Source organism: Motacilla alba, chromosome 2 (genome assembly GCF_015832195.1).
Source record: "Motacilla alba alba isolate MOTALB_02 chromosome 2, Motacilla_alba_V1.0_pri, whole genome shotgun sequence".
Lineage (NCBI taxonomy): Eukaryota > Metazoa > Chordata > Aves > Passeriformes > Motacillidae > Motacilla > Motacilla alba.
In genome coordinates, this window is record NC_052017.1 from 14,286,526 (window position 1) to 14,430,704 (window position 144,179).

General features: G+C 41.9%; 1 protein-coding gene across 10 annotated transcripts; it reads left to right on the forward strand.

The window, feature by feature from the left end:
- Positions 1–23,933: 23,933 nt before the first annotated feature.
- Positions 23,934–100,145, forward strand: ARHGAP12 (Rho GTPase activating protein 12). Of its 10 annotated transcripts, XM_038125900.1 has the most exons (20): positions 24,320–24,360; positions 26,115–26,201; positions 30,073–30,824; positions 56,904–57,167; positions 62,372–62,512; positions 64,091–64,171; positions 72,334–72,459; positions 75,684–75,758; positions 78,507–78,568; positions 80,181–80,262; positions 82,309–82,431; positions 86,697–86,801; positions 87,160–87,258; positions 89,809–89,917; positions 90,669–90,788; positions 93,655–93,753; positions 95,788–95,865; positions 96,644–96,778; positions 97,048–97,150; positions 97,557–100,145. In XM_038125900.1, exons 3-20 carry the CDS (start codon positions 30,156–30,158, stop codon positions 97,729–97,731), a joined length of 2,646 nt encoding a protein of 881 aa, XP_037981828.1. In that variant the 5' UTR covers positions 24,320–24,360; positions 26,115–26,201; positions 30,073–30,155; the 3' UTR covers positions 97,732–100,145. The 10 variants fall into 10 exon arrangements, with proteins under 10 accessions (XP_037981766.1, XP_037981772.1, XP_037981781.1 ...); XM_038125838.1 differs by lacking the exon at positions 26,115–26,201 and having other exon boundaries at positions 23,934–24,360; XM_038125844.1 differs by lacking the exon at positions 26,115–26,201 and having other exon boundaries at positions 23,934–24,360; positions 90,672–90,788.
- The last annotated feature ends 44,034 nt before the right edge of the window (positions 100,146–144,179 follow it).

A 144,179-nucleotide genomic window follows, 5' to 3' on the forward strand; every position in this document is an offset into this window, starting at 1 on the left:
ACCAAACCCAGAATTGCCCACCCGGGGCTGAAGTTCCAGCGGCGCTGAACAAGTGAGGGACAGCCGGCACAAACCCGGCCCGTGCAGGAATCTGCCCGAGGCCTCCCGGCCATGAGCGAGCTCGGGGGCAATGGGGCCTCGTGTGCCGGGCACCGCCGGGTCAGTGATCCAAGGATCCATTGCTCCCTGCCTCGGCCCGGGCCTCCGCTCTGCCCCCAGCCCGGACCCCCGGGGTCAGCCGGGCCCCGCACCCGCCCGGGACGCGGCCCCGGCGCGGCGCCCGTTCAGCGCCAGGGGGCGCTCGGGCTCCCCGCGCATTCCCGGGAATGCCGCCCGTTCCCGGCGTCCGGCACCTCGGAGCGGCCGCGCTCAGGCCCGGGGCTCCCCGTGCATTGCTGGGAATGCCGCGGGTTCCCGGCGTGCGGCACCGCTCGGAGCGGCCGCGCTCAGGCCCGGGGCTCCCCGTGCATTCCCGGGAATGCCGCCCGTTCCCGGCGTCCGGCACCTCGGAGCGGCCGCGCTCAGGCCCGGGGCTCCCCGCGCATTCCCGGGAATGCCGCCCGTTCCCGGCGTGCGGCACCTCGGAGCGGCCGCGCTCACGGCCCGGGGATCCCGACACCGCTGCCCGCCCTGGGTCCCTCTTGTCCTGCCGGGAACCGCGGCCGTGCTGCTCCTTCCCCCTGAGCTGCACAGGATTGAATCCTGGCGTTAAAACGCTGAGAAAAGATGAACGTCATGTTTCTGAATAAGGACCAGAATATTGTGCTAGGCATTTTCCACTCTTTGTTAAAAACACTTTTTTTTTACAGGAAGATACTTGGAAATGTCGCAAAATTTGGTTTCTTTATTTGAACTGCAAAACGAACGGTATGAATTAATGGCAGAAAGTCAGACCTGTGCAGTGGGTGAATCATTATCAAATCCACTCATAGGTGAAGCTTGAGACATTTTTGTATTTTTCTCTCATTTCCAGCTGACTTGTCTCCATTGATCCACAGACACTTGAGCAGCACAAGAGAGGTGGGAAGAGTCATTCCTGATGAGAAATGGATTTTTTTCCTCCTGCACTCATTATTGTAGAGGACTGTCAGTTTCCCTTGGCAGCCTGTACAATGGGCTTGCTCTGTAATAAATGCAGATAGCATTAAATTAACGTTTCATTCCCACAGTGACAAACAGTGGCATCCAATTCCAGCACAGGATAATTCAATGACAATGTGGCAGCAGACATGTACCTCGCCTGTTATGGGCTAATCAGTGATGCAGTGTTCAAATTGGACTCAAAGCATCCACATAACTTGGAGTGAGTTTATTAACCTTTATTAGCTGGTGAAAATGAGCTGGGAAGTGCAAAATGAGAGAATATGCATAAAAATGAAAAAGAGCCAAAATGCATAAAAATATGCATAAAAGCATGAGTCAAATCTAATAAAAATTTATTTCTACTCTTCATCTAATTCTAACTGGAACCTATGCAGTCAGGGAAGGAGAACTGTTTCCACAACTGACTGCAGGAGTGTAAGCACATGTGGACATGAAGAAAAGGGTCCTTGGTTCATATGCTGGGCTGATAAAGCTGGTAGAAATTGCATTGCTGGCCGGGGAGAAAATGGAGTTTGGCTTTGTCGTGTTCCTGGTCAGAGTTTGGAAAGCCAGGACAAAGCAAGGCTGTGGAGAAGGAGGCCCAGAGGTATCTGGAAACTGTTGCACCGAAGAGTCCCAGTAGAGAAGGGCAGATAGCCACTGCAGGGAGACTCCAGGGGCCAGGGAAGGGTGAGCAGAGCCCCCCAACAGCCTGCCGTGTGCTGGGAACAGAGCTGCTGGCCCTCAGGCAAGTCCTGGCTCTGAGGCTCCTCTCTGCTCCTCCTCTGCTGCCTTTGCTCCTTCCTGCTGGAATAAAGGGTGGGCCTTCGTTGGGCCTGGCCCCGAGTGCATCGTTCTTTTGGAGTTACAGCACACGTGGGAAAACACTCCAGGGGGAAGTGGATACTGACCTTTTTGAGACAGCTTGCAAAGAAGAAGAGATTTTGCAAGGACAGGAAATTCAGCCTTCACTTTTACAACGTGCCCCGGGGTTTTGTTCTGCACATCAGCAGTTCTGCAGGAGGGAAAGGACCAGTGGCACCCTTGGAAAACACAGGGTTCCCCTTTCACTTGTGCTCAGCTTTCTGGGCTGTGTGTTTCTGAAAGGCTATTTTGGTGCATGCATTCTCAGTGAGAGCAGTGCTTCAGTTAGTGCTTGGCATAAAATTTACGGGTGCTAGTTGCTTTTTACTTTTTGTCAGATGAGCTATTTAAAAGCATCTCATTCGTGTCCCCTAGAATTAGTGAGAATCTGAAGATTCTCATCACACTTGGTTTTTTATTAATGGAAGCTCTTGGAGACACATCTGGCATATTTTATTGATCATAATCTCATGGCTGGAAGCTCATCTTGGTAGCTATAGCAACAGAATTTTATTTTTTTTTCAAACGTCAACATAGCTCCACAAAAAGTGGAGTAAGGGGGAGCAGATAATTTAAATTGCTAGACAGCTAATAACTCCTTCTTCTGTAATAACTCCTTCTGTAACCAGTTCTGAGATTTCTGGTTTGACACATTGATAAATAATGGATAGGAACTAAATCATTCAAAGACTACCCCTCTGCTGTGGAAGCTTGTGAAGTGGATGGATGTGGTGTCTCAAGAGTCTTTTTTTTGCTGATTGTCCATTGCTCCCATCCTCTGCTGGGCTGCAGGGATCATGAGTGGGCACAGACCATGGAGGAGCAAGAGTACAAAGCATGCAATTGCAGCCCTCCCTCTACTACCCAGGCAGGCAGGGGTCTCAAACACTGCCCACAGCAGCAAGGCTTGCTCCTGCTCTTGGGGGCAAGAAGCACTCCCAAAACGAGCCTGGGAGTTAAGATGAAATTAATACAGACTGAAATTATAAGCTGTGAGTGTGCTCTGATGCCTAAAGACCCCTCTGAGGTTGGCACCACCAAGTTTTCTTATCCGAGATTCCCTCAGGTGTGTCTACTCAGGCACAAGTGGGACCCGCAGGTAACCTGGCCTGCACTGTGGGATGGCTCCTTCCTCTGCTTCCAGCTCCAGTGCTTGGCTCTGAGAGCACTCCTGGCTGTGTTTCTTCATCCTGCTTGCACTTGAAAATGGTGATGCTTCACAGCCAAGTAAAGCAGTGGGTGGATGCTGCTGCCTCTCTTGCTTTTCCCTTAGGGCTTTCCAGCAAGGCAAGTGGAGAACCACCCTCAGCCTCCAGCCAGAGCAGAAAGTCAGATCCAGCTGTGGCTGCCTGACTTCTTCAGGTCTGCAAGAAGCTGCATATGGGTATAACCAGTACTTCCAAAGGATTTCTAGACATTCAAACCTTCACATCATCTTCTCAGCAATTGAAAAAAATAGGTCTTTGGAAGTGCTGGAGAGCACAGCCCTGAGAAAATTGCAAAGGGTGAAGGGCAGACACCTTCCCTGGGGGCTGCAAATGCTTCCAGGTGGGGGCTGGAATATGTTCCCACCAGCTCCATGGCTGGTGAGCAGGGTAAAACACTTTGGTGTCCTTCACTTGTTCCCCCAGCTGGTGATTGCATTCCCCAAGTCCCGCTCCCGGCGGGGGAATTTCCCGGGGCCATACAGCCTCAGGCAGGTGGGCCTAGGTGATGATGATGATGGTGGTGATGATGATGATGATGGTGGTGATGATGATGGTGGTGACAGAAGACAAACTCACAGCTGGCAGGCAAATCCTTCAGGGGCTCTGCTGCTGTAAATGTCACCTCTTTGAAGCCCGTTCTGTGCAGTCCCGGCCTCAGCCCCAGCAGCATGGGGCTGTCCCTGCAGGTGCCCTTTCCACCCGAGGAACCACACAGATCGCCCTCTCAAAACCCAGGCTGGGCTGAGTTTGGGTTTGTTGGGCTGTGTTTGTTTGTTTGTTTTGGGGGGTTTTTTGTTGTTTTTTCCCCCCATCACCTCTTCTGGGTCGTGTGGACCCTCCTGCCCCGGGGCCGCGGGCGGTGCGGCTGGCCGGGCCGCGCTCCCCGTGCGGGGATGCAGCCGCTCAAGCGTGCTAATGCAGCGCGGGCCACTGAGCGGGAACAAGGCGAGGATTGTTCCCCCGGAGCTGGGGAAAGCAGGATCGCCAGGCCCGGGGCGGGCAGGGGAAAGCCGCGCCGCCCCATCGCCGGCGGGGCGCGGGGCGAGCTGCGGTTCCCTTTCGCCGCCGGGAATGCCGAGGGCCGCTCGCTGCGAGGGATGCCGGCATCGATGCCGAGACCTCGCCGCTGCTGAATACACGGGTGACTTGGCACGGGCCGGCGCTGACTTGGTGAAACACGTTTCCCCTGAGCTGCACCCTGGGAGAGGAGATAACCATCGGGAAATGTGCAGCGGCGGGGCTGCCGCGGGTTTGACACAGCAGAACGCTTGCGCCGCTATGGGGGTCTGCTGGCTGCGGCGCACCTTCCTGCCGGGACAGCTCCCTCACTGCTTCACACTTCGGAATTCGGGGAGGTGAGGCCAGGGGGAAGCACCGCTCTGCCCCGTGGTTCAGGGTGGGCCCGGTGGGGCTTTGCTTCCCGTTCAGTCAAGCGCATCGCTGTGAGGAGTCTGCGCTTTTATATGGTGAGAGTGAACACGGAAGAATAAAGTAGGTCCATAAGAGCAGACAAAACCAATGTGCCTGAAGAGAATTTCAAAGACAAAATGGCTCATGTGGTTGGGGAAAGTCGAGGAGACTTCTTCAGAAAATGAGTGTGGTGTTGTACTTGAAAGGAATAAAGGGGTACAGAGTGTTTCTTTGCTCAATTTAATTTCTTCCCCTGCCTTTACATTTCCTGAATGCTATCCCAGGAAAAGTCTTTCACCTCAAGCAGAGTTTTGCTGCACTAGCATAGCTGAGGGCCTCTGGCAGTGCTGGAAGAGTTTGCCTGGTGCTGCTGCTGGCAGTGGGCAGTGTCACTGGCAGGATCATCAGCAGAGAACTGAGCACCCACTGGGAAGTTTTGGACTCATAGAGACCTCAGATATTTTAGAAAAGATTAACGAGGCCACCTTTTGTTTTAATTCGCATTGTGTCTTTATAGCTGTGCAGATTGCATACCACCCACATCCAAGAGATCAGACAAAATCATAACCCAAAATTCAGGTGCATCACAGCAACCTGCCCTGACCCAGGAGGGTTCTAGTTCTGTTATCGCCTCCTGTTCCACACTTGCAGACATCAAAGACATGTCTGTCACATCCTGGGACACCACAGCTGGGGAGAGGGGAGGTGCTGACCCCTCGCACCCAGAGTAGGGCTCAGTGTCCTGGAATGTGCTGCAGACAGCATTACAGGTTACATTATCTGGTATTCAGCATTTTCAGGAGGATGGGGAAGGGCTTTTCAACACCTGCTGATGAGTGGTGACCTCTAGGCCAGGAACTCACACTGACTTGACCCAAGAAATATTTTTGGACTCCATACAAAAGTGGAGAACTTCCACCAATGCAGCTGAGAGGGCAACAGGAGTTTGCCACTGCCCTTGGGCAGAGGAAGGACCAGACCAGGAGTTCCCATGTCTTGGTTGTTTTAACCACAAAAAAACTCCTAAACTAGAGGGTGAATGTAGCAGCAATGAAAACCAAACCCAGAAGATAAATGAACTGAAACAGAAAGTCATGACTCATGAATGGTGTATGGATCTGCTCAGAACTGCCTACTCTCACTTCCCATATACCTTCAAAGAGCTGTAACCCCACCCCCTTTTTTTAGTGTCAGAGGTTTTTTTGGGGTTTTGTTTTGTTTTTAAGCTGAGTTTAAAAAGAATATTTGCAAAAAAAGCTATTGCTTAAGTTCTCATGAGGAGCGGGGATGAGCTCTACCCTCCTCAGCAGCTATTTCAGCTCCTGCCTGGGGCACACTGCACTCCCTGCACTGGCTTTTCATCTTGTGGGTACTTACCTACCTCTCTGTATCCCCTGAGTGGTTGTGATATTATGAATGCTAGTAAAAAATGAAATATCACAGGGTGCTATTGCAGCCTAAATCATCCCTGTGACTCTGGTTTGTGCTTGTAGCTAGCTGTGTGTGATTATTGTAGCAGGATTGTTTTCTAGGCTTGGAGCTTGTAAATGCCAGCTAGAAAAGGAGAGCAGGGAAATGAATTTAGCTGAGGAGATGGGTTTATCTTCTGTACATGTTACTGATATGATCATTTGTATTTGACTCAGTCAGCAGTCATTTAGTACACAGGCATTAACAAACACTCATTAAAGTCAGGTGGAAGCTGACTGCTGCTTAATACACCCAACACTTCAGGCTTCTTGTAGCACTACAAAATGATTGCACTATTTATTCACATATATATGTGTGTGTGTATATATATATATATATATATAAATATATATATGTATATACATATTTCCACACCACATAAGATGTGTGTAGATGCATGCATGTGCATGTGTGTTTGGAGGCTGTGATGTTCTGCTGATCCTTCAATGCAGACTCATCCCTGCGGATGCTCTCCAGTTGAAATTACCTCACTCAGTTTACACCACGAGTGTGGGGTGAGGCAGGGCTGCTCTCACTGTCAGTGCAGCCCCAGCCCACGCAGCCTGAAGTCAGCAGCAGCCCCACCAGTGCCTGGGCAACTGTGGCCAGAGTTCCTCCCCCTCCAGGGAGCAGAGCAGCTGTGGATGAGCATCCCTCTGGAAGGAGGGAAAGGAGCAGCTACTCTGCCCCAGCAGGGCATTGGCTGCATAAACCAACTTGGTGCAGACTGAGCCTGATACCAAGTGTCAGAAGAGCTCACATTTTGTTTAGTGCCTGTTTCCAAGGCAGAGCCTGAGGTGGCTGCAGTCCTGCACTGAGATCTCTTTGCTGCCCACTCCACGAGGTGCAGTGAGCATTCACCAAGGAGAAAAACTGCTCTGAAATTGCAGTGTGGCTCCTAAAACTATGGTCTCATCACCTGTGCTGGCAGCGGCAGCCCACCAGCTGCTCCTGCCAGGGCAGACCAAGGGGGCACCTCGCTGTCAGGGACCAGGGGTGGCTGCTGCACTTGGGCACCAGGGCAGGGGGGTAGGCAGCTGTTTTGTGCCACCTCTCTTCTGCACAATCACCCCCAGAGCATCAGTAAAGTGAGAAATCTTGTCCTGCACTCTGATTTACTTGGAAAAGGATATGTCACTAATATTGACTCATTCTGCAATGAGACTAATACTTTCCAAACAGCTGCAGGTCTCTCCTACCCTCTGAAATATTCTTGTGGGGGAGTGACGTGGAATATGTTCCCCTCTGAATTATTATTTTCATTTGATGTGTGTTCTAATGCATGTGCAATACTGCCAGTGAGATTACCCCAAACTGTCACGTGTTGAAGACTCTGTGCAATTTGTTTCTCTAATGGCACTTCTTACTGCTGAACATTTTAAACTTTTTTTTTATAAGCAGACAAATAAGTATTGGGAAAGTCTCTCTTGAAATAGGGAAAACAGCTCCTGGGGGGAAACGATTTTTATTGTTCTTGGTTTATGAAACACTTAACAGAGGTCAGACTTCTTTTCTGTATAAAGATTGCACGTGTGGGTACAGAATGATTTTTTGAGTCTCGCAGTATGTCAGTAGCAGCAGAAGAATGCCTTTATTAGGCATTAAATAATTAATGTTAATAACTAAGATACTGATGGAAGGGATGAGGTGATAGGGCTGTGTTCAGACTAAAGCTCCTTGCTCCTGGTCTGCCTCTCGGACTGCTCCCAGGCAGGTGCACACAGCATCTTTCCTCTGCCTGTGACTTCAGCTGCTCTGACTGAGCTCTGCCCTGACCTTCCCTTGCAGAGAAGAGCAGGCTTTTGCCCACAGGGAAAGGCAGATTAAATGAAAACAAAACCAAACCAAAACCACCCCCCAGACCTCAGGACAGGGCAGTGTGCTTTGAAGGGAAGCAGCTGCTCCCCCATGCCCGGTGACTCACATCCTCGGTGCTGGGAGCAGCCAGGGCACGCTGAGCCAGGATGTTGCTGGGTGCCAGGGGCAGCCATGGGCACGTTCAGAGGGAATGGCAGGTTCAGGGAGCACGGAGGTGACACCCAGGGCCCTTCCTGTCACAAACAGGCACAGCTCAGGCTCAGCACAAGCAGGGGCACTGCGTCACCTGTGCTGGGGCCATGCCCTCGATGGCTGGATGGCTTGGAAGGTCTGGAGGGGCAGGAGGAGCTCAGCAGGAGGAGCCGGGTGCCCCAAGGCCCAGTGACCCACTGTGGTAGGTCCTGCTGGCCCCTCGGTGCCCTGGAGCTGTCCCAGCTGCCACGGTCCTTCCTGGAAGGAGCCTCTGCTGCTGCTCCTCCTTAAAAATTAGGAGATTAGCTTGTGTGAAGTATTATTCATAGTCATGTTTCACTACATACACCTCCAAGCTGGCTGTGATGCCAGGAAAGATGTGAGGTTAACAAATCAGGGAGTCAAAATCTGCTCTTCTCACTTGATGAAAGAGTGCATGAATTTCACCATGGCACTGTGATTTGGGGATGTACCTCCAGCTGGCCCTCAGCTTTTGCTGCCACCACTTGCCTAAGATTCATTTCAATTTTATACTTCTTGAATGACTGGCTTGAGCAGAGCAAATCTCTGATGTATTCCTACCAACCCTGTGTATGTGAACAAGATGAAGTATAGAAGCACTCACCAGGACAACAGTAATTAGCTGCAACTCATGAATCCAAATGCATAATTAATGCTGTGTCACATACTGAGTGTCAGTCATGCAATGAGAGGGTTGTGATGGCAATTAGAAATTCCTGAGTTCTAGGCCCATTGCTGTGTCAAAAACCTTGCTGCACTTATACAAATTGTCTGGGCAGTGTCAAGCCTTTGTGCAGCATCAGGCTGAGGGACTGCTTGCACCTCACAGGAACCCTGTTGCAGCTCCATCTCTGAAGAAATGGCAATTTCTCCATCCTGGAGCACGCCTCTGAGTGATAGAGTAATGCTGAGCCCAGGTGAGAAGCAGCTCTCCTCCTGCAAAAGGGGAATATTGAAGGTCCTCCTACTCACTTTTCTTTCTTTGAAGTCTCCTCCTACACAAACACCAAGAGCTCCCTCCCTCTCATACAAGCTTCTCCCATTCCATGGAGCGTGGGGAATGGCCATACCACAGCCCTGAGCTTCAGTCTGATGTGTGAACAAAACTGGTTTGTGCCTGCCTCAGTGCCCATGGCACAGCTGCGCTGGCTCTGAAACCAGGGGGTGATGCAGCTTGTCCTTGGTATCCTACCTCCAGTGCTCCACATCCAAAATACCTGTCCAAGATCAGACACCTTTGCAATGACTCAGCTCACATGTTGCCTGTCAGTAACATTTGCTGTTTCGAAAGACATCCTGGGCTGGTGCCACCCTGCTTGTCCTCTGGTCCTGTCAAACACTTCCAGCACCACAGAGGCACTGTCAGACATGTTTGGTTTGGAGATCCAACCTAGTATTTCCCAGTATTTGGGTTTTCTCAGTTGAGGTGAGTGTTGGGGCATTTTCATGGTCACATCTGGATGCAGGGAAAGGAAGGACTGCCCGCCAGAACAGGGGACAAAGAGGTGGCGTCCCCACTGAGGCTGAAATTTAAAATCATGCTTATCGATCTTATTAAAAGAGGGAGGTTGGTGCTGGTGCAGACAGCACAGTGTCCCCGTGCCTGCCAGAGGGAGGAGGGGAAGGGTGATCTCCCCAGCTTCCCCCTTAGCACCACGCCCACTCTTTCTTACTGATTTTTAGGAAGCAAATTTTGTTCTGCATCAAACGCCTCCCGCCTCTATGCCCCACACTCCTCATGGCCTGTTACTGTTTTGCCAAAAGCACTTTGAACTAAATGCTGCTTTCAAATATGTCCCCAAGCCCTCCTGGTACTGCTGGATCATCTTTTTTAACCTTCCACCCTTTAATGGCCCTCTTACAATATTAATGGTTCACCGTTCTTATAATATGAGATTAATTTAACTCTGCATTTTTTACATAGTAATTGCTATTAAATCTCTGTGTCCTGATGAAATATTATGAAGGGGCTTCTACCAGCTGCTACAGTGGTAAGGCTGGATGCACAGACCACTGATTTCTTTTGTTTTGTGGAAGCTGTACAGGACTGAAGAAGGACCACATATTATTTTTACTGCAGACTTTCCACAGGTCAGTAAACTGACACCTACAGTAAGCAGACCACCATTATTATTCTGAACAGGGAGGCAGCCCCATCCCAGCATTATGAACTGGTTTGAGAAAATTACTGATTTTTTTTTTTTTTTCAGTTCAGCAGCTGAACCAAAATGTTAATAAAAGAAATAAAGGAGCAATTACCAGAGTGAGCAGTATGTAAAATTTGCAGGTGTTTCTTTTAGGTAAAAAAAGCCTTGTCCACAAAAACCATTCCATCTAACCCACATTAAAACATTTTATTTCCTTGTATTTGTAAAAAAAGAAAAAAAGAAAAAAAGGAGAGGTTCCATACACAGATCTGTTCCCACACACTCACGATGCCAGCCAGCAGCAGCTGAGAAATCCTCCCTCAGAGAGCAGCTGTGCCCCCTGCACTGGGGGAGTGACAAGGATCTCATACTGACCCAAAACGCTACCGCTGTGACCAATTGACCAATAAATAATGTCTTGTTCAGGGATGATCTCCTGAAGAGCCAGGCAATCGCTGTTCCTTGGCTAAATGCTCCCTGATGGGTGGGGATTCATTAGGAGGGATGTGAGTCCCCAACGCTTTATGGGTGAGGGTTTTTCAGTGTAAACTGAAAGTCTCCAAGGGCGTGGGGCCAGGAGCATCCTGCAGTGTCCTCTCTCTTTAGTGGGGTGAATTCTCACCAACCATTACTCTCATTTTTGTTTCTTTGTTTGTTATTTTTGCCCACAAATTTGGGTCAAATTGATGAACAGTTTTGGGATAACTGAATTACTTTTTAGGGAGAATTTGTAGTTTCCTTCTAGGAAACTGCTGAGATCTACCTCAGCAGATTATTACTATTAGCAGCTCTGAGAATCCTTTGGGCAGCTGGAGACCATGTAGAAGAGACAGAAGTGAGACTAAACATTTTCCAAGCAAAGATATAATTAGGGATTAGAGAGACTGATCCTACTGCATAGTGTAATTAGGAGATTATGGCGTGGCATTGACTGGGATTAGATTTGACAGAAAAATCTGTGCCCTACTATATAAAACCTTCCAGGTTTTGAAATGGAAACCTATTAACAAAAAAATCTTCACTGTCTTAAATCCATGTTCTGCAGCAGCCTGGCTGCATGCTGAGGAGTGAAGGGAAACTTGTGTGGTCTCCTGGGCAGAAATAAAGAAACCCCCGACAGGAGCTGACCACAGCTCTCCCTGCTGCTTCCCTTCCCCTGCACAGAAACTGGTCCCAGCTGAGCCTCCTCTGCTGTCCCCAGCACCCCCTCAGCTGTGCCTTTCTTTGGGCACCTCCTGGGTGGCTGCACCATGGGGCAGAGCCTCGAGGACCCCCTGCTTCTCCTCTGGCTTCTGGACAGGTTCCTGCTGGGATCTCCCCTCAGGTTTGGGAAGAGGCTTGAAGTGCACCTGCCACCTCCCCGGCCCTGGGCATTTCATGGGAGGAGAGAACCACACTTTCACTCAGTGAGTGGGGCCCCTGTGGACTGGAGGGCAGGGAGAGAGGCAGAAACTCACCTGAGCACAGGTCTGGTGTTGCAGTGCTCTGCATCAGCCAAGCCAGCCCCTAAATCCAGTGAGCACCAGGAAAATTGTGAGAACCAGATACATGGATCTCCCACCCTAAAGCAGTTCTAAAATCAGTAACTCAGAAAAATCCCTAAATTATACCTCTAGAGGAACCACCAGCAGCACAGGCTTGGTGTGCTCTCAGTAAATTAATTCTTGTTAAAAGTCAATTAAATACTCCAGTGAAGCATCCCCCAAAACAAGCAGTAAGACCAATTCTGCCATTCTGCTGCAGTATTTTTTGTGTTACCCAGAGACATAGATTCCCTGAGGAGAAGAGGGAAATTGGGAACTGTAGGGCTCCCTTGAGACTCCCAGAACTTTGCCGTGGGTTTCTTTGTCACACACTACTGCTGCAGTACCAGGCTCTCCAGTTCCCACAACATGCTCTTCTCTCTTTTATTCCGTATTAATTCTTCAGCACAGGAGCCACCTTTTACTCTGTTATATCTATTACTAGCTATTTCTGGCAGAGTAGATTGTAAATGTGAACAACTATGAGTACTCCACTTGCCTCATTATATTCCCCAGCACAGGAGTCGGATAATAAAATAACAACTTCATCCTGTGGTGAATTAAGAGGAATACATCTGGGGATGAAATACATGTGACAAACCCCCAGTGCAAGAAGGCACTGCAGCCTCTGCAGATACATTTTTTAGTTTACCAAAAATCAATGTATTGCAAAGTTTCAACAGCCTTCACAAGAAGATCTTGACCAAATCAAAGGCTTCTTTTACTTTTGGGAGCATTGATTTTAGCAAGGTCAGTTGCCTTTCTCTTGCCATGCATTCACAGAATGAAAAATTGCAGAATTTACAGAAAATGGAGAGTCATCAGCACATCATCTTGTCAGAGTCTGATTTGTCTGGAGACAAGTGACTGTCAGATTTCCTCAGCCTAAGAAGTTAATCTGAGCACTATCTGTCATCTAGTAATTGTACTAAACTTCCCAGCACTCACATCAAGCCAAACATTTAGGATACTAAAATGAAGATTAAACACGTGATTTTAAATAAAAATTATTCCAGAGTAAGTGCTTGGATTTTCAAATATTTTAAATTACTGTTTTGAATTGTTTTGCAATTTTATCTCTCATATGAACTAAATCTTCCTGCACACTGTAGGCTTGTCTAGTAAATATAGCTGTTTCTCCTCTACATTGTATTTTCCTTGGTCAGGATTATTACCTACTGGAGTACCTTACTTAGCCTTTTTGCTATCTGACAAGCTAATTAAAAAGTTACTTGAAGTTGCAAATAAAGAAGTAAAAGATTTAGAACTATAAAAAGTAATCTGTATGCTTCTATAAAAGCGTGTCTCTGGGGGATATAAAATGACTGCAACGTACAGTCAGGAATAAACGGTAACACAGCAAATCAGAGCTGCAATTTCATCTCCTATTAAGAGATTAAATAATTTTCTTTTGACAGTGATTGCAGTTGAGCTTCACCATAGTTGAAGTTGAGCTTCACACCTGAAGGACAGGCTGTCACCCAGAGGGACCTGCACAGCCTCAAGCAGTGGGGCCATGGGAACACCATGAGCTTCAGTACCAGGTGCTGCCCTGGGCTGGGGCAACCCCAGGTACCAGCACAGGCTGGAGAGATGGAGAGCAGCCCTGCTGAGAAGAGCTTGGGTGAGTGGGAGGCTGGACATGCCCCAGCCATGGGCACTCACAGCCCAGAGAGCCAAATGTGTCCTGGGCTGCACCCAAAGCAGAGTGGGCAGCTGGGGAGGGGTTCTGACCCACCTGGAGCACTGCATCGGCTCTGGGTTTCCAGCACAGGATGGACATTCTTGGAGCAAGTCCAGAGGAGGCCACCAAGATGATTAGAGGGATGGAACACCTCTCCTGTGAGCAAAGGCTGGGAGAATTTGATTTGTTCCACCTGGAAAAGTGAAGGCTTTGGGATGACCCAATTTCAGTTTTTCAGTATCTGAAGACAACCCACAAGAAAGATGGAGAGGGACTTTTTACAAGAGCAAGGGGGAATTGATTAAAACTGAAAGAGAATAGGTTTAGATTACACATTAGGAAAAATTCTTTACTATGAGAGTGGCCAGGCACTGGCACAGGTTGCCTAGAGAAGCTGTGGGTGCCCCATCCCTTGAAATGTTCCAGGCAAGGCTGGAGGGAGCTCTGAGCAGCCTGGTTTAGTGGAAAGTATCTCTGTCCATGGCAGGGGGCTGGAACTGGATGATCTTTAAGGTCCCTTATAAGGACATATATGAAAGCATGAGAACTTGTTTTAAAAGTGTGTTTTGACAAAGTACAGTAGACTTTTCCTCCCACATTTGGCCCAACAGGACCATTAAGTCATTTGTGAGAAGCTGCAGAAATGGTCAGGAGCTCCTGAAATGGGAATTTCATTCCTTTTTTCCAGAGAAGGTTTTTTTTGTCTTTTGTACGATCTTGAAGATCTTACTGTTCCTAAAATACCTGTTTGCTTAGGGGAATTTTAAATGTGAGTCTTCTCACTTGTCTTTATTGAACCCTTGGGAGAAAGAAGTCTTCTTGTAGATCTAACAAAGTACCCTGAAAAGATCTATATTTAAAGCAAGCCCACTCACCTGCCTGACAGCCCAGTTCTGTGGAATAATCTCATTGCTTGGGGTTCATCCAGAGCCCTGGGGGCAACTTGTTCCCTCAACACCCCCAAAGATGCCACTTGCACTGCAGTGAGCCCCAGGTCACCCACCCAGTTTAGGGCCCTGACCTCAGCTCCTGGAGCTGGGGTGGTTTCCCGGGCAGTCCCTGCTGGTGTTCCAGCAGATGGCAATAACCCATGATGGGTGAGTGGCAGGGTCTGTGCAGCTGGGCCAGGAGTCCCCCCAGCAGCCCTGCAGATCCCTGCGGTGTGGGGAGAGGCAAAAGCAGGGAAGAGAGAGCAAGGCAATGAATAATAGATTACTAGAATCTAGCCAGCGAGAAAGTGCATACACAGGAGAGGGATAGAGTGCATAATTCATCTATAATTGCTTGGAGGGGGGTTTAAATAAAGAAGAGAGCTGGGGTTTGTTTCCCTTTGTTTCTCTTTTGAGTTTTCCAGCAGTGTAAATGTGTTTTTATTCACCTGTCTTGGCCTTAGGGCCCAAAGGTGACCCAGCTACCATCCTGCCATCTGTCAGATGACGGGGCTGGTCACACATGAGATGCCAAGGCATGACTGAAGCATGACCTAAAAATGACTGTAGCCTATAATACTGCGGGCCCAAAGTGGGGAGCGTTGAGGATACACCTTTAAAAAGACCGGGACAAAATGCTGATACCATCTTGTCAACTGGCTATTTCACAGCTCCTGAGAATACCCCGAAGGAATTTTTATCTTGTGATTCATGGTTAATCATCCTGCTCACTTTGCAAGCCATAAAATGTAGTGAGGTGGACTTTTGTCACAGCAAATTAAAACCTGTTCAACTTTCTTGTGTTCCTGCAGAATGAGCAAAGGAGCACAGGTTGGCCAAATTGGAGTCTGTAAAGGATGTTTCCTTGGGAATTGAGTATGTTTGTGTCTGAAAGTGATGATTCTATGTGATAACTTACACCCTGCAGTTGTCAAGATTAAACAACACAAATTCTTTTTTGCATTACAGGAACTCACATAAATATAGGCCCATGGTCTCAACTCAGAGTTCTGTTTGTGCCAATATCCCGTCTCTGAAAGCCAAAAAAATTAAGCTCTTCTGGAGGAATAGCAAGTGAAACAACGTGCCCTGGTTTCCTATTCACTGGGGGGAGGGATAGAAGGCTGGTCTCTGCTGCAAAACCTGAGCATTTGTGACTGCTGCTGTTCCCGGGCTACCTGTGAAAAGTGCCTTTTGTTTTCTCTTCTTGCTACACTCTTGGCCTTGGTGAGAAGCTTTGGCAATAAGTTCCATGTTCTAGTTTGTGTGAAAACCTTTCTCAGTTTCTGCTTTGTTGCATTTCAGTATCACTGGATGTTCCCTTCTTTTTTCTTTTCTTTTTATGCATAAATGCACTTAGAAACTTTTGATCTGAGTTGTTCTTACCATGATGACATTTTTTTTCAGAGTTTCCTGGTACTGATCTTTTCCAAAGATTAATTTTTTCAATGTCTTTTAAAAAAAGGCACAATAAAGTGGGAAGAATGGGTTATGCCCACTCAGAAAACAGGCAGAAGACTACAGAGCTACTCACATAAGAGAAAGCAACACTTCAATTTCTATGTCTCCCCTGTCCTCTTTCAAGGAGCAAATGCAAAGGGCTGAGGAAGGTAATTGTTTTGAGGGGGTCTGTGATTGCAGGAGCAATAGCTGAAGACCTGTAACTGTTAGAAATTAGTAACTGTTTATTATTTCCCCAATCCTGTAGCAGCAGATGTGTTTTAACTTCTGCTGTCATGGCAGCTTCTCAGTCTCCACAACAATAACCTGTCTCATGCTTATGGCTGAATTATGGTGCGTCCAGCACCTAACAAAACACTCAGTTTGTGCCATGCACAGAGTACCTGGTCCAGGCTACCAGCTCTGTGTTTCTCTTGCTATTCTGTTAAGATGGAGCTGATGCAGTGAGTGCCAGAGATCATTTAGTGCCAGATGGACTGGCACAGAAAACTGCACTTCGAGAGGCTTGCTCAGAAGTGACTGTCCTGCCCTTTATTTTCTGACCTAGAGATGACTGTAGATACTGTGCTTCTTTTGAGGATAACTTGTGTTTTTTAATGCACAAAACAATTTCCATTAAACAGGAGTGGAAATGGCTGATATATTTCCCAGTGAATAGTGAATTAACAAGAAATTTGGCTTCAGTCATTCAAAAAATTCAGATTTGATCTGAATTCATTTGAATGATGCTGCCTAGGGAGAGCAAAGGAAAAGCGATGCCATTGTATTCCTATCGCAGAGCTGGGGGAGGGGACGCCTCTTTTGAACATTCAGGCTTGGCATGAAAAATGCAGGTTCAGTATCTGCTTGAGGGGATTTAAGTCCCCTCTACCACCTATTTCTCAGTCCTTCATCACTAACAGCCACGCCATTTAGTATTCTGGGGTGCCTGCAATCCTGTTGCTGCTGTTCCACTTAGCATTAATAATTAAATCTTCACTGCAGAGGGACTGAGCTTGAGATATCTTCCATCCTCGAGGACTGCTCCAGGCTGAGAAGCATTCACACCCTTTGTTTAAATGACTGCTCATATATTTTCCATGCACCAAAACTGTGGCAGTCAGAGGGACGAAAGGTGGCCCACTTAGAGTGACTCTTGTGGTTAGCAGGCTAATCTGGAAGAGATTATAAACATTATTTTAAAGCCAGTTTCTGCTTCATTTGAACTAAACTACAAGGTCATTGTTTTGGTATAAAAACTCTAACATTTAAATTTGTTTTGACCCTAGTCAGGACCTGGTTTTAATTTTGCTCCCCTCCCCCTGCCCTCCTTGCTTTTTTTTTTGTCTCGGCGGGAAGCCCGAGAACTCTCCCTCCCTTTTCATTAATTGCAAACATAATGCTAACAAAACTCGGAGCCAGTGAACACATCTCACTTGGCTTTGGAGTTTTATTCATCCCTAAGGTAGAGCTATTATTTCATAATTGGAAGCACCTTCAAGGGACTCTTTTATCAGTAGTTTAATAGATACTTACAGCTCTGCCACTGCTTCCTTGTGAATCTGCCTTGGTGTTAAAGCTTTTATCTTGGCTCAGCTGTTTGCAACTGCTCTGGGGCTCCCCCCTTCCAGGACATAGTTTCATCCTGACCGAAACCAGCATCCTACACAGCTTCACTCCCTCATTGCTGCAGACAGGTGCTCACCATATTTCTTCCCATGCTGCAGGAAGAGATCATGACCTCAGTTATGTAAAACAGCGGATGGAGAGAACATATTATGTACTGGTAAAGTCATGACCTGGTATGTACAAGGCCTCTAGACTTTCTAATTAGGGACTGAGCTAATTAGAACTGGTTAAAATGCCCAGGTAGTGCACACGTTTTTATTTCATGGGCTTCAAAAGAGATATAAGCCTCTAAAAGGTTTAACATTTATTAAATTGAAACCTGACTTTTTAAATGAAGTCTGTGATTACATGAATCAACAATTTTTATGAGAGTTTGGGGATTGCTGTAATGACTTTGATAAGGGTAAGGCGTTTTCACAAACATTTTAGGGAGTGTCAGCTCAGTGAATGGCTGAGGCTGGGGAAAAAGGCATTGGACCACAGCTATGGCAGAGAGGCGCAGTGCAGTGTCACAGCCAAGACAGCCTCTGATTTCTCCTTTTCTTAATAAAGAAAGGACCTACATGACCTGACATGAAACATGCCAGGGGATCCTTCGCATCCGCTTGGGATGTAAAACTATGCTGGCTGAACCAAAATACAGAAAATTTCCATTCTTTCTAATGAAACTTCTATTTTACGATTTAAAAACCACATGAAAATAACCAAGACCCAGCCAGTCTCCTTTTATCACTTTCTCCCATGGTTTCCTCTCTAGTGGAAAGCTGGAATGACTCATTTCTGGCTAGAAGCAGGTGAGACAGCAGCAGCATTGACTGTGTCACCTATTGCTAGGCCAGCCTTCGAGCAATGAAATTCTTTTTAGGGTTTCTGTTCACTTTTTGGTGGAAAGAGGAAGGAAAACCAGCAGAGAAACTTGCAAGAAAGCAAACAGAAGACAAAATGTGGACTTGGATTCCTTAAGATATCTCTGTTTGAAGGAGTGATGGATTGGAAAGGGTTTGGGCCCTGAACTCCAGTGACTCCTTGGGAATGGCTATGATATACTGAAATTACTAAGAACTCTGAGCCAGCACATAGTTTCCTTCATACCAGCCCACTCAGGGACTTGAAATAACTTTTTTTTTTTTTTTTTTTTGTCAGAAGCAAAACTCAGAAATGAAAGCTAGAAGCACAGCTTGTCATGGAAATGTCGTGACCTTCTACCTGACTCTTTCTGCAGTAGCTATTGGCGCAGGAGGATTTTTTTTTTCTTTTATGAAGCAGAATGAAATTCAGAAGAGTTGGTGCAAGGGCTATGATGGAACAGAAGACCTGGAGAAGGAAGAATAAAAGGTGACATCTGTACTAGTCAATTAAAACAGTCTCAGGTGCTGGAACTTGATCATCCATACTGTGAAATTGTGAAAGCAGTCCTCCCCGTGGCTTTGGTGAGAGGCTAGCTTGCCATCTCCCATACATGTTCTGAAATAGGACCATTCCCAGCCAAGCTTTAGACTGTGATTTGCAAAAATGTTTACTCAGTTGAATATCACAGTTAGCAGATTAGGTATTTTGAGTCACTGGCATGTATAGAGTGAAACCTCTTCCACCAGGATTGCTCTCTAGTCAAGAACAGCCCCAGGGTGACCAGGCAATGCCTTTAAGAGAAAATATCATGCTTATATAACAAAAGAATTTGAAGAACATCTGAAATAAAACATGTGTGTCTATTTTTCAAATGATTTCAGGAAGATGAAAATTAAAATCTAAGTCACTCATTTTTCTCCAATGAATTTGTCTAATTCTTTATGAACATGAAAACTTTTGGCATTCACCCTTTCCAGTGGCAGTGATTTCCACTAAGTACATGAACAGACTCTAGAGTGCAATTGACCTGATCACATATGGATGCCTACCTTAAGATGAGATTAATTACTCCCCAGACTCCTTTGATTGTGATAAAAAGAAGTCCACTGAGTCTGAAGGGAGCTTAGTCATCCATCTTTGATGTAGATACACACTAATAGATACCCAAAAAATACTTGGGCAGGATGAACCTCTCCTCTGACTTTTAGCTATGCTTGTGAAGCTGAGGGGAAACCTATCCAGGCTGTCAGTTTCTGTTGTTCCTCAGAAAAAACCACCCAGTATTAACCAGACAACCTCACATAACTTCACTTTGACCATCCACTGAGAGCTTTGCTGGGCCTTGAGGAGCCTCTGTGGTTGCAGGGGACCAGCAATGTGCAGTATGAGCTGGAGCTTCCAGTTTCAGAGCACCCACCAGTGACTGGGTTGTTTACCAAGTGATGCCAGACCCTTGCACTGAAGCGAATTCTGAACTTCTGTGATTTGAGGGACCAGAAACTCCCCTGTGAATCTCCTCTAAGCTTGAAATTGGTGCAATGGAATAAAATTTACTTCAACATGAGTAAAACATTTATCACACTAGGTTTAATTTAATTCTTTTTGCAAAGCTATGCATTATTTGGATTCTGTTTATCAGTGGTTGACAGACAACCCTTCCTTTTCATTAGAAAACATACAAGCTACGTAGAAATTAAAGACACTTATGTGGGGCTATCCTTAATTCTCCAAGCTATAAATAGACATTTACATTGTGCCTTTGAATATGAGCACTTTTTATTATAGGTTTATAAGAATAGATATTACTATTAGAAGGATTAATTGCTTGTTAGCTCAAACCATGATGAGATCAAGACACGATTAGCTGTGCAAAAAAAAAAAAAAAAAAGACTAAGGTTTAGCTTAGGCAGAGGTCTTAGGTCAAGGCAGCACAAAGAAGTGTCCGCCTTCATCTACTGTAGGCTTTAGCTATTCAGTCAGAAAATTATTCATTACTTTTCTCCACTTTTAATTCTGTGCTGTGACTCAGAGGTATATTTCAGTGCTCCACACAGAAGGGATACAGTTTGGAGTATTGTGCTTGATAAGACAAAGGTGATAAACAGTTTAACTACACTGGTGAGTAAGGAACCAGCTCTTGGCAAGAGCAGAATCAAAAGATTCGTTTGACCAAAACAAATCTCACTTTGTTCTTTAGTAAGGCTGACAATCAGATAGCTGCAAATAAAAAAAAAAAAAAAGTCCTTCACTTGCAAACTGAGACTGCAAATACAAACAATAGATATGTTTGAATTTTTGTTACAGCTTCCACTGGATGCTCCTAGAGAGATGTGAATATTGAAGATGACAATGGTGATGTGGCTAACAAACAGAGCAGAGTGAAAAAGCAGGTGTTGGCCACTGTCCACTCTGCCTAATACAATTTGCAAAAATAATCTGCTGGCAAAATGGAAAAATTTTACAAATTCCTTGCTGATTTTTCACAGTAAAACAAATCATCTTCTCTGAACTGTGGATAAAAGTTCCTCCTTAAGGCAGAAAATTCCTTTGTAGTGTCATGGTGAAAGAAGTTCTTTACTGAACTCGTGAGAAATCTGGATTCCTTTTTCTATAGTCTTTACTTTAGTCGTTCCCTCGTCAATTGATTTTCCTTATAATGCACAGTTATATAAATACAAATGGCTCATCTATTAGTTGAGTCAGGAGATGGGGAGTAAACTGACAAGTTCATGCAAAAAGCCCACAGCATCTGCACTTTGTGAAAAAGTGCTTTTGTAGTACAGAGAAAGAACAGAAAGAAGGAATTGATTGTATGTCTATGTGTAGGTGGTAAGAATATTTTTAGATAGAGGTGAGAGGCTGGAAGCTGTCAAAAAACTGAGAGTAGGAGCAGAGTACACAGGAGATGCCCCAGGTAATGTGTTTTAGATCAGGCAAGCTGAACCATTGTATAAAATACATCTGTAAGTAGGATTAAAAGTAAAATAAAACATATTCTATTTATATCAAAAATATTTGCTGAAATAAGTGCCTTTGTCTAAATTCAGAACAGTTTCTCTAGACCATATCACTGCTAAGGTTATAAGACCAAAAAGAGAAAAGGTCTCTAAAAAGGAGTGAAAACTTGAGGGAACAGCAAAATGAGCAAGGTGGATATTTGCAGTATCTGCCTGTTAGATGTGACAAAGCTTTTCGTATTTGCCTTCTTGGTCATTTCCGAAAGAAAGAATCAACACAGTTCATAATGAGATTATGTTTGGTAAGGAGGGGTGGCAAACAATGAATAAACAACCCAGATTTAATACCAATCACGTTTTCAGCAGCACATTTCTGCTGGTTACCTAACACCAGTTCTGGCACTATGAGTAACAGGATGGCAGCAGGCACTCTCAGATATGCATTTCTAATTAATTAAAACATGACACACATCTACAATTACTGTGACTGAGGCATAAAATAATGGACAGCTGAACTTGCAGAGATTTGATATAGACTCAGAAGAAAAAAAATAGAAAAGAAAAAGATGGCAATTTCACCTTCAAAATAATCAGGCTCAGCTTTTTTTATATAAAACACTAGTATTTGAGAACTTTGAATCTGAGAAGTGAAAGCAACAATTCTATGTCTAATTCAAACACCAGAAATAGATTTTTTCAAGACTGGATTCTCAGAACTGTGAAGCTTTTCTATGGATTCATATTTTATCATAGAGAGTAACTATCATCTTTTTTTTCCCCCACAACTGCAGCATTTATAATGTCACTTTCTTATGTAGATTCTTCTCCACCTCTATATGGCTGAGCGCTTCCACAGACCATGTGGGAGCTTAGCCACATTTAAGGGAACTCCCTTTTGGCAAACACAGTTAAATTTGGACAAAGGTTTTGAAGGCTTGGCATAATAGAACAGATAGACACTTCAAACACTGATGTTTCATAAGGAATCAGTTTACAAAGAGAGAGATTGGTGTTGTTGTGTGCAAGGTATGATACAGAACAGTCAGAACACAACAGATACATGAATTGAGTCCTGTACTCTCTACCATAACTTGCATGTACTACATAAAGCAATTACAGTTGGCAGTTCTTTCAGTCTGGGATTTGTGAGGTCAGTACATGTACTGGATGTTTCCAACTAATACATTCATGTAGTCCCATCTGAGGTATGAGTATGGCAGCATTCCTACCTCTCTGGGAAAAACAAGTCACGGTGGGTAAAGGTTGTGAACTTTAGCTCTTTCTAGTCCAGTGAAATGGCAGAGAAATCCTTCATAGGCAGAATACGCAACAGATACTAAAATTGGAACTTGGGCTGGACAGTTTATTTGTAATGTGGAATCTTTCATGACTGCACTTGGGCAGGGACTCAAAATTACATATCTTCTGGCACCTTCAGCCCTATTATGCCTGTTGATCTTATGTGGGACCAATGGTTCAACCCTGACTCAGAGGGAAGAGTGCCTCAGACTGAATCACTAACGCCATATCCTGCAGCACTCTAGCGAAGCCTTGGCAGTAAGGAAGGATAATTACAATGTGGTTACTGTGACTGATTTTTGGGATGCTTTTATATACACCTCAGGCATGTCAGCAGGTAAAATGCAGTCAGCTTGTTCAGAAGTACCCAAGTGTCCCAAATACGTTATTTTTTACCACAAAACTGGGCATACAGATAGAATCCTACTAGACAGAAACATCCAAGAATTACTTTATATCTTTTTCATGTATGTGTAATTTACAAAAGACTGAGCATGAATAAAAAACTACTGTCCTTTTACACATCTTCTGCCTTTTTAAATGGACATCTATATACAAGATGTTGTTTCCCTTACAATAGAAATGTCTAGTCTGTTTTTTGCAGACCCTGTGAATAACTGCTGAACGCATGGGTGTGACAGTGTTATCAGTCTTACAACACCAACAGAATTTTAATAATTATGTTTTGTGAACAGACAGCCCAAAGTGAAATGATCCTTGGTGTCACAGGGACATTCTCACAAGTATTCAGGTTCGAGAAGAAGAAGCTTTAAGGTGTATGCAGTGTTTTCTACTTGTCTTGCAAGTTTGTTGCATAACACACATGAGATTTCAAGGAACTGTCAATATTGAAAGTTCAAGATGGATTGCAATTCCATATGAAAATATGTCCACATGTTCAATTAAACCTATTGATGCTGTTTTCATCTTTTCCTCAGATAAAGACTGTTTTTCTCTCCTACTGGCACTTCTCTGGTCTTTTCCCATTACTTGTCCTTCCCTCAGCAAACCTGTTCTTTCCACCTTTTGATGGTTTTACTGTCTCCTTCCTCCTTCCGTGTGTTAAAATAGTCAAAGAAGAAGTTAGACCAGCATTACTCTTTGTTAGATTAATAGAGTGCAGACAGTTTATGTCTCCATGCCATTGTTTCAGGCTGTTTGCAGATTCATTCAGATACTGCTGTATCAGTTACAGTCAGTTCATGCTTTCAAGGTTATCTTTGCAACCAGGAGAACTAGATACTGCTTTTTCAAAGAGAAAGATAAGATTACTTACAATTTGAAAATGCTGTGAAGGCCGCCTAAATATTTTCAAACAATGTTTGAAAACTTTTTTTTATATAGTAGGAGATACCGAGCGAATTAACTCGAAATAAATGTCAAGGACTATTTCTTATTATCTCTCTTTGGGCAACTATTTAAAAAATGTGGTTTCTTCAGGTATCGTCCACTAAACAGTCAGACCGACCCCTGTTTGCAGCGAGGAAGGTGCGTGGTTTTTGTTTTCCCTCTGTTCGTTTCACCGGGGACAGAACGGCCTGGGTGTTTCACACTCCGCATCACTCGGGAGCTGTTGGCGTCGCTCCAGCAGCCGCACCGGAGCACTTCAGAGCCCGCGGCGAGGTGCACGGCAGGAGGACGGCGCGGCCGGTGCGATCACCGATTTCTCACCGGGGGCCGGGCGGTCCCGGGCACCGCCCCCCGCCCCACCCCCGCCCGGGCCCGCCCCGGCACGTGACCCACGGTGACGCCGCCGTGCCCCGGAGCCGACACTCGCCGGGGCCGCGGCGGGAGCGGAGCGGGAGCCGCCGCAGCCGGAGCGGGGCCCGGGCGGCAGGTGGGTGGCTGCGCCGCGCCCCTCGGCCCGCCGGGGGGGCGGGGATGGGGACGGGGATGAGGGCGGCGACGAGCGCGGCGCTGCCGCCACCGGGACGGTCGGGCAGGGCTGGGGGGCCCCGCGGGGGCACGTCCGCCCCCGGGCCGGCGCAGCGGCCGCAGCCCCCCGGCGCCGCCTCCCGCCTGCCTCTCCCGGGGCGCCTCGCGGAGCGCTCCCCGCGCCCGCCGGGGGTCCGGGCGGCGCCGCCCCGCGCTGCCCCCGGCGGCGGCGGCGGCTCCGTTCCGCGGGTGGCGCCGGGAGCGCCGAGTTGGCGGCGCCGGGAGGCAGCTCCGCACCTGGGCGCTGCCGCGGGCCGCGCTGCCGGGCGGCGGGGCCGGGCCGCCCGCGCTGCCGTGTGCGAGCGGCGCCCGCTCACCTGCGGGAGACAAAGGCAGGCAGCGGCGGCCCCGCCGCCCTTCCCGGGCGCCCCCGCCGGGCCTGGGGGATCTGCCGCCCTTCTGCGAACTTGAGCGCGGTAACTTGGGGTGGCTGGGCTGGGCTGGTCGGGGCGGCCGTGCCGGGCTATTTATAGCCAGTCCTCGCAGTCAACAACTCAACAAAAGCCCGCACCGAGCAGCGAGCGGGGCTGGCAGCGAGCGAGCGAGCGAGCGAGCGGGGGGAGGGGGGGCGCGGGCTGCAGCGGCGCTGAAAAGTTGTCCTGACACTTGTTTAAAATGCATCGCTTATTCAGTGCTCTGAGTCACGGGCAATTATTAAATGGTTGCTTATTATGCCTCTAGCGTTTAAAGACGGGTGAGCTCCGGGTAGGTAGTTTACTTGCGAGTAGTGCTCGATTTCGAAGCGTGTTTGAGGAAAGAGTGAAGGGCTAAGCTTGTTTTCATACAGCTTGTAAGTTGTCTGGTTTTGGTTATATCTGTCCTTTCCATTTGCCTCTATTTGTGTGCAACTTTTGCATGCTCTCAATGCGAGCTTTGCCGAGGGTGGCTCTTACAGGCACTGCTGAGGATTGGTCTGCAGAAAAATACTGGCTGAGGAGTCAGGTGTGCTGGACAAGCAGTGGTGCCCCTTGGGAAGAAAGGTATCAGTGGGGTTGAAGTCTGACAAGAGACCAGTCTCCCAGGCAGTGGTCCTGCAGAAACAGACTGAACCCCTAAGGAAACTGCCCAGGTAGAAGCAGAATCATGGAATCTGTTGAGGTGTTGCCAGGGTATCTCATCTGGCCTGAACTGTTAAGAATTTGTCTTAATTTAGCCATCATAATTGAGTTTATTTCTGTCTCAGCGCTGCACAAGGGTTCATTTCAGTAGTGGGTGAAGTTTGATGCTGAAAATGGAAAAAGATTACACAAGTCAACTGCTGCTGCTTTGTAGGACACTGTGAACAAGGTCACACAAAGAAATTTAAGGCGATCTGTTAGTACTCAGTAGCATTTTAAACAATTTATTATCTGCTTGTATTGGAAAGTAAGTAACAATTCCCTGTCCCCAGTAAGGTTTTTTTTTTTGTTTGTTTGTTTGTTTTCCCTAGAGGAAAATAAAAGAAATAGCAAAAAGTATTTTAGGTTATTTCCCAAGACTCAGTTACCTGGTTCTGGAAGATGAGAAGTAAATGCTCTATGCCTGATAATTTCACAAGAGAGGGTGGGGGTGAGTCTTGAATTCTAGGATAAAGGTAGGGGTGATCATGTCTCATACGATAGATGAGCAGATTGTACGTGTATCACATATGATCATATTTATGATTCTGTGTCTTAGGACCGTGCTTCTTTCAAGTGTTTGCATGGACTTCAGGATCAATCGAGAGAGCATCATTCTGTAGCTAAGACTGGATGCTGTAAGGAGGTGAGGGTGTAGCTGCTGGGTTTAGGTCGCTCTGGGAAAGGCTGAGCTCTGAGCGCACCTACAGCTCTCCGAACCCTGCCCGTCTGAGGGTGATTGGAGCTGTCACATCGGCTCTAGATAAAAACAGTCTCGTTTTGTGGGGACGCACATAAAAATGTAGCCAGAGGCAAGTGTTGGCATGCCGAACCCCGGGTGCTGCGTGTGCACCCGCTTGTGGGGAGAGTTCCCCGGAGCTGGTGGGGCACGGGCCGGCCCGGTGCCGGGAGGGGCCGGTGGGGCAGGGCCGGCCCGGTGCCGGGAGGGGCCGGTGGGGCAGGGCCGGCCCGGTGCCGGGAGGGGCCGGTGGGGCAGGGCCCGGTGCCGGGAGGGGCCGGTGGGGCAGGGGCAGGGCCCGGTGCCGGGAGGGGCCGGTGGGGCAGGGCCGGCCCGGTGCCGGGAGGGGCCGGTGGGGCAGGGGCAGGGCCCGGTGCCGGGAGGGGCCGGTGGGGCAGGGGCAGGGCCCGGTGCCGGGAGGGGCCGGTGGGGCAGGGCCCGGTGCCGGGAGGGGCCGGTGGGGCAGGGCTGGCCAGGGCAGGGGCGCGCCCGCGGGCGGAGGGGTGGGGGAAGGGAGGAGCTGACCTCTGCGAGCACCCAGGGCTGCCAGCCTTACTCAGCCTTAGCTGAGTAAGAGATGGGAACGGTTCCATCGCAGCCGGAGTCCGAAGGGATCTCTCTGCCCCGGTGTCGAGTGAAAGCCCTGCTCGCCTCTCTCGCACCGGCTGCCGCTGCCGGTGCCGTGCCTGCCCTCGCCAGGCTCCGCTCCCGTGGGACAGCGGGAATGCCCCGTGAAATGGTGGCTTGTGTGTCCATGTGGGGAAGTGACCCACCTTTGATCATTTGCCAGTAGCGATTGGGGTTTTATTCACCAGGAGAAAAGCGAGGTCTGAGTCTCTTTTTTGGCGTTCATGAACATAGGTTTTCTTAGTGAGGCCATTTGTTATTAATATCTCAATCAGATACGGAGACACTATTTAAGGTATGAAAGCCTACAGATGTTCTCTGTGGAAGTAAATTATTTTTCATACTTATCATCCTCTAATTAGAGTAATTCAACCTTCTTTACCAATGTGGATGCCATCGAGCATGACCGGTAAATGGTAAGGAATAAAAAGTACTGTGAGGTTCCAAGGACTGACCAGCCGCATCACTTCAGCTGGTGACTAGTAGCACAATGAAGTCAGTACTCCGAGTGTCAATATTGTGCATTCACACCTGCATTGTTGTGAGCCCCTTACAGCAGAGGTTTGACCAAGGCTCCCGTGGCTCTTTAAACTGTGTTCTATGAGACAGCTTCATGAAAGGGCACTGCAATTAGCTGTCCCCTGGGCTGCAGAGAGTACAGGCAGTCTACCTTTTGTGACACAAGAGCTGCATTAAAAACATTAAAACAAACCAAAAATTAATTCATTTGAATCTGTGAAATCAAGGCCGTGGTAGTTGTTTGCTGATTTTCAGGGTTAATTTCCCACCTATACCATACATATTTCTTGCTTTTTTGGGTTGAGGAGGAGAATTAGAGCCTTGCTCAATCCTGGTGATGTGATCTGTTTGTAAAACTGTTTTAGTATTCTGGCTGAACACAGCCTGTCTCTCTTTAATCATATGTTCAACATTACCAAATGTTTGCTATTGACTTGATAATTTTGCAGCTTTGATGAAAGACTAAAAATTGTGCTGCTTATTTTTGTTTTTTCCTTTTTGTTGTTATTTTTTAGAAAGGCATTAGGCCGCAAAAATTACTTCAAAAGTGGGTAGAGCTATTTTTGTAGCGGTTCTGTTTTATTTAACTTGTATTATTCAAAATTCTGGTTTTTTTTTAAACATAACATGCAACTTGTTGAACCTTTCTGTTTTGAAAAAATGTTAAGCGCTCATTCTCAATAAATAGTCATATGGAACCAGCAAAAAAGGAATGAAAAATCCAAGCTTTTAAACATTTGTTAGTCCTGTGGGAAGCCAGAGGCTTATGTTCTCTCTTTGGTTTCTGTGTGGGAGAAGGAGATTTTGAATGGATCCTTGTCCTATGGTTCAGCTTTTTGAGGTAACAGAGCTTTGAGGTAGACTGCAGCTTGGTAAGACTTGCATTTTTCTGAAGTCTGACCTCGAAGCTGTAAAAGGGGTTGATAGCAGCTTTGAAGAAGTGTTGGAAGGAGTCAGGTTTGCTAAGAAGAAAAAAATAGCATTTGCATGGTAGAGCTTCCAAAACTAGGAAGAGAGTGGGAATGGCTGCAATTTGTTCATGCTTACCTTCTGCTGCTGTTGCTAAACAACTGCAGAGCTGCACTTAAAAACACCTATTTATGTAGAATAGCAGGTAAGCAAGTTGTTTTGTACTGAGGCTGTAAATAGACTTTGAATGTCATCGTACCATTTTGTGGTAGAGAGTAAACACCAGAAGCCTGGCATTCTTTTCTACTGCTTTGTGTTCCTATTGTCAGCTTTGTTGAATTTGGTACCATCATTCCTTCTGTCAAGTCTTTGATAAAATTGTAAATCTGACTTTGTGATTCTGTTTGGAGCCTTGAAAATGGTGGTGGCTTCCTGATTACCTGTAGGAAATGCTTCTTGGAAGTAAAAGAAGATGGTCTGTGGGAGAGAGACACAGATTAAAGATGGGCACTTCTGTCTTGGTGTAATACTTTAGCTTTTTACCTTCTGCTTGGTCTCTGAGTTATGAGTCAAATGTATTTTTTCAAGGTTCAGATCAAATAACAGAAATGGCAAAAGAAAATTGAATGATCCTTAGTGGTTTCTGCTTTAGATCTCCCCAGAAGTTCTTTTCTGTTGTTATTTCTGTCCTTAGTCCCATTTAGCAGCTGAGTTCGCTCTGCATGTGTGTGCCTGCATGGAATTGCATTAGTTCCACTCTATGGCAGGGTAAAGGCTACAAACCTCATCACAAAGTCTTAACTTGCAGAGCTGCAAGTTTCTACGTAACTTTTCTCATTTGTGAAATGTGCATTTAAAAATAAAAAGATATGTTTGTTAATCTTCATAAGATTAAATAGGGCAACATTTTACTTGAATTCTCCTGCTTTCTGTGTGAATGATGGAGATCTTACATGCTTTGATTTTCAAGGTTAAAAATCCTACCTTTCCTGTTAATTTACTATCTTGTGTTCAGTGCAAGCTGGCAAGACTAATGCTTACCCACCAGTGAATTTGGACATTGATGCTACATGATTAAATAGAATTTGTTCATGGGTGTGGATGCAGTGGCAGTTGTCTGGATTATAAAGATGCTGAAAAGTACTTTTCAGAATTTTCATGTAGTATTAATTATTTCATTACCCATTTTGGTTCATAGTCCTGTTTTGTCGCTGTGGAGGTTTTTGTTTGCGTTTTAAGATTTAGCCCTTAAACATTTGGTTAGATCAGGTTTTCTCTGAGGTAAATAAGTATTCTTTGGAATATTTTGATTAAAACTACTGTATTAACAGTTTATTTAAGAAATTATTCATTTAAGCCTATATTATTTATTTATTTAGGCTTATTTATTTAAGCCTAAATGTAAGCAAGAGATTGACTCAGATCAGCCCCCTCACCAAATCCCCAGTGATCAATCAATGTTAATCAGTAATAGAAACAATAACTAATTAATTAATGAAGCTAATGAGCCACTTGATAGCAGCAGGCTTGTGTGAATAGGACAGTTCAATCGGTGACCTAAGTTGTTCTACTGATTTTCTATTTCAACACTTAGAAGGATATCTGAAAATACTGCATGTTTCCATCAATTAGTCTAAGTAGGCAGGATTTTTTAAAAACTGTTTTTTATCCAAAGTGCTCTTAAACAGCCACTTGATTACATATACTTTTTTTTTTCTTACAGCTCTGAACATTAACAGGAAAATAACATTGAAACAGAATGTTGCTTACCTTTTGTCTGAAAAGGTGAAATATTTTCAGATAGAAATGGCTGATAAGGGTGGGAAGATGCTTCCTGGACAATTTTACATTCAAGTGGAGTATGACTATGAGTATGAGGCCAAGGACAAGAAAATTGTGATCAAGCAAGGGGAGAAATACATCTTAGTGAAAAAGACTAATGATGATTGGTGGCAAGTCAAAAGAGACGAAAATTCCAAACCCTTTTATGTGCCAGCTCAATATGTGAAGGAAATACCCCGGAAAGCACTGATGCCACCTGTGAAGCAGGCAAGCATGTTGCCAAATAACACCTTGAAGCTGACACATGGGTTACAGAGATCAACAGAAAATGTGAATAAGTCACCAGAGCTTTCTAGTTTTGGAAAATCTTCTCCAGTTCAAGTGTCTTGCTTAGTTCGAGATGCCAATCAAAATCTGGGACCGAACAATAGCCCCTGTCAAACTTTTGGTTTGAGTCTGGACCTTACCCAGAACAATGGAAAACTTAATAACGAGTTGCAATCTCCCAAGGTTTCCAATCAGTTTAGAACCATTTCCATGGGTCATTTCCCATGCCCAGAGTTCTTGGAAATAGAGAAGACCAGCTTTTTGCACGAACAATCTTGTGATTCAGCAGGAGAAGGCTCAGAAAAAATTCACCAAGATTCAGAGTCCGGAGATGAACTCAGTAGTAGTTCCACAGAACAAGTGCAGGTAGGTGGAAAAATGGCCACCGTGTCTGGTTTGTTTTCTTTTTTTATTGCCATAATTGTCTGCTACAGTTTTGAGACTTATTCCCAAAAATTTCCAATTGTTCAAATAAAAATGTCTTCTCTCAGCTTTAAATTGTTCCTGAAATTGAAAGAGTTCATGTGTTTAGTTCTTGCAGAATTTCTGTGGAAATTGATTCCATTTACATTATTCTGATTTAAAGAAAGAACAATAGTGTTTCCATATTAAGATTGTTTTAATATGACATGGAATTTGGGTTATATTTTCTTTCAGAGGAAGGGAGCCTACTGCTGTAACTCCTCATGACTTGGCCTGTTGAAATGTGCAAGTTACTGTCAGTTTTCCCTAAGTGTGTATGGATAACATAAGAACTGTAAATTAATGTCTTAGTGGTTTTAATTACACTTAAGACTTACATGGAGTTGAATTTCTGGCTTGATCATTTTATTTGTGGACTGTTTTAATGAGTCAGCCCTGCCAATTCTGCTTCTCACAACTTTACTCTGGATTAAAACTCAAAACATGTGAGTTTGTTAATTAGTATGGAAGAATCTCAGGAATGATGTACTCCTACTTCAGGCTAAAACTGAGCATTGACGGCCTTTGTCCTTGGTAAAGCAGTTTCTCTCACTTCTTAATTTTTTTTTTTTTAACAGGCATCCCCTGCCCCCATCAAAAGATTAGAACTCTGACTTAATCAGGTCACTTCTGGTATGGGTAACCAAGTTAATTAGTCTATTGTAATCCAGGTTTGCTCTTAAACCAGTGATGTATGTGTGCATACACATAGTTATATATTTATATATGTGTGTATGTAGATAATTCCCTGCCTCACACTTGCCTTCCCCATCTTTCTTTAGGGACATGTTCAATTATTTTAAATTCTGTTCAAAGCTCCCTACTCTTGAACTTAATCTGTAGTGTGAAACTGTTTTTGCTTGGATAAAAACTGATTGTTACAGTAAATCCCACTTGGCAGCATGTGTTCAGAGTACCAGAGTATTTCAAATCAAACTTGATGCTAACATTAGACATGAAAGGTTTTACCATTGAGAGCTGTGAATCAGTAGTTTGCTAACAAGAAACGAGGACAAAGCTGCTTAGGAACGAGTCAGTATGGGAAGATCTTAGAGATACAAGATTGATTAGGTGAATTACAGAGTCTTGAACTGTGTGTATATATATTTATTGAAACACCCAGAATCCATAGCTTTTCAATATCCTACTATATTCTTGGCTTCATTCTTGATATTCAGAGTTTCTGTAGTTATGGGACATCATGTCTCTAATATGTGTATATTTTATGTTAGTTTTAACTTCATCACCCCTCCCCCAAATATTATGGAATGAATGGGATTACTGAATTTAGTTTATTTTCTTCAGTAATGTCTTTCTTACATAGTGTGAGAATCCATGAGCTTTCTTGCACTTTCTTTATAGCACTGCCCTAGCTCAGTGTAGTTGATATGAACCGCTCAGAACTTGGCACAATGAAGTGATTACTAGATATTTATTTTAGAAGTGTGTGTTGGCATGTTACTGCCATATTAATCAATTGCCAAACAAATCATGAAAATACCAAGGAATGTTTAGAAAGTATATCCTACTTTAAATAGTTTACCACATTAAAATTTATATTACGTGGTAGGACAGTTCCTTCTTCTGTGTCGATTATAATTTGATGCATTTCCTTCTCTAAAGCAGATGGAATTAATATTACATGGGTGTCTTTTGTCAATAATAAATATATGGCCTGCAGCTCAGTTTCCACTGGACTTTGTGCCTCTTGATGCAGTGACACTTAATCTTTTCATCATTCTTCCCTCTCCCCACTATACTTTATTCAACACTACAACTGATTTATAAATTTATATTTGAGTGGAGCAGCAATGCATGTATTGTAGACACTGTGTTATGGATGGTCTGAGGGGGGAGCTTTCACAGTGTTTAAGAATAACAAATGCTAAAAATGCCACATTTTGGCTGTGGAAAATACTTGGCAGTTTCACTTGCCATTATGAGAATCTTGGGCAGCAAGAGTGTGGATGCTTGCTACGCCTTGCAGTTTGCTTTATTTTGTAACTTAATCTCATGGTGCATAATTGCAAGGTCTTTAGATACAATGAAAATGTTTGACATTTAGTAGCCGTGGGGATTAAAGCAGTGGTAGAACTGATGTCACCGTTAGCTCAGTCTAGATGTTCAGAATGCCAGCCTTCGCACTGGAACAGCTTGGCAGTTTTTTTAGAATTCTTTCAATAATGAGCATTGTTTAGTAGAAATCAGCTGTGTAGAAATTAATGGCTCAGAAAGCTGTTTTTATTGCTCTTAGTCTGTAGTGAGAACATCAAGTTCCTGGCTTTCACGCACAAACAGGATTTCACTTCACAAGACTGACTGCTTCTCCCTCCCCTGCCTGCCGTGGAGTTCAGTTTTATGCAGTCTGCATTATAATAAACTCTAAGATACAGGTGTTTTGTCTTAAATTTGTAAGATTAGAAGCTAGAATTACCTTAGTAATGCCTTCATGTAAGTAATTTTTGGTAGTGTTGAGGTAATGGCATTCAGCTTTAGCCTGACCTTTAGTGTGTTTTCACTGTCCTTGAGTACAAATATATGAGATACAGAGGAATGCTTCTCTTGTGAGATCTTTCTAAGAAGTGGTTACATTATTCCCTGAAGATTATCCTCCTCCTCCTCCTCCTCCTTTCCAGTAATGAAGTGCTCGTTCTGCAACTGTACAGTCTTGAAGTCATAGGCTTAATGGCTGTGGAAATGCTGGAAGATCTAGAGCCTCCAAAGTAATGCATAAAGGAAGGATGGTTTAGCAGATGAAATGTGTGAAGGACAGAGATGTGGCAGTGTGAGCAGAAGTGTTTGCTAATGAAGATGCAGCAAGGGGTCTGGTCGAGAGAAACATCCGGACTGGATAATAAACATTTTTGGCATTTTATGCAAAGAAATTGCAACTGTTGGTTGCCACTCTGGTGCATAAGGCATTGCAAGAACCATGCGTTAGCTTATGGACTTGAACTGTGGGAGGCTGGAGGTAATTAGAGGAAGTAGGGCTTGAGAGGAAACAAGCTTCAGTTTAACCAGATTTAAATCTCCGGTGTTGACAGTAACTGCAGGTCGAATTGGAACTGAATGAAATGGTTTGAGTGAATGCACAAGAATCACTGAGACAATGGGGGCACTCAAAGCTGTGAGAGTCAATGAAGTTCAATAAGATTTTAGGAAAATGGTGTCAGGTGTCATGTCCTGATCCCAAGGAAAGGGCAAAAATATTCCTCAGGGAGGCCAAGGATATGGGAAAGAAGGAAAGTTCTGAAAGAGTGATTCTTTAGCAGATACGGACAGTACTTGAAAGAGCAGATGGGATGTCTGAGCAGTGTGCAGTAGAAGCAGAGACCAGGGTAATTGTTCTGAAGTTAAAAAAAAAAAAAAAAAAAAAAGGCACTAACACGTTCAGGCATGCCCAAACGGGCAGGAAAAGCTGAAGCAAAAGGAGAAGACATTACAAATGGTCTTTAAAAAGCACCCTGGGCAATTGTTGCTTTCCTACCAAGTTTTGAGAGAGAAGGTGGAAGGTGTGCAGACAGGGAGAGAGTTGGATAAGTTCAGAGATCATGTTAAGAACATTTAGGTGATATCTTTGAGGATGATACTTTGTGATAAAATTACAGACAGAAATTAAAATCTGCTTTTGGCAATGCTAATGCATAACCTATGGGAAATAACTTTGTTTCTGATGCGTCTTACCTTCTCTTTTGTCATAGCAGACATAGAGTGTATTTAAGAGTAAATACATGGCACAGTCTTAATGTTACTTTTTATGCTTATTAAAAGTTACTTTTAGCAGCAGGTTGGTTTTAATCATTATAAATATAGACAGTGACCTATTTGCAAAGATTGTTCTGTCTTTCATCCTCTTTAGTAATTGACTATTGCATAAACTGTGAAGCACTAAAGGGGATTATCACCAGGATGGCTGTTTTGCTTTGATTAATTCTGAGTAGTAAAGATCTTAAAGAGCTCTTTCTGTCTTGCCTTTGCAATTTCTGTGTGATTGCAGTAAGTTTTTAGTCAGGAAAACAAAATATTTTCTGTTTCTGTGGATGTCAGAGCATATCTTCTGGATATCTTGGCATTCTTGACTTGGTCACTTAGTTGAAAGACTGGTGGCAGGTTATTAGTGTTAGACTGCCTTGCTGGTCAAACATTAAACCTCTTAAATAAATGGCTATCACTGTTTTGCAGGGCAGAGAATCAGTTTGCTTTTATGTAAGAAGTTTCATGCTATTTTTTAAATTTCATTTTTATTTCATTCATTTGTCCTAGAGATGAGTAATTTGACAATATGAAGGAAGCATACAAGATTTTTTTCTTAATAAAACTGAACATGTTTGCAGATTCATGGTGATATGTATAATGTAGTAGTTTGAATTATGTTTTAAGTACCATCCTTTAGTCTCTTGCTTTCTTAAAAACAGCATTTGTTATTCTAATGATGTTAAATGCTGAAATATGCACATTATGATGAGGCGAAGAATAACTTTCAATGACAAGGAACTAAAAGCTTTATAATTTAAGGAGTTTTATAAAACATTAATATTTTTTTTCTGTGGTTTCGGTAGCTGCTGCTAGAGCTTTGTAAACAGCTTGAAATGCTTGCTAAATTATGTTAATAACTCAAAGGTTCTGGACAGATAATATTAAGGAATATTTTTCCTGGCTGGTTTTGTGTATGTGTTTTTTTTTTTCCCCCTACACAGTGTCAACAGGTCTGGATAGTATCACTTACAGTGCTGCTGTTTGTGATCAGCCTCTCTGTAGTTTGAATATGTAATTTAGGGTGCTGATCGTTCTCCCTCTCAGCCCAGGTGAGTAAATCTGGATTTAGGTGCCCTAAAATGAGCAGCCCTTGTGTGGCACATACGCTGCCTACAGCCCGTATCCCATATGCTCCTCTGCACATCCCTGCTGCAAATCAGATTGAGCTTCCTTAAAAAAATAAACAGCAAGCATCAGTGTTATCTGTGTGAGGCAGTTGTCACAAAATCACGACCTGTGAGACAAGTTGGTTTTAGTTGACTGGCTTGTTCTAATACTGGTGTTGGAATGCTCAGCTGAATAAGCTACAGATCTGCTTGGTACATGCAGCTTTGTGTTGTGCTCTCACTTGAAACAAACATCTAGTGCACTGTCAAAATTCTGCAAGTGCCAGCACAGTCTTTTGACTCTTGCACCCCTATTTACCCTAATTTCATGCAGAAAATGATGAAATGGAACTTTGATGGCACTGATTTAGATGAATAAACCCGTGTCTTTTATCCTGGTAGGATTCCTAGCTCAAATGAAGCTCAAGCTGCACTGTGTAAGGAAAATAGTCATAATATGGAATTGATTTTTCTGTTTTTACCTAGAAAATGTAATTTCTAGTGTGCAATGTGTCAGTTTTGGTGCCTGTGTCCCACCTGCCTTTTCTTTTGAACTCGCCAAGTGCCAGCCTCAGCAGGGTGATGACAGAGTCTTTAGGGATGGTGCAGTAAATGCTTAAACAGGAAAGCAGTCCTAGGAAGAGGAATGGGTGTTTTGTCTCACTGCTGCCTAAGTTGAAAGCAGCTGGAGATACTGGGGATTTGGTTTTCTCGTTGGCAGTGCTTCTGTCATTTGAAGTAGGGAACCACCAGACACAGAAAAGGCTGTTACAGGTAAAACCCTGCATGAGACTGTTTTGAGAATATTTGATCCTATTTTGTTCTCTCACATAACTCTGGGTACAAACAATTGCTTTTGCTGTGTCTTTACCTGGTTACAATCTAGGCAGTTGTTTAATATTGCAGTGCTTGCCTGTAGAACAAAGGTGCTGTTATTCTGTAGAATCCTAAAGAAAGTATCATTTGTTTCACAGCAGTGTGACAAAACATCAGGGAACGTATGACTCTGTAGAATAAAATGCAAAACACTTTTTTCCTTTTTTTTAGGCAGCTCTCTGGAATAGTAGACATTTGTGCTTAAAAAAAAAGCAGGCAAAATCTGTGCATATCTAGTACCCAAACAGCTGATAGGTCTCTGTGCCTTGGGAGGTATGTTTGATTTGAAAACGATAGAGACAAATGGGTTTTGCCTTCATGTGGAGTTTGTTCTAAAGCTGAGGGCAATACTTCTGGACAAAACAGTCATTCAGGATAGTAAGAACTGAGCATTTTCAAATGACTTCTGTGATTGTGAGTAACTGGACAACATACTGTTAGAATATTTGTATCAATTTTGAATTTAGCCTATCTTAAAAAGTCTTCTGACCTAGTTGTTGGGAAAGCCAGTAGATTTCTAGTAGATTATATTCTATTCTGGTAGATATGAAAGTGCTAGGTTAGTGCAGAGAGGCATTCAAACAAGCATAGAGAATGTCACTAGTAGGCAGTGGTGCAGAACGAAAATGCAGAATGCAAATTTCTTGGTGTTTCTGTATTCTAAATAACATGCAGTTGCTGGCCTCTTTCATCTTGAAAAGGAGGTAATTTTGATATATTTTTCCCCCATCTTTTGATAGTTTAAGAGTTTGTAAACTCTTTTGCCAGAGATTTGGAGCTTGTGTACAATGATGCTGTGAAGACTGGCATAGGTGTTTGGAGTCTGTATCTTAATTCATTCTAGTTTTCCATCTGATAAGTTTTGTAAATGAAAGCTAGAAGTTGAGGAGCTGTCTGAATGAATTTAGGTTATTGCTTATGTTGAGTTTTGATGTTAAATTATCTGGTTTCACCGTCTACTTATAATCAAAATCATGATTAGAAACTTGGACTCCTATTTTAAATCTGAAATTACATATTACATTTTGAATTTAAATAATTTAGTTTTTATTATTCCCTTTTAAAATAGTTTACCTAAGGCTTCTGGATGATTTTCAGATCATCTAGTTAAATGTAGTAACTTCCCTGTATTTTGTTTAAATGCAGTGCTGAAGAGCAGAGTTTTATGTCTGTTTTCTGCTGGTGTGTAGTGTACACAGTTGCCATCTTTTGCTTTTGTGGATTGTTTTTCAGCTGAATCACTTTGCTGCTCCAGCCACGGCTCTACAAATATTTATTTCCAGTGCTGCAGAGAGGTGATGGTGCTGGCCTGGGCAGTGTTATGACGAGTCTGTCACTAGCCTGTGACTCCTTTTTAAAGGAACTCCTGGATATGGCAGCGTGGATAGGCTGCCTTTATGGCAGCCTGGAACTCCTTTATGGCAGCCAGTCTAGTGCAAAGTTAGCAGAAGTGAAGGACTTGAGGACACACTTGCCTTTTTACTGTCACTGATGTGATGTGACTCAGGCAACAAGTGTGCTTATGCAATACTGTAATAAAATGCTATGTCTGATAAAAACAAAAATACTGCTAGCAAACTTTCTGGACTCTCAGCTGGTAGTTCAGCATGCCTAGTAATATTGCATGCTCATTTATTTTCTAGAGAGCTTGAAAGATCACCAGGATATTGATTGGAAATTATTAATGGTAAACCAGAAATGTTACAGTTTTGCACATAACTATTGTTTAAGTATTTAGAAGAAGCTTTATCCTGCACTAAATTGTTGCAACAGTAAATGACGTTCTTGAGTGACTTTGATTTGACTGCTTTTCCTATTGAAATTGAATGCAGGTGCTTCCTTCCTCCCCCCAGCCCCCACCACTGAAGATTTATCAACATGCTTGGCACGATCCTTATCAATTCTTGGGTATCTTCATCCAACTGAAAAAGCTAAGATGTTTGTCATATATAACTGCATTGTGCTCTAGGCATGGGGGACTCTCTGTGTGTGTGGGTATATACATATATACCTATGTTCTCTGTATATATGAGATATAAAAAAAAACAGGGGCAGCTGTTTTGTTTCTTGATAGCCCTTTGATCTTGATTTGCACCTCATATAGTGTGACTACCAACTTTAAGCTTTCTCACAGCAACTTCATGAGATGTACTCATCAGTGCTGCCTTTTTTTCTGCCATCCAGATAAGTCCATTTGTCCTGGCTGTGACTTTGTTGTGTTCATCCCTCCCGGGTGCTGCACTCTAACTTGTAATGGCATTTTCATGCTTCCCTGAGGCTCTGTGCTTTTCCTGCTGCAGTATGGGTTACCCCATGCTGCTGGTGCCCACCAGCTATGCCAGGGACCTGCAGTGCTTCCTCCCAGGAGAGCTTTCACAGCCAGGCTCTGTGGCTGCCTTGCCTTAGGCAGAGAGCAGGAGCGTGGGGAGAGGCAGTGTGGCCCTGCCAGGGGCCCGGTGGTCACACAGCTCTGTCCCTCTGTCCCTCTCTCATCTGCTCGCTTGTGCCCATGGCAGCTCCTCACAGTCACCCACTGCAGCCTCCTCAGTAAAAGCTCCAGCCTCCATCTTCCCTTGCTTTCATTCTTCTTGCCTTTGCCAGCCTGAAGGGTTGTGCTTGTGTGGCTGCCTGAGGAGACACAGGGTGAGGGATGCTCAACTTGAGATAGTTTTTCTTCTCATTCTTCCTTGCTTCAGTCTCAAAGAGAGACCTGTCTCAGTGTTTCACAAGGTTGTGGGTTGTGCTCCACGAAGGTGTAAATTCTATTTTTAAGTTTTGCTTAGTTTTCAGTTAATTATATATGTAAAAACTGTATTGCATCCATTTTTGCTTTTTGCTAGTTCATAAGTTGCTACTGTAACTATCTGAGCAAAACTTAGGTATGTACTTAGGGTTTTTTTCTTTTATGAAAAAACAAAAATCCAAATCCCGAGTGTTATGCTAAAAATCTAGCTCTAAACTCTTATTCTTCTTTTCTTGTTTTGTAAATCTTTAAAGCCTCAGCAGATTGTGTCCAAACCTAAGAAGTGATGATTCCCTGTACAGCATTGTGAGGGCTGTAAAACAGCTCTTTCCAGCTGCTGCAGGTCTTAGGTGTGCTGTTTATTAAAACAATTGAAGTGAACAGTGTGCTGAGATGGTACTACATTGACAAATTCTTTCTTTGCAATCAATTTTCTGAGGAAAGTAGCTTGAAGGGTTGCATTTAAATTCTGTGCCCATAGATGGTCTCAGGAATTGTGTGTGCTTATCCTGCTCCCTTATCGTAACTGTCTATCCATAAACTGCTGCTTTGCTTCTCAAAGTATTATGTTAAATGGTGATTTGGACCCTGAGCCAGCCTTCTGTGTTGTCCTCGGTATGGATGGATCTGCTTGAGTGCAGCCTCAGAATTGTAAAGTAAATAAAATTCCACAAATACCGAGTCTTTTTATATCTTCTTAACTGCCATCTGAAACAAAAGTTGCTGGTTTAATAGTCATTGAAGTAAAGTGGAAGTTGCAGAGTTACTTTAACATTTTCATGTTGAAACACAAAATTCACTGAAAAAGGTATACTTCTTTTTCTAGATACTGACTTGCAGAAATAGCTGTTATTGGAAATGAAAGACATTCTTGCTAGTGTAAGGAAAATAAAGAGGAAGAAAAACTGCAGAAATGCATGGCTGAGTGTTTCATGCTTTCTGTCCTTACGCTGGGTGCCAACAAACTGTCTGCAAGTAGAGAGAAACAGACTAAGAAATACAGTCAAAGAACAAATACTTCTATTTTCAGTAGTTGCAGAGAGGGAAAAAAGATGCAACCTGGTTGAGGTTCCCATGAGAATTTTTTGCTTTGTTTAATTTTGCTGTAAGGAGTACATATAGTCTATTGCTGAGTATTTTGGGAATTTTTTGAGAAAAGTCTGTACAATTGTGTACTTGGCTTTAGGATTTTAAAAAGTCCTCAAAAGTGATCTTAAAAAAATCTCTTCTTTAAGTTAGGCACAGTGGGTTGGATATATTCCTAAAAATGTTCCTCCTGCTATTCAGTATACTTTTGCAAAACAGAATCCCAGTGTTAAAACTGGAGTGATCATAGCCTGTTCTAGCTCAGTTCAATTTGAAAATTAAAAATATCTTAGAAGCACCATGGCACAATTACATACAGGCTTCCTTTTGTGTGGTCTTAAACAGCTACTGAGGGAAATGTTCCTGCTCTGCTCAAAATTTGAAACACCTCATATAAATATATAAATGTGTTCACTGATACCACTTATTTTGCTCATCCTATTATGTCTTTTAAAGCAAAATTTCAAACTGAAGTCTTGACCTAATGTTCTCTGTATGTCTTCTCTGGCATGAGGCTTGGCTTTGTGTTACCCTTCATTACCAGAAAGAAATGTTATACGTGATGTAATAGGAGGCGTTCTTTGTCCTAAGTCATTAAAATACATGAGATTGAGGGGGTTCAAGCAGCCCTAACAAAACCTCAGAGTTTTGCTTGTGTGCTGTAGCATGTGCATTGTCTTGAGAATAGAGGCAGTGTCTTGGGAATTTAGAAGGCCTTGTGACATTTTGTCTTAATTCTCTCTCTCTCTCCTCTCCCCCCTCCCCAGTATAAGTGACAGATGCCAGATGCCAATATATGTGGGATTTTTGTGGTCTTTTCAGAAACTTCAACATGCAAACTAAACAGCTGAGTACTTATGTATATGGAAGGTGACAATATATAAAGAGCCTGTTAAGAGCCCAACTTATAATGGGAATTTAATTTTAAAATTCTTCTCTAGCGGAGCTGTGAACTTCATTTCTGTAAGTGCCAAAATCACAGGTATTTGTCCTGGTCAGAGGAATTTTAAACACCAAACACATGTAAAGTATTGGAAAAAACAGAAATACATTCATTTTAATGTTAAATATTTTTCCCATCTATTGCTTTTTGCCTTAAGGTTTGTTTGCTTCAGGCAGGCTGGTGAATGTCCCATTAAATATATTAGGAGACAGGGAGGATTCCAAAGAAATGCAGTGACCTAAAATACCAAATACTCCTTTGAAAATGGAATTGTAATCTCTTTTCTAAGTCCTTATACAGTGACTTTGTCTTGCACCTTATAAAAAAGTCTTACTGTCTGTCATAGAACCCACTAATTATATTCAGTGTTACACAGTAAACATGTGAGAGGATACTGGATCTGAATACAGATTTAATAAAGGATCATCTATTACAGGGAATAGTGGGTTTTAAAGACGAGAAAGTCTAATATGGTGAACATTCTTTGAAATCTGCCAGGTGAAAATGAATTTACATTTTTAAAATAATGAAATTTTAGATTATCTGTTTTAATAATGAGATAAGTAAGTGGGAGCATGATGTCTTAATGTTAATGTAACCATTTAAAAGATTACTTGTTAGCTGAAATGGTTTAAATATGTTTAAAAAATGGAATAGTGTGGGGAAAATGGTTTTTGTGTCATCTCTAAGCTTCAGTCTTTATTGAGGGAAGGTTTGTGTGGAGAAAGAAGCCTATGAAAAGCAATCAAAACCCTATCAAACAGCTTCTTGGTCTGAATCTCCTTCATGTTGAAGGATCTCCTCATATTAATGCATTATGCTAAGCATATCAATAAAGGCATGATTTATGACAAGTGTCTTTTTAAAAAATTGATACTTGTGACTTCTTGCAGCAACCAAATGCATTTTGTCATGGTATGCCAGCCAGTATGGCCCAAACCTCTGCACTGCCGTGGCAAAAGGGGACATAAACCTTCGCTTTCTGCTCAAAATAGATGACTCTATATGCTGAAATGGAAAGTATGTGTTCTTAGCAGAGTTTAGCAGTTTGATGTCTCCCTGAATTCCTCTGAGGGGATTTATGGCTGCAAGGCTCATCTTGAGGCCTCACTGGAGGTTTTGTTATGATTGCTGTGCTGTTGCTGTGCCAGATAGTTTGCCTGTCCTCTAATCCCCATTTCAGTGGCAATCAGAAATGCACAGCTAACGCTTCCAGTAAGTGTTATTTAGGAGATAGAGCTAATCACCCTCCATACTCAATTACTGCTCTTGTGAAGACAAAAGCATTTGGAGCCATGTTAGCCTAAAGCCTATTCAGGCACTTAAGTTTTCCCAATAAGCTTTTTATCTTTAATATAGCTGTGGTACTAAATCTGGCTGAACAGCAAAATCTTAACAGTCAGCCAGCAGGATAAGCTCTGGCACTGCCAGCAGTGTTGCAGAAGGCTCTCTGGGCAGAGGACTGATCAGCTTTCAGCGCTGTTACTCTACAGACCCTCGTGGGACCTGGAATCCAGAGCTGCTACAATGCCTGCAGTTGCATAATTCACCTTTTTATATGAGCTCAATGGAAATCTCGCTGGAAAACAACATAGAAATCAACAACAAAGTGTTGGTGTATCCAGTAATTCAAAATACATTAATTATGAATTAATTTTCTCTTGAGAGTCCCCGAAAGTTCAGCATCCATTCCACCTGTGTTTTCTGCAGATGAACACTGGGTTTCTGTCAGCGTGCAAGAACATGTGCAGAGCATTGCTATATACTCAAGCAAACATACATGCCCTTTAAAGCGCTTTTCCCCCCTGACAGCTTGGCAGACAGCGCTGCCATACTTTATGACACTTGCAGTTTCAATGAGAACGTTCTCCAAAGGATGGTGGCTCCGGCTGATCCGCTGAATGCTGAGCACGGAGTTGTAATTCAGCAGCACGGGGGAGGCTGCGCTCGCTGCGGCGGGCACAGGGCACCGCTTACTGCCTGTTGCTTAATCAGCATGAAACCATTAGCGAATTCTTGCCATCTCAGCTATAATGTACTGCTAATAGGTTTGCTTTATTGCATAGGACAGTCAAAAAAGGCTGGAATGTTTTAGTAATTTTGAATAAGCATAACATTCCTCTTAATGAATTTTGACAAGGTTTTCAGAACTCCCTCACGCTGTATAACAGGAGTACCATTGCACATTCCTGTGTACTGTGCGCTGGTAATTTATTTGTGTCTTTTGCAACACAACTCTTCTTACATGAAAGCTTTTACATTAGAATTTAAAATTATGTTATTTTACAAAATAGATTCCTTGCAACAAAAGCATCTGTATGTTTTTAGTCCATTTAAAGATACTCTCTAAATTTAGTCACGGTTTTACACTTGTCAGAACACTTTGTAAGTCCTACTTCAGTGAAAAAAAATCACAGACATTATTTGGTGTTGGAAAAATTAATTTGAATTATGTCTCACCCCCCCCAGTATTTTGGAACATGCTTTGCAATCTGGAGCACGCAGTGCACAGGGGAATGTGTGTGCTAGTGTGGCCTCTTTCACTTGGATCATCAGGAGTAAGTTTCAGAGAGGGTTAGTGCCAGATATCTGAATCTGACTATTTCTTTTTCCTCCCTGTCTTTTGTTTAGGGGTGGGTGTTTTTTGGTTTCTTTTTCTTTTTTTTTTTTTTTTTTTTTTTGTCTTGATTTTAGGGCAGTTTAATAAGTCCTTCATTTTACTGATAAATTGGAATGAATCTCTGATCCCTAGGGCTTGGATGATTTTCAGATTTTTCTTGTCAGCAGTGAAAAATGGTGTCGCATGGCAGAAGGAAATCAATTATGTCAGTTCATTTTACTTTTAGAAAGTTGTGACTTTGTCTTACAATCATGGGAGAAGTGAGAACGGTCACTGTGTTTCCCCACTCCCTGGTGTGGTAGCTGACAGTGAGTCCAGGCAGTCTGAAGCATGGGCAGGGATGTGACAAAGAACTCTGCTTCCTATTTTTATTGCAGGGTCTGGTTCACTTATGGCTGCTCTCACTCATATCTCTTACTTCTGAGAGTCTTTATCTCATTCCTGGAGCCCAGAATTCAATAAAGGTTTTTATGGTCTTAATCCAGCAGTGCTGCTCATGGTCAGAATGCCTCTACTTTGAATGCAGTGCCATCCCTGGGAAGACCAGATGCAGTCTTTATGATCAGTGCATCTTTAGCAGACCCTCTCTGGGTTGGTGTAACTGTGACAGCAGGCTTTGGGAGATGGAGTCTACTTCAAATATCAAAATACTTGACCTGCTTCCCACACACACCTCCTCCTCCTTTCTGGCAGGCTGTACCTCTTTGTTTCAGCTCTTCATAAGAGGCCTTTCAACCTCAAACTTTGTTTGAGAAGGACCTGCAAACAAGCAGGGGGATTTCTGTTAAACTTTGGTTACAGCAGATGTTCATACTTGTCTGAGTGAATGAGATCCACACAGAAAACTAGAGTAAGACTTTTTGTGTGTGTGTTCTGTTACTTACACTGTTGGCATCTACAGCAAACACAGCGTTTTATCTTGCATAGATAGCACCAAGCCTTTTAATTACTCAGCAGTCCATGTAGAACATAAGGGACTATTGGAACATGTTCTGACACCTGTTTTGCAAACATACCAATGGACATAATGCAGTAATTTTCTGTGTGAACCACGTAACTGGATTATATTTAAGGAGTATTGTTGGAAGAGGAGAGATACTCAGATTTAGTTTTGGCTTTGGAGGGTGGATAGCTGTGTTGAGCTATCCACCAGAAATACCCTTTCTAACAGAACACATATTTGATGTCTCTGTTTTAGAACCATCTCCTGCAAATTGTTATTTTCCCTATTGTTGAAGTGTTGATGTGCCCATTCATTACTATTTTTTCAGTATTGTGGCATACACTCTTTCTCTCCCCCTTTTTTAAAAACAAGTTTCTAGACCATGGACACGCTGCTTTAGTCGCTTCACCAATTGTTTTATGTAAGATGGAATAGACATGCTATAGGCACTATGCATTGATGCTGTTTTGTGGTTCTTTCTTGGTTACTGTAGCATACAATCAACAGAATTTCTTTTATCCTCATGGCCATGTAGAAGTTGTTTGTACTGTGAGAATTACAATTAACTGCTTCTGAAAGGATGAGTACTGGATTTTCGATTGCTCTGCATTTACTCAGAAGCATAAAGAAGTTAAGCAAAAGCCCCAAAGCCCAGTTCATTTAGTTTGCAGGACCTCTATTTTGTATTACAAAATGCAGCTTGTTTCATCACTTGTGTATTTGCAACTTCTCAGGGAAGAAAAATGACTTTAAGTTTCCTGTTAGGGCTGCAGCTGTGAAAGCGAATAAGGGGGAAATGGCCACAGGTCCAGTAAAACTGCTCTTAATTAAACATGTGTGGTTTGCCAGCTCATAACATTTTAGGGTTGTTTTTGCAAATTGTACCTGGGAATTGACTTACAGCTGCAGTTCTGAGGATAGTGAAGTTGGTAATTCACAGTCAGGAGGGAAGTATTGAAGCACAAGTATTCCCACTTGTTGGCACGTTTCAAGGTATTGCCTTGGGTGACTTGAATTCTGTGCAGCAGACAGCTTTTTATTGTAGAGATGATTTTACTGCCTTTTTGATCATCTCTGCATATGGAAGTAGGTTTGTCCATTCTTGAACTTGCTTGGTCTGAAAAAAATGCCTATTAATCCCACAAAGTAGAGCTCTGTTTATATTTCCTTGTCTGGTTTGTTTTACATCTTACTAATTTTTGGGGGTTAACCATCTCAGTGAACTGAAAATGGGGGAATGTCCCTAATTTTTTTCCTGAAATCTGAAAAGCTTGATTGTCCATAACTCATTCCTCACATTTGTGGGAATGTCTGAAATTGGGAGGATGACTAGACTCAGTGGTAGCCTCTTGTTTTGTCCCTGCTAGTTTTGCTACAGGTTGAAGAAAATTGTCCTTAAATTTTTATTTTTTGGGAAGGTGTGGAGAGGGAGGGGAGAGAAAATGTCCTCTTTCCTTACTGGTATGATTTTATGACACTTCTGGGTTTTAACTTATTTTGAGTACTGAGATACCCTAGTGGTTTGCAGAGGAGAGGAAAATATAGCATCTTCCCTGGCTTAAATTGATTTAAGATATTCCCAACATTCCTGACCCAGGTTTTCCTACTAAAAATTAATATTAGTAATAGTTTTAATTTTTAAAGATGCTGTGAGGAAAATGTTTTATTTTATACTTCATATGTAAAGTATTGAATGTGTTAGATTTAATGTTAAAACAGGTTTTCTCAAAATGCTGACAAAAACCATGTTCTTCAGAATTCAGTTTTTTCATTCGAAGTGTGGGAGTTGAGCTAGTAAACAAAGTATCTTTCTCTTCTCATTCTTAGCTTTCCTATTGCTGCGTTCTGTACTCTGAGGTGTGACAGGAAGAACTATCCTTAGTCAGCTTAAAAGTATTTGTTACTCTCTTCCTGAGCTACTTGGGGTCCTTTTTTCCTTCTTTGATGCCATGAGGTCTCTTCAGTTTTATTTTTTTGAATGTTCTGATCCCCATGGTCCTGTATTGCTCTTTCTTATAGGCTGCTGGTTTTTCTTCAGAATTAAACCCAGCATTTCAGTTGTGCATACTTGTGCAATAAATCAGCTTCTTATTGTATACTTTCAATAGCTTCTTCATTTGTTTCAGACTTTAGATGTGAATATGCTGCTTTTCAGGATGAGGGTTAGAGATTTCTAATGTAGCCTTGTTTACAAAGCCTTGTGGGAGTAAGGAAAATAGAGAAGAACCCCATTGTGGTTCTTTCTCACTGCATTGGGACAGAAGCAAGAACACCAAAAGTGCTATTGAAGGTTGTGGACTAAACTGCACTTAAGCTTTCAAGGAAAGTTCCCTATTTTGCTGATCAGGCTGTTGCAAAATTTAATTCCTTGTTTACTTCTTTGCTTCAAGTAAGTAACTTCCCCTTCCCCCCGCTTCAATCTAGCCATTTTTTTCACCTGTCCTGGGAGAAATAAATTCTCCCAGGGAGATAATAAATAAATAAAGTTCTTTATTTATTATTGTTTCTGTAGCTGATTCTCTTTTATATACTTAAAGATAATTCCTTCTCTCAGCCACCTTTGGAATTTAATTAGGCAGCTAAACCTCCTTAAGAGCTAACACAGAGGTTCTGAAGAAGGTCCTGCTCTCCTGTCACCTTAGTCAGACACTTCAGAGGTGTCTCTGGCTGACCTTGCAGTGACCTGCAAACACCTAAGGAGTCTAAATATGGGAGGGCTTTTTGTTTGTTTGTGGAGGTTTTATTTGTTTTGTTTTTTAAGTCTCAATGGGGTTAATTTATTGCCATTCTGGTTTTTTCCATCCCTTTGCTACAGGGTCACATCAGCATCGGGGTGCAGAGGGCAAGGGAGTTGGGGTTGCTCCTTTTGGTAGCCAGTGGCCAGTAGACCAGCATACCTAGATCTTAAAAATGTATCATTAATCTTTGATTTTCTGAAACAAATAAACTCGTGGTTTTTGTTGCTTTCTAAAGTTTGAGTTGTTGCCTGAGTCCGTTGAACTATGTGCTTTATTGATTTGGTTATCTGAATTGAATTAGCAAAAGCATTTGCTGAACTTCTGTACAAGCAGAAGTGTCAGTGTGGCTTCTGCCTTTCTGCTTGAAGGAAATTCTTTGCTTGTGTGCGTGGGTAGTTAGGGTAACTAACTCATTTAAAGTTACTTTGGCAAGTTACTTTTCTCTTGGCTTCACTTTCTTCTAAGATTAGCAAACCATTTTTTTCAAAAGGAAAAAGTAAAAAAAGTTGTTTAGGTTTTCTTTTTTTTTTTTTCATAGTAGGCATTCTGATGTGTTAGAAAGGATAGGTCTTATGTGTACAGACTTAAGAACATCCTGAGATTCTTATTTCCCTAATCCAAGTTTGATTTATATTAGAGTGTGAAAACATTTCTTGATGAATAGATTTTATCATAATTTCTCTAGACTTTGGATTTATAATTTGTTTTGGTTTGTAACAGTATGGAGTTAGACAGTATGTAAAATGTGGTTCTTCAAATCATATATTTTGAAATTGTTTAGCAAGTCATGACCTCTAGAACATACTTTTTCAGGTGTTCCTGTGTATAAATTGAACACTCTTGAAACTTGTTTCCCAAGATTTTAATACAATATTTGTGGAAGTCAATGTGAATAGCCACAGCTACCTCAGCTGTTTCTGAGGTTTACTCCCAAGTGGGCAGTGTAATCAAGGAAATTGCTCTCTGGAGTTTTTGGGGCACATGAGAGGTGTAGTTGCTTGTGAATGGTAATTGCAGGTAATAAACTCAGGGAATACTTGGAGAGGCAGATGTGGAGGGTAACAGGATAAAAAGTGACTGGAGCCTACCAGTTACCCAACAGAATGTATTACTGTTAATATATTAGTGAGGCAAACCAAGAGATGCCATTCTAGTATCTGATTTGATACTTTGCTTTCTAGGACAGTTAACTGTGCTCTTCACTGGGGTTTGCCACCTTAATTAATCCCATAAGATATTTCCAGTATCCCAGTAAGTGTGCTCATACATCAGCTTTGTTCATACTGTTTGAATACTGGTGATGTTCTGCAGCTGCACATGTTATTAAAAACTTTGAAGTGTTGCAGTTCATAAGCTCAAGATATTTAAATTATTCTAACACCTAACAAAGAAATACTACCATTACAAATGCTTGCTGGATTTGCTGCCACGAGCAACATTTCTAGAAGCAGTTTCACACAAGTGAAATCTGCTTTTGCAGCAGAATAAAAGGACAGCAGCTGTAAACTGAGTGGGAGTTCTGCATTTTCTTGTCAAGTGTTTGGAATGAAGTACCCTTTCTAGCAGAACACGTATTTGATGACTGCTCTGTTTTAGAACCATCTCTTGCAAATTGTTGTTTTCCCTATTTTTTTCAGAATCCCCAGCTATCTATTGTGAAAGTGAACCTTTATAATAAACATATAGAGTTTCTTAATTGTTCTGGGCTTTTCCCTCTCTTTCTAATAGGAGACTATTACAGTTTTTGCTCTACTGAATGATGGGGTTTTGGTAACTTGTGTGGTAGTATTTAGACTGCATTCTGTTCATTCAAGTGGTTCTCAAGCTATCTTTTAGGTTTTTGAGCTTGCTCAGTACAACTTCAGTAACTTGGGAATTTTATCAGAGGTGGTGTTTACTTTCCCATCTGCAGTTTCATGGGTTCCTGGCTTTACACTGCTCTGTGTAAGCACTGGACCCTCAAAAGTACACTTAAAGGCTATGGGATTTGTACTTTTGAAAATGTAAAGTGTAGAAAAAATTGCTATTCAGTTTGAAGTGACTGTAATGGAAAGTTTTCCATGACCTTTAGGCTATTATGAGTTCAAATCATACCATTCTACACTTTTCCCACAATAATATTTCATAGGAGCTAACTTCTTAGACGTGCTGTGTTTCTTTAATGGATACAGCATAGAAGTGTTCCATGAAGATCTTAATAATCTGCCTTTAGGAATACTTTCACCTCTCTGAGGCGAATGAGATGTACAGCTATGCATTAAACCAGTTAAAACAGTAAATGCTTTGATAAGTGAGGAGTCTCCACTACTTCTGAGACTTCAAGAGATTATTCTGCTGTAACAGCTCTAAAACTACTGAAGTGCTTGTTGTGTTCTTGTGATACTTGCCATCTGAAAAGCAGTACCTATTGGCCTATTGCAGGATAATTTTCCACTGGAGAAAGCAAGCTAGGCTTTTCTTGTGCTTTCTTAGTGTACTGTTTTAGTTTTTATAGAATATATCCTTGAGAGAGATCACAAATTATTTTCAACAACTTTATTATTCACAAAACTGCATTCAGATATGTACAGTGGGCTTCACAGAGCTCAAGAACTGACAACAATTGAGCTAAAATGCACAAACAACTTGAAATTAACTTCCCTAAAAGTGGAGGAAAAATAAATGTGTAAATCTCCTTCTGTGTGGCATATCCAGGGCTAAATTTCTGAATTAGGTTGTAGGTACTTTCAACACACATAATAAAGTTATCAGCATTTGATGTGGTGAACAGGGGGAAAAGGAGTGAAGGGAATTTACTGTCTGACTTTTGAACATTGTCAAATTTAGCCCCTCTTTCCTAACTGGGGTAAGCTTGCTGTGTAAGCACGTATGACGTAAAGTTTCATATGGTATTGAAATTTTCTGCTATAGGAAAAGCAGCTTTGTCTATATCCTTGGACAAAAGCTTTTTTATGGAAGGGAGAAGCTAGATTGTGCAAGTGGCAAAGTACAAGTACGGTAAACACTGTCATCTTTGTGCATGTTTGACAAAGGATCCCATTGTAAGATCTTATTTCCGTTCTTTAAAATATTTGACATCACTGTTGCTGTCCTTCAGTATACTTTCATTTATTGCTGTAAACTTCCTACGTGCATATGTCACAGTTTGCTCATGCAGTGAGCAACTGCAGGAATGTGAATGGGAAGTTTGCAGAGTATGCAGGGAAAAAATGGTTTTCCATCAATTTTCTTTGATTGGTCACTTATGATGGATGATCTGGGAGTGGTCTCTGGTACTCCAAGACCCAGCCAAGTGCTCTCTCCTGTCACAGGCTGTGTCCTGCTGTTGCAGCCAGTTTCCATTCCTGTTCCTGAGTGCTTGTCGATGTGGCAGAAGCAGCCACCTTTAGCTTTCCAGGTTTTGCAATACAATTAAATAAATCATTATCTTGATGAGTATGAAAACATTTAAGTTACTTCTTTTGGGCTGCAAAGGGAAGGAAATATATTTAGTTTGAATGTATTTATTTTTGCTATGCATCTAGATATTGGTAGATTACAGTAGCACTAGATAAATATTTATATTTCCATCAACTGTAGGATTTTTTTTTTTTTGTATTATGAGAGAGCTAAAACAAAAGGGAATTTACATGGCTGAAATAACCCAAGCATATTCAGGCAACCCAGATGTCCTAAGACTGTTTCATAATCTAGTTTCATTGAGCAAAATATTAATAGAAGTATATAGAATAAAATTAATTGTATGAAATTATCTCCAGTAATAGAAAGAAGTAATATCTCAGCCTGTAGTTCAGTGTAAGTAAAATACAAAATTTCCCAAAAAAATAAAATTAGCAAAGGGGAGTCATGCTTAATTTAACTGTTTCCATTCTAATAGGAAGTTACTGACTAGCCATTAAAAATTACTTTGAATCTATCTGTTTAATTTTTAAATGGAACACTTTTACCTGTTAAATGGCTTTTATTAGGCAGATATATCTGAATGATTTGTATGAGTTGATTTTATTTCTGTATTGCTTTGCAATGTAATTTTTTTTTCTTACCAATTTATAATGGCAGATTAACTGAACACAAGAACTTCAATGCACTTAAATAATATTTGCATTACTATAGCTTGTCTGAAATTTATAATCAGCTGTGAACAGGCTTATAATATTTACTCTCATTTTTTTATATGTTCTTTAGACTTACAGTGTGAGTTATACAGCCTATGTTGGAGAAGGTTAGAGTGTAAAAAATTGTTTCAGTTCCTGTTTAAATTTGGCTTGTTAAATTAGCTTGTTCTATTCACCTCTGAGGTAGTAGAGGACTCACTGAAAAATCTCCCTTGTGTGTTTTTGGGTATAAATTGTAAATATGTCTGTTGTATCTGTTAGTATCTGTATCTGTTAGTGTCCGGAACATGTTAGTAAAAATATAAACCAAAAGCAGAAAGAGGAAGGAAAAGATGAGCTAATTATTCCAGTTGAAGCTGTCACTTTATGAACAGGAAACTGTAGAGTTTTTGAGATTTCTTTTGTATCATTCCTGTTGAATAAAGCTGGTATTGAATTCCCAGGCCTTCCTAAAAGGACAGTAGGAATTCCTTGGCAAGAAGCTTAGTTGTTGAGGGAACTGGGATGCCTCATTCCCAGTCTCAGGATGCTGTGGGATTTGCCTGTTCTCTTTTCTTCATCTTGCTGCTGCAGAGACAGTATTCCCTTGCTTTCCTTCAATATAATGCTCCTCTTTTGCATGAGTATGGACAATCTGTTGTTTGTAACTTCATAAGGAGTATTGAGATTTGATTTTACTTTTTTTTTTTCACTAAGGTTTTAAATTTTTAGCAGCTACTTACAGCAGTATGAATGCTGCTACTGAAATGAAAGCTTCAGGTTCATAGCATTAAAAGAAGCTGCTAACAGAGGCACTACAGTGAAAGCAATTTGATGTGTGGTAGCTCATGTTTTGCAGGCTAGCACTGCAGTCATTCTTTAAGCAATTGTTATGTTCTACAAGTTTTTGGTTTGAATTTAAGTTCTATAAAATGAGAAAAGGTAATTACCAGTTGCAAGCGATCTTCGTTTTCTGGCTTTTTGTTGCTGGCATACTCTGCCACTTCACAAGGTACTTTTCGTTACTGAAATGCGTACGTATGCTTTCCACTGCACTGAGTTCAGGTTTCCAGAGCCCTGATAGCATATCTGTGGCCTTTGTTAAAAATGTTGACTGTTCATTCATGAATGATTAACAGGTTGTTTTTTTTTTAAAGGCCCATATCTGCTTCCTCCTGTGCCAGTATAAAAACTGTGCTCTGAAAATGCTGTGTATGCAGTCTCTGTTTGAAGAATGTTGTGTGTTGATCCTGGAAACTTGGTCCTGCTTGCATGAAACTCTGTTCCTTATCAATTAGTGAGGATCTAGTGTGAGCAGACTTTTTGGAGAGACCAAGGTTAAATGTGGCAGATTTTTACAGTGTTATACAGAGCATTACTGGGCTCTGGGGGAGGCCCTTAAGTTCTTGAGGTTGCCAGCATGCTTAATGGGCTGTACAATTTTCATTCATGTTGTAGTGTCATAGAAGTATTTCTGCTTGCTAATTTTCCTACATCACTTTTCCAGCAAGAGTCCTTCACTGTTCTTAGCAGGAGAAAGCAACATGAAAAAGTCTGAAATCCATATCAAATAGCAAATGAATGTTGAAATGTTTGGAGTATAAGGCGTTCAGTGCGTGCATGCATGGGCACGTTGAAGGACGTGTTCTTGCAATTCTGATAATGAGAACACAAGGAGTCTCTTTGGGGAAGATTTAATTCCATGTTTATGAGCAGTCAGAGTTTGATAGTGCAAAAAAAAAAAAAAGGCCTCAGGGAGGGAAGTTCTCACTGGAAGTCCTGTTTAGTGTTTAGCATATATTTAAATCTCCCTTAACTGTGTATGGTTTTGGGCATACACACCCATGGAAGTGATCAGGAACTGTTTTGGTCTAGGTAATGCTTTGTCTATTTTTATTAATATATTGTCAGTGAGTAATGATTTTGATAAATGAAAGTCAAATTAATCTGCTTTTTTGGCTTAAAATTATTCAAGTTTTTTTGCAGAACTCAGTTGTGAACTCACAAAATGATCATCTGGAAGGAAAGGGGGAGGTGGTGCAGTACCTGGGAGCTCTACAGGGGCATGCACTGTGACCCGCCCGTGTGGGACTCCCCTTCCCAGCCTGAGGGGGGATTGACCTTCCTGCCAATGCTGGCATAGAAAGTACACTGATGTTAATTTCAGGAAACTTTGAACTTTCTAAAAGCTGTTTTTCTTATCAATAAATAAGATATTGACAAAATTAGCCTTGGTAAGGTTGAGTGCTGTTGAACTGAGCAAAATCCTAGACAAAACAACATACCTCATCGCGTGGCTTGGGGTATGAGGAAGTTTCCTTGTGTGCTACAAGGTTATTAAAAATAGATCCTGATAACAGTCACATCCCTCAAAGACATACTTATGAGCTAAGCTGCATGTTACAGTCAGATTGGTGGCTTTGCTTTTTCTTAATGCTTCACTGAAAGCAGTAATTTCCAGACGTCTTTCAAAAATCTTGTAGTTCTCCCTGAAAAATCTGTCAGAAGAGAAAACAGCAGGGAATTAAAGTAGCTGGAGGGCTGGCTTGGCAGGACAGCTAGTTGTCTTGTTTGTTGCTCAGGGAAAAAGTTCTGTCTTCTCCTTGAAAACCAGAAATTGGTATCTTGAGTTTGGAAGCACTAAGCATTCAGAAGAAAATCCCTCATTTACACTTTCATACCATGTTACTGTTTTAAACATAGCTTGTATGCTGTTTGAGTTAGGTGGCAGTACTTTGGCTGTGAGCTCCCAGTATTAGCTGAGCACATCCATGTCCTGCAGTTTCATCTGGAGTTGTGCTGGTTATAATGCTGGGATGGTTGAAAACCTCCATGTGAAGCCTCTGAGCCATATTCCTGTGGGTTGCTTGAGAAAATATTCCAATGCAAAAATATACTAAGCATTCTGTGTTTTAGGCTATTTGGAAAAGCTCTTTTATTAATACACAGAACTGTTCTTTTAGTGATGGCACTTAACTGTCTTAATTAAAACAAAATAGTAGCTGTTAAATGTGGGCCAGACAGAGGAGCTGCCTTATTGCTTTGTGTGGGAGAGGAATTTCAGGATGGAGGTGAGGGTTGTGCAAGCCACCACTTGGCAGCAGCCAGGGTGCTTGGTGGTGCCACTTTTGCCACTTCCTTAAAAGAGAGGAAGGAGCTGGAGGTTTGTACGTTCTGTGGTGTCATTTCAATGACAAACCCTGTGGTTTAATGGCAGGCTGCTTTACGTGGGAGGTGCAGCTCTGCAGGCTCTTGGACACCGAGGCAGAAGTGGTGCTCTTGAATGAGGAGACAGCAAGACTACTGCCCCAACATCACAGGGAATTGGTTCATCCCTGAAGACAATAAGGTGGTCTTCATTCACAGTAGCTTTTAGGGCTCTCAAGATCAACTCTCTACCAAAGGCAGCTGTTCTACCTCCCTCACAAAAAAAACCCAAAACAAATAAAACAAAAAAAAGTCAACATGTGTGACTTGGATAGTAGAAAAATATCCTTTTACTGTTCATCAAGTTTTGTAACAGATTTTTTCCTTTGAATCAGGTATAGGACGATACTGATTGGTTTTGGCTTTCAGATTTTGTCAGTGCTACAATTTTTTTTGTTTTCAGCACTTGTGGTTTGCCTTAGATGTACTGTACTTGCTATATCTGGTAAGCTGTGTTGTCTCTTTTAAAGGCACGCAAAACAAGTCCATGCCCGTTATAATCTCATTAAGTTCCTCTCTAGCTGTTTCCCCCTTTGGTTGTGGATATTGCCCATATTTGGTTCTACCTATGGTGCAATCAGTTTATATCTGATTGTGTGGTATGATACGCTGTCTTGCCTGAGCAAACCCTGATAATTTATGATTAGATGTGGCCTAGATTAGCATCTTATGATTTTCATGTTTAAAAGTACATTATAAAAGATCTTTTATGCAATGCAGTAGCAACAGGAGGCACAAGGACTTGCCTACAGCAAAGCTGCTCAATTAAAACCAAGGGGATGGTATAAATTGTATAGTTTTTCCTTTAGAATACCTAATATTGTGACCCAAAATACAAAAAAGGCAGTGCATTGCTAGGAAACTCTTTAATTTGGTTTTATAACTAGCTGTTTTCACAATCTCATAATCACTGTTCTTGTGAAAACACGTGCTCGTACACTCTGCATGGTGTATTTGTATTAGGCTTTAAAAATTGAACATCTGAGGCTTTATTTGCCTCCTAAACACTGTAGGGGCTCGTTTGGAAGTACTTGTGGTTTCATTAAGTTCTTTGGTCTTCAAACCATAATTTCTGTTGTCACATTAGCAAACTATTTATTAATAAGCAATTGTCATTAGTGTTTTGTTTTCTTTTAGGTATTTGTTGTTCTACTTTTGTGCATGTACGTGAACAAAATCAGGTGGATAAGAATATCCACTTAATTTCTACAAGACGAAAAGGGTAATTGAAATACTTGGTGACATTGCCTAAAATATTTTCAAATAAGCATGTTTGAAAAGGCATGCAGGTGAACTGTCCAGGTGTTTTTCAGAATTTCTTAGTCACAACATCGTGCTCATCTTTCCGACTGAGCTGCTTGTTTAGACCTTGCTGAGAATGCAAAAGTGCTGCTTTACATTCACCATCACTGTACCAACAGTGAGGTGGAAAGGTTGGGGAACAATCTTTGCCTAACAAGTGGCATCTCAGAAATGCTACGTATTGTCTTCAACAAGATCACATTACTCACAGTTTCTGAGCAATACTTGAATGTAAAGCTGAAGTTTTTCAGCAAGGCATGGCAAGCATGTAATTTTTTGATGATGATTCCAGTGTATTTCAAATCCACTGTAAGACATAATTATCAGCTGTCATCAGGAGGAATGCTGAAAAATTGGTTCACTATTAAATAAATATAGCTTGTGATATCTACCTTAGAATTAAGAATCTAATGTTCTTACACCCCAGCATTTTATGGCTGTCCTTTGTGCTTTTGTACTTAACAACAAAAAAAGGAGTTTGTTGGTTTGTTTTACTACTGCATTCTGATTTGTAAGGGAGCATTCGAAAATTCATTTGCTCATTAACAGTGCATTTCTTCTCTCAATAGCCAACTACTCCACCAAGCCAAGGGAGGCCTGATTCACCAGTTTATGCTAACTTACAAGAACTGAAAATATCTCAGTCTGCACTTCCACCTCTACCTACAAGTGCTCCAGTCCAAATAAATGGGGAATGGGAAACCCATAAAGATACGACAGGACGCTGTTATTACTACAACAGAGGATCACAGGAGCGAACCTGGAAACCTCCGCGGTGGGCCCGAGATGCAAGCATTAATAAAGGGGATTCCCAGAGCCATGCAGATCATGAGGTAGTTTCTTCTGAGATCAAAAGCAATGAAATTGTAATGCATATGAACGGGCTTTTGCTGTGGAATTTGGTGTCTCTTGGTTTCAGGCATCAAGGAGTGTCTTTCTTTGTCTTTTTGGTTATGTGTCTTGGTATGAAGTAGTCAACAGTTTCACTCTTCAGTTGCTTTTGTGTACAGGAATGTGTACATGATCTGTGTGGAAGAGTAGCAACCTGTAAAAATGCCTGTAAACACAGCCCCATAGCAGATACTGCTGCTTTTGACTAGATTACATTCAGACCATGAACTTCAGGTATATCAATGGATTTTTTTCATTATGTAAAAGTTCAGCCTTTGCAAAGCCTTTTGGTAAAACTTTGCTGCTGACCTTGCTTGAGATAGTTGAAGCTTACTGTGAAGTTATTTATGTTAAAAGATGATTTGGACTAATATTTGAGGTGCCAACTTATTCTGTGCAGCCAGTTGCTAGGGAAAGTCTGATTGTGAAGTATGCTTATCTCAACTGCAGTGGTTCAGATAAAGCAAAGGAATAGTTGGGAGATGGATATTGCTATTTAGATATGCTTAGTGTTCTTGTGTCCAAACAGTACTGAGCTTAACCAGTTTCCTGATGGAAAGGGAAAGCAAATATTTATCAAAAATCTTCTACATATTTGACTTCTATATTCCTTTTTCAAAAAAAATAAAAGTTTTGGTGGATTTTCTCCTGTGACTATATATAGTGTCTCTATATATTCTATATATATATATATATATATTTAAGCTGTAAAACCAGAGTTTAGTTTTAAAATTGAATTATGGACTGCTCAAAATTTTGTGATTGCTAGAAGCCTGTCACAGAAGTCTACCTCTGCAAAGGTAGTAACAGGAACAGGCAAGAAAAGGAAATGGAAACCTGTCATTTCCTTTGGCACTGGCCTTCGCAGCAACTCTGACATCCACAAGCATTTAAATAGCCACATTTTCTTGCCTCAGGTGAATGGCAGCCACAGGCAAACAGATGGAATGTTTATGCCTGTCCCTTTGGTGTGTCTGGTGATGGTCTCTTAATTTATCACTGACTGTCCTTTTGCTGGATAAGATTGGTTTTGGTCTGGGTAAGCTGATTGCTTTTTTGAGTAGTGATTTTCCTTGTCCTAGTAATGGTTTTCTCATTGTAGTTCCATCTCCTGGTGATGGTTTTCTCATTTTTGGTGTTCTTCCTTCTTTTCATGGAAGGATTGCTGTAGTTCTTTCTCCCTCGCCATCTGCAAGCAATCCCTCTGACTCTTACTCATACATCTGTACCATCACTTCACCACATGGCTGCATCTTTGGAATGCTTGATTTTTAATTTACTTTTTTAAAATTGCCCATAACTTCTTTCATCTCAGTTCTTCTGTTTATTTGTGATGCTTCAGGTATCACAAGTTGGCCATCAGACAGTTATGTCTATCAAGTTCTCAGTCTTTGTGAGACCAGTGAATGATACGTTTTGATTTTTAACTAGACACTAAGTCTGTATTTCCAGTCGCATAAGCTCCTTAGGTGATTTGTGTCTTGATTGAGTTATCAAAATATGGGTCTAGGGAGAGATATACACTGCATGGTCATGTCAATCCACTTACCAGCACTCATGTTTTGATTTTGAAGCTGCCTTTCCCCCCACCCCTCTTTCCTTTTGTTTCTTTTCTGTTCTGCATTTGGGAATATGCTTTACACTCCACTGTTCATGTTCCTTTTTGGAACCTCTGGGTATTTAATCCAATATAAAGTAAAGACTGAGATCCAAGCCTAAACTGCAGGAAAATGTAGGGCATCTCAAATTTTGTCTGATTAGGAAAAGTTAGAGCTAACACATCTTAATAATTTTTAGTTGGCTTTTATGCGAGTCTGAGTTATGCTCTTTTAATAATTAAAGAGTACATGCAGAAGGATTAAAAGCTAGTTTCTACTGATTTGTCCTCAGAGGAGCTTGTGTTGTCTTAGGTAGCAAAATGGAAGGTGATGTAAAAATGAGAACTGAGAGATCAGATATTATATGAGTAATATATGAAACATGACATCGTTGGTCTTTGAACTTTGTGATTAGGAAATCAAATTTTATTGGATAATTAAAAAGAGGCAGAATTGTATCTTATTTGCCAAAGTAGCTGGTCACAGACATGGCACAAAGAAAACAGTTGTAGGTCATGACAGTTAAATGGATGTTATATGTTACATGGATGGGATATGGGGAAGCAGTGAAGTCCTATGGACAGGGCCTGTAAGAAAGTATATAAGATTTTGGAATTACAGATAAAATGTATTAGAGGCAGTGATTTGTTGATGTATCTGAGGAAGGAGTGTTTAACAGTAACTAGGAGGAATTTGTCAAGTGAAGTGATTTAAGTTGAACTGTAAAAGGAATGAGATGTCACAATATCAGAGAAGACAAACTCTTAATACCTGGATAGGAGATCATAATGTGAAGTAGACATCCACAAATTACCCAACAGCTGTAGAAAAGCAATGGGTTTTAATTGCATTTCGAAACTAGATTTAAATCGTGTCCAGAATGTGATTTCATTCCCTGGTTTTTGTTTTAATATAAACAAATGATAATAAAAGGATGGTAGCTTCCTTAATTAGTATTCTTCCTGATTATTTTCACTTTCACAAGTAGTGGTAACGTTTAAAGCTAGAAAGGTTAAGTGATAGAAAGGACACGGGTAGCTGTTCCTAGTAAATGCATGGTGATGAACTGGTCTCTGCCCCCAGGAACTTTCTATGTAAATAGAAAAAAGCCTAGAATGACAATAGAAGCAGTGCTGTGGGGGAACTTTTCTGTAATTCTCTTTAATGTCACAGCAGAGATCTTACAAGGTGTAAGGTTGGATGCCTGTTTGCTTAAGATGGGTTTATTTAAGTGTGGGATAGTGTAACTGGGGATGAGACTTGAGATAAAGCATGGACAATATGAAAAAAACATATAGGTAGTTAATGCTGAAAAAGTGTTGAAAGTGAAATTGAAAGCTGTGGAATGTGGTTTCGTCAGTGTTCTCTAAATCATGTTCATGCAGCTTTAGCAGCTGTTCCTGACAGCTGAGGGACAAGGAGTGCCTTGGCTTGGTAAAATCTGTAATAACTCAGGAATTTTGTTGAAGTTTAGGTCTGCAAATGTACAGGATATGATTTAAGTCTTGCAGCATCTGAACTATTATTATATGAATGCCATGCAGATAGACACATTAACATTCCTACTATACAACAGTGATTTTTCTAGGATAGTTTTTTTTTTAGGTCCTCTGTTTAGTTTTACCTGTGTAGGGTGTTTCTTCAGTATCAGGAGTTGCTTGGAAGAGGCAAATACCTCTTCCAAGTATTATATATTAGGTCATAATCTCTATAGATAGTAATAATAAAAATGTCCAAAGTCTTCTACACTGATTTACCATATGCCAATGCAATTAATATTTAACTATTAAAACCATGTATACTTAAGTACATGTATACAATATAGTTATCCTGTGAAACAGTAGTTCAAATGGGGCCAATAGCACCCTTGACAACTCTTCAGTCTTAATCTGCAAGTGTAAAAATGGGACTGAAGACTCCCCCCACCCTGCATCCTCTCCTCTCCTCTCCTCTCCTCTCCTCTCCTCTCCTCTCCTCTCCTCTCCTCTCCTCTCCTCTCCTCTCCTCTCCTCTCCTCTCCTCTCCTCTCCTCTCCTCTCCTCTCCTCTCCTCTCCTCTCCTCTCCTCTCCTCTCCTCTCCTCTCCTCTCCTCTCCTCTCCTCTCCTCTCCTCTCCTCTCCTCTCCTCTCCTCCCCACAGTGGTTAGGAATTGGCAGATGAGAATCTCACATTGCCCCATGTGTAAGAGAGGTAGCATTGGTTAATCCACAGTGTACATGCTCACATTCTGTAAACTGTAGAGGACATGTGCATTTTTTCATGTTCCTTAATTAATGGTCTAAAATTTAATTTCCTGTGGGTTTTCCTGTGCTTGGTAAACTGGGTCATGTCAGTTAAAGGAGTGTGTGTCACACAAGTGGTAAGATACTCAGAAAATAACACCAAAAACCTACATAAATATCATTTGGATATGTCATTAAACATATAGTCTTTAAACCCACTGACTTTTAAAAACTGGGGAGTTTCTGATAATTGAGTATTTTTTGTAAGACTTGATTTTGTTGGGAGAGGTTTTTTTCCTGTTTAAAATTGAAATTGTGTCTCTTTCCTGCCTTACTGTTTTTCTCAAAACTCTTATGCCAGTGTTATTGAAACATAGCATTTTATTCCTGTAGTTTCTGAGTAGCAGGGTGTCTTAAATGTTTTGCCTCCTGCTAGCTGAGGATGCAAGACACTGTAAAAGGAAATCTGCATAGAATTCCTCAGGAGACCACAGCATAGAGATGTTGTGGGAGATGAAAGAAGGGAGATTTTTTTTTTTTTGGATGCATGGAGTGGATGCTTAGAATCAGACTACAGTGTGTTAGCAAGGGGATGAACAAGGTTTATGGGGGAACAGAAATTGTTTGATGTGTGTGTAAAATCTTTTCTCTGCGTTACACATCAAACTTGTTTCTAGGATAATAATTGACTTCTACCTTCAGGAAACAATTTTTCACCTCACCTAGCTGTTCCTGGTGGAAAGCCTTGCTTTTGCAATGCTCTTTGTCATGTGCATCAGAGTTGGAAGGAGGAGAGTGGAAATTCATAATATTTTAAGATGCAGTGGACAAATACTGTAAAATGCTGCCATTTAAGAAGGTGAAACTGGAGTTTCAAGTTGTCTTTAATCACTCCTGTGTTTCCAGATGTATTTCAGAAAAGGAGAAGGATTTAGGTATGGAATTAGGGATGGTGGTAGAAAACTGAGGTAGCTGGGCTCCCAGGTTTTTTTTAAGGCAATACAGATTACTAAAGCTAACTCTCTTCATCAGTAATGTAAATTTGTCAGAATAAAATTTGGATAGACAAAACCCCTGGAGCTTAAATTTGAATAGTGAAATCTGATATAGTGGAAATTAAAAAAAAAAATATCACTAAAAGCTAGTTCTGAAAATACTTTGAATTGTCTGCACTGTAAAAATGCATCTCATTCTCTCATAAGATATAAAAATGTGAACTCCCTGTTTTCATTACTATTCTCTTTCTAGTCAAATAATCTTTGATCTTTCAGATTTTAAAGCGCTTTCATTCTCAAAACTGCCTTGTATGTTTCTGACTACTTGTAGCATCTTTCATCAGAAGAAAACGACCACAGTTCTTGTTACAGCCAGTCAGATAGTCAGTATGGTTCTCCTCCAAAGGGTTGGTCAGAAGAGTTGGATGAACATGGTCAAACCTTATATACCAATGACTATACTAATGAAAAGGTACTTTTTCCTTCTTCTCATCATGTGTTCTAAATCTTTTCCACTAATTCACTTCTAGAAATGAAACCTGCATTTCCAGAAGTGAAGAGCATACCTCAGCAGTAGTTCCTTTTGGTTTTTTTTAAATATGCATGAAGCTTTAGCAAGTGAACTGACTTTTTTTTCTTATGTATGTTTTTGTTATTTAGAGTTTTATTTCCAGTTGTGTGTCAGATTATATTAAAAGAACATACCATGTATAATTTTTTAGTTCCTACCCTCCCCCTTCCTCTTGCTTATACTACAGGAATGAACTTCCTACCAAAAAGTTTTTCTTACTGTCTTTTAAGAGTGGCTCTTGTCTACATAGACCTTCTAGTTAAGATGTTTTTAAACTGAATGTAATGTGGCTTTATCTCTTTCATAATTTCCTTTATTAGGGATTTTTCACTACTGCTTTCAGATGTAGACAAACTTCTTAATTAAACTGCAGCCCTATCAGCAGATTTATGCCCTGTTTTTACTATCTAATTGCTACTGACAACTTACTGTGATTCTGGGCATGCCATAAAAATTTCTCCCACTTAGGATAGATTACAGTATTTGTTTATATTTGTAAAGCAGTCCATTTTTCCAGTTGTTCACTGAAGTTGCATTTTGAGGTTTTTTAACTTCTAAAGTTCACTGAAACAGTACTTTATTATAGCACCACCTGTTCTTGAGTTGAAATAGGCAAGTCTCATTTGCAAGAATTTTCTAAATAGTTAGATTTTTTGGTCAGATTTAGAATTTTGTTCTCTTTAATCAGTTTCTGACAAACATCTGTAAAGCACCGTCCTATGTTTTAGCAAATATGCAGCCTTCTTTTTTAATTGCACTGGGATTGATGATAAAAACCAGCCTTTCCTACCACGAACAGTTATAGAAAGGCAATCTTGTGAAACCTGCTTGAGCCAAGAGCCTTGCTGTGAGTGTTTCTGTGTTTTTCTGCAATCATCTTGTTGAATTTTGCTCATTACAATTCTTTTCTCTCTGCATGAACAGTCCCAGCTGTCACGGGTTTACTTCTTTGATTGTGGGAGGTGCTTGTAGAGGTTACAGAAATTATATTGTCTTCTTCATGATTTCTCTAGGGACTGCATCTCATGTTTCCATTGATATTTTAAAAAAGTTGTTGAATGAGTGCATAAATCTCTCATATTATCAGCAGTTGCTGCTTAAGCTGTTTTTTTTGTAATTTTATGTATAAGATCCTGATGCAGATCTGATGGAAAAATTGTGCCTCCCTAAACTGACAACATAATGTTGATAAGAATGAGATGTGGCATCTTAAAAAAAAATCAATCTATTTATCACAGTATCTTGTGTGATATTGCTGGACTTTTTTTCTGAGGAGTTACGGAAGAAAAAAATCAGGATGCTGAAAACTGTTGCTCTTACTGCAATCTAACCTTCGTTAGTTAATGGAGGTTGTGCATTAGACACAGCTGAAGTGGATGGCACTTAATTAAAAATTAACTTTAAATCTCAGGTCTCAGGGATTTACTGTTGTGACTGTCACTCTGATTACATTTTCTATCATCACATTTCTTTCTGCAGTGGATAAAACACGCAGATGAACAAGGTAGACCATACTACTACAGTGCTGATGGTTCCAGATCAGAGTGGGAGTTACCTAAGGTGAGTGACCTAAAAAAGAAACTTCAACAACTTGGGGCTTTCCCCTCTTCCTGAATATGTGTTCTATCAGGCCTTTAATGTGGAGTATTAACCACCAGAGGACTCAGATATTGCTCTTTGTTATTTATTGCATTTTTGTGGAATTTCTGATTATGAAGAAGAAAAAAAATGTACTCAAGCACATGAAAAATGGATGTATATATCTTATTTAGATGTCAGAGGAGATCTGGTGTCCCTGCTGAATTGAGCAAAGGTTTTGTGCAGGGCTGCAGAATACTATCTGTGATTTTGCTGTGATAAAGAAAACCCATATAGAAAAAAGGAGAAAACTTCACTGAGAAACTGTAGTCTATTTTTAGAACCTTCCAAAGTGCTTATACAAACAAGTGTTGGAAAACAAAAGTTGCAGCAGAGTTTTGTGGTATTTTTGAGGATGGCACAGTCTCACCAGAATTGTGTTCTGGTATTTATTGATTTTGTAGTGAAAATAGAAATTCGTAGGGAAGTGACAGATCTGGGGACACTTGGTAGTCTGAGGGTATATCTAATACTATTTAATTTTCATATTCACTTCAAAAAACTGGGCATTTGTCATATGGATGTTGTTATGTATGTCTTCCCTGCTCTTTGTTTGATACTACATAATAAGCTGTGGCCATTAGAAAAATTGTTTCACACAAAACTGTGTGTAAATATATGAAAAAATATGTTTCTCCATTATTTCTCCATTTGTCAGTACAAAAATCAGTGCCTCGAGTCACTTCCACTTAGAAAGGAGCATCCTTAATAGGTAGTGCTTTCATAATACTTGTGAGAAAATATTTATATGAAAATTATGAATGAAGTTATATACTAAGCTCTTATGTTAGTAGAAGAATATGCATCTGAATCACTGAAGAGTTGAGTTAGCTTCTCCTTTGTCAGTCTGATGCATTAGATAACATTAATTTTGTAACATGTCTCAATGTAACAATATCATCTGTACCTATTGGTTTTAAAAGCTGTTCAGAATTTGATTAGTTACTGGATTTATTAGAAGTACTAAAATCAAATAGACCAGGTTTTAGCAGAAGCAATTATTAGTTTTATATGTATAATTGAAATAATTTTGGGGAATAATGTCATGAGTACTTCATTCTATGACTTGTGCTGTGCAGAAAGTTTTGACTTGGAAGAAATTGTGTTTCACAAAAATAGATTGAGTTAGGATTTGGATTAAATAGCAAATTGCCTTTAATCCAATTAGAATAAGTTGCCAAGGTAATCCAGAACCATTACCTGAGGTACATTAGGAGGAATAAAGGACTGGGTTCTAGTATTTGTTTAATAATGCATCTTATTCTAGTGATTCTAGACAAAGTCTGAGTTCTGTTGTACTAGTAGCCACTTCCAAAATGAAACATAGCCTTTGGTTTGTAATTTGTGATCTGAAAGTGATCACATATTGATGTTAGAAATTGTCCTTGAAAATTATTTCTTATGATTCATTTGTGTGGAATGTACTTTTTAATTCCTTCTTAAAACTAGTAAATCTTGACTGGCAGCAAATATACAGTTGACATAAGAAAATGAGCAGTTGATTCTTAGATTCAGAATCCTTGGCTTTTAGCTTTAAATTCTATGGAATAGATTAAATATTTCAACAAAAGATTAAGCTAGTTTATGTAATTATATATTGAAGATGTTATGCTTGTGAAAAATTAAACATGATTGAAGATTAGACTCTCAAAGATCTTGCTGAAGATGGTGATAAAGTACTTAAAACAAATGAATTAAAGAACACTCAGACCACAAAACTGCTTTGAAGAAAAATAATCTATGTTGAAAGTTGTCTTGAACAGTGACAGAAAACCATAGAAAGATCTCAGCATTGTAACACTTGCTTAAATGAAAAGTTAGTTACTGGGAAGAATCCTACTCTTCTCAGTTTGTTTTATTTTTTGTTTGTTTGTTTTGGTTTTTTTTTTTTTTTTAGCCTCAGTGTATTTAGCACTAATACTGCCTTCCAAATCTTGTGAAATAAAGTGATGTAATAGCATGGTGATGTAATACTATAAACCAGAAAAAGAATAGAATCTTTTTGTTAGATGGTTCTTAATAATCTGGATTTCATTAGAACTAAGAATGGTTCAGAGATTTCTGGAAATAGCACACTAGCTGAGCTAATGCTGTGACATTAAAAATCTTCAGAGTAATAGAATTAACTATAAATGTGCACGTGCTTGGGAATAACACTCTGTTCTTGTACGTGTGTTAAAAATTGTGAGGGTATATGTTGGGAAGGGAGGACAGTTACAAAACAAATTACTTTAGACAGTCTCACAGAAAGCCCTCCAGTCATGTGGATTTAAATAACATCTAGGAATAGCTGGATGCCTCTGGCTAAAAATGATGTTTCAGATGCAGTAGCTTTGACAACTGCTGAAAAGTCTATTAAGGCTCATGATGAGTGTGACCCAGCTTTCTGCAGTGGAAGAGAAGAACATACTGAATTAATCTTTAAAGTGGATAATAATATTTTAATCATAGTTTCTATTAGATCCTGCAGAAGACTGAGATTTCTCATCTGCGGTATTCTGCTGTATTCTGTTTTTGGTTCTTGTCAATTATTAAAAAACCCAAACAACCAAAAAACCCCAACAAACAAGCTGTTAAAACATAGAAAATAAAATATGTTTATTTCCTGTTTAGTGAAAGAATACTGCCTGAATTCAGTTTAAGAAGGGCTACAACCCTATTCCAGAAATAGTTCTCTAATAGGAGTTTTATGACTTAAGCAAATGAGAAATCTCTAGTAAGGGTGAGGGGAATTAAACTCATCTCAGGAGTAAGAATTCCCTAATTTCTGAAGTTTCAAGAAAAGTTAACCTATCAAAATGACAAAAAAAAAGGTGGGAAATCAAATAAATATTAAAATGAATAGCTCAAATGAGAGTTATAGGGGATAACCTAAATAAAAAGTAGAGATTAAAAATCTCTCAGATTTTCAAAATGCATTCCTAGGTCAACACCTGGCATAAGAGCATGATGCTTGGCCTTCCTCTGAGCAAGCTCACTGACCCAAGAGTAGCCTTTGGAGGAAAATGTGTTGGAAGCTTCTGGAGTGATCTCAGTTTTAGTGTTAATATTTACAGACTATGATATTGAAATTGTCTGTGTTCTTCTCACAAATTCCTGCAGCAAAGCTGTCCTTGCTGTACCCACAGAGGAAGGAGTAGCTGGAGGAGTTTCATTTTTGGACCAGCGGTCTGTTAATTCACTCTGTGCACTGCCAGCATGGGGGGTGAGCTCAGGGACCTCAGTTCTGGTACTTGGTGAATGGTTTTCCTGATGGAGACCTGAAAACTGTCAGAGCATGATAGCTGAAAAAATTACAGTAAAACAGGGGGCAGGTAATGTCAGGAACATATTGTGCAATTAAATGGTGAAGGAAAATAAACATGAGAATATGTAAAGAAAACTTGTTTGTCTTATGGTAAATTTGTCTTGTTCTCAGCTGTGCTGCTGGCTTTGAGGTTTACCCTGTGTGCTGGCATTTGAGTCTACTGCAAGTCAGTGTGGTTTCATTAGCAGTAGTGACATTCTTGTGCTTAAATTTGGGATTGACTGGTGAAAGTTGAGACAGCCTCAGTTGGTGTGAGGATCTAGGTGGTTTTTAACAACACAAGTTGTTAAAAAAGCAAACCTGAGTTAAGTATGAGAAGGCAGTCAGGGTTTTTTTCTTTTCTCTTTTATAGATGTATTTCTACTCACAAAACCTGGTCTGATCTTCCTCATTTCCCCTGGGGTTTAGTGGCTCCCACCTCCCTCCAGCCTTTGCTTGGGCACACAGTGGGACCTGTGGCATTCAGCAAGGACTTGGGGCTGCTCATCAAAGATGAGCAGTCTCGGTGACCCTGAGCATTAAAAAGGGAAGCAGTGGATGTCCAAGACAGCTAACTGGACAAAGCAGGTTATCCAGAGGTGTCTTTCAGCCATTGGTACATTTGAGCTCGAGCTGCTTGTCCCTATGGTCTCATTCTGTCTGGGTTCTGTTCCTTCTGTGTGGCTGAGGCCTCCAACTGCTGCCACCCTGACCTCCTCTGGCAGAGAAATCTTCATTCCCTAGAGAAAGAAAGGGAATGAAATCACTTAAAAGGGCAAAAATAATTCTTATTTATTTATTTATGGAGGTTTAAGAAAAATGTGTTACTGATTTAGTTGATAAGAAAAGCAAAAGCTGTAACATAGGTGTTACATCTATCACAACAACAAAAGAGTTTATTCAAAGCCAAGGACAGTAGGAGCACTAGAAAGTGGTTTTGTTCTGAGGCAGCTTTAATTTAAGGAAGGCTCTTCTATTTCAGACAGTCTTTTGGGACAACTGCAAATAACATGTATGAGGTGCTAAAGGGTACTAGGGTAGCACAATGTTTTTAGATGCTGCTGTTTTGGTCTTTGATTGCAGTAAGGCTGTCTAAAATGCTTCAGTTCTGGTCTTTACCAGCTTTCAGTATTGGTTGTTTCCCAGTCTTTTCTCCCTTAGCCCACCCAGTTCCTGTTTCTGGCTGAAGATGTTGCTAACACAAACCAAGAAGAATCTTTTTTCTGTTTCTTAAAACTGAGAGATCCGTGTTAACTCTGTAAGAAAGGGGACAACTGCTACAAATAACTTGGAGGTGTTACATTTGTTTCAGCCACAATTAGGCTAGGACAGAGCCTTGAGCCATGCCATGTATCAGCTTAAAATTAAATAGAAATCACTCAGCCAGTTGAGAAGGTTAGAAAATTTTATACTGAGGCAAAGAAAGCCTTTAAGTAGCTGGAGAAGGTATTGAACAAATTCAGGAATGAAAAGAATACTCTGTGACCTAAATTTACACCACTGGTGTCCTTGAACTACAACAAGAACAGTTTCAAAAAATCCCTGTTTTGCTTGGTGTGTGCAGTCAGAGAATGAACGATTTGCTCACGTGCCTCCTGTGTGAGAAGAGATGCTCCCAATGAAATGGGGAACAAGCTGGGGTGATGTGCCAGGGAGGTTAGTGTAGTGGGACAAATTTGAGTTTGTGGAGGATTTCCAAGAAGCAGTAGTGTGTAAATGTGGAGTTGTGTTCTACATTTTAAAAAGCTTTAGTGTTAGGAAACAAACACTGCCCCCTAAGAAGATGCTGTTGAGGCACGTGGTGTTGCAGGGTTGTCCTATCAGGCAATGTGTAGTCCTGAATGGGTCAATTTTATTGCAGAGGACAGCCTTGCCTGATCTCTGTCTTCAGGATCACATCAAGTCTTAGGCATAGAAAGCCTCCTTATGGTTACGTAAAAACAAGATTTTGTTTGAGGGAAGGCAAGCCCAACCAAGTTTCTGATAAACAAAGGTGAATACTGCAAATGCAGGAGGAGAAGAGAGCAGCTCCTGTGCAGGTAGGAGTCCTGTGGAGCATCAGGGAACTGACCTGAAGCTGTTCTGCAAGGCTTTTTGAACTGAGCTTGGGTGGGGCAGAGCACAAGGTAGCAGGGTGGTGTCACTCAGCCAGGCAAGCCTTCCTGCTCTGGCCGCCTCTCCCTGGCCAGTGGACACTGCCTGTCTAGTTCTGCTGGACAATGCAGAGTGGGAAGTGGTGCCTCTGTCTCCCTGTGATTATCTTTGGACAGACCAATTCATGCATTTTAAAATGCATGGAGACTTGTCTTGAGCCCAGAAACACGAAACTTTTTATTTCCACATCATCCTTCCCCCCAGTGTATTTTACTAGTTATAATGAATAAAACAAATAAAAAACCTCTTAGACATCTGAGAAAAAAAGATTTACTTGAAGTTTCTATTGTGAGAAAATGGGGCAAAAATGTCAAATGTTCCCTTTAAAGACTTGTCAGTTTACTAACACTGTTTATATCACCAATGCAAATTATTTAAGCTGCTAAAATGCATAGAGCTCAGTGTTCCTGAGTTGTTAGCAGTGCTTTGTTGATGAGCTCACTCTTGCTTTCCTTTCTTGTTAGATATGTTTAGTAAAACTTGAATTTCATGTTACAGTTCCTTTCTCCTTCAAGGTGGGGTTGTCTGTTAGAGAAGTTAACTACTGTGGCTTGTGATAGTATCAAAGGCACCATTTAAATATAGATCACCTGTGCCTGTATCCTAACTTTTAAAATGTACCTAAATTCAAGATAAATCACTTCAAAATACAAATTTGTTTATGCAATTCCTTGAGTTACTCAAATGGAAAGTGCATGGAAGTTTTCAATAAATAATGTATACCAGTGTCAGTAATGTGTAAATCTATTTCTGAAATTAACAGTTCTGTTTCATAGCAAGAAATGTGTTGAAATTGCCCACCTAAATGGGTTAGAGCTGCTGCAAGGAATGCTGTTTGTTGCAGCCTTTGTGATTTAGACATAGTTTTGCTGGCAGTTGTTCAGATTTTAGTTTTGCTGGCAGGCAGTTTTGCTGCACGTTGCTCAGCGTGCTGCTGTGGTCTGGGTTGCAGGAGCTCCGGCAGAGTGGATATTTCCTTAACAAGAAAGCAAGCCAGCACTGGGGTCCTTTCAGCATGTATCACGCTCAGCTTTTGATTTAACAAGGAGACAAACTGAGAGCTGGTTAAACCTCACCACTGTGGGGAAGCAGTTGTCATGTGAGTGGAAATGCGCCGAAGCCAGTCCAAAGGCAGGCTCAAAAGTGACTCTCTGCAATGACAGCCGATATGTTTCTGTCTGTACATGAACTACCAAACTTTATTCTCAGTACTCCACCATCCATTCACTTGGGAGTGTTTTACTAGTCTTGTGCATATTAAAATGATGTAACAAAATGCTAAAGTTATTTAGCTTTTAAGCATTTGTTAGCTTATTGGAGCATCAACTTTGTTCATAGTAAACTACAAAGCTAACTCAAGGATTGTGTGTGCTGTAACAGTAGTAATGTTGGTTTTTTATTTGGGCAATAAATATAACTGCATTATGTAATTTTGGTTAGATTTAGTGTTGTTGTTTAAGTTAAACCTTGCCATGCTTTGGTGGTATGTGCGGGTATAGGTTATTTTGTCTTTGAACACCTGAGGCTCTGAGCTTATAGCACTAATCAGTGGCAAAACTGTAGAACTCAGTGTCCTTGCTGAGATAATTGCTTTAGGTAAAAGGGGCACTTCACTTTTCTTTGTTATTTCCTACTTAGTGGATTCTAGTGCTTTTTGTCACTCCACAAATGCTGCCTTAATTTTCTTTGTATGTGCAGATTTCAGTCTTTTGATGCTGACTAAAAACAATAAGATTTTAGTAAATCACTTAATACCCCCATACATCGATGTTGTCTTTTCTTGTTTGTGTTTTCAGTATAACACTTTGTCTGAAATATTTTTAGAAATTTTTTATAATGTATTGGGATGATGTAAAATGGCAACACTCTTAATGAAAAATATGCTGCAATTGTGAGATCTACCTTCTCATGGCCCTCACATTTTCTCTGCGAGTTTGCTCTTGAGTTACCAGAAAACCTGTGTTATGATAAATATGGTCTCTTCTTGGTTGTTACAGTTCTAAGTCTTAAATTTATTTCATGCTAAATATTTATCTTCTATGCTTATAGAATGTGTATGTTTGAATGTGGTAAGTACATTCCATACCAGCATATTGTTTTATAAGTAATTTGATATCTTTATTCTGAAAAAGCAAGTCCTTACCCTTGTGTCTCCTCTCCTAGGCATCCCAAATATTTGGGTCAAAGACAGTCATACCAGGCAATCATAAAAATCTAAATATCTTACTGCAGGATAATAGATTTTATTTTTCTTACACAAGAGCTAGTCAGGTGTTGTAGTACTGTCAATGCAATATGAAGAGTGAATGTTTAAATCTTGTATTTCCTGTAATTCTTTGGTGGTTCTCAATACCTGTTGGGTTGCAAAATTAGCAGCACCTGCTGCAGAAGGAATCCAACATCTCTCTGCCAATTAGTAGTATTATCCCAACATGCCAGTCTTACTTACTGCTTCAGAGAAGACTACAGGAAAAAGGAGAGATCTGAAGACAAAATGCAGAATAAAACCAAGGCTGTTTTCACACCCTTAGGTGGTGACATCAGGAGTCTGAAAGTTTGCACTATTTAGGCATATGAGTAGTATGTCCAGGTCTTGTTTGCATGAATTAGATTCTACTTACAATTTTATTTTACTTTTTTTTAGTATAATGCTTCACCACAGCAGCAGAGAGATATAATAAAGAGTAGGAGTCTGGACAGGAGGCTACAGGAACCAATAGTTTTAACAAAATGGAGGCACAGCACGATTGTGCTGGACACCAACGACAAGGTAGGAGCAAGTTATCAGCATGCTGAAATGCCACTTGTTTCTGATGTGTGACATATTTAATGTACCAGAAGTTACTATGCCTGAATTTCTGAAATTTCATTTTTCTTTTGGTCTCTTGTATCATTGTGTATAACATGCAGCAAAAACAAGGGCTGTTCAATAACTTCACTGCTGTTACTTTGTGAATAGTAGCTCTTTTATTGTCCTTGAAGTATTTTAACTAGTGTTAGTTCAGGGGAAAAGCTGTGCATGGTTACAGCAGGGTTGTAATATTGTTTTTGAAGGGCAGAGGACAGTACTGAAAGTGCTGAAACATTTGGCTTTGATCCTCTCCACAGTTGAGCTGGTGTTTAGTCTGAAAAATGCTGTGGGTTAGTAACAACAAAAGCCATTTTCTGCCCATTCTTTGGGCATGTTCTTGATAGCCTTTTTTGGGCTGTACAGTAAGAGGTGCTGTTTAGGCCAGCAAGGAGACAGGGCCTTTCCTTTGCTCTCCCTCTGCTTTGACCTCTTTCCTTGTTTTCTGCTTGTGCTGGGCCATTCTGCCTCTGCATGGGTCGGGAGAGCTGATGTGAGCTGAGCAGGGAAGAACTGAAATGGGTGCTGTACAGTGGTGACATGCTGGTTTCTGTAGCTTCACTGCAGTCCATCCCAAGATACCTGGAAAATGAAATATCTTGGTAGTGCTGAAATCTTAGCACAAACTTCTCAGAATGAAATACCAAGAAATGGCATTGTAAGTTCCCTTTTCCTAAAATTCAGAGAAAAAAAAATTACTGCAGATTTGAAAATGTAAGGAAAAGCCTATGAGTGGCCTTGTGTAATCGCAGATGTCAAAACCAAACTTGAATGGACAAAACACAGTAATTGTAATGACAATGGATCTGCTGCCCTGAACCTTACTTGCTCGGCCTGTTGTATCCATTTTAATGGACTTGCTTTCCATGAGTTGACTTAGCTCTTCAGAACAGGATTTATTTGATTTGATCTTGAGCTTTTGAGTTGTCACTTTGGGATAGATCAAGTGTGGTGTTGAGGAGGCAGTGGGCTGTGCTTGGCTGAAGACTTTGCACCTCTCGGCGTTAATTCAGCTCCAGCGATTCTGAGATCCCACTGCTGTTCCTTTCCCCTTCCTCCTCCTCTGCCTCATGCATCCTTCCGTACTCAGTGTGTTGTGGCACTCCATGAGACACAGCCTAGATGGAGCCCTGATAAATCAAAGCTGAGTGGACACTTCTAGCCTCATGTGCAGTTTATGCTTCACAGGTATGGACGATTTTGTTGGAGATAGCTTGGAGTTCTGGCTTCGCTTTTAAGGAAGACTTAACTTTTTATTTTTTGGCATAAGGTATACTGCTGTTTTGGAAAGAACTTTATGTAGTGCTGCACTGAATGAAGAAGCTTTTGTAAAACATTGAATAAGTGGAGCTGTTTACATTTCTTCAAGGCTCACTGTTCACATATCGAGAACTTAAACCTAGTGAAGCAAACATGAAAATGCACAAATGTTTTGGGTAATAACCAAAAGAAACTCTATTTGAGCTGCATTTGTGAAGTCTTGAGACAGCAGCCTAAAGCTCCTTTAACAGTTTCCAAAAATGTAGGCAGCATGTGTTTTTTATTGGTAAGAAGAAAATAGTTTATATGGAGCACAGCATTATGGCTTTGAGAAAATTTAAAACGTGTAGTGGAGCAATAAACTAATGTTTTATGGAAAGACAAATAATTTTTAGTTCATTATGCAGCTGTTTTATTACACTAGCAGGCACACTGTTAATATATTCTGCTTTAAATTAGTATGTGGAAAGGGAATGTTTCGTTACCACAAATACTGGATTTCTTGTTCCAGAGTTGCTTTTGCTGTATGAAAGCTACCTCAAATTCAAATGAAATAGAAAGGAAAGCAGCTGGTATCTGTCTGGATGGGCACATGACCCCCGAGCTTTCTGTTTAGCTGTCTCCTGGGGAAGCTGTTTTCTGTCTATTTTCCTTATTTGTTTTTTTTCCCTGGAAAAAAAATGGAACTCAAAATAGGGCAGTCAAAAGAGTACTTGAAATGTGTCAGAGTGAAAGTATGGGTTGCCAGGGCTCATGAGAATTTGGTGATACCAAACATACTGTTTAACACTTTATTGGCTGTAGCAAATATCTGGATATAGCCATTAGCTAAAAAATTTGATATGCATAGGAAAAATACCTTCCTGAGAGGGACAAATGATTTTCTTATTTTGAACTTTTTTTTTTTCCTTTGCAGACATCTGAAAATATGGAACATTTAGGCTGTTCTACTTAGGAGTGCTAAAGTTCTCTGTTGTTATGCTGCTAAAAGAACTAGTGGGCCACTTCTCTAGGTAGATTTGCAAGTGAATTTTAAAGCACAAGTGTGCAGAGTGCTATGGAATGCTGCAAAAGCAAACTGGGTGTAGGAAAGCTATCGAGGGATTTAAAAAGAGAGAGGGGGAGAAATGTGCTAACAGTAACAGAGAACAAGTGATGTTTTTCTTCCATTTGAAATTCTTTACCAGATTTTCAAGCAGTGTGTTTGTGCAAGGCAATTATTACTTCAGAGAAAACACACATGCCCTTTTTTTTTTTTTTTTTGTTGTTGCTCCATATGGGCAATTTTTCTAGTTTTCAGAGATGAAGTATTTTATTTTGGTCTGTAGTCAACAGCTCAAAACAAAAGCCCAAATCTCTAGAGGTTTTCAGTGTTTGATTATAAGGAGATTACTAATCATGAGCCACAAAAATTAATAAAGTTGGTATGTGTTTTTCTACGTATATAATTTTTATGCTAATCTTGTATTTACTAACCACACAGAAACATATTGTATTTTTAAAATCATAGTATTTGTATCTTGTAATCAGCCATTATTTTAAATATGCATCATAATTTGATAGCAATGTCGTACAAAAATTTACCCCTTTTTAAGGATGAAGGCTTTGCTTGAAGCTGATGCAGCATGTATTAACATCTTTTTTTCAAATGGTTATGTACTAATTTACCCAGTTTGAGTGTTGTCTGTAAACCTTGTAAGAACACTGTTTAGTAAATAAGTTTAGAATGTAACTGTCTGAGAACATTATGAATGCCTAAAAGAAGTACTTTTCTAATCTATGAGAGTGTAAAAAGAAAGAGAGAGAAAGCAACTTTAGATGTAAAAAAAAAATTGTATGAAAGGTGATAACAGTATCTGTTGACATTGACTATTTGAATTTTACAGGAATCATCAACTGCTTCTAAGGCCAGTTTTCCTGAAAATGAGTCATCTCCTTCTTCACCAAAGCATCAAGCCACAGTCAGTATGCAAAATGTTTAAATAAATAAGTAGATGTTTTAGAAACAGAGCTATTCATGATTAGAGAATTGAGGGCAAGCCTTCTTGTTCTTGGGAAAAATAATGGGATAAAACTATTTGAAGGCTTTGCATTTTAAAAGGAATGCATTACATCCAGCTCTGCTTTCAGGCAAAAAATGAATGTCCTTGGTTTAAATGCAACTTAGTGATAGTAGATTAAGTAAAAAATTCACTGTGGCCAAATTGTGCCTAATTATGTAGAACTCACGTTGCTTCCTCCAACAGTCACATCTTCTTACATAGTGTCTAGAAAGGTAAAACCAGAAAATTCCCCCTCTTCACAGAATCCCTCACTGTTAGTCAGTATGATGTCTTTAAATTTGGCTTGTGTTTTAGTCTTCCTAGCATAAATAAACTGTGTCCTTTTGATTTAGTAGAATAACTTCTAGGAGAAAAACCTTGGCCTGTGTAAACAGCTTTTTAAAATTTCAGTTTATATTTTAAATGTGATAATTCCTTTTTAAACAGCAAATGGATAAAAAACTTCATATTTCTATTTTTTTTTTTTTAATTTTGGAACTGTACTACAGTAGCATTGAAATAAGTAACTTTGTCAGTTTTCCCAGCCCCTTGATAGGTATCTCAGGGCATTAAAGGCACAACTTCTCCTGTTTCTTTCTTACTCTGAGTGCAGGGGAATAGTTCTCTGGCTTAGTTCTGATAATCCATTCTTGCAACATTTCAAACAGTTTTTCACAATAAAATAAACATTGATTATTAAGCAAGCATAGCTGATAACCCTACACAAAAGCAATTATTACTGCATGTGATCTAATTTCTTTAAATATGGCTCAGATCTTGAATTTTTGAAACTGTATTTTGCAGAAGAGCTCACTCCTGATTTAGGTAATAGAAAAAACATCTGTATTTTCTTTAGCTGTTCCCTAGGATTCAAATATTCCAAAGAAAGCTGATATATTTTTGAGAATTTTGATCCTTAACCTGCTTTCCTCTTCTTTTTCCTGATTCTGTTAATTTTCCCATTAGTACCCCCTAGTGTTGCTGCTAAGTAGGGCAGTATGATGCTTTCTCTGAATAATTCTCTGGAACATCCCTACTGGTTCCACTGTGAGTAATTGACTAAAACCATGATTTATTTTGGGAAGTGAGCACTGGTTGCTCGATCACCGTGAAAGTTGGCAACAGGCTTTTCTGCTTGTTAAAAGCCAAAGGCTGGTTAAAAGGATGCAATGCATGGGACTGCTGGTCCTGGGTCCACATGGATCACATACAGAGTAATCTAAAGAATGGGATAATTCATTTGTTTGGCCTTTTGGAAAGTGGATGAGGGAAGGGGCTCACTTCTTGTGTTGAAAATACTGGTTTTGGAAAATAATTCATCTGTCACTGGCTTGGAAAAGCATTTCAGCCCAGTGAAGATATTATACTGAGTATAAGAGCAGCAGTTACCACTGGACTGAAGTAACATCTGATCCACCAGCTAAACATCTTTGTCCTTGATGATGTGTTTTTTCTGTATTCTATGTGCCAGGCTTGAAACATGTCAGTAGAATTTTTGAAGTCCATGAAAAACAGATCTAGTCTCTGATAAGAGTGTTGTCCATGGTATCCCAGAAAAAAAAAATTCTTCAAAATTGTATTGTGCAGTTATGGTCCATTTAAATTTGAGATATAGAGGAAAATTCTGAAGAGGATTTATCTTCTATTTTCATTTGATCTAGAATTGAGGTCATTTTTTTAATGATAAAACTAATTTGGATCCATTCCCTAGTTGATTGTTTCAACTAATAGCTTATTACTTACTTTAGGAACTGTTAGAATCTGTTACCGAAAAGGAATTGATGATAAAATAATTTAGCATTCTTTTAGCACCACTGACTGGTTGGACAAGGCTGGGATGTCAGAAGAAAATGATAGATTTTCATACCTCATCTTAAGATGCTGTTTCAAGTGAATCTTTTTATCCTAGAATGCTTTTCAAACATTCCTTCATTTTATTATTTTTACCCAGAGACTATAAATATTCACTTAAAATCTTTGTAACTTGCAAACAGCTGTCTTGTTCAGCAGTGTTCTTCTCCCACCAATCACTGACTGGTGTTCAAATGTTTTTTGTAGGCATACTAATATAGATGGTTTTCATCAACAAGACATAACTAAGTAGTTTAAAATTCTACTATTTTCCATGGGGATAGGAAAAAAGAGGACATCAAAGAAATGTTTCACTCTTCTGTTTTTAACATGAATATGTTAATTTTTTATGCACTTCAACCATGTTTTATTGAAAATAAGAGATTACATTAAAATTAATAGGAAGAATTTATATGGGAATCTAGGCTGGTTTTTTGTCAGCCACCTCCTTTGTTTGTAGATGACTACTGTGCTATTATTATATTACTATTATGCAAATCATTATAAATTTTATAGTCATAATTTTCACTGTGTACTATCACACATTATTTAACTTGGCTTGTCCAAAGAACCTTGGTCTTGGTGAAGGAAAGCTTTTTACCTTCTGAATGGTAATAAGTACTTTCCCAGAGGAATTTTGATTTTGCTGATCTCTGAATATTTAAATATGCTTAAAGACAGTTTCTTGAAGTTATGACATGACCAAAGATGGCTCACTGCCAGAAATTGATTATTTGGGGGATTGAATGCTGTGATGTGATGTTAATAGAAGCAGACTTTCTTTTATATTTCTTATGTCTTACTCTTATCTTACAGGGTCAAGAAAAGTATGGGTTATTAAATGTGACAAAAATCACAGAAAATGGGAAGAAAGTTCGGTAAGTCTTGGACTTGAAAGGTGCATGTGCTTAGGGTTTACCAAAGGTCTTTTGTATGAGGACAGCATACTGGGGTTTGCAACTTCTTACTTTTTGTCTGAATTTGCCTTAGAGGTTTTCCTGTATGACACAGCTTGACCTTATCCCATGTGTTTGTCCCAGTGAGCTAAAGCTAATGGGCTGCAGGGAGCCAGAGGCTCATGGATCAGGGCTTCACACAGGCCGGCCATTTCCTGAAGGTGCATTGATGAGAGACAGCTTTTTAAAATGGAATTGATTGATGGATTGATTTACTGAAGGGTAAATCTGTATAGGTTACAGTGTGTCTTGTTCCTTCGATAAAATCAGTGTAAGAGGAGCTTTCAGACTTCCACTTGCTGTCCGTTTACGTCGAAGGAGTGTACATCCATGTTCTCCCTAATTCTTCCTTCACTGTGCTCGTGAAGGGTTTGGAGCAGTGTATTGCCCAATGTCAGTCTCCTGTAGGTGAAGAGTGACCTCCTTTTTAACTTTCCTCTGCGTCCCAGGCAGCAATTTGCACTGTAAATTGTGATGTGTAATCAGGTGTTGCTGTCTAACCACATTTCTGGTGTTTTGAATCAATGGCAAATACTGCAGAGGTGTGGCACATCCTCAGAGTTAACTTAGATTTGCTTCTTGCCTTTTTTCCCCTTTTTATTGCTTTTTTGGTTAATTTAATCTTTTAGATCTAATAGTGTGTTATATCTAGTTCAGTGTTTCCCAGACTTGTGATACACGAAGCATGCTTGTTCTGAGGATTAAACAGCCAACACCCAGCTGTTATTGTAGACCCACCCTGACCTAGTCCAGTCTGGCTGGGCAGCACATCTGACCTCCAGTCTGGTTCCTCAGAGTTCTTCTAACAGTTTGCTGGGGCTGGGTCGACAGTAGTGTGTGTAAGCTGCTGCTGTTACAGTGTGCTGTCATCATTTACATTGTGTCTGCTGGAATCATTGATCTGGATTGTTGCACTGCTGAGCAGAAAGATGCATTGTGGCCATTCTGTCACTTTGAGAGCTGTTAAGTAATAATTCATGTGGGCCATGGGAATAGATATTCAGGGCTTGTCAAGATTTTTTTTTTAATAACCTCAGGAGGATGGGTCTGCTGGCATAAAATCAAATAGTCAGACAACTGAAGCAACTTGTTCTTTCTCTTAATTTTTCAGATGTGTAGGAAATACTTTTTTTGCCAATATAAATGAGCTTATTACATAAACATGGGACAGTTACATCTCAGATGAATGAATTTCAGAATTATGCAGTAGTTTGGCATGATCTGTTAAGTACACAGTGAGCTGAGCATTCCAGATTAGCCCCTTTGAAATTATAATTGCATGGTGTTTCTCTTGGTGTACTGCTTCTACTACTAATTAGCTTTGTTTGATTTAAACTTTGATGGTCAGGCTGGGATTGTTAACATATGTTTCCTTCTACAAATATGATAGCAATTAAGACTTACTGATGCCACTAATGACTATATATGTGCTTAACTATTTTAACTTACAGGTCAGCTGAGCAACAATGATTGACAGTTTAAATACCTGCTTTCAGAGTCAATTTATTTTATGTTTGTTTACAATTATTTACAGAAAGAATTGGATGTCATCGTGGGCAGTGTTACAAGGGTCATCACTTCTGTTCACTAAAACCCAAGGAAGTGGAACTGGCTGGGTAAGCCCAGGAACAACCCCCACCCTCACTGAAGTGTTAGTCATGTAAATCACAATAAACTAAAGCCCTGTTACTTGCAGTGCCTAAATACCTATATATATATATACACCTAATACAGAAAAAATATACCTGTGTAGAAGTTGGCAAGAAAATAGTTTTATGTAACCGTAATGTAATTGTGATGTAGAGTTAGAAGAAAACCAGTTGTATGTATGTATTTTTGACAGGCAAGGCACTGATAACATTCAGGTGCTTCTTAGGCTTGAAGTTATTTCTCAAGGCCAAATACTTTTGTGTTCTTCACTAATGTGTTTGGTAAAACACACAAACTGTTTAGACATTCTTGGGTATTTTTTGTAAGCTCCAGGTAATTTTGAATGTGATACATATAATAAAAAAAATAGTCTGACACAAGGCTCCTTGCCTTGGCCTATTTGAGCCATGCAGTGCTGTTGTCTTATGATTTAGTCTTTGTCTTGCTGGATTCCATATTTTGTTCTAGGTCTTCATAGTGCATGACAAGTACTTGTAGTTATTTTGTTGTCTGATGAAGACCAAAAGAGAAACATCACACTGAAGAGGATGATTATTCAATTTTTTTATCACCTCTAATGTAAATAGCACTATCATTAAATTTGCTGTATTTATCCAGCTGCATTCCTGCATTAATAGGTATAGAAATGGCTCTTTATCTATGGCTTTCATAGCCTCTTTTGGAGGTCTCACATTAAACTGTGTGGATCTCCTGTAATAAGTAAAGACAGGCCAGAGCCAGTGTTCATTCTTTCCATGTATTGTCATGTGAATTCCAGCAAAATTGCCTCTTGCAGATCTGTGCTATCTTGCTGTGCTTTACTGGTCTTCCTACTTGCCTCACTTTCTCCTGCTGTGCTTCATTATGGGTAATGAATTGAAATTGACAGTTTCTTTCTATAGTATTGAGGCTTTTTTCAGACCTGTAAATATATTTCCCCCCCTTCTGTTGAAGGGGTGGTTGGAAAAAATAGATGAGGATGGATAAATAGAGTTTGGAGTAGAAGAGAATTAAAAAGGTAAAGTTAGGTAAGATGATCAAGCAGAAGGAAGAAAGAAAAACAATAAAAATGAAAGACATGAGAGAAGGTAAATTCCACTATATGGCAGGAAGTGGATTTTGGTGGCTTCTGTGATTGACTTTTGCAGCCAAAGATCCAAAAAGTGTTTTAGTTTTACAGATATTAATAGGCATATTGCAAAGTAAAAGTTCTGCCTACATAACTAGTCAAGTTCCAAAATTTCACTTACAGCTACTAATACTCTTAATTCAGGTGTGGCTGTATATCAAAAGAACTGTCTTTTCCAGCTGTATGTTGATATCATTAAAACACACAATGCTAAATTGTTCATGTATATATGATAATGTTATAAATGACGTGTGCCCAAATTAATTATCCATAAAAGATAAGCTATAAGCAGAGTTGCATGACTTATGGGCACTAGTGTAAGTCATGTTATGCTAGATTGAATAATTAAAAAAAATCTGAACAAATAAATTAAAAAAATAAAAATGTGTAAGTTCTTTTGATAATTTAGGGTGGAGCCGAAGTCCCATAGTCAGAATATTTCTGTGAGACCCTAACAATTGTGTGTACTGTAAAGCACTAGAGTAGGGTCAGCAAAATAAATATCAACAGTACAAACAGAATAAAATGAAGCTTGAAATATTAAAACAGAATCTCTCTCAAGGACCTAATGTTTTACACCTGCATAATCATAGCTGACTTTGTAGATACGTAATTGAGTGTTCAGCACACACTCTTCTTGGTCTCCATAGGCAATTTTTTTTTTCAGGTACTCAAAATTCCACCTCACATCTCAAACTTTGTTCTGTGTCCATATTTTGAGAAGGTGAAGTCAAGTCTAACAGTTTGACATATGATAAGAATTACATTTCTTCTTCACCTTACGAGAATATTTAGCATTCGTCTAGTGATTGACATAACCATATATTCTTTTTTTGTGCATTGTTTTTTGACTTCATCACTTTTCTTCCTTTTTCTCATCAAGTCATTTTGCCAAGGGGGCTCAATTCCTGAGCTCTTGCTCTCGCTGCTTTCTTCTTGGAAAAATGCTCTCAGTCATCGACCTGCTGTCACCTATGTAAACTCTGCCCAAGTTTCAGCTATCACTGTATGTGTTCTTGTTGCATGCCTCTTGTCACTGTAAGGCTATTTGCCACTAATCCTGAAAGTAAACTTGAATTTTTCCGAGATTTAGTTTTGACACTTCATATAACAGCTCATGTATCTGGTTTGCTGTTTTTGAAAGTCATCCAAGGTGCAAATTAACACAAGTTTATTGCAATAATCCTGTAATTGTTCCACTGGTACAAAGTAGAAAGCATACCTGGTTCCTTGGTGCTAGAATTTTAATTCCAAATTTGCCTACTATTTGAACCACTAGTGCCTTGACTAATAAGCAGCATGATATTCTGAGTTTTTAACAGATATTTTGTCTGATTAATTCTAACACAACTAATTTGGAATCTTTGTATGGTGCCTATGATACCTTTGATACAATGGTGTATGTATTGTTTGATAATTCTAGCTGTAATTGGAATACCCAGTAATGTAAACGTTATGAATGAAGAGGTGAAAGGAAAAGAGCACAAGGATGTCCTGGCTATATTCCACATACAGAAAGCTGGTGTAATTGGTAGGATTTTTATATGTAATTTAGGCATCTGTAATTATGTTTTGAAAATGCCAAGCACAGAAGAGCTGCCTATCAAAAATTCATTAATTAACCTTATGTTTAAAATTATGCAACTGTCTTCTTCTTGTTTGTGAAATTAATTGCTCTGTGTGTGGAAGCCTGGAACAGATAACTTGTGAACAGTTTGGTAGCCTTGTAAAAGGCTACTTATTATAAGAAGATCTGGATGTTTTTGAAAAGTATTTTTCGCTCAGTTTTTGGTGTGAATGAGATGTATTATTGTCAAAGTGACAGGGCTTCATAAAGCAAAGAAAATGGTAACTGCTTGGAAGGATTCATCTGTCAGCTTTCTGTAATAGGGATGTGTCCTCAGTGACAAGTACAGTGGTGGCAAACCAAACCTGTAAACTTCCCAAACATCAAGGAAATAGATGCTCTTCAAGATTCATCTGAGCAAACTCTTGTTGATGCTACACAACTGTGATTTTAGCCAAGGATGTTATGTGTACCTTACTACAGTTCACCAGTATTGCACTGCTAATTATGCAGGAGCTCAGATGCTGTAGTGAAAACTTTTTGGAATGCAAATGGTTCTATCAGTCTGGTTTAAAAACAATCCATCATTTTGCTGGGACAATAAAGAATTCCGCCCCCCTTTTTTTTTGCTTTTTTTTTTTTCCTTAAGCTGTAGTTTTGAAACTCCCCTGCTAGCCAAAAAGGTGCACCTGTCTCCACAGCTTTCTTTCCACAGTCCATCCATGGATGAGGAGGACTTGGAATTAAAGCATCCTACCCAACTCTAATTAGAAACAGAATTACAAGAATATCAGGTGTCATTTGTGCATCCAATGTCTTCCCCATAAATAACTTCCAGTTCTGTTTCCAAAGAATGCTAGAATGTGTCACAGTACAGACTGTGTGGTTTGTCCCTGTGCAGGCTTCCAGGACTTGGAGAAAATCCTGAAAATATTGAAAAGGCCTTCTATTTATTGATGTCAGTACGCATCTTCAAGGCTGTCCTTAAGCTGCACAGCATCCTCTCTATCTAAAGAAAACACCCTATCCTTTCCAAAAAATTACCTCTCCCATGCAACCAGCATAAGTACATCCCATGACTATGTTTTTTTTGTCTAAAAAAAGGTGTCAGAAGTGACTGTAGGACAGCTTCATATCTAGGACAGCTGCCAGCACCACATATAGATCTCTCCCTCTGTTACTCTGCCTCCCTTTCCAATATTCCCAGACAGTTCAAAAGGGGAATCCAGTAAGAGTGATCCAGTGCAGGTGTCTACTCAGTAAGAGCTGGATTTCTCTTGACTGCTGCTGGCTAGGTAGCACTGTTTTGTGAAAGCAGACTTATTATCTGTGTGGCAGCAGATGCTAAAGGAAAAGGGGTTTTTTTGAGTTTTGTCAGCAGAACCTGCTGGCTTCAGGAGGGTTCAATTGCCTTCAGCAACCTTTGTGTGCAGGTTGTGTGAGCAGCCCTGTGCAGCACTTGCTCCTGAAAGCTTTAAGGAGGGAAATGGCTGCTGGCATCTCATTTTCATAGATCTGGGAGCAGAAAAGAGCCTTGACAGGAAAGCTCAAAGGAGAGCCTGCATGGTAAACTTAAAATGTCCTTGAATAAAAAGGTTGTGACAGGTATGTGATGTTTTGGTATTTAAGAAGAGCTTTGCAGGGTAGCTGGATTATTTGCCTGAGTTTCCCCATCCTTGGCTCTCAAACAGCCGCTTGGCCAACATTTGAGTGAAGGAGTGGTGAAATTCTTCTTATATTTCCCTTTTGGCTTTAGTTTTTGCTTTCTTCTGTGCTTCTCTGAAACTCTGAGGGGACTCAGGCCAAAAAGATTGGTACAGTGTAAAGCTGGAGGTAGTGCTGTAATCTGTCAGGTATGGATTCAGCAAGCTAATGTAGTTAGCCTACATGCCCTAATGAGGGCATTTCTTTTGGTCAAAACAGCACTGACAGGTAACATTTTTTTTCTTGTTATGTGCTGATGTCACCTGTAGCAAGTCCTGTCCTGTGATTCTCAGCATCACGTGGGCTGTGGTTTTAACTAATCACCCCCCTGCCCCAGTCCTGTAGAGGACTTTGGCACTAGTTTCCTGTTCTCTCCAGTGCCAAACTCTATAAATTGATTTCATTTTTTTTCCAACACGCAGCAAGATTGATCTAGACTGCCAGGAAGTGCGTCTGGGACACTTTGGATGTGTGTGCAGCAGTTATGTGACTTTCTCTTGAACAGGCAGCTGCTGCAAGAGCCAGAATGGCCCAGAGATTGCTCCTTTGGACTCTGCTGCTGAGCTGGGCTTCTCTCAAAAGCTCTACTATAATCAAAAAGAAATGTTCTTGGATGAGGTATCTGCAAATTGAGTTAGAAAGTGGAAGGTGGTGGGGATTTTTTTCCCAAGTGCTAATTGGCATCGGGTAAATTAGAAGTGCAGCCCTATTCTGATATTTCATGGGTAAAATAAAGAAGTTAAGATGCTGCTTCCCATTCAACACTTCATTGCCCTTAGGACTCTAGACGTGGAGATTTTCCAGTGGTAAACAGCCTTTCTGAAACACAATTAGCATTAATTAACATCCATGCTGGGAGTTTAATCAGAAGCAGCAGATTAGTCCTGTTTTCTGAACCATCTTTTCTCCCCTTGGGTATGGCTGTTCTTGCGCAGGCTGGAAACTTGTGTTTGCAGCAAGGAGCTTGTCCTGGGGCTTAGGTCCCCCAGAGCTGTCACAGGAACAGCACTCACACATCAAAGGCTGCGTGAAGAAATAAGAACCTTTCTGGGGGAGCAGATGCTACAAGCTTTCCCTGGAACTACAGCATGAAATTTCTGTGCTATATCTGAGGGACTTCCGGCTTTCCCTGTTCCCTATTTTACTCATGTCACTCATAAATAGAGCTTTTTGTTTGTGTGGGCCACTGAACGGGTTTCCTTGAGGAATTACATTTCAAAGCTATGTGGTGTATGTTGAAATCATAGTAAAAGTACTTTATTTAAAAAAATTCTGATACTTAATATAAATGTGAAAGTAGGAAGCAAGAATAGCTCCCTGAGGTTTTCCTCCAAATTGTTGGAAGGGTTACTTTTGAGTTATTTCCTCTTTAGTAGACAGTGAGTTCTGTTTACTTGGTAGGACATACTCCAGTATTGCAATAGAAGCACTACAGAAAAGTATTAAAGTGTTGGGGGGGGGGTAAATGTTTTTAAAAAAAATTATAAATAGAGAAATGTACAAACTGAGAGTGCTCTTTCAGTGTGGAGGGATGGGATTCCTGTCCAGCAAGCCTACTGTTTCTGGTTTGATTTTTGGTTTTATATACGACCACTGATTAAGTGGCAGAATGTTTGGGGGTGTTTTGTTCAGTTACTTATTAGCTGTTTTTGTTTAAAGCTTGGGACTATCTTGGCTAAAATCAAGCTACAATCAAATGTTGTATGGACTTCTGCCATTTGTGATAGGAAAGAAATCTCTGCTGGAATTTGATTGGCATCTAAATTTGTGGAATTTTGAGGGCTTTAGGCTGAGCAGCTTGTAAGACACTTAAGGGGGCTTAAAGGTTGTTCTGTGGAAGATTTTTTGTTTTCCTGGTGTCATGCCTATTGATTGGTGGCAAAGTATTTGGTCTAAGTTGTATAGACTGTAAATAATACATGTTATATTTAAAAGATTGCAAGACTGTAAAGAATTTCCTCAGGTTTAATTTTATCATCACTGTTTGTAATTTTTTCCAGAAGTTTGGTGTTAATCAGTCTAAGCCAGAATTTACAGTGGATCTCAAAGGGGCTTTGATTGACTGGGCCTCGAAGGACAAATCTAGCAAAAAGAATGTTATTGAGGTAAATTATTTTATTTAAATGCAGAATTATATGCACTTCAATTATTGATGTATGAAATTTTCTTTGAACTTAAAATCAAAAACTCATAAAACTGAGTTTTATCCACTTCTACCTGCTTAAATGTAGCTCTTATCTTAGTACCTGCAAGAAATGTCCATTTTTAATATGTCTGTATGTGATATGCTTTTCACTTTTAAGCAGACTGTTAATGGCTGTTCTCACTGCTGGATGTTCTTGAGTGTCTGTGTATTAGCTAACAATTTTGCCAGTGAGAAGTTTAATTTGATTTAAGTGATTTTGCTTCTGAACTGTAGTGTGTTTTTCAGTCCTGATGATATCTGTTTTTATTTCTTTAAAGCTAAAAACTCGCCAAGGTACTGAGCTCTTAATTCAATCAGATAATGACAGCTTTATTAATGAATGGTATAAAGTTCTTAACTACACCATAAATAATCAGGTATGTATTTATATCATGAAGGTTCTATTTTCACAGTAATATTATTTAGTAAACTAATTGATATAACACTTCTAAAGTTTCATGTGCATCTTTGTTTACTGATTTTCTTGAGAGCAGGCAGTAGTTTGAGGATATGGCAGTTCCTGGTGGTGGTGAGTGAAATATAATTAATAATGGCAAAGGGAGAAAGATGGTCGGTCCACTGGCTTAAGATGCAGGAGGTGTGGGCTGACATCCATCTCAGAAATGAACTTACTTCTCTGACCAAATCCTTGTTCTGTCTCAGTGACCTGAAAGGTTCTGATAGAGAGGGAATGAAAGGAAGAGGATGGCCAAGGGACGACTTAATGCCATACATTTATTAGCATTTGATACTGCTGTTCACTTACTACGGCTGCACTGAAGTGCAGATTAAAAGTCCTGGCAAAATACTGTATTATCTCTTCTTATCTGACAGCATAATGCCAAGTATTTAATTTTCAGAGAAGTGCTCAAGCGTTTGCTTTTGATATTGCCAAATAGGATTAACAGTTTTTTAATTCAGAAGTTGGAGGAGATCTTGGAGAAAATATTGCTCTCTATCAAGTTTCCTTCATGTGTATTCTTACTTTTTAATAGTTCCAGGCTTGGCTGCTGTTCATAAGCTCCAGTTTTGTTGCTTTCAATGCCAGTCAATGGTTTTCATTTCTTTTAGCTCTGTTAGTGCTTTTCACGTATGGGTGTTTTCCACCAAAACACAGCAGGCTAATAGGAATGGTTGAGTTTCTTTCTGAGCACTTGTAGTTTAGGTTCCTAATCTGCTGTCTCCTAGTATGGAAATGTCATGGCCCTTAATAACCAGGCAAGGCAGTGTCACCCAGTGACCCCTTCTCCTGTCTGACCTGTGTAACACAACTGAGGCCACTTCTTCCCTGCTTAAAAAAGAGTGAAGATGGAAAGGCTGAGATGTGCTGAGATGTGAGGTATTACGTATTAGGTTGAGGAATGGTGGAATAAGGAGAGTTTATCATCATTCTGGAGGAAGTGGTGATGTATGCTGCTGGGAGCTGGTAGCCAAGAGACCCAAGACTACAAGGTATAAGTCAAGAAAGTGCATTAGACTACCTGATAATTTGAAGCACTGAAGCTTTGGGTACAAAAATCCATCAGATCTAAAGCCAACTTTTAATTTTGGAAAGTTTATGGTAATAGTAGCTGTGATCTCTTTCCCATGGCCAAGGTACTCTATTGCTAGCATAAGATCTTCCTCAAAGGAAAGGGCAGATGAGATTCTGTTCTCTTTGCTCCCTCAGGCTGCTGTTGTGGCAATATCCTGTGCAAGAGGAACAGCTACCTGCAAAGGATGGGGCTACTCTTTTTTAAATACAGAAATTTCCATGTTATTACTTTAGACTTGTTGCATAGTAAAAACTAGATCCCAGCTGACTTTTTTCCAAAGCATTTAATAGTTTTAAAATATACCAATCCTAAAAAGCTTTGAGGCCTCTTGAAGAGTGGCAGAGGATCCTTAATGGGGACATTATTTGGGCAGTTGAATATATTGATCTGTGATGTGTAAAAAGGCTATCCAAAGCTTTTGAAAAGGAACAGGAATGAAGGTATTTAAAGGTAACACTGCCCTACAGGTTAAAGTACAGCTTAGTCCAGGAAGTCATGCTGCTGCTCAGTGCTCTGGAGTGCACAACCCTGCCTCATTTTAAGGGTTTCCTTCCTTGTAAAAGAAGGCACTCTTCAGTCAGATTTTGGCAACTGCATAGCAGTCCAGTTCACTTCAGTTGAAGTGAAGTAAGACATACACAGTTTGGGAAGGGAATAAATATGTGGTGCTGAAACTGAGGGCGTTTCTTTCCCCATTTCCTGGTATGTCTGCAGTCACACACGTAGCCTGGGCTGCAGGTAAGATCAGCAGACTCTGGTATCTGCCTCCACACTTCAACATGATCTGTGTTTTCACTTGACAATGTTTAATCAGAATATGCTGAGATAGCAGGAACACTGGGAAAGAATTTTAGGCACTGGTACACTTATTTTTCAGAGTGAATTCAGTGTATGTTTTGACAGTAGTGAGAATTTCCAGCTAATAGTTCTATTTTCTATTAAGAAAATTATACTTCTAGAGAAAACAAATTGGGTAAATGCTCTAGAAATTTTTTTCTACTCTATCAGTCAGGCATTTCTGTGGCAGACCATTAAATATCTGATGTTTGTCTATTGGATTTGGAAAATAAGCCCAACCAAAAATCATTTCTGTTGTTTGTTGGTTGATGTAATGAAGTGTTATCATGAAAGGTTGGTTGTACTTTGTTCAATGTCCAGCAACATTTTTTTTATTGAGTTTTATGATGAAGTAGTGTTTCTCAAAGTTACTCACTCTGCCAGTGAGAGTTGTCTCTGAAGATGTTTAACATCTGGAGTTCAGGAAAGAACAAACTGAATGTCATTATAGGGGGAAAAACTGTATTGTAGAACTGTCTGCAGGAAATGTGTGTGTTAATGCTGTATTTTCTGAACTGGCAAATTGAGCACTGCATATCTTCTTAAATCCAACAGGTAATAGAATCTGATGAAGGATTAGATGATGAGGTACCAGATTCCCCTGGAGTGGAAAAACAAGACAAAGAGAAAGAGAAAGAAAATAAAGACTCTAAGAAACTTCGTTGTGAGTTGAAAATTTTCCATTAATTTCTTCTGGCAGTGCCAGTTTTCATTTTCTGCATCTTCAGCATTATGTGTAAATAGGGAAGAATTCAAAAGGACAGCTAAAAATGAAACTACTGAAGTTTGAAAACAATCTTAATGTAGTTCATTCTACATTATGATGCCGCTTGGCAAATTTTCTTCCATGTTTTATTAATCATAATTTAAAAAAGGAAGGAAGAAGAAGAAAAGAAGTATGAAATGTCTTTACCTCCTGTTGTATGACCCATTTAAAATGGGAGAAAATAAGCGGTGGTGAAATTAATTATTTTCAAGGTATTGTCAAATGCACAGAAATAGTATCTGACTTACCAGGCAAACTGTTTTCTCTCTTTTCCTTCCAGGCTGTATGTGAAATTTTCAAAAATGTATTTAATTTTTTCAAGACAGTTAACCTAACAAGAGGCAGGAATGGTTTTGAAATACAGCTGCATTTTTAAATTTCCACATCAATTCCATACATAAGCTACTGCTTAGTTGGTTTTGCAAGTTTTTAGTGACAGGGTTGTCTCTTGGTAGTTTGAGAAATGGATGCTATTTTCAAGGAGTTCTAGAAAGTTAAGGAAAAAAAATTAGGGATGCACTGCAAATTTGAATAGGTTTTTTGTGTGTTTTGGAGCATAATTGTTTTTTTCTTGTAATGTTGGTTCCTTGGCTGATAAATGCAGTGTTGGTTCTGTGGGTAGTAATGCTAAATGTGTTTCTCTTTTCAGCAGTGAAAGCACCCAGCAATATAGACTCCACAGATCAGAAAAAGACCAAAACGAAGCTCAAGAAGTTTCTTACACGACGCCCTACATTACAAGCTGTCCGTGAAAAAGGCTACATTAAGGGTAAATGAACCTTTTTAACAAAGGACTTAATTTGAAAAGCTGAATTTAGTAGTTCATGTGTAAAATGGGGTTAAAATGGTCTAGTTTCAGAGTAAAATACATGTGTATAGTTGGTTTAAGAAAAGTCTTGGATGTATAGTGGAACTGGTGATTGCTGTACTTCTGAGTGCTGTTACTAGCCATTAAACTGCTCGGAGGATGCCCTCTCCTTCGGCTCAGTGCTGGCCGAGCTGCAGTGAGAACTGGGGGCCCAGGAGCCCGTTTGGACTTGGACTCTAGCTAAGAAGCACTGCATTCCACCCTTCTGAGCTGGAAACCCAGATCCCTGACCCTCATTTGTGCAAACAGGGGAAAGAACAGCCCTTTGGGTACAAAGCTGAGTGCGTGTGCTCACCCATTTCACAAGGGTGTTTTAGTCCGTGTGGAACCAGACAATCATGTGCCATATCATAAGAAATTCAATATTTAGGAAAAACAAGATGAGGTACAGGAGTCTTAACTTAAACATCTTTTCCCCATAACTTTTTTTGAATGTATACATTGTTTTAATTGTTTCACAAAGAGTGTTACAGATACTCTTGAATCAAAGTTATGAAAGATTTCTTTTTGTCACAATTTGAGAGAACAGTATTTGCACAGGTTTAAGTTAATGTGTTTTGTGTAAATTATTGACTTGGTACTCATTGTAAAACTTCATTTATTTATTTATTTGTATGCTTTAGCAGGACTTGTAGGTGGTGCTCTACTAGGGTCAAAATAGCATATGGGTAGGCAAATACCAGACCAAATCCTACTGTGATTTGCCTCACCGCATACTTTAACAGGTGTGCTTCTGTTGCATGTGGCATTTGATATATTTGTGTATCTGAAAATATAATTTACTTGTAAATGATGGAAATTTTGTTTGGAATAAGGGAGCATTATTCCCAGACTTTGACGTTTTGCTCTGCTTTACAGCTTAGTATTCATGTCATGGCTCAGTGACGTAACTTCTGACATTGGCAACAGTGAACACTAAGCCAAGTTTAACTTGTACATGTGCGTGCTGATGATTGGATTTTTAATAAAGGCATTAAGGAATGAGGAGTTTGGTTTTTATTTAAAAGCATGGTGTAAGTTTTAAAAGCTGGATGGGCACCGTACAGCTTTACATTTATTGTATGAATGAAGAATACAGAAGTCTTCATTTAAAAGCCCAGTGTACTTTTGTGGCTGCTGCAGAACAAGCTTAGTAAATGGAAAGATTGGCAAATCCAGTATGAGCAGAAAAACTAGTGAAAAGTTCTGGAAGAAAAAAATCCACTTGAAACAGCATGCACTAAGTGGAGAAGGAATTGTGTTAAAGTTTTGTTACATGGAAAATCAAAAGTACAGACATCACTTTTAAGATGTGAAGAAAAAAATACTATTCCTGTGTATGTTGAAATTATTAAAGTTGAAGGCAATTGTAGCAAATTACTTTGTTATCTGCTACTATTTACTTCTGCTACCTAATCTGCACTGCTTTACCTGCCACAGCTGCATGCTAGCCTGGCTTTCTGCTGCGTGGGCTTTTTCAATCCTTTGCTACTGATTCTGCTTATAAAGCTCGCTGCGTGAGTAGCTGCCACAGCACCGAGGTGGTGTGGACCACTGGCCTTATCATATCCAGCTAATAATGCCATTAAATGCCCATTTTCATACTGTAAAATTGGTTTGGTGTGCTGTTTGGGTTTCCCAAAGCACTAGTCAAGATGCAAGAGTTGTTAACCTACTGAAATTATTGAACATGAAAAATGGGCTAGATGCTGTGCATGATGCAAATGCAAGAGCAGTCTCTCTTTTGCAGAAGCTCTGAAGTAAAATACACCAGATTCTGGGAAGATGGCCACTTATGTACCTAATTTAACAGAGTAAACAAACCAACAAACACCCCTTCCCTTTAAGAGTGGAATTTTTGCTTCTCTGTCTCAAGACCCCATGTCACCCTCATGCATCTGAACAGAAGAAGCCATCTATTATTTGGGCATCCTTGATTAAAGCCATAGAAATGGATCTATCAAAGGTTTTGTGAAAACAATCTGAACAAGAAGAATTGACATGCTGCTAAAATTCATTGAGACATTGCAAGATTCTCCTCTCTGTCCAAGCTGATTTTCATTTTTGCTCCACTTTATGATGGAAAATACTCCCCCTGGATTGTGTAGTTTTGAAAATAAGATTCAGATTTACCATTTCCCATAAACATCTGTGTTTAGATTTTGACCTTGCAGCCAGGTTGCCTGTGCATGGTCAGACTTGCCTCCATTCAGAGCTCTGAGGTAAAAGTCTGTCATTTACAAAATTGTGTCAGAACTTAAAAATGTTGGAAGACTCTTCATTAAATTAATATATAATGCTGTGTTAAACAGTGGGTGCAGTGAAAGATGACATTTTGCAGAATTTTTTCTTCCAAGCAATGCCAAAAGCTTTCACACCAGTTAAAGTTCATTATCTCTTTGAATTTTTAACAAAGATGCAATAAATGCATGTTGAACTTGGGACAGGAATGGAGTGTAACAGGACACATTTGAATCCATTACATTTCTTACAACATTATTGACAAAATGACTCATAAAGTATCACCTGATGGATTAAAAGGATTTCAGTAGCAAAACTTCTTTTCTTGGAGGCTCACGTTTGTGTAGCTGCTGACGCTCTTCTTACTGGGAGCTTTTCTCGCTGGGAGCTGCTGAGAACTCTTTTCAAAACTTTCCTGTTTCCTCTCCAATGCTGCAACAATTGTATCCAGTAGACTTTGCCCTTTGTAGAGGTTTATTTTAACCTGAACTAGTTCTGTCACTCGTGTCCTGTTCCACTGTAAATCAGTCTCTTTACTTGGTTCCAGATCAAGTTTTTGGTTCAAATCTCACCAGCTTGTGTCAAAGAGAAAACAGCACGGTGCCAAAGTTCGTGAAGCTGTGCATTGAGCATGTTGAGGAACATGGTATGGTTGAATTTTTTGTTTACAAATCTCTCTAGCTCACCAGTCTTAATGTTGAACTTTTAAATCTTAAAATGCCATTGGTTTATTTGGGGAAGATAATATGAAACTTCTATCTGGAGTTAGCATTGGGTTTTCAAGAATGAGGACATAGGTGGGATCCAAAGTGGGGGAAGGGGAGGAAATCTTATATCTCAGAAACTAATCTGCTTCAGTATATTTCAAGCTGAGGAAAAGGCAGGACAGCCCCCTGGCAGCAAGGCTGCAAAGGAAGAGGGATTACAAGAAGTAGTAGAGGTCAGCTCATCAAGTTTTTTTTTTTCAGATTAAAAGTGAGACTATTGAAATGCAACTATTCATTTTTGGAAGGTTTAAGCATGCTAACAAGCCTGTTAAAACTTCCTTGAAATGAACTTTTAGGAAAAAGTTCTGTTCCTGCTCTGTGTATGCACTGACTGCCAGAAGACCAGCCTGTTGGTTTGATGCCACTCAGCCAGTTACACGAATTGCTATGTTTTATGCAATTCTGGAGATCATCAGTGTCCACATATTGACTCAGTTTTTGTTTACTTTGATTGAAAATATGTATTTCCTACCTAACAACTGAGAACACTTTGAAAGCTACATGTGACATTCTGGGTTTTCTGCTGTAAAGCACATCTTCACATTTTTGTTAAAAATTTATTGGTTGTTGACTCCTGACTTGGCTGTAGTCTCTGTGGGTTTTCTTGCCTGTTTCTTGCTGTTGTCTTTGCCTTGTCTCTTGGAAAAGATGACTGAGAGGGGATTATGGAATCTCCATAATCATCATTCAGATATTTACCAGTCCGTTAATCTGAGAACATTCCCTTGAGTATCAGGGTAAGTGTTACAGGGGAATACATGTGAATTCTAAGGCATCTTCCATGGGATCTTCATTCAGCCTGTAATTCTCTTGTTAATGCTTCTATCTTACGGCCTGGGAGGGGAGAAAAACTGCTTCCATTGCATTACTCCAGTTTGAAAAATTGCCACCTTGCTTGTGGCAGCAGCTTTATTCCATTTGTGATCTGAAGATTGTGAGAAAGGGGTTATTTTGCTTTGTTCCTTTTTTTGTTTTGTTTTTTTTTAAATTTTTCTTATTTTAAAGACAGGACTGCAGTGAAGATAGTGAAGTTTTCCTTTTTTAAATACCTGAGGGGAAGCTGACAGAAATGAACAGCTTTTTTTTTCCTACCTCTCCAACTCTTCCTTCTACCAATACCCTTCAGATCAGTTCTTTCTGTAAAGGAATGACTAGTGGATTATGGGGAAAAGGGATATGTCAGATGGTGCTGGTAACTGTGCTCTGTTGCATCAGACAACTCCTTGAGGAGCTACAGGGACTCGCAGGTATTCTGGCAACACTCACCCTCTCAGTGGCACTGACTCACCTGCTGCATCCAAGTGGCTTTTCAGATCAATTCTTTACCTCCTAATCACTGCTGAGTAACTGCAGTAGCAACCACAGAGACACAGTTTTCTTCTTTTCTGGTCAAGTGTGCAATCCTGCGAGGCAAGGGCTGCCCATTTTACTTCTGTAGGCTGCTGGGTAGCTCTGAGTGTGCATGTGCATCATTCCTTCTCCATGTAAACCTGGTCACTTGACAACTTTGAGATGCTCTCTATGCATGACTCAATTGGGTTTTTCTTAACCATACATTAAAAATTGAACATTGTATCCACAAAATATCTGTTTTTTGCATGTTGGACTCCCATGTATTACCCACCCACCCACCAAGAGCATCTTAAACAAGACATCTGATCTCACTGGGGAAACTTGGAGCTGTTGCCTCATTACTACTTGAATAGGAAGTTTCAGAGATTACTTTGAGCTCGATGCTGCCAAACTTGTGTCAGCAAATTAAACCTCCTCTGTTTTATATGCCCTGCCCATCAAAACAAGCCAGTTTAACTTTTTATTTCTTTGTTACAAGGTGGGTTTCCTTTGCTTTTAATTTTGCTGAGTAGACCTATACATATGTAAGTTATTAAAATGGATTTATCCCTTTGTTTCAGGATTAGATATTGATGGCTTATACAGAGTTAGTGGCAATCTTGCAGTGATACAGAAGCTGAGATTTGCAGTCAATCATGGTAAGCTTCCTTCAGTTATATTACAAAGGCATATCTTTTCAGATTGTTGAAGTCCATAGAAAGCTGAGGAAAAAGATTTCTCTGTAACTGCAGTATGTCATGAGACATTACTGTCATCCTCGAAGTAAAGTCACTTCAGAATTACAGAACTGACTGTGTAACATACATTACTTGAAAAACCTGATATTCTGGAGGTTTAGTCTCATGTGGACCATAGGGGCATTGCTAGAACAGAATTCTAAAAAAAGATGGTAATAGAATTTGAGGAAGGAGAATTATTTCAAACAAAATAACTCACTACCTTATGGAAAACCAGCAAGCATGTTAAGCTTTCACTAGCATTAAAATTGTAAGTTTATGGGTTTTTTAGTGAGATTTGCTACTGCCTTTTAGTGGGAGGAGGGCTTAGCTCCTCTTTACTGTACTCTGTGTATAAAACCCCTTCTTCTGGCAGAATCTTAGTGAAGCCCATCCAGAATCTGACCTCTCGTTTCCTGATTGACAGGATCTAACAGTAAATTTTGTGTTATGTCAGCAGCTCCTGTTCCCTTCTGGAAAATGCCCTAGGAGCAGGGGAACTGTATGTAGTGCAGTAGGCATCTCCATCTGCTGCTGCAGCTTTGTATCCCAGAATGGGATATGGAATGTGCTGAAGTGGAGCAAGTCTTCACTGGTTTGAAAGCAATAAGTACAGAAGAATAGTTGAGTTAATAAAAAAAAAAAAAAAGAGCCTATATAGTTGAAGTATTATTATTTATTATTTATTTTTCTCTCTCAGATGAGAAGCTGGACTTGAATGACAGTAAATGGGAAGATATCCATGTCATTACAGGAGCTCTAAAAATGTTCTTCAGAGAATTGCCAGAGCCACTGTTCACTTACAACCACTTCAATGATTTTGTCAATGCAATTAGTAAGTCTGGAGAACTTGCATATGGTGTTTGGATAAGTCCTGTACAATTCTAGAAATGATTTTGGACTTAAGAAGGATGCTTTGGTTGTGAACGGAGTGACTGGTCTGGAACTGCCTGTCCGTGCTGCCGGCGCCGGCCGGGAGGTGGCAGTGTCCTATCTCGGATTAGCCCTGCAACCCGGGGCTTTCCTTCCCAGCCTCTTAAATTTTATGCTCAAGTTTTAAACAAAAATACTGAACTTTTGTTTCTCAACCTCACCCTTTTGCAGAGCAAGAACCAAGGCAGCGTGTCCCTGCTGTTAAAGATTTAATCAAACAGTTGCCAAAACCAAATCAGGACACGATGCAGGTACTCTTTAGACACCTGAAAAGGTAAGTAACAGATAGAAGGAAAGACTTTGTGTTGCTGATCTTTCCTCAAAGATAAAGAATCCAGCTTAAAGTACCAAGTGACTGTTCTTACTGCATTTTTTAATATTGGACTTGATAAAAGCATGTATCAGTCTGTTTGGATATGAGCTTGCTGAGCTCCAGACTTGAGCCAGTATGTTGCATAGTTGTGATGTTTGCTGCCAAGTCCTTTAGAGGGACTGTGAGAGGACCAAGAATGACAAAACTTTTCATAGATAGGGGAATTACAGAGCTGTATGTCCTAATAGCAAGACTATTCATTAAATAAATATTCTGAATAGCCATTTGCTTTGGGATGTGTCTTTTTCTGTCATCTTCTTGCCCTAACACTGATAAATCTCTTCTTGTGTATTGTTTTCTCTTTCAGAGTTGTAGAAAATGGAGAAAAGAACCGAATGACCTATCAAAGTATAGCAATAGTTTTTGGTCCAACCTTATTAAAACCAGAGAAAGAGACTGGTAACATAGCGGTCCACACAGTATACCAGAATCAGATTGTAGAGTTAATTCTACTGGAATTGAATTCCATCTTTGGACGCTGACATTTTTCTTGGAGAAGAAACTGGAAGTGATGGGTTGACAGCAGTATTCCATCAGAAGGAAAACCTCTTGCTGTATATGATGTTTTATGTTTGTGGACCAAGCAGCAACTTGTTTTTTGCACTTTTGGGGAGGGAAGAAACAGGAGAAATGTTTGACCACTTTAATTAAAGACAACACTTCAGATTTCTTTGAAAAGTTCAATATAAAAAATGAATTGAAAAGTTTATAGTTTGCCTTTTTAAAGTATCATTGGAAAAAATTAATATAGGTTCATACACTGGATTTCTTGGAGAGTAAAACTAATAATCTCAGACTGGGTAATCTGGAATTTAATCTCACAATTCTTCCATATGATGGGGAAAAGTCCTACCATTTTTCCCGGTATGGAAAAATTCAGTGAAGTTACATCTTAAGCTTGTTTATTACAACCTACTTAGATCTGTATGACACTTTCCCAAGGGGTTTCTGCATGCCATGACTGTCGTAGACTTGCGCTAACAGTTTGGTTTAGTTATTCAAATCTAATTCTTCCCTTGATGTCTGCTGCCCTCTGTCCTTCTTTTTCTCCTGTTTTTCTGTTGTTTGGGTTTTTTTTTGTTTTGTCTTTTTTTTGTGGGTTTTTTTGTTTCTTTTTTTTGTTTGTTTGTTTTTTGATTTTTTTTTTACTTCTTTCTTTCTTCCTTCCTTTTTTTTTTTTCCCCAGCAGCCTCTCTGGAAGTTTTTTGCTGCTTCATAGAGCAGCACACTATTACACTATTACAAACACTGAACTTGTAAGAATATCCAGCAATGGTTATTTGTCATGGGGCATAATAGAAGTAATATTTAATAAACATGTTCATTTTTTCAGGGTATGTCCTGAGCTAAGTTTTGTGTTATACTGATCTAAAGCTAAAGTCCTAAGTCAATACCGACTGTAACACTGTATTGAGTTCCTGGTATAATGCTGTGGTAGTGGAAGTTCATTCTTGATGTAAATACAGGCTGTCCTTCTGATTCCTGTATATAAGTCCATTCCTGTATAGTTTAAGAACACTTTAGTCACACATTTCTAATCATGGGTAGATTAGCTACAGTAGCATAATGTTTCCAGTGGATGTCTGGGTTTCAGCCGAGAAACAGGTTATGGGGAGGGAGGGAGATCTAACTGTGTGCACTTTTAGATGTTAATTACATTTGCGGGCAAATAACTGTAATGCAAATGGTACTGGAGAAATACTGAGTGTGCTTGCTAAATTGTTAATGCACTACAAGAAGAGCCTTTTAGATTATTTAATATGTACAGGATACATTAGAAAAATGTATTATGAATTCTAACATCTGCAGATAGTGAAAGTCATGTTTTGATAGATGTTTGATGGAATCCACTATGCTAAATTTAAGATTTTCTTTTTACATTAATGTAGAATAATTTGTAAAATTGGTTTTGAAAGATTTTGTTACAGGGAGCATGGTCTGCTGAAGATTTTTTTAAATGTATTTTTCTAGACTAACTGCTGTATCTGACATATTTGTTATGTCTAACCTAAATAAAGAAAACCAATAGTTCTTTTAGAGTTTACCATACCCACTTCAGACAACACGAGCCCCCTTTAAACAAGACCAATGTATCTTACCCCTTAGCATGGATGGATACCACTTGTGACAAAGAGCTGTCACACTGGACTGAAATATGAATGCCTCCTTTATAACCTGACAATTTTAGGAACTTCCCAGTCCCCTTCTTTAACAACTTGAATTCTAACATAAGGTTCAGAGAGGGCAGAAGTAATTTATGGATATAAATTTGCAGTCTTTAAAACACATCCCAGCATGGAGCCCCCTGTACAGGAAACGGTTACGTTGAGGAGGGGATTGTGTCAGTAGCCTTGGGTCTGCCGTGTCCCTCTCACACACAGCCCTGGCTGGCAGCAGAGGGGATGTGTGGTGACACTCTGAGCTGTAACCAGTCTGATGGTACGAGAATTTCACGAGCATAGGGCTTGCATGAAAAGTTTTTGGAGATGAGCGAGATTAGTAACCTTGTGGCTTTCTCAGTGTCTTCTTGTGGTAATGGTGAAGTCTTGTGGTTTGTTGCAAAGCGACCTGGGTGAGAACTGTGGAAGCCCTGTCTCAGAGGTGTGTTGTCAGCCTCCCTCTGTGCTGTCACACCGAGCAGTGCTGAGCCTGTGCCCTAACCTACTAGAAAATATTGACTGAGTTGGAATCTGTGGCTGTGCTTTTTTCAAACCCTGCCTTTGGCTGTAAAGGAAGAATTCCTGCTGCTACATGAGAGGGCTTGTTCACCGGTCACCTTTTGTTGCGAGTGTTACCTTTTTCAAAGGAAGAATGCCTTTTTAAAGCAATTTGATTATGAGGATGTCACACTTTTCCTTGTATTCCCCAAAAATAAAGCATTTTGTTATTACAATATCTAGTATGGTTTTGTGCAGTGAAGTTGTCTTAATATTCTAATTTTTAGTTTGGGGAGGGGAGAGGATTCTTTTTAATTGAAGGCGGTGTAGGCAAACACATGAGACATTCAGGAAGAGGAGGAAGTCGAAGCTGATGGTACATTTGTTGTGACCAACATGAAACTGTGTATGTCACCACACTGGGTTTCTTCAGTGCTTGAAAAACCTTGTCTTGTTCCTGCAGTTAGCTTTCTTTTAAGTAATCAAAATGAGGGATTTGCACAAACACACCAGGGGAAAGCAGTGTGTATCAGATGAAACAGTTAATTTTTTATATTCCTCAGTTCAGGCTCTATGTCAGATGTTTAGTTCTGGTTTAAAATCAATTTAAAGCCTGAATATAATTTTTTTTGGGGCCATGACCACTCAAAGGATACTGGAGGTCCAACATTATGTATTGGTTCCAGGTGAAATTTTTGTTCCAGCACTTAGAGCTGTGTTCAGCTACACAGCAGTAGTACCAAGCAACTTTCAGCCATGCTTGATCTGTCCTGGTTACAGGTTTCTTCACTTTGAAGCTGGAGAGAGACGTGGACACAAAAAAGGCCAGGCAAATATGCCCAGTCATTTCATGTAAACGAATTTTTTTAAATCGGAGTTGCATGCAGGAAGCTTTATTTACTTGCAAGTGGATAGGTCATGCTTACTGTTCAGGCTCAGGAAAGCCTCCCTATTTTCACAGAAATCCGTGATAAATTCCCTTTGTACTCCCTCAACTCGCTGTCTCCTGGCAAGCGAATCCTCGCCTTGCAGCATGAGAGAGAAGGGAGTTTATAGGTAACACAGTATCAGTTTATTCCTAGGCTGAGCTCTGACTTTTTTCCCCTTGAAGGGAACAGCTTTATTTAGCCCTAAAGTAGTGATATTTTCAGAATCAATTGGTTAATTCATAAGGCATAACGTAACCCAGGCACAGTAGGGCATTCTGCCGGGCCCGGGGGAGGGACAGCATGTCTGATGAGGCTGCCTGCAGCCGCTGGGGAGAGGAGAGCTCCTCTGGAGAATCTTAATTAGCCTCCACAATTGGGAAGTTTTGTGGGCAAGCAGCTGGTAGGACTGGATCAGGCCTTTACAAAAGTAGCCCTATGTGAATGTGGGGCTTAAATGAACATCTCCCCCCCTCTCCAGCTCCCCCAGCATTCTTGTAAACAGAGCTCTTGTAAAACAAGCTCACACTGTGTAACAAACCAACATGAAAGACATTCAGAGGCGACTTGGCCTCTCAGTCCATTTTATTGCCTTGAGAATTAAATGGCAGCTCTAATATTAGTTTCCTACAACTTCCCCAAACAGATTATAGTTTCTTAAGGTAGTCAGCTGCTACTTTAAAAAAATAAATCTGTGTTGTGTTCAGCAAACTCAGAACGCAAAGTGGGACAAGGTTGTATAGCGTCGGTTTTATTTTTCATAGAATCTCATTTTACAGCTTATTACGCTAAAATATAGCGGGCTGGGGAAGGGGAGAGAGATCCTGAGTGTGGGAATAAGTAAATGCAGAACACTGAAGACAACAGATGAAGCAGGTGTGATGGACAAGCAGCATAGCAAAGAAACATTCACTCAGAACTGCAGGAATACAGGCCAGAGACCTGGGAGAGAGCCAGGCTGCCAAGAGTGTGGGCTGCAGTTGCTTTTTATTTTCTCTTTTTCTTCCTTTATGTGCCTTAAAATACAGATGAAGGCCCAGCTATGTTTTTTAAGGGTGATTTGTTCTGCAAACAGGTGGAGTTAGGTAACATTGCAAAGCAGCAAGACCTGTCTTTCTCCATCTTTTCTGGAGTGGCTTCTACATGTCAGCTCCTCAGGGATGCACTTGTGTCTGACTTCCCTGGACACAAGCACCTTAGTACTAATGGGAGTCAAGAACTATGTCCCTTCAACCAGCATCTGTGCAATACAAAAATAAACTTGTTCTCAGTTTGGCAGTGTTGTTCTGGTGGCACTGAGGGCCCCATCCCAGATCCAACCTTTGTGGCACCAGATCTGGAGAACAGAGGTGGTTCTGTCTGCTACTACCTTAGCACACCAGAAGAAACAAATGCATGAAGCTCAAAAGTGGGAGTATGCCAAAAAAATAAAGCTCCAAGCTGTATGTTCACAACTAGTTTAGATCTGTTTGCACAGTACAAATCTGCTCCGAATAGCTTGCTAATTCATAATGTGAAAGAAACAGCTGTCCTCTAAAAAATTAAGTACTGTAATTAAAAGCTGTCATTTCTTATATCAGGCACTGGAAAATACATGTTAAACATTGGTCAGCCTGTCTAGTTCATCAAGTGCTGCAGCCAAATGACTGGAATCAAACCACTGGCAGTGTTTCCTTTTCCTGGCCACTGATACAATAGATATAGATATAGGTGCCAGTGCTCTCTGCCTTTATGAAGAGGATGATGCTGAGCTGGTGGTGGCTTGGTGGTTTCCTGCATGCAAGTGTCCAGCTAGTTAGTTTTTCCAGTAAAGGAGGTGACTAACCAAGAAACAGAACTGAAAAATCACCTCTTTACAAGAAAACCTCTGCTATCAACCTGGGCTGGGTGGTGCTTGGCTGCAGGGGCTTGACCTGCTCAGTGCTGTCCCCAAGCTCTCCTGCTGCTGCAGGGATGCTCTCCCTGTCACTGAGTGACTGAGTGCATCTTCTGTGGGTGCTGGCCTTGCCAGGCCTCTGCCAACACACACGTGAGCTGCTCAGCTTCACAACTTTCTTCTGGGCGGAAAAACTAAGACACGGTTGTGCAGAAGGTAATGCCTCTCCTGTGGCAGGTTGAAGGATGCCACTTTATTTCCTGCTATGACAAAGCTGTTTCAGAGCTGAAGTGCTGTTCTCACTGATACACTAGTCCTGCTCTGATCCAGCTCAGACCTTCTGCTTCCTTATTTGTACAAGAGTCTGGAGCCCTGGAATGTGCCGTGCTCTGCCCAGAGCGCTGCTTCCCTGGCGCAGGCTGAGGCACGGGCCACTCAGCCATAGGCACTTCATCACAAAGCAGACATCAGTGTAAAACCATGGACTAGAGAATTAGAAAAATGTTCCTTTCCAGGTGATAGTTACAGCAGGCTGTGTGCTGCTCCGTGTCACAGAGCGCCTCTTCTCCTCTGGTACTGCAGAAATGTACGCAAGCTGAGCAATCAGGTATCACACTTGGCACAGGACTGAAGGAAAGCAATGTGTTTCCATGCAGCCTTTGAATCCCCGTCTGCATTGCTTGTGTGGGCTGAGCTGCGAGCCAGCTGCCAAGAGGACAGCACAATCTTCATGTTTGCGTTAAAACACTGCAGCTGTGGGCCAGGATCATTCTTGTTGCTTTCTTTTGTCCGAGCTTCCCAGCTTGTCCCATTCAAATGCATGCAAATTAATAACTTTCTGTCCACCTTTCCTATTTTTGGAGTACAGCAGCTCTGTGCAGCAAGCCAAGTGCTCAGGGCCCTTGGGTACAGCTTCTTACCCTGTATATACACAATTCAGTTAAGAGGGGGAGAAGACAGTTTATTATAAACATTGAACAGTGGGCGGCATCGTTAGCTTTTAAAAATCATAACTAACTCCCCAGGTGGTTGTCCTAATGTGTTCTGGGCTTTCTTTGCATCCCTGAGATTAAAAGAAAGCCTGAGCATGTGAGGGTGGGATGCAGCACAACCAAATGCTGAGTGCTGCTGTTGGTGGCACAGCAAATCCCGCTCTGCCAGCATCAGTCTCAGATGGCAGAAGTGCTGCCCATGTTGTACCAGGCAGAGGCTGGGGACTAGAGCTTTTCCTTCCTTCCTGCTGCCTTTCTCATTTGCTTGGTGGTGATCTAAGGCTCTTGGCATGTTGCAGGCCAGACATCATCATTGTAGCAGTCCTCCCGGGTTTTGGAGAATCTGCGAAAGGAATTGGCAGTAGCCTCCTGTTTAGCCAGGGGCTTCCTTGTTCCTACTTGGCCATTCATGGTCTCTAGCAAATAAAAGCACTTCTTCTGGCCAAAGGCTTCCTTCCCATTTTTGTCCTAAATGAACACTGCTCAGCTGAGCAAACCTCTCTCATCACCCATGGCAGCACTCACAGCCCTGCTGGTGTGCAAATCACTCTGCTTGACATCTGCAGGGACATGTCCTTGGGAGGAGCAAAAGCTCACATTAACAGCTGATATATCAAAGTGCTCCAAAATTTACAAATCTACTCAGAAGTGTTGGCAAGGAGAACTGGCATTAATTATCAGGGAGGAAAGTGAAAACCATCATGGGCAGCTGCACTGGGTCTGGGCAGAGGAGCTGTTTACTCTGACTCCTTTCCAGAACAACAGGTTTAGGTGATGTCAACATTCAGGTAGGTAACTGCAACTCTTGTTATCCTTGTGAACCAAAGCTTTTCTGAAGTGCCAGGGACCAGAGCGCTGGCAGAAAGTGCTGCTCCGTGGGCTGGGCTGTGTGCAAGGGTGAGGGAGCCTGAAGCGGCATTGGCAAACTGGCTGTCACCAGGGCACTGCAAAGGGACTGCACTGACCCCCAAGAACTGACTTTGGACAGGCAACAAGAATGGCTTTCAGGAGCTGTCACCAAAGCAGCAGCCCTGGCACGCCCTGCTGTTGTCTCCCTAGAACGCCTCGCAAAGCCTCGCAAACATCCTGGATGGGGCCAGGGCCACAAAATGGGGAAGACCCTGGGGCTCCCCTTCCCTCCTCTTGGCAGTACCCTCCCCTCTGTGTCTCCCACAGTGGTAACCATGACAGCTGCCACACTCTCCTGCCCTGCTCTGTCGCTTCCATGAGTCAGGTCATCCGGGCAAGAGCTGCCCCACCAGCTGTGCCCTGGACAGACAAGGAAAAGTTGGAATTACCTTTCTGCTCATGGCATGAAAGTCAACATTGAAGGACCATGCTGTTAGCTACCTTGTGGCAGCTAGAAAAGGTTTTGGACACAGAAGCACCAAACACATCTAACTTGATTATTATTTTGAAGACAAAGCTTGTTGTGACAATGAACTATTTAACTTTGTAACGGGTCTCAACATCTTGTAATTATGTACAAAAACTTAAGGCTCTGAACATTCAGAACCAAGATTAAAATAAAAATAAGGTACTAGCACATTTGGCTTAGTCTAGCAGATTTGGCTAACAAATTAAAAGAACAAACAGAGGTGCTATTTATTAATTTATTACTATTTTATGTGAGCTGGTGATCAACACTACACCTGCAACACCAGGAAGAGGGTGACAAAGCCGAACTTCCTGTCATTTACAGGAACCCATGAAAAGCCTTTAATTCAAACCCTGTAAAGCCATTCAGTGGTAGTTTGGGGTCTAGTGATGATTTCCCCACAGTGCATTGCTGTGTGGAAGATAGGGCCAATCCCTTTCCTGACAGAAATTCAAGGTCTGCAAAGCAGAGCCTCCATTTCCCTTTTTATTCACACAAAGCAGTCCCCAAACAAGTCACCAAATCCTGGGTGAAGTTGAAAGAGTTGGAAATTATAACCCAGGGCAGAGCAGATGGTGCAGTCCAAGTGAGTGAGTTACTGCTCCTTTGATCCCACCATCTGGGCCCCCTCCCACCTGCCCTGCAAGCAAATCCTGGGCAAAGTTGTTGCCCGCCCCCAAAGCTCTGCTCCCCACCAAGCTGCCCAGCATCTCACAGCCTTGCACAAACACATTTTATAATAAAAGCACTGAAAAGAGAGGGAAGACACAATTAGGAGGACTCTGGTCGTCTTTTTGCAACCTTAACCCTGCTCCTGTTCAATCTGGCAGAACACACTGTCACCTTTCCCCAGGATAATGAACTTGGCTCTGTCAGACCCTTTCCTAGGCAGGTGAAATATCTAACAAATTCTGGCCCCTGTTGCCCATTAAGCACAAATTGCTTCAGAATTGCCTTGACCTCATCACATTGGTCATCCTTGGTCCTGATCATCATCCTCATTACGTCTCCTCTGCAGAGCAAACTTATGAATGCTACCAGGCTGCCAAAAACCTCCTGCTTCTGGAGTCAGACACTGGATGCAGCTCCCTGTGGGCAGGAGGGCCCCAGCTCCAGGCACAACAACCAGGGCAAAGCTCTGGGCTGGTCCTTACCATGATGGGCACGAGCAGGAGGCACAGCCTGGGCCAGGATGGGCTGGATCCTCTGACTGAAGAGTGCCCTGGAGAGGACAGGCAATGCTTACAAGCACTGGGGCAAGTGGGTATTCCAGGAAAACTTCCAGGTCAGGTTCTCTCCTCGCCTGAGACCTCACACTCATTTCCTGTTTGTTTTACTGTCCAGTGGTTGGCTACTAGTAGAATGAAGGTCACAGCTCAGTTTGTTACAAATACCCCCCCAATTATCTGTTGGATCGTATTTATCCTGTATTTTCCTGGTTGTAAGTAGTCCTGGAAGGCACAGGACCACTCACCTCAATGAAGGCAGCCAGTCTGGGAGTATGGTGCTTTATCATCACCTGCTTTCTCCCAAAAAGCGCCATGTGAGGGCTCTGAGGTCCCTTTCAAAGGGGTCTCAGAGTCTTCCCTTTAAGAGTGCTGTGAGGTCTCTGGCAAGGAGCAATCTGTTCACAGCATAATTATTCTCTGCTAAGGCCTCAGAGACCATGAGGCTCCTGACATTTTTCACTGCCTGGAGAGGGGTAATTTTTCATTGCTTTCCTGAGGACTCTTGTACTTTGCAACAGTAATGGAGCATCCAGCTACACTGAGCTGCAGCCTACAGTTTATTTTTATCTCTTGATGGGCAGAAGCTGAAGGACTTCCAGCTAAGATCAGGAAAATGGGGAGTTATAAGCAAAGCTAGTAAATACACAGAAGAAGCCCCTAGCAAACCACAGATTCTATCACGGTGCATGCAACATGTTTTTGAAATTGTATAATAATAAGAAATGCTTTACTCAATAGTAAGTAAAAAGTAACAGGAGAGACTGGATCTAAAGTTACATTAAAATAAATAAACTCTCAAATACAATCAGCAGTATCATACATGCTTCTAACTTCATCCCCAGCTACAGATCAGAGGCCAGGCCCAGCTCCAGCTGGTATGGGACTGTGTCAGCTGAGCTGCTGGTTGGGAAAGACATCACTTCATCTCTCGGATACATACTAAGGAAAAAAGAGCCCAGAAAGTATACTTTGGCAGGATCTGCACATCTCCAGCTAGTTATTGCATTTTTTCACATAGTCTGTTTAAAGAAAGTAACTAACAGAAACCACTCTTGCAAACAGCTGGTAAAAAAAAAAAAAAGACAACAAAAAAACAGAGCAGAAAAGGATTGAAATTCTAGTTCCTATTTGAAGGGCCATTGCACGAAAGAAGTGTTTGTAAATACTTCTGAAATCTATCATCTAATTTAACTTAATAAAACAGACAACCAACAATCTGCAAGCCTGAAATATAAAAACATCTGAGTTTTGCCAAACCTTTCTAGCGATTTGCGAAAGAGTAAGTACTTTATTTTCAAGCTCTAAAAAGGGAATTATTTCTGAGAATGAAAATGTAAAGCAAAAATCAAACTCTCTTTTCATTTATTTTTCTGGTAGCATTCCCAGTGCTGCTGCTGAAGGGCAGCAGGCTGGGCTGCCTGCTCAGCCTTACAAAGAGTACGGGGAGAGGGAGGAGGTACAAACAGGGCTGAGGACACTGCCCTGGGCAGGGCAAATCCCTGCTCCCGAGACAACTGAAAGCCTTCGTGCCCTGCAATTACTTCTCTCTTGTATCAGACAATCTGCACTTAGGGGACAGAGTAAAAGTCAGTCGAATTTCTTTGGCACAGTCTAGGGCAAAAATTAGGTTGATGCTGTTTGCTCCAGACAGGGTGGGTTTTTCCTTTTCTATTCTATTCTTTTTAAACCCAACCCTAAAATTCAAATTAGGCTCCAGCTCAAAGCCTTTACCACCAGGGCATGAATGCTAAATAGCCTGTTCCCAGTCCAATCTGTTCACTGCTTGGCTAATGATTATTCTCCATAGAAACCTCACCAGAGTCAGTTATTATTCCCTCCTCATGCACTTGTATCTCTCTTGTATTTATATAAGATTAAGTAGCCCTGTTAAGTTTTTACCTCTCTGATTGGAGCTTATTTTAACCTCAATTAAGCCATCAGCCCGGGTTTCTGAAGGCAGAGCAATAGCATAGCCATTATCATTCTCTCCACCTTTTGTATGAAAATGATGCTGAGGGTTGGTTGCTTTGGGGATTGCTCTGTGGCAGGTAACCAACGCCGAGAGTGGGGAGGATAAATGGTGCCAGACTCCCAGAGGTGCAGTGGCACTGTGTAATTATTGTTCCAGACAGCTGAAAGCAGCAGGGTTTCTGGTTCCCCTGCTTAGTTTCAGTCTGCCATGATTGCTGGCACAGAAAGATGCTGATTGTAAGTAAACATCAATTATGCCCTGCTACCCCACTGCTAACATCTCTGGGCTTGTGAGAAACAGAAGCACAGTGCTGTGCTTGGCTCCTACTACCAAAAAAACATCTATATGGGTTTCAACTTCCAGGTTTTTGTCTTGCTTGGTCAAGGTACACTGCTCCTAAATTCCATCCTCATGAATAATGAGAGTTATGGTGCTCTTTGTATCACTACTTATGTGCTGTACTTCAATGCTGTTGCTAATATAATGACTAAAGTATTTATTCTTTGAAGAAGGCATACTCAGGTGATGCAGCAAGCAATTCTGTTATCTGCTCTGGAGCAGAGGAAGCATTTTAGAGTCTTTAAATAAAAGGAAAAAAAGCAACCCACCAAAAAGGCAAATATAACTTATCAATCATCCTATATGTCAAGGTAATTTTTTTCAGATGATGTGTTTTTTTAAATGTCAGCCTATTCCTTACCCTTTTTTATGTGGCTTTGGGATTTCCTTTTTTCTTTGCTAAAGGAGGCTTAAAAATGCAGAGCCCACACTGTGGCAGATGACAAGCCCTGCTCCTCGGGTTGTGTGGACAGTTACAGAGTGATTTCCGTGGCACTGGAAATGCAGCCCCCGACGCTGATGGAATTTCGCTGTGCTGTGATTGCACCGCACTGCAGTGAAATGGGTTCAATTTGATTATCTGGCTATTCCATTTCGCCTATATTTACAACCTGCCTGACCTCTGGGGGAAGGGGAGGACAGGCAGCCAGTCATGCTGGAGACATTTCAAAAGGTCAAAGCAATACAGCGTTTACCACTATAATTCACAGGCTCTACAATTCGGAGATAGTGCTCTCACCACAAAAATTGGCAGACGAGCATAGTTAATGTGAAATATTTATCTATTCCCAGAGCAAACAGAGAAAGAAGAGAATGTTTTCAAATTTCTCCCCTTTCTCCTTGTGGCACATGATGATGTGTAAGTGCGTAAAAGCAGTGTGCAGACAATAGCTTCTTTTTTAGAAGTTGCCCTTGGCTGGTGCCAAAAGGTTTGCGTTGGACTGGCCGCCTTGTTCACAGCCTTGGTGCTGATGTTAACACATCTACAGCCCCACAGGGAGGATTTTGAGTGTGTTGTTGCTGCTGATGCTGCTCCCAGATGGGCACTACCCTCTGCACCTCCACCATCTGTGCTCAGAAGTGAGGCCTCAACCTCCCTGCAATGTTGTACCAGCAGCTTGGGGGTGGGTGAGAGCAGAAAGTCCTCTGCAAATCTTAATTAAACCTCACATGCAGTCCTCCTGTCTTGAGGTACAGATTCATTAAGGTTGTAAACAACCACCACTCATCCCAACTGGTTAACTAATAAAATGGTATGTTGACTCCAAAGCACTATTTAAAAATTCTTGTGTACTTTATAGGCCCCAACAGTCAGAATATAAGAAAAGCATCTTCATGCTCATGAAGTCTGTGCAGCTGCCTGTTTCTGAGATTTCCATCCCTCCCAAGCCTGGACCCCAGGCCCGTGTGGCCATGCAGTCTGGATCTACATTTTGCACCTCTAGCCTCTTTGTTTTTAAACACTGCTTATTCCTAAATATTCCCCAAAGTTAAGCCTTCTGGTACTGGGGATAGAAACGTTGTGAGTCATATTAGTTTTATTTTGAAAGCTGGACTGTTTTTTTTTTTTTGTTTTGTTTTTTGTTTTTTTTTTTAATGAACACTTTGTATGACATTTCTGAAAGCTGCTGTCTATCATTTTACATGTTATTGGATTAATATATAAGAGAGAGTGGAGTCTGAGAGGCAGCTATGGGACCTACTTCTTAGCATCTTTCATCTTTGCAGGAAAGATATTTGAAAGTCAGCCTAAAAGTGCAGAGCAGCTTGAAATAAGGTACAGCCTCAGCTCTGTGAGTCAGCACAGATCAGCACTGTGAAGTGGTTCTCACAGGGAAGCATCTCAGTGAAATGCTGCATCACATCCCCAAAGGATCACTTGAGGCTCATGCAGCCCCTCTTCCTGGAGCTGCCATGAGCTCTTGGTCCTCTTCTTAATCCCTCACAGAGGTCTCTGGTGACACCCAGACCCTGCACAGAGCCCAGCAGAGTTTTCTGTGTGGGACAGGGACAAGCAGTGGCTTTACTAGTGCTGGTCAGACTCTTTCAGGCAGAAAATGTTTTGTTTGAGTGTCTCCCTCTGCTCCAGTCAGCACCAGATCACCATCTTCCACCAGTCCCCACGTGGGTATTTGGTGACTCACCAATGCAATAGCAGCTTGCAGGGAGGGGAAGAAGAGGGAATGAGACCTGTGTGCTGTTGGATATGATAAGCCAAGTGAGCAAGGACGAAAAAGGAGTGTGCCAGAGGCACAGAGCATGCTTATGAGGTGTGTTCAATTCTCACCCACAGAGCATCTTCTCTGCAACCCAGCTCACCCTCACTGAGGAGGAATCCAGCTTGGAGCAAAGAGCAGCTCTCTGGTTAGAAGGTGGTTGAAAGCAGCTTCTGCTTACACACAGGATTTAAAAAAAAAAAAGCTTTGCACCAGAGGAAGCAAATGCTGCTTTAAAGTACCTGGCACTAGCTGTGAGTTTCCATGACCTGGGAGCAGGACATGATGAGGCAAAGTGCTTTGGGGTGTCTCATCCCAGCTCAACCACTGGCATATTGTAAAAGCTGCAACTTGCCTTTACCTCTAGATCCTTTTAATAATTCTGTATTTTCTCTATCTCCTTCCATTTCTTTTTCCTCACCTTGCATTTTATGTTTCCCATCACTCAGCAAGAATCACTCACCTCCCTCCACCCCTTTCCCAAGGCATGTCAACATTTATAATTATAATTATGAATACTGTAGGCAGTCCAAAATTCTTTAATATAAGACCATTTTCTGGTGGATTATAAACCCATCAAGAGCAGAAAAGTTTACAGTGTTTGCTGTGTGGGACTTCTACTTTGGTTTGTAATGTTTGAGAGGCACTGTCACAAAACCTGCTCAGAGAAACCTCAGAAGGAGCTCAGGGGAAGACCCTGAGGTGACAGGCCTTCAGTGGGGAGCATTAGCACATCTATTGTTCAAGGCAGAAATTCAGAAACTGGCTGAGAGGTCTCATGTTAGTGATGGGATTTTGTCATTTCCATGCAGCTTGACCAAATTTGGCCAATTTTTGAGTCTGTGAAAACTTTCAGACAGCACATGGGCAATAAATTCCAGCTGGAGTTTGCCAGCTAAAACATCTTTGCACTGAACATGTGCCCACTGAGGGGACATGAGATGCCAAATGAGCTTTCTACACCTCCCCTTGTGGGGCACAAACACTGGGGGGCAAAGGACCAAATTAAAGTTATTTCAAAAACCTTAATTTTAGAGGCCCCTTTTATTAATTGCTTGGCTCCATGGCCCTACTCGAAGCTGTGCAGACAAACAAGATGAAGATTCCCTCTGTAACAGAGCCATTGGAGAAATGAATGTTTGCTGTATTAAAAGTATGTAAAATAAAGCTTTTACAATAAACATGTTCATATAACCAAAAATGTCAAAGGTATGTCTTTATTGTTTGTCAAAAGAATTGTTTAATAATTTATTACTCCACAGTGCATTGCCAAGATTTACACGCTAGTTCAAATGACAGAGTTGCTTAAAAGAGCAAGATGATGTCTTTACAGAAAAGCTTGTGCAATTGGCATAAGCTCATCTTGGCTGGGCTCTGTCGTGGATTATCTATAATATTACATTGCCAGAACCCAGGGTAGAAAGGAGAAAAGCCCATCAGGCTAAAGCTCAGGGTGGGGAATGCTGAGAAGGGTGAGAGACAGCACCTGCAGGAGTTCCTCCCCTCTGGAAACCAGGCTCAGCAAAGCCTTCGTAAAAGTAGTAAGTAGTAGAAGCAAGTAGTAAAAATAACAAGGCAATAAAAAATGAAAACAAGACAAAAATATCCACGCCAAGAAATAAATGCATCTCCAAGGCAGGATGAGAGAGCAACTCAGGGAATTTTTCTGCAGATAAGAGAACTTGGTAAAAAATCCCCAAACTCTCCACCCTGCAAGTCATGCACTGGTGATGGGAGGATTGCGTGGACTGTGGGGGAGGACACTGCACTGTTCTTAGAGCTCACTGAGACCATGGCTGCTGCAGAAACTGGCGTGCAACAAGGGGGCAGAAGGTACAAAACCCTGCCAAAGCCACTGCCTGAGCTGTCAGGCATGTGCACACTGAGCAGGGCCAGCGGAAGGCGGATGGTGGAGCTACAGTCTCCAGGTGTGAGGTGGCCAGAGGGAGCCACCCAGGCCAGGTGAAGGAATGAGACACAGGAAGAAATGTCATACAATTGACAAAAAGTTGCTTATAAAAAGTCTCCTTATAAAAAGGAAAAAAAGACCCTGTAGTGCTTCTTATTAATAAAGCTCCTTTCCTATTTTTCTTTATTTCATTCCAGCTGTGAGCAGAAGGAAAAGCTTTAAAAAGGAGGCAAGAAACCTCTAACCCCGCATAGATTCCTCCAGGCTGTTAACAGCTCTCCAAACAACTACAGCTACACAGCCTTGACATTCCTGATCTTTTATAACAAACTGGGCTTTGAAACAAGATTTTCCATGTTTGCTTCTTCATGTTACAAAAATTAGAAAGGAACAAAAAATTACAGGCTGCACCGAAACACATGGACCCAGAGGGACATTCCAGAGTGTCCGCCCTGTGTCTGACCCTGGTCTGGCACATGTAACTCGAGCTGCTCTGGAAATGCCAGCCGTGTCAGTGGCCATCATGAGTTTTCCTGGCTGTAACTCCAGCAGCGGGTTGCTGAAGAGCCACAGAGGAACTACAGGATCTTTGTGGTACAAATGGGCAGTCAGTGCCACCATTCCTGTCACCCACAGCTGTAGGCTCTCTGGAACTTGGCCCTGATGGGAGCAGTCAGAACCACAACATCACTGTAGAGATAAGGCTGGAGGGGACTTCTGGAGGTCAGCCAGGGATGCCTAGAGGAGGCTGCCTCGGACCATGCCCAGATGGCTTTTAAAGATCTCCAATGATGAAGACTCCATCACACCCCTGGGCACTTTGTGCCAGCGCTTGGTCACTTTCACAGTGAAAAAGTGTTTCCCCACTTTCAGAGGAAGCCTTGCACTACCTAAAATGTCTTGAGCACTTAGGCTTTAGGTTCTTGTGAAGAAGCAGGAGCAGAAGGGAATAAAACCCACTCTGCCTCTGCTTCTTTGGTGGCAGGCAATGAGCCTCCAGCCTCCTCCCTTCCTATCATGATTTTATTGACTACTGGAGTAGTGGCTGCACCCATTGACAAAGCAAAAATGAACATTCATGCCCAAATTATTAACAGATGTTGGGAACATCTCAGAAAACACATGAAGCCCTGAACTAGTCCTTCACTGAGATTAATATAAAAATGTCATGGTGCAGTTCACAGCAACCTGCCAAGACAAAGAAAGCCATTTAAAAAGTTAAGACTGTGCTGTAAGTCCAAATAAGGGAAGAGAAAAATGGAAGTTTACCCTAAGCTATCCTTAGGTCACCTTACTATGTGTAGATGTGGCAGGTTGTCAGAGAACTCTCCAAGAGCCTTGGGAGCAGGTATGCAGCAGATCAAATTTTTCAGCTCCCAGCTGGGCAAGACGTCACCGGTGCTTGCAGACTGGAGCTCGCTGGGAACCTCAGCAAAGCCTGGTTGGATTTTAAGCCTGTGTTTTTCAGTCTCCTGATGTATTTCGGCATGGGGTGAATCTGCAAAAACCCCAGCACCACAAGTTTTATACAGAGAGCCATGGGACTTTTGTTACTCTCTTGCTGTCCCTTCCAGGTGTTTCAGAGGAGTCTGAAGAATGCCTCACTAGGAGACACCCACAGAGCCTCCTACCACTTGTTAGCTGATTTACAAAAGAAAGACAGTTAAGAATTAGCTTAAGGGCAATACAAAAACCGTGAAAATTTGCACTGACTGTGATTTGACACCACAAACTGCCTACTACACATACACAAAACCCACACTTGGGAAGGAATATTGCATTGGGCAAGAGCGAGAATGTGTGTAATAGGGTTGTGGATTCAATGACTTCAAAAGAAAATGAACATGTCCAAAGAAAAGGGGTGTTCAAAGAACAATTTAGTCTTCTCCTACATTTTGGTGCCTTTTGAAACTATCTTGGTGCAAAAGCATTCTCTTCAGGCACAGGATTTTAAAGAAAGGCTTTGAGAGCTTTTGACTTAGAAATTAGTACTTATGATGCAGCAACAGAAGGAGATCATGATGAGCAAGGGCTGGTTACAAAGAAGGAAAAAGATAGAAGCCAAAGGGAGCTGGGAAAGGTCAATAAGCACAAGTGGAGCACAAAGCAGACTGCAGCAATTACAGCATCATTCTGCTCTTCAGCCAGTACTGTACTTTGTTGAAAACATGGTGCTTTTCTGTTCCCTGCAGCATAACCCACAAACTCGCAGGATTGCTGTGCCAAAAACTTCAAGTCAACATGCTGTGTCTTTATGTCATTAAAGAAATAAGAGTCCACTTCATTCATGGTATTTAAGCTGATATATTCAACATGTAAACATGTTTTAAGTGACGAGGCCTAGTAAAGTTATTCCATAGTCACCTGCTATGAAATTTCTCCAAAACTACTGACTGATTGTTGCTACAGGTGCATACAGGCACAGCTGGAATACTCACTACAGCAAACTCGTGCTCCTGCAAGTCTCCATATTTGCACACATCCCCCTGCTCCTCACATTCTTCTGAGATCAAAGATACCACCATGTCCTGGTTCACAGCACAGCAGGAGCTGAAACTGGAAGTGACATGTTTAGAGTGGTCCTTTGGTGCTAGCACAGGTGCTGTGAGCTGCCACTTGCTTTGATATTAAACAGGTGTTAAACAGTAGGCAATTTTATAAGTTTCTTTTAACTGGAACGTGTCTGGAAAGCAATGAAAACCTCACAGAGAAGTTTTTGTGAAATGTCAGAGGGAAACATCTGTTATTTGAAAACCTAATAGGAGGGAAGCACTGCAGGGAGAACTTTCCCTTTGGCGCATTTTTCCCATGCTGGGAAATGCTCCACTGGGACTCTCGCTCTTGCCTGCTGCAATGCTGCTGGTTGAAGGTTCTGCCTGCAAGAGCCGTAGAATCTAAAACTGCCAGAGGTTCAGGAAGGACCTGAGCCACCAGAGAGCAGATGGGGTGAGGAGCTCAGCCTTCCTAGGAACACAAGGCCACACAACTTAGCACCACTTTGCCTTTAATTTGTTGCATTTCCAGCCAAACTTGACCTTTAAGCACCACTGCTGTTCATTAAATTATGCCACTTGGAAGGAAAAAAAAAGATTATTTCAAGGTCTGTCACTTAACTGAAGTTTACTGAGGGCATAAGGAAGATTCCAAACACAGAGAATAACAGGTAGAAATGAATCAGGAGCACTTACAATATAGACAGATCCAACACATTCCTCCTCTCAGCATGTACTACTGGCCACCACCTGTAGGTCACTGGGCAACTCAGACACAGCTTATCCTAAGGGATAAATTTGGGATGGCTCCTGAAAAGCTGTTGCTTCTGTAGCAGGTGCAGCCCTGGCTGCTTTGCTGGGGCTCAGGGAGGGAAAATTACACTTCTAGAGCATCATGCAGCTGGTGTTTCAGCCTCCCCTGACATCCTCTGCTGCCCCGGCCCTGGGCACAAAGATGCTGTGGGTCCCCACTTCATCACAACCTCAGAAACTCTTGACAAGAGCAGTTTGACTGGTGATGCAATGCTTCCTAGGAGAGAGAAAATGGGTTGCTTTTCTACTTGGACCTAAGGCTTGAGCTATATCCTGAGTCTGGTGTATACCTCAATATTATTTATTTACAAACTCAGGAGATCTGAATTAGATCAAGACAAGACAAGCAAGACAAGTCATACTCAGTCAGATTCTCATTTCTCCAGTCATTTCTTTATTTTTCAACTCAGTCTGAGGGTAGCAAGGACTGGTATCCTCTCACATCAGGGGAGAGAGGTTTGCAGGAGGAACTGCAACATTTTTGTCTCTATCCTATGAACAGGAGATGAACAAAGCAGAAAACAAACCCAGTCTTGGAAGACTTCTGTTAACTCTGTTCAGCTTAGGGCAAGCTCTCAGAGCTGAAGAAACTAATTGTTCACTGTTGTGCTGTCAGCTTTTAACTGCTTGGTGTGACTGTTTTGCGTAGAAGAAACAGCTTTTGTTCCATTCTTCTGCACTGGTTTATTGGATTAAAACATACAGATTGAGGGGGTAAACTAGCCAACAAATGGGCATGGAGCTCCACTAGGCTGGGGCAGAGGGTGGTGCAGTGCAGACTGCCAGCACAGCACCCACACCTGGGAGCATCACTCCTCCCGGGGCACACCTCTGTTGAGGCACCACACCATGGGCAGCACCAGGGCTCACAGCTGGGTGGGAAGTCACTCTGGTGTGGCTTGTCCTGGACTCTTCTTGTCCTGGACTCTTCTCTTGTCCTGGACTCTTCTTCTGGGTTTGTGTGGGTCCATTTGTTCTGTGTTTGCACCTGCCTAGAGATCTCCTGGCATAATTTTAGACCCTGACCAAGTACTTGCAATGTCTGTCCTGGAAAAAGCCTCAGGTGAACTCACTCCAGATCCCATGACACAAAGCCCTATATATGGGACAGTCACATTGGTTAGTTCATGGTCCTATTTAGCCAAAAGAAGATGATTGGCACAGGATGGAGTTAATGTAGGAGGCAAACCTTTACCAGTCACCCCTGCACTGATTTCCAGGGGCACAAAGGCCATGGGCTGGTGTGCAGGCTGCTGGCAGCATTCAGCCACTAGCTGACACCGGTTTTTGTAACTCTCCAACCTTTAAACAACAAGAAAAGCAAAAAACCCTAACAAAAAAAATCCCCCTTGGTTTTGGAGGGTAGAGGAAAAGTGGCCTGTGCACATACAGACACTTTCTTGCTCAGGCAGGGGCTCAGCCAGGTGTGCTGCTTTTCCTCTGAGTAATCTCCAGAGACATCACTCTTGAGTTGTGCCAGCTCTCTGCACAGGCTGCTTGCTGCTGTGTTCTATCCCCACGGTATTTGCCATAAGCCAGGATCCTAAAAGGCTTAGTGTGGAGTCCCTTACAGGAAAGCTATTTGGCATTCATCTGCTGCTCGGTTCCAAGGCAGGTTACCTCGGATAGGCTGCAAAATCATGATGAGCTTTGCATTACAGAGCTAACTCAGCTCCTCCCACCTTGGAGCCTGCAGGAGAAAGGCAGCAAGTGCCTCCACAACCCTCCTGCAAAGTGCTCTGCCCTCCCTGGCAGCAGAAAGGCTGCTGTGCTCACAGAATCACAGAATATTCTGAGTTGGAGGGGATCACCAAGTCCAACCCTCAAGGAATAGCCCCTGCTGGGATTGAATTTGTGATACACCGACATCAGCTCACAAGGCAGGCAGTGTCCTTGAGCACAGAGGATTAACTTCACGAGTGACAAATTAAGAGTAACTGTCTTATCTTCATCATTATTCCAAAAAATTCAGAATGTAGCAGGAAATCGGACCTCTGTAATTGCCTTTTTCTCCAAGGCAGAAATCACATGAAATAAAAAGGCTCCAGCTTCTCACCCAAAGGCACGCTTTTAACCTCCTGCAAATACACAAAGATGATGCACAATGCCCATATTTTATCTGCAAATGTTATATTGGGCTAACAGCCCAGGCTGAAACAGATGGGCATAGGTTCTGAAAGCAAATAATGCGTCCTGAAACTCTATTTCACCATGTGTTCCTTTTAAAAGTATGGCCTAAAGAGAAATTCTAGGCGCACGGATGGACAACTGCTTCACCTCTGAGCAAAGTCAAGCCTGTGCTTTCCAGAGCCACAGCTTCTGCTGCACAGACTAGAAAGCCCAACCCATTCCTACCTGTGCTGTGCAAGCCACTTTCCCCAGCCTCTGCTCCTTTTGTCTCCTTTCAGTTGTCTTGATTTTGTGGACTGAAGCATTTGGACACTTGCTGTAGGAGCCTTTTCCCTCACAGAAGCCCCAAGTCTTGAGTGAGGTCATGAGCATTGCATGAACGGCTTAGCCTCCACTAATTAGGAACCCCTTTTTTAAAGTATATATTTTTTAGGCTATACTGACATCTGCAGGTGCACCATAATGGATTTTGGAAATTAGACATGCTATCGTTGAAGGATCAGCCTCCAGGTTTGCAATGAAAAGAAGGATTGCATCACTGGGAATGAAGGGGAGGGGGAGCAGGGCCAGCTCCCACGAGAGGGTGCTGCGCACTGCGGTGGCCAGGCTCTGCTGCCAAACCCTCCCTGGTGCTAAGAGCAGACTCGCTCCTTGTTCATGGAATTGTTCTCAGGCCAGTAGATCACAGCAGGTCAACTTTATAAAGAACTTGCAAGGTGAAGCAGCTCACAATTAGCAGAGGGTTGTATTTAGTGATATTTTGGCTGGTACTCAAACCCGTGTTGATCAATGTTGGCCTTAGTTTTCACAATAGCCATAAAAACTTACATTTGGAAAAATGCGGGATATTGTAGATGAGAATGGGGGTCAAATTAACTTAGGTCATTGTTACTTGAATTTATAAATGCCTCTTGAAATTTTATTCAGCCAGAGCATAATGTGCTTTGCAAATATTCTCAGTTTTCTACAGTTCTGATCTTAAAGTGAACAAGTGAACATCTCTGATGCTAGAGATGTCACTGCAGCAAGATGTCACGCATTCTTCAAAATTAAGTGGGGTTCAGAGTGCCTTGCCTTTAATGAACCTGTGAACAAAAAATCCATGAGAGACATCACTTGAAATAGTTGAACAACAGGTGCCAAGACAGGTGGGAATTTCTGCCACCTAATGCATGCCTGCAAGTTGCAGAACTGAAAGAAATTGGCTGAAGTCTAACTACCCACAACACTGGTATATCATAACAGTTTTGTAAAGGTGAGTTTTTCTTAGATACGTTCTTTGTGAAGTAAACAAACACACAGAATTATCCTCATTTACCTTCCAAAGATTTTTCTGGCTTCTAAAAATATTCTATTACCATTACAAGACTTTCTGTAGTATCTCATTCTGAAAGTATTTCAAGGCATGAGGATTTGGTCAGTCATTGTGCTGCTTCTAGGTATTACTACACTATGAAAAAAGAATAAATAAATTAACAAGACAGAGTCCTTTTTGTTTAAACAGAGAAACTTCCAGTATCTAAGTTGTGATTTGTTTGTCTCATACGAAATTAAAACTTAGGTTCTTTGCCCACTGTTTAGAGGACCTCACCAGACACCCAGGCCTGCCTGACCACAGGGAGGCCTGAAGCAGGGGCCTTCAGGGACAAAATTCCCACTTTATCCCTGCCAACTGTGCTTGTCCAGTCCCAGGACCTGCGCCTCTGAGCCCTCCAGACACCTTGTCGCTCATGAGAGGGGCAGCAGGGACTGATCTGGAAACTGTTACTTTTTAAAATGAGATTGCCATGGTTGGGTACCAGGAATTAGGTGATACACAGATGAACACAGCAAAGCAGAAGAAAGCCTGGATGAAGAAACTACACTTTTTTTATGTCAAAGTTCAGTGTCTGCTCACTTTGGCTTTCCAGGTAGTCCTGCTGAGGGAAAAGCAGATACTGGAACAGCTAAAGAGAAAGAAGTTGGACTGTGAGTGTGCTAATGTTAGAAAGCCTTTCTCCCTCCCAACCAAGACACTACATCTGAGTGCTGCTTCAGAGCTCCTGCAGGTGCAGAGCTGCATTTGTACCATTTCTGGGAGCTGACTGAGCTGGTGGGTGCTGGGGAAGGAGCTGAGGTGCCATTTCCCCTGTGAGCTGGACAGGAAGGGGCTCGGGCACCTCCTCTTCTGGTGAGGTCTAAGTGCCCCAACCGCAGCATACAAGAGGAGGCAAGCCAGCCAACGCAGCTGCACAGTGCCTGAGAGTCACATCCCAGAGTCAGATTGAAGCCTTTGAGCAACTCTCAAAAAATTGTTGCAGAGCTTAAAAATGAGCCCAGCATGTGCTGGTGCAGAGTGCCAGCCAGCCATGGGTCAGGGGCTCGTGAGCATGAGAAGTGACCCTCTACTAACACCACACTCAGTACACATCTCTCGGGGCAAGATGCACAAAAAAGGTTTTTGAGACCTTATCTGCCAATGGAGTCATGGCCCTGAGTTATGTCCCAGAGCTCTCTGCACACCGTACAACCGCAGGGAGTCAAGCACCTCTGGGTTTTCATCACACTAGGAGTGATGAAAACCAAGCTGCAGGGCAAGAAATAACCCTGCACAGCAATTAGGAAACGCTCAGATCTGTCTTGTGCACTGGCCCATGTACCCAGAAAACAGAGAGGTCCTACAGCAAGACCAGTGGCTTATCTCTATCTGAGGTTGACACCCTTGGAACTACAGAGCCTACATCCCTCAGGCAGAGCTGTCTGCAGCCTTTTATAAATCCTGCAATGGCACATTGCCTGATGAGGTAGGAGGCAGAGGTACAGCTCTCCCTGGCTGTGTAGCTTCAGGCATGTCCCTGCCAGCCCCAGGTGCTCTTGCAGTAAGGGTCTGAGCTGAGGGCAAGGTGGGTCTTCCAGTCCCCATAGCAGAAGCCACTTCTTTTGCCTCACAATACAGGACAAGGCTGGAGAGTTGGAGCCTGAGTGGATCAAAGAGACAGAAAACTCACTCAGCAAGTCAGGTACAGCAGTTCTGAAGCAAATTGCCCTGAGTGTGAGCTTCTCTCTTCCATCCATTTAACCACCACCATGAAGTGCCTCAAATGGAGAAAAGCTGATCCTTTGACTTGGCTGCAGTGGGGAAAGAGGCTTTCAAACATTCTATGGAGACAATAAAGGCTAAAACAGCTTGAATATCAGCAAATCTTTACTGCCTTCACTCAGTTTATACTGGACAGAGATCTTGCCTTATATGTGAGCTGTGGAGGAGCTCAACAGCCCGCCAGGCACATCCCAGAATTCTTGGCAGCATGGAATCTCCCAGGAGTTCCTCACTTAGCCACAGTTTTGCCATGTGGTTGTTTGCATCCTTGATCTCAAATTCAAAAGTGTGGCAAGCACAACTCGAACCAAGCAGAGCGTCCAGAGACCCACCATTTCCATCCCAGCTTTATACCTGTGAAGAGAAAACAAACCTCCCGTCTCTGGGGTTCCACGAGGAAAGCTCTGGGGCAGATAAACTCTGTAGTAGTCATACATTGTGTGCAGCATGGCTGACAGCCATGAACATGAGGCAACCAAGAAACAGAGGAGGAGAGGGGAGGATGGATGCTGTTCTCACATCCCTGCAGTGGTGGAGACCTTGGGAAGTAGGGCCCAGGAGGACACAAGTGCCAACTTCTTGCTTCTCAGTGCCAAAAGGGTAGTAGTACAAATCACCTAACAGACAGAAATATAAAAGCCACGGCCCTAAAGGCCAGGACAAACCTTCCTCTTCTTCTGTTACGAAAATTCGACATTTAATAAAACCAGGAAAAATGATTACATACAAGACCTGTTGAAGGCCCTGGGCTGAGGACCTGGCTCACTTGCTGACATGACACAGATTTAGTTCAGCGAAGAGGAACCTGAGGGCAGGAAAAATCCTCATCCAAACTCTACTCGGTGAAAGTGATGGGGAAAAAAGAAAGAAAAAAACCGAGTCAGTAGCCAGAATGTATATTTTGGTTTGTGTTTTGTGATAGTCTAAACCTGAAGTCTGATCTGAAAACATCTGAAATGCAAGGAATTCAAATTCAGGTATGAGTTCATATTTGGATCCATTCCAAGCAAAAGAAAAAAAGGACTGTCTTCTGCTGTCTGAAGATGAAGCACCTTTTTTCTGCCAAACTGTCTATTACCAAGCATGAATTTAGCACAATTTTAAAAAAATTAAAAGGGGGGGGGAGTGGAATACATTTACTTGAGTTTTAAACAGATATTAAATAGTCTAGATATGAAGGTGCCACCTACGGAGATATAAGACACTAGCCCAGCTCTGCAACTGGGAGTTATCCAATCTTTTAAAAAAACATTTTACACATTGTCAAATAAACTACAGATAAACAGGCATACAACAGGTGAAAAATGTGACTGCAAGGGCTGTGATGACAGTTCTGTTTGCACAATACATTCATTCCAAGGTACTTGAGCATCTGTTACATATTTAGTTCTCTCCTGCTAAAGACAATAAAGCGAGTGAGCATCACTTACACCTAAGAGACCATATGTTTGTGAGATGCTGGGAGGTTCACTCAGCAGAGAAAGAAATGCATTCCCTTCAGGGAGAGCAAAGCAGATCAAATTTCTTCTTTGCACTTTATTATAATGACATTATTAATGCAAGTTATATAAAATAATGTACACAGAATACAGCATCTGGGTTAAATGCTTCCTCTTCCTTGCTGCCAAGACATTAAAAAAGAGTCTTGCTTTGGGTTTTGTGGACAAATAAAGTACAGAAATGAAAGTTAAGAGCAGCTGATTATCTCTAGCCTTTGTAATGAATCCACTTCCGAATTGTTAGAAGGAGACCCTGGGTATGAAAAGGCGGCTTCCATGCAGGTCTCTCCTACTGAAGAGAAACTCCCAGATGCTCAGCTTAAAGCCTCAGCTGAAGACAGGAAAAGAAGAGGTTGTTTTGATTTGAAAATTCTTGTTTATGATGCCCCCATTCCCAGAAACACAGCAATGGCTGCTTTTGCTCCCACAGTTTGAGGCAATTTTTCATGTTTCGAGGAAGGCTGTGATTAACCTTTATTCAGAATTATGGACACTTGGAGTACCATGTCCACTTTTGGACTGCCCAGAACAAGGCAGACCTTGAGATACTGAGTTGTGCTCAGTGGAGGCCACCAAGATTGTTGGAGGCTGGTGCATGTGGATGAGGAGACGCTGAGAGGGGCCTGCCCAGCCTGGAGGGGGATGGCTCTCAGGGCTCTTGCTGCTGTCTACAGCTACTGGGGGGCAGGGAAGAAGGAAGAGGAGCCAGACTCTTTTAAGAGGTGCACAGCAAAAGGCAATGAACACAATCTGGAACCTGCAAAATTCCACCTAGCTACTAAGTTGGACATTGTCTTCTGTGAACAGAGTGAGATCTCCCACTTCTAAATTACATCACTCTGCAATGCTAAAACTGGAGGAACAATCCTCCCTCTTCACACCTCAGTTGTGATGGGAAATGCAAAAGCAAAGGAGAGGAATCATATGAACACAATGATGCACTTTTTATTTGACTATATGGTGTCCAGGACAATTTAGCCAGAAGGGCCCAAGCAAAGAAAATCTCTGCTTTCTAACTTCTAACCAAGTTCACCCGACTCAAAAAACTTACCAGGTGAATGTGTCTCCTCTTCATTGATGCGGCTCTGCTGAGACAGACAGGGGTCTCAGCCTGGAGGGAGGTTGTAAATTTAGAAATTAAATTTAGGTGTGTGCACTAATTGGCCAAATGAGTTTGTGTTAGTGTAGGTGCAAAAGCAGAAATCCAGGGGAGTCTCACTGCAGCTGAAGATGCTGGTCAAGTCATAACAGGAAAATATTATTGGCTGTGAAGATACCCAGGTTGCTTGCTGAAGGGGTTTTGAAGTGTTTAGGTAACAATTAAGATGGTACTCTTCTTTTCCAGCTCTAAGAAATTCAGGTCTAGACTGCAAATTGCAGTTATACTAAGAAGACAGGAAAATTACCACAGAAAGACATTTGGAGAGGACTGTGTTTCTTTGTGAATACAAAAGTGCAAGTGCTGTGATGTGACCTTTCACTGCAAGTATGTGTAGTGGTAACAGAGGGGAAATTTTGTATGAGAAAAGCCAATGGATTTACTGCTTGAATGGGTTTTGTTTAAAACTAAAGCACTGGTATTCTAAATAGTACTTACTGTGGGGTTCTAACAATGTATTAAATGTTTGTTTAGCAAGGAACTGAATGGTATTTCCTCATTGATGCTAACAGGAACTCCTGACACCTTCAGTTAATAACAGATCTGTGTATTGCTCTCTGGAAGGATAGAAGTGATGCTGATGTTTTAGGAAAGGGTTAAACAGAGGTCCTCAGTAAAGGAGAGCTGGATGGTTACAGTAGGACTGGCAGAGAAATGGGATTGCACAGCCATGCAAATGGGGAGGACAATTCCTACAGCTGAGCCCTCTCTCATTGCTTCCCTCTTACCAAATCAGGACAATGCTGTCCAAGATACACCAGCTCCTTGCTGGGCAGGAGATCTCCAGCCCACCAGACAAAGGCCCTGAAAGCTGTAGCAGCCAGGCAAGACAGAAATGCTCCCATGGGGAGCCAGCTGGCACAGAAGAAGTGGGAACCACCACCCAGTCTCATGTCTCATTCCATGAGAAGCAATAGTGCAAACGGATCTGCCCCACAAACACACTCCTCCTTCTGCAGGGGCATTACCTGTTGGGGGCTTCCCACTGACAGAAAGGGCAGAGGAAAAATCTCTGAGAGCTGTGCAAGCCTGCCAGCATAGTAGAGCTGGCAGTTTAGGAATGCATCATCAGCCTTCCCAGGCTCTTGGGGACAGGAGACAGGCAGGCCTGAAAGGCATTTTACTGGGCCAAAGGGGTGGTGCTTGGGGCTCCTGCTTTCCCTCACACCAGTGGTCCCAGCAAGGCAGCGGTGGCAGAGGGGAAGCAGCTCCGGGGGAAGCAGAGCTGCTGGGCTGCTCTCCTCAGGCACACTCTGGACTAAAGCATTTGTCACCCTGGAGCATTTAGTGGGGAACATCTGAGCTGTGCAAACTCCCCAGGGGAAGGCCAGAGCTGACCTTCACCGTGCCTCTCACTCACCTGCCACCTCCTCCTCCAGGCCTCCAGCAGCCCAGAGCCCACCGAGCCCTCTGCCTGCTACTTATTTATTTATCTTGTAAAGATGAGCCCGGGGCGTTTCATGTTTCAGCCTTTTGTGCCCTTGAGGGAGGAGATAATGGAAGACCTGGCAGGAGATGCACACACTCATCAGCCCAGGGGTCCCCCAAACCACCTTTGCAGAGATCCCTGCGAGGGGACCACACTGGCATCAATAAATATTTATCAGCAGTGCACCATAATCCATATGCTTTTTAAAACAAAGAATGTGAACATAAATAAAGCTGGGCTAAAGCACATATATAAAATTTGCAGGAAACACTTGAGACTTGGAGAAGCATCTTTCCTGTACTAGTGGGTTTCCTTCTGCAAAAACACAACAATAAATAAGAAGTACTTCAACTAACAGCTATAAATAGCATCTTGTGTGCACACTCAGATGATTTACATGCTTGTCCTGGAGTGATTGGGCTGGAATGAGTTGCAGCCTGTTCCTCTTCCTACATGGCAGGAGTTCTCCCATTACCTAAGCTTCATTGTTTTTGCACTTTTTATTCCAGGGCTTCATGCATGGCTTGTTTGCCGCTCAGTTCCTTCCCGTGTCCAGCTTCCCTCCTTGCCAGCATTTCCAGCCATGGAGATGACACCTGATGGTGAGCTGATCAATGGCTGGTTTCCTTCCTCTGAACTCACCCACGGGGTGAGTTCACACACACACACCGCAGTCTGTGAGCTTTGCAGATGTTCCCATTTGTTTTCATGGGATATTTGAAAACATTTCAAATCCACCAGTGACTGAATGAAAATAATTCATGCCTGAAGTAAATGTGCTGATTTTAATCATATGAATCCTGCTGTAGAGAGGGACACACACGTATATGCACACACGTGCATATAAATTCCACACTCTTTTCAGACATGTGCATGTGTGCATGTTTTCCAATGCAGATAATATGTTTCTTCTATTGTTTCTCTTGGTATGAAGCAGTATCTTTAGAGACAGGAAAAATTGCATAGCACCGACAAGTTTCTACTATTTGAATTTTTATGGCAAAGGCACTAGTGGAAATTTCCCTTGGGAAAATACACGGCACCTGAGATTTCTCCCTACATTAAGGAACATATATAAATGAGTCTTGATGGTATGAATTGCTAATTGAGAAGATGCAATGTAACTCTCCTTTCTATCATAGCTGTAGAATTGCATTTGCCTTCTTTAAAACTTTGGTGCTGCCTCAAGTAAATAAAGGCCAGAGAGTGTGAAGTACCTCAGTGAAACACACCACTGTCCCAGAATAGGAGTTCAGAGCCTTTTTAATCTGCTGTGCCAACTCTCAGCCTTTTGAACTGCAGCTTCACAGACCAGTGCCATCTCCTGTGCAACCCACATGTTGCTGGAGGTGGTTCAAAGACTTATGGGGAGTGAGAGCCTGTTACAAGCAGCAGACAGCCCAGCTTCTGCTGAAGGCCAGGCACAATCCAACTGGGAGCCTGTGATGTGCAGATGAAGTCAAGGCCTGCTTAGCCCAGAGCTCTGTCAGCCTTGGCAGTCCCAGCCATCGACTGGGAGCTCTTGGAGGCTGAGAAGTCACCCTTTGCTTTATTATTTCTTGTAGGAGCACATGGAGATAGACCTCCCAGTTTATCCCTGTGGAGCCCTGTGAAGATTCCTGCTCCTCAAGCAGCAGTAACAGCTGCCAGAGGATGTGCTTGTGCTGAGGCTCCCCACAGCTGCAGGGTGCTGCACAAGGGCTGGAGGCACTCCTACTCACAATGGTTGTTTGCCTGCAGCTGGATTATGCACACGGTTGCTTCCAATGTCCACAAAAGGTTGAAGAATGCAGAGAAAACAGCTCAGACAATTGTTTATTTGTTTTCAAAAAAGGAAAAGAAGGAGACTCAGTGGAGAACACCAATTCATAGCCAAGTACCCGTCTTTGAGACTAGAATAAATGGTGTCTCCACCAAAGGAGATGAATGCTGGTATCTCCTGCCAGGCTGGGCCATGACACCACCTCTTGCTGTTGCCTCACCACGAATGGCAGGACAGCCTCCCCCCGAGCGAAGTTCAGCAGATTTAGGTCTCAACCTCTTTGGGCATCTGTCAGTAGAGGGCAATGTAGTTACAAACAACCGACCTGCTCCAGGTCCCCACCCAGCAGAAGGCATAGACCTTACCTAGTGTTTTATATTGCCATGTGTGACCTAATAGTGTATCCTGCTGTTATGTGCCGTGTTTGACATACCAGCAACACTATGTCATGCAGCTGATACTAGAATTAAGGTCTAGGGTATTTGTTTATGAAGGCAGGTTCCCTTGTGATCACTGCTATTTGTGGCAGGGGAAAGGAGGGGACACAGCCCTGGAATGGGTTTCCAGTGGGCGTTTGTTTACTGTACTTTCGATGCACTGGTTTATCAGCCCAGGGAATAAGTTATAGCTTCCCAGCCTGCCTGTCTGGTTACAAATTCCAGTCTGTTCCTCCAGGCTGAATATAGAGAGCAGCTGGCTGAAGCTAAATGAATAATACTGCCTCACAAAACAATAGTGCTGGGCTCAACATGTTGCACAGACATCTATTTTGAGTTTGGATATTTAAAGACTAAGGAGGCATGACAGGCACATTTATGGGGCAGCAATTACCAGCAGCCTGCAGACAGTGCCTTGGATGTGAACAGATTAACACCTTCTTCTCTGCGTGTGTCAAATACTCCGGTAAAGAGTTCACCTTTACAAAGAAAGTGTCTCTGAAGAGTTGACAAGTCCTTCCACTTCCTGTACATCCAGCCCTTTCCTGTTGGATAACCTTAAGCAGAAACTTTCTGTGCTACAATCAATCCCATCTAAAATAAAGAGGTGAAATGTGCTGCTGTTATTTTTACTCCATTCTGTAACTTTTATTGGTAGGAAATGGTAGAAAGATCTAACAGATCTTTCTGGTTATTCATTTTCTAATTTCATTCTGGTCTAATGGAAGCACTAAGAACCTCCTCAGCACAAAAGGCACCTCAATGCTCAAAGGCAATCATTGCTGTTTGAAAGCCAATGGAAAAGGGAGGTAATTTTCTGCTCTTCAAGACAATCAGAACTAGGACATAACCAGATACATAGGTTGCTTTTGGAGATACTTCACCTCTTTCAGTTTCATCATCTCACTACGGCTACGAGTGTCTGCATATACCAATAATTCAGAAGGAGGCTGGATTCTCATTTTTGGGTACAACCTAATAACCTCTATTCTTTTCAGACCAAGCTGAATGTGTGCAGAAAAGGGATTTGTACAGCTTTGTGGCCTGAGCTTGCAAGTATGTACTGAAAAGCACAGCTTCAGGACACTGTCACAACAGATTGAAACACTCTCATGCAGGGCAGTGCAAGGATGAGGATTTAAAATGTATTTGTTTTACAGTTCATGCCACAAAATCATATACAAGCAGTCACAGGAACTTGCCTGAGGTTTTATAAGCTCATAGTACCTTCAGGTACTCGGAAGTTCTAAATTTTGACTATTCTCTCCAGCAGGAAGGAAAACTACTCTCAATTAAATGGTGCTTAAGGGAAAAATTGAGTGTTTCTTAAGAAGGTCACTGGTCAGTGACTCTGGGGTTAGAGAAAGCTCTAGATCACAGTGGGAGGTCACTCAATACCCAGGTTTAGGGGCTCAAATATAAATTAACATAGGATAAGAAAGCTCCTGGCCTAATCTCCAGCTAAATTAGCAGTGTGGACTGGCCTGCAGATAGCTTATGCACTGATACATTAGTAGGTTCATGGCAAGTAACTAAAAATACTTACCAAAAGATATTGAGATGGTTTGGTAAAAGAATGCTAGGAATTACTAGGTTTTGGTAAAAGAATGCTATTCATGCCAGAATTTTTTCTGCAGTTTTAAAACCAGCACTGTTCTCATCATGTAGATCTGCATACAGCAAAGGACCGGGACAGTGAAAACAAGCAGTAAACAGAAAATCCCATTGAAAAATACAGTATATCACACTTCTGACTTTTGTCTGAAGATGGGATGTGATACAAGTGCTTTGGTCTAACCAATAATGTCTGTAATCATTAAGCTGGGCATGTGTTTAAATGCTTTGCAATACTAATACAATTTATCTGAGGTTTTTGGAAAGTTGAAAAAATAAGTATATAATAATTTTTTAAGAAAGAAAAAGATTCAGAAATCAGGTTGTGACTTCCAGAAAAAGGAGGATCTAGCAAATTCAGTAGAATTAAGCATTCACACCTGTATTTGTGTCATCAGGCTTACAGATAATTAAGAAGCATATTCCCACAAGCAATATTGCTCACTTATTTACCCATATAATCTCACTAAGGTCTCAATAAAGAGTAAAAGGCTTCTTAGTGGTCAGTTCAAAGAACCTAACCTGTAACTGTGCTCTGGAGCACATGCTTGAAGAGACCAGCTCAGCAGTTAGCCTGGACAGTGCCCTAGAACCACACAGTAATTTAGGTTGGAAGGGATCTCTGCAGGCCATCTTGTCACCCTGCTGCTCAGGAGGGGGTCAAGCATGCTGCTCAGGGTTTTGATGAGCTGGGCTTTGCACATCTGCAAGGATGGAGACTCTATAACCTCCCTGGGAAAGTTGTTGCAGGGTCAGGACCTTCCTCTGCCCTGCTGATGAATCAGGTTTTCCCACTGCCTAATTGGAATTTCCCATGTTCCAGCTGGTCTACTGCCCATCTCTCTGTACCACTGAGGACTCCATCTGCCCTTTTGTGGACCCTCTTCCAGAACCTTTCCCTTCTTTATGCTGAACAAACCCAGTTCTCAGCCTCTCCCCTTACATCACCTGCACCAACCCCCTCACCATCTCTGTGGCCTCCTCTGGACTCAATCCTGTTTGTTGATGTTCTGTGGAGTCCAAAAGTGGACAGAGTGCTCCAGATACACTCTCATATCTCCCTGCCTGCTGCCTCTGCTTCATGCTCCCCCAGCTCAGCGTGGAGCTGGCTGCCTTTGCTGCAAGGGCACACTGCAGCCTCATGTCCCACATTTGGTCCACAAGGACTCCCAGTTCCTTCTCTGCCAAACCACTGTCTGTTTGCTTCACCCCCACCCCATCCTGCCGTGTGGGGCTGTTTCATCCTAGGTACAGGACTCTCTGTTTGTCTTTTTTGAGTTTCATGAGATTCTTCTCAGTTGATTCTCCAGGTTGTGCAGTAAAGCCCTGAAGCACAGCAGCTCTGCCCTCCAGCATATGAATCATCCATCTCCCCCCATTTCAGTACCGCCTGCAAACTGCAGGGAATAGAAGAAAGAAGCAGTTAATGGGACAATGTGCATCCAAACCCCAGACAAGCAGTGTTTGAGGTGTTCTCTGCACAACATAGCAGCAGCCATGCACAGACCTCCTGTGAGTCAGCAGTGGGTACACTTCCAGCACCTGGCAGTGCTGGAACAGCCAGGACAAACTTCCTGCCACTAGCAGACAGCTTTTCTGGGTGCCTGTCATGTTTCAGGCAGACAGAAGAGTAGGGCTACAGTGACTGAATGTCTAGGGAATGTGCCTGCTCCATCTGAAGGATTTATTTTTGCAATAATGTAATATTAGTGCAGTAAGCAGGAGACAAAATGACATTATATATTTTTTATCAATTTCTTTGCCATCAGACTGCACTATGAAATTTTTTCCATGCCCCAACAAAGGGATATTGGAAATAAGAATCACTATCTGAGCTGGCAGTTTCCCCTAATTTCAGCTATTCCCTATAGCACTTTTTATCCAGATTTTGAGATTTTTTTTCTGGGATCAACTGTGGCCCCGCTGAAAAAGTTGCAGCTGGTCCAGATCGAATGGGTTAAATGCCCTGTTCCTATCTCTGACAATGTTTTACTGCTCTGGAAACTCTTTTAGGGCCGTGTGTCCAATAAAATTCAGTATCTAGATAGTGAAGCAAACTGTGTGCAGGACACACTGAGCCTGGCCTTCACTCACCAGCACAGCTGCTGGCCACAGCCTTCGGCCAGGATGGCTGGGAATGGCTCTTTGTGTCCAGAGGAAGATACCAAACCACTCCTGTACCAGGGAGAGCCCTAAAGCAAGAACAAACCACTTGTCCTCACCTCATGCAAATGTTCCTGAGCACAAAAGGTTGCGCGGTTTCTCAGGGATGAGATTACAAAGCCGGGGAGATGCACATGCTCTGCCTGTTAATCACCCCTCGGGTGGTCAGAAAATGTAAATCTCCTCTCTGTGTGCTGGGCTTTGGCAGTGCCAGCCACAGAAGCTCTGGCTTCACCCTGCAGTGTGCACAGCACTCCCTGACTCCACACTAAATTGGCTCCCACCTGCTGCAGGACCTGAGGAACCACTTGGCATTGCTTGCTTATAAATAGCACACACCTAATCCCAGCACCAAATTAAATTAGACTTAAGATATTCACACAGTCTACACCTGGTTTCCTGCTAACGGCGGCTACACTAGTAAATGTTCTTTTTCTCCTTTAAAGCTGTCCCCTCCAAGGCAGATCTCACAGCACTCTTTGCTCTGAGCAAGCATGACTGGGATAAGGGATGCGCTCCGCCTCTGCCCCTCATTTGAGCCAAGTCTGCCACCCAAGCAAGCCACCCCTGAAGCCTGTTGGCTTTTTTATCCCCCAAAGAGATATCTTCAGTTTGTTTTTTTGCATCATGCACAAAGCACCATCTTCTTTTAATTTGAAATATTTATATGGGAAAAAAAAAAAGACAAAAAAGGACACCATTTGCATTTTCAGAGATGCTGGCAGAGTGTGTACTGGGCACTTCTGAAAACAGAAAATTGTATTTATTCAAAGTATCTAATAGGTTTGTACCTGAAGTCTTCCATTTTCTCAGTGACACGCTGAATACAGAGATTGATGACATGACTTTACGTTTTAAAGATTGTTGTATAATTGTTTCCATATAATAATATGATAAAATGTGTTACTTTTTTTAGCCCCCACCTTTGGCCTAAAAGGCAACTTGCCCTGCTAGACTTCCAAGGAACTGCTGCAGGAGAAAACAGCTACTGCCTTACAAGTGGCTCTACTTATAAGTAGAACCTTTATCTGAGCAGTGTTGTTCAGCCCAGGCTGCAGCAGCTGCCTTTGCCAAGCTGGATGGTCCAGAAATTTGCAGGACAATCAAATTTGTTCGTAAGTGTGAACTGTGAACCACCTGGGCTGGACCCTAACAGGCTGCCCTAAAACAGGAAGAAAACTTTGAAGCTTCTAGATAATTCATTTATGTATTTTAAAAAGTCAACATTTCATATTTTCATTTAACTTTGATTTATGGTAATCACAATGCTAAGGGCAGGTAATTCAGAAAAAAAAACAAACCAAAAACCTCACCTTTATCTCCGGCCTGAGGAAAATATTTGGGAGTTCACTCTTTTGTAACAGTTTTGGCTTCCAGATATTAAAAAACCCCATTATTCATACATCTCTTTTCAGAATCTATCAGTCTACATGTCCCATAGGGCAAGGTTTAGGCTTTGAGATATAGTAAATGTAAAATATTTATGCAATTTTGGGGTGGGGGGAGGATGGAAAGACTAAGAAACTGTTTATAATTCAGGTTTTGTTTAATCCATGCTAAAAAACCAGAATTTGAAAACCACTGTGGAGGCAGCATTTAATCATGTAAGTGTCTCAGAACTATATCTTCTGGCAAGTTGGAACTGAGTAAGAGGCACTAAAACCAGCCTTCACAAGCTCTATAAAGCCCTTGTGCAGTTCCTTTCTGCTAGTAGTTATGAGCCTTGCTCTTAAAGATGTGGAAGATGAGCCAAAAAGCTGTATCCATGTAAACAGGACTTTTGATTTAATCACTTTGGAAAAGATAAAATAGCAATTACACTCAGGGCACCTGAGGAAATGACAGGCAAAGTTTGGAAAAACTGGTATAAAATATTAATTGTTTGCAAATCGCTTATTATTTGCAGAGCACTGTGTAAAAATAGAGAGGTTGCCTGTTCTGGCAAGCCAATGGACTTTGTTGTTTTAGCCAGTAGCATGAAGCCAGACTGCTGTGGCTGAAGGGGAACCACTGCTTTAATCTGCACTTCTCACCAGCAGACCCACACATTAAACACTGCTGCCTGAGCAGCCACGCCACCCAGTAGGAGAGATGAAAGGGAAACCAGGATTTGGAAAACAGTCTTTCTATTCCTTGCTTTACCTCAGAGACTGTGGGCAAGCCAAAGGCTCATGTTCCCCATCTTTTAAAGGCTGGTGACAGAACTTTGCTGCCCTGCAAGGATGATGAAGATATGTACATTTAATACTCAGAGACCCTCTGGCACTAAAAAGAGAGAAGCATCCTGGACGGATACAGAGTAGACAGGCTGCCCTGGAAAGGAATGACTGAGGAATGTGGCTTAGTATTTGCAAATTATAGTTGACACTTTTTTTAGGACTTAGTATTTTCTGGCAATGATAATGTTCTCAAAGTCTCTTGCAAATCATGCACTAGAGCAGATGTCATATTTCCGATGTTTCATTCCATTACATTTATTTTTGGAACTCTAAAAATTCCTAAATCCTTCAAATCTAGACTGAACACCCTATCTGTGTTGTAGCATAAATATGCATAGCTGAAGCCCTGGTTATGACTGTCAGTACTAACTAGAGAGCCCTAATGTGCTTAAATTTAAGCCCACTTAATTTGCAGAAAGCTATTCAGATGCTGTCAGTCAAGCTGGGAATTTGAAGAATATTTAAGTTGTTGATTAAGTACTTAACATTACAGGTTAATCCAAAATTTTCTGTCCTACTTTTCTTGTGGTTATATGGTGACCTGTATAAATATTGGAGTTCTGTCTCGCTCCTCCCAGCGCAATCAGATCCTTGCCACCCCAAATTATCCAGGACTAGAGGAGGTACAAATGTGCATTCCTATGTCAGGCTGCTCACTAACAGCTCCCTTGTGCTGCCCATTTGCTCTCACTGATGAGATGCAGATATTCACTAGTTGAGCGTGTGAGGCCCAAATAAGGCAGGAGGAGGAGAAGGAAGAAGAAGGAGGTCCTCAGAGCTGCTCGTCTTTCCATACCTGTGGTGAGGCCTTGCATGGGCAGGGAGAAGGTCAGTGCCAGCAAAGGCAAGGGTGGGAACAGGCACGCTCTTCCGAGAGCCTGGGTTTTATTAGAGATCCAAAATGCTGTGAGTCAAGGTGAAACTGGCAACACTAGATATCCCTCTATGCCCAAAACAGCTTCCATCTGAGAAAATCCTGACCCTGTCATCATTTTGCACATGAAAGTGGGAAGGTGAAACCCTCTCCCCTCTAGAGACTGGGGATTTGTGTGCAGGACACCAGGTCAACATCACAGAGCAGAACAGAGCATTTGTGCCGCCAGCACCAGAGCTTTCATGGGGAGGCTTTGATTTCTTTTTCCTTGAAGCCATAGGCTCTGCAACAAGGGTTTACAGGATGTTTTTAGCATAAAACAAACTAAAACATCCTAAAAACATAAAACAAACTAAAACATATACAAAACTCCCCACTAACTTTCTAACCCTTCTTCTTACAGAGAAATGTCAGAAAAGATGAGAAAATGCCATGTAACAGACTTAAAACTCAAAAGTCTCCCATCTTTGTTGTGGGCTATTGTAAAATCTTGTAATTTTAAGCAGATGGACAGGCTGAATGTTAAGGCTGCCAGCACTACTTTGTTGAACACCATGCAAGCCAGGGCAGCTCTGTACTTCTGGAGCTCTCTCCAGCCACTGTGTTAGCAGACCTGTGCTACAAAGCATCTCTGGAGATGTGTTTCTTGTGAATTTCATGTAGGGAAGAAGACCTTAGGTTCCCTCTGTTCTCTCAGGCTTCGCTTGGGGTGTTTGGGGACAGGAAGAGTTCACATTTAACTATCTTTGATGTATCTTTGATGTATCTTTGATGTTTCAAGAGATGAAAAAATGCAGTGTGATGGTTGAAACTCATCATCTGGTTGGAGAAGAGATCACCCAGTGACAACATCCTCCACCACTTCATATTGTCACAGAACCCACCTCATCTTCTTCAATAATTCCCAGAGCTGCTGCGATTGCCTGCTCTTCCATGCGACACCAAGGAGGAGTATCATTGATTTCTTGCCTGTTTTAATGGAGCTTAGCAATTAGAAGAGAGGTAGAACAAACATTGCATCATCAACCAGTTCTCACAGGTCAACTGATCCTCAAACCACAACTGGGACAGCAGTTGGTAGAGATGAGAAGTACAGACATATCCACAGATTCAACATGATGGAGGAGTTCCTGGTACTAATTAGGGATTTGAATTTTTGGGGTTATCTGCACAAACCCCGTGTCTTTAACGAGTTACTTTCTCTGCAGTTAAGGAAATCAGATTACAACCTGCCTCTTTGTGTCCTGGACTGGAAGGATGAACAGCTTGTTAAAATAATATATTCTTTAAACATGATTGACATGCTTATAAATGGCCTAAAAATCCAGGTCTAGTAAAAATGACACATGGAGTATGTGCCTTTGTGTTAGCTTAGTCTTAAATGTACATGGGAATTGAACCAAATGTTGTTCCCTTCAGTGTTAAAGGAAAAAGCTCATGGCTTATCTGTAAGTGTTTATTCTGGTATGTGTTCACTTCTCTGGGAGTTAGTTTTTTAACTGTACTCCCAGGCTAGCCAGGATGTTGGTAAATATTCATTGGCAAAAACATCCCTTCATGATTGGAATTCACTCCCAGCAGGCATTAAATTGGAACAGAAGAACAAAGGATATGCCAGACTTGATCAGACCACTGGTCTGTCAAGCCTGGTACCCTGCCTCTGGCAGTGGCCCATTCTTTATGCTTCAGACAAAAGAAAAAAACAATTTGAAAAACAATGCACCTGTCTGGAAATACATCCCAAATACCTAATTCAGACTTACTACCTCATCTCAATGTAGCCAGGACTAGAGTAACAGAGAACAAAATAACTTCCTACAGTACTGCAGGGAATGATTGCATTAATTTTATTTTTGTTTCACTTTATTGATCTTTTCTTTAGGAGAGACCTTACTTTAATATTTATGCAGTTCTGAGTATCCCTGACACTGTTGAAAATGTGCTGTGGCTTCTCAGGGATAATTTTGTGTGTTGTTTGTGGGTGTTTCAGAAATCAGATTTCACTCTGGCAGTTTGACCCGCAAAAACTGCCTTTCACCTATGGCTCGAAAGCCCCTGAAGTCACCAACTTGGGTGGCCTCGGCAAGAATTGTTTGAGTCCAACAATTAGGTTCTGCTTTTATTATTGCAGTTTATCCTGTATTAAGGCTTTATCAGGTCACCCTACCCAGGACCCACTGTGGTAGCCCATGCACAAGCCTATCTCAGTTTTGACACCCCCTTTCAAAGGCTTTACTGTCCTGAACAGAATCTGTGGCAAGTGAATGGAATAGGTAAGCCAGCAGGGAAGGTGAAGGGCAAACTTCTACATTCATCAGGAAAAAATTAACAGGATTCCCCCACCAGTACCATGACAGATCTGATCTGCTAATTGAGTATGTGGCTTTATTGGCAGTGTCAGGAGAGAAACTGAGGTTTCAGTGACATGGAAGCTGAGTGATGATCTCAGCCCAGGTATAATTGCCTTCTGGAGAAGATCTGAGGCCTGCTGATGAAGAAGGTGCTCAGTACCCAGCCTTGGGTGCCCAATAGAGGCTCTTAGCAAATCCTAGACATCCCCAGTGCTGTGCTCCTCGTGGGCAACACACAAATAATTCAAATCTGCCATGTCTTTGTGCAGGTCAAGTCTCTTCAGGCCTGTGAGTGTGCAGAGCATCTCTGTTTCTGGGTGAGTAAGAAGGGCATTTAGACAAACTTCCCGCACACTTTGAATCTCCCTGCTTCAGGCCACTCTCGAGCACTGTAGCTGAGAAATCTTTGATCCCCAGTGCACTGTATCACACAAAGTGTATGCGTCACAAAGTCCTTGCTTTTGCCCCTAATAAATTGTAGCCACGTATGTCGTAAGGCAGAGCTTTGTCAAGCCAACGTGCGTGGAAAGCGACGCTCACAAGGACGGGCGTGGGGGACGCCGCTGGCAGTGAGGGCCTGAGTGCCGCGGAGCCAGGCCTGGTGAAAGGGACCAGTGCTTTGACCTTAAAAGCTGTTCTGAGCACGTCCAGTCTGCATGGGAAACTCAGTGAAGAACGGACATCTGTGTTTTCGGTCTGTTAACTTGTATTTGACAGCTTGGGTTTTGGCAGCCTGAAAAGATTAAACAAAACGCAGCCCAGCCAAGGCTAGCCTTGCACTGAGGCCGATGGCGGCGAGGGATTAGAGGTGAGGGAGGCCGAGGTGCCAGGCACAGCGGTAGTGGTGGGCCCAAAACTATGACAACAGCCACGCTGCTCACTTTTCCTCAGCTGGTAGCTGTTTGTTTGAGGATTTGTGCTGCCTGCCCCCTGGGTGAGGCTTTGCAAAGTGCCTGCTTGGAAAACATTTCCATCTGCGTTTCTGCTGCTGGAGGAGAGGAGCATGGCCTGGGAGTCTGACACTGCTCCATGCACCCCATTTCCCTCGGGGGTGCCCTGGGCTGGGTGACTTCATGGCCAGATCCAAGCTCTTCCCAGCGCCTTTAGAGCTGATAGAGCTCTTCCCCTGCCTCTACAGAGTGTTCACCCACTGAAGGTAGTTCAAAAAAGGAGCTCACATATCTGACAGCCATGGGTTATAAAACTGGCTGAGAAGGAAAAGCGTAGAGCCTCCAGCGGGTAATGAATTTCTGGGTCTGTATCTGTGGTCTTATTTGATGGTAAAGTTTTTTGTTTCATTGCCTCAAGAAGGGAATCAAGATTTTTGCCTGATTGAGCCTGCAACAGGGCAGCAGATATCGAGAAATGTACTTGTCCACTTTTTGCTGCTGGAAGCTAAATGCTGAGAGAGACCTGCATGCAATACTCACAGCAAGACTTTTATTAACTCCTGGCACTGTTAGGACTATGTCAGGCCAAAATACCTCCATCACACGGAAGCATCTAATGTTGATGAGCTGATGACAATGGTATGCTTGGGACAAGGATTTTGCAGGCATTCTCCTTCTCCCAGAAGCAAGAACCAAGAAGCTGAGACTGCTGTGTTGCTTGTGCATATCCGGGCAATGAGATACTTCAGTGCAATGAGTTAGGAGCTCAGAGTAGTGTTGAATGTCATTCTGAAAAATGTTGGTTTTCTGGAGGGGACAGCTGTTGTAATACCCAGCAGTGCTGTCTTCTGCTGGTGTGATGGAGGCAGGAGCCAGCTGGAAGGCAAGGATGTGCTGCTCCAGAAACCCACCCTGTAGGGGAGCAGCAGAACTCAGCTGAACCTTCCAGACCTCTGAGAGCCTGTGACCATTCTAGCTCAAGTTCATTTAGCAGTAGCACCTGACAGAGAGAGCATTTCTTACAGGCTAACTTGTGATTAAATATGTTTTATGACTGAAAAACAATCCAGTCAGTGAAGAGCAATAGAAAATGCCAACCTAGTTGGTTATTTAATTCAAGAATTTGTTAAAAATATGACTGGTAAGAGGGCAGGGCTACATTCCTAACATCTGCAAGGCTTATCATAAACTACAGAATAGAATGGCACCATAACAGCCCAGTTCCAGTCTCTGGCAAGGCCAGAAACACTGAACATTTGGAATTATTTTTGATTACTCCTCTAGAACAGCATGCACAGCCCTTATGGAGTGTCCAAGCTGCCATGTGTCTTGTTCGGGGGAGTTGTGAGTGTCTGAGCAGACATATGGTGAGGCGAGGAACCAGCCGGTGCGGGCTGATGCAGACACTGCCAATTCACTTGCTGCTGCTGCTGCTGGGCAATTAGGCACATCAGGAACTCAGTGAGCTCCTTTCCCTCTCTACTTGTTTGTAAGTGAAAAGACAAAGTGTCTGCAGGGCTCATGCACACTTTCCCTGCCATTGTCTTCATCTGAGTCTCCCCTGGCAGTCACCAAAAGTAAGACAAAAATGACACTGTTTGAGCTGAATGTATCTCTGTGCAGAGAGACCCTGCAATGCCTTCCGCAGCATTCAGGCCTTGCCTTGGGACTGCATATGGCTCATGGGTGAAGCAGCTGTACAAAGGGGGCTGTTGTACTGAACAAGTTCCTTTGGCACAATAAAAGAATAAAGAATAATAGTAAGAATAAAGCTTCTTTGTGCCAGGAGCAGAGCGTTTCCAGTGTGTGGCAGTGGAAGGAACACCCCTAGAGACTGGGCAGTGTCAGGCATCCTTTCCCAGCACGAGGCATCTTCCTCTGATGCTGCAAAGCACGCAGCAGCATTGATTGCAAAGATGCAGGCTCCCGAAAGGGGCTTTCTCCTGCACCTGCCCCTACCCCCAGGCCATGGGCCAGCCGTGCCAGGGTGGTCATCTCACTGCTCTGTGAGAGAGCTCAGGGGTGCAGAGATGAGGACTTGCTGCTGCAGGGCTGTCCCTGAAAGCATGAAGTGGCTGGTATCTGCTGCTCCAGTGCAACCAGGCCATCCTGGGACCTTTGCCGAGGATGCCAGACATGGCCAGGACACCAGGAGTTGGTAATCTCTTCTCCTGCACCCTGCAATGCTGGGGCTGTGGTTCACATGCAGCGTGAAGAGCTGGAAAGCCCCAAACAAGTGTTCATACCCCAGGCAGAGATGCCATTTCTTAAATGTTCTCCTGCTGCTGGTCCAAACCCAGCTTGTGAGCTGAGGAGGCCCCTGCTGCCACTCAAATGAAAAACACTCTGTACAGGCAGGAGCACTTGTGAGGCTGGTGCTTAAAACCACAACTGAAAACAAACCATGTCAACAGAATATCAAACCAGACATTGACTACCTCTGAAACCACATGCAAGTCTGACTTCAGCTGAGTCTGCCAAATGTGCATGGTAAAATGGCTGGCGTGGTCACATTTCCTGCTGTCCCCAGGCCCGGGCGCTGCGGCGCCGTGAAGCAGAGCATTCATCCCGGGGAGCAGCCAGGGGATGGACCAGCCTCTGGAACTTTGGTACAAATGCTCCCAGGGCTGCCAGTGCTCCCCAGCCCCATGGCTGCTCCTCAGCAGGTTGTCCAAGTGCTCAAACATTGAGCTGGGAAGTGCAGTGAGACCCGATTCCATCTGCTGGCATCAGTACAGGGCATTTGTGGGTGGACAGGGTGGTCCCAAACCATCATGGTATGCTGAGCTGTTGGTGGCTGAGGGCAGCAGGCCCTGTGGGTACCTTGGCATTTTGTTGAGCAGCCCAGAGAAGGCTTTTTTTATCTGGCTTTAGTTACAGCTGGAGCTGTGGTAGTTAGGAGGACCTTTCACAGGGGCTTAGGGGATTTAGGCAGAGTTTGCAGGTAGAAAGAAATATTTCTGGATTTCAGACTTCCCTTTGGTTTGGGAAAGAGATGTTGATGGTGGGAAAGCTGGGCTGAAGAGGGGTCATGACCTGCTGTGATTGCTCCTGTTGACACCGCAGGAGACACAGTCTAGTCTCCTCTCCTTGGCTGCCAGCTCCCAGATCCTGTGATGGCAACTGCCAGGGCTTTGTCTGTGAGCAGCTACTGCTGTGCACCACTGGAATGCCTGGGGAATTTCTGCCTTAAAACCCACCCTGTCTCCACAGCAATCAAGTGTCAGGATGAGAGGGACCAATTAGAGGGACCAGTGGAGAGTGGGAGAGGCTGCAATGCTATTCACTCTCTGTCACTTCAAAAGGGTTTTATTTTCTGTATGTTTAATATGCAAATATTTAATGGGGTGTATTAGAGCATTACAGCCATAACTTGAGACCTTTCAGTCAAGAGTAAACAGGTGCTGAGTCTTTCTTTTCAAGGCCAGGCACAGCTGCAAGCCTGCCCTCCCTGATACATGATTATGAGATGCTGCTGGGACTTTTTCCACATCCCTCCCCCACGATGCTGCACACGCTCCTGCAAAGACCCTTTTTTTTGTCTTTCTGCAAAAGACTGTCCTCACTGTTCAAAAGGAACAGGAAAAAAGAAATGTGATTTATTAGCTCTGGCATAGAGGGCAAGGTTTTGACCTCAGGTGTGAATCTGAGAAAAATACTATTTTCTTGACAGCCAGCCCTCTTGGAGTGAATTAAAACTGCTATTGTGAGGAAATGGATTAAAGCCGTTGCAGCTTTTATGACAATACAAGCTGGTTACTTTATAGACCATCTAGGATGTAGACTCGCCCCAAGGTGCTTTATAATCATCGGTTTAAAGGGAAAGAATTTGCCTGCAGAGATGAATCAATGGGTGTATTTTATGAAACATTAATGACTGCTTTTGTAGATGTAAATTCGGGGGTATGTGCCTGCATCTCTCTGTGCTGTCCTGCAGCTGCAGCTTAAGCTCTTTTGCTGTTAGTGAAGATCATAATCCAGCAGTGCAGTTTTGCTGGAGGAGCTTTACATCATCTTGTAATGTAAACAATATTGTAAGAGAGCCCGACAGCCCCACAGGATTTTCATTGAGCTATGATTGATGTGGAAAAGGATGGAGCTGCAGTGATTCTGCATCAGTCACAGCTCTTGCCTGGCTCTAAAACTGACCCTGTTAGCACAGTCTGACTTGGATCATTTGTCTCAGAAGTACCAAGGGATTTTAAAACAGCTGTGGATTCAACCATTTCAAATGGGAACATATTTTTGGTTTGTGGTAAGAACAACATAAACCGTATGTGTTTCAGAGCTCGGGCCTCAGCATTCCTGGCTTGTTTTGTCAGCGCGTCTTTGCTCTCCTCGGCAGCGTTCACACGTACGGGTCCATGGAGGCTTTTTTTGTTTGGTTTTGTTTTTCCACTTCAAGTATTCATCCCTTCTTTTTTCCATCCACCCTCAAAGAAAGACAGACAGAAAGAAAATGCATCACCTTTGCTTTTTGGGGCTAGGCAAGGTTTAAACTGAGGCAACACTTAAGCAAAAGGACCATTTGTTTTTCAGCCTTTGATGTATCCCTCATCTGATGTGTTTTCTCCTAAACTCTGTAGAATGTGCAAGTGCCCAGTGGTGAAAGCAAATAGCAGGCACCATGGCAGAGCCCTGAGCAGTGCCTGCCCCTTCTCTGTGTCCAGATGGGTAACCTATTTCAGTCACGCAAATTATTCTGCTTTTCTACTCCTCAGCCCGTTAGATCACTCCTCCCCTTCTCCTTCAGCAGGTTCCTTCCCCACTGACATCTGTTCCCAGGAATGATGAACTGAGCTTTGGAGCAATTACCACAGTTTGTATTTTCCAAACCAGCTTGCAGCATGTGTATTAAAAACACCAGCATTAAAAGTCAACAGGGTGTAAAAGGTAACAGAGTCTCCCACCTCAAAGCTAATGATGTTTTGCCATGTGAACAAGAGCTGTGTATCCTAATTTGCAGGCTCCTTTCTCATTTGTACAATTTTGAGCCGTTGTTTAATGAAGCCCGTCTGGTTCCCATGATGGGAAATTATATTATCACAATGCTCATGTTAAAGGCCTTATATTTCACCCCAAGCACCTGTGGCTGCACAGCAAGGAGGAAAGCTCTAATGTGCCAACTTGGATTCAGATTTTGAAGCAGGGAAAGGCTGATTTAGGAAATGCTCCTCTGCCTTCTCTGCAGCCAAGCGCAGCAGGGGCTGGGGAGATGGTGGGCTGTTGGGGTGCCTGCAGTCCAAGGCAGCTCTGTGCTGCAGCCAGCAGCTGGGGATTAATATCACAGAGAGAGTAAGAGCTGAGTTATTTCCGCAATCCGTTCACATAATGGATGTGAATGTCAAGATGTCGCCATCTGAAGTATGAGCACCTTGGAACAAAACAAAAAATTACTGGCAGTGTCAGCTTTCAGGAATGCTTTTCAGAGGTGGTGGAAAGCTGCACACGCAGCACCAACTTTCTTCAGCATCTTTCTTTCTGAATAAAGGGTGACCTCGGGCCCTCTCCTCTTCCCCACAGGCAGTCATGCACAGGTCTCTTATAAACTAAACCCTATGCACACTCACTACCATGTGAGCAGCTATTTGGCAGGCAGTTTCTCCAGCAGGCACCCTGCTCCAAGTGGATTTGTGGCTCCAGGGTGTGTTCAGACTCTGCCAAAGGGTTGTGAACAGACCTGAGCATCTACAAATCCTTCCTGAGGTTTTATTCCCCACTTAGCTGCAGACTGCCCGGAGCTCGTGTCAAACATGTGACATGGGCTGATTTGGCAGTGTCCCATGTACAAACACACCCTGAATCTGTAGCTCCAGGACCAAAGCAAAGCTGGAGCAAGATTTACTGGTAACCAGGAGATGGCTGTAATCACACTGATACTGAAATGAAGCACTCTATGCTCGAAGCTTCCTGGCTGGAAGTTGAAGTACTGTCGCCATTGTCACCATCAGTGCAGTTGGTCAGAGCTCAACTCTGTGAGCTCTGATTATACTGGAGAGCCAACTACTCTGCAACTGTTAAAATGCTTCTTTCTCAGTCTGGGAGCACAGGCAAGGGAACCCGCATGGATACATCTTGGCCTTGGATGCTCAGCAAGCCTCTGTCCCCAGGGCCCTAGTACTGCTATTTGACGTTAGTAGGAAATTTTGCCTTGCATGTCCTGTAGAAAAATGCTACTGACTTTGCTGTGGGTCAGCATGTGGGACAGTGCTCCTTCCTATTTGTAAGGATCCTGGGCCAGGCCCTGTAAGAGCTTTGTAACAGAGCCATGGAGAACAGAGAGGGAGTTTTCACAGGAGCTCCTGTATTTGGTGCCTATGCTGAACAGTTACTGTTGTCTTAGAAATAAAAAGCCTATTGTATTAAAAGAGCTGTGAGAATAAAATTTTTCTCTCAAATAGACACTGCTGCCCAAAAGTGCTCCCCAAAAATCATCAGTCTGGAAACATCAAAGCTGGGGTATCACTTCTTCACCATTCCAAGTCAGCTGCAAGGAGATAACTGGTATTGAAAATATTGGATGCA

Coding starts and splice junctions, on each gene's coding strand:
- ARHGAP12 (XM_038125838.1), top strand. CDS start 23,949: ATGTGGTTTCTTCAGGTATCGTCCACTAAACAGTCAGACCGACCCCTG. Junction 72,460..75,683: donor TGCTGGACACCAACGACAAG/GTAGGAGCAAGT, acceptor TGAATTTTACAG/GAATCATCAACTGCTTCTAA. Junction 78,569..80,180: donor GAAAATGGGAAGAAAGTTCG/GTAAGTCTTGGA, acceptor AATTATTTACAG/AAAGAATTGGATGTCATCGT.